Genomic DNA, 144,179 nt, shown 5'->3' with positions numbered 1-144,179 from the left:
AGGAGGACAGTTGCTGCCGAAGGAAGAAGGTGAGGTGAGGGGAATCAAAAAAATCCAAAACTTTAAGGCTTAAAAAAAAAAGAGGGACTCTGAGGTGGTGCCCAGAGAAAGGAAAACTCTCCGTTTGCTCTGGGCGACCAGAGAAAAGAAAATGCTTTGTTCACTCTAGACTGCCAAAGCCTCCTTAAGTGCCACCGAAAGGCTCCTCTGGCAGCCCAGAAAAGCCCAAAATGGCTGGGAATGCCAGGAAACTGGCCGGGCCTTCGTGCCGCTCTCAAATTTCCTGGGAAATCTTTCCAGGTTCTTAAGTAGAAAATGGTTCTTAAGAAGAGGCAAAAAAATCTTGAACACCCAGTTCTTATCTAGAAAATCGTGCAGAGTGCAGCTGCCAGAGCAATCATGGGCTTTCCCAAAAATGCCCATGTAACACCAACACTCCGCAGTCTGCATTGGTTGCCGATCAGTTTCCGGTCACAATTCAAAGTGTTGGTCATTACCTATAATGCCCTTCATGGCACCGGACCAGGGTATCTACAAGACCGCCTTCTGCCGCACTAATCCCAGCAACCGGTTAGGTCCCACAGAGTGGGCCTTCTCCGGGTCCTGTCAACAAAACAATGTCGTTTGGCAGGGCCCAGGGGAAGAGCCTTCTCTGTGGCGGCCCCGGCCCTCTGGAACCAACTCCCCCCGGAAATTAGAATTGCCCCCACCCTCCTCGCCTTTTGTAAGCTTCTTAAAACACACCTCTGCCGTCAGGCATGGGGGAACTGAGATATTCTTTCCCCCTAGGCCTTTACAATTTATGTATGGGATGTTTGTTTGTATGTATGTTTGGTTTAACAATAAGGGTTTTTTAGCTGTTTAATATTGGATTTACATGCTGTTTTTTTATTACTGTTGTTAGCCGCCCCGAGTCTACGGAGAGGGGCGGCATACAAATCCAATAAATAATAATAATAATAATAAAAGTTCTTAAGTAGAGGCGTTCTTAGGTAGAGGTACCATTGTATTTCTTCCAAAGATATGTCGTGAGTGGATTTCTTATTGGATACTCCCCTTAAGGCCCATTTCCACGATCCCCAGATATATCCTCCTCAAGATATATTATCCAGAATTGCTACCTTGCATCTCAGATGAAAAATGGAATATTATTTTTTCCCTATTCTTCCAATGCCCGTGTGGAAGGGAATTTGGCTTAATTCCTTGGCTAACTAGGTGGATTAAGGTGAAGGAATTTGTGGGCAGTGTGAGTGCAGATGATTTATGGCTGGAAATAAAAAGTGTGTGGAAATACATAGAGGTTGGGTTAGATCAGGCTGTATTAGGTGTTGATAGTTCACAAGTCAGCGTGCCAGCAGTCGGAAGCTGACTCTCTTGAAGCATTTACAGAATGCAGAGTAAAAGAGTTGGAACATCCACCTACTGGAAGAAAATAGGCAGATGTTTGCATTAAGATGTTGATTTATGGATTTTATATCTCACTCTTCTAACTTGTCTCCAAAAGTTTCAAATGCTCCAACATTGAAAGTTTTAAAGAAGAGATTGGATAACCATCTATCTGAAATGGTATAGGGCCCCGAAAAAGTGTGCATGCATGCTATGGTGCATATGCGAATGCCCACACCCATAATTCAATGCCTGGGGAGGGCGAAAACAGCTTGCCACGCATCCCGGATACCCTCTGGAGGCAGGAAAAAAACCTGTTTTCCAACTTCTGATGGGCCCAGTAGTCTTGTGTTTCGCCCTCCCCAGGCTCCAAAGGCTTCGCTGAAGCTGGGGGATGACAAAAATACCCTGCCCCTGCCTCCAGAGGATCTCTGGAAGCCAAAAATGCCCTCCCAGAGCCTCTCTGCGAGCTCAAAATCAGCTTGCCAGCACACACATGCACGTTGGAGCTGAGCTTTTTATAAAGGTGTTGTGGTTAGCTCTGGCCCAGCTCCTGCCCCAAGGACTGTGGATATGGGGGAGACATCCACATGCCGCAGGCCTGTTTTGCTCCCGCTGGAATCTGCTGATGAAGGCTCCTCTGACCAAGAAGACATGAGTGACAGGGATGAGGACAGTGTGGCAGACAGCTCAGAAGGAGATCACTTATCTAGTTCCTCCTTGGATTCAGAACAAGAGTTAATGATACAGCCACGCATGCGGAGAGCGATGCATAGGCAGCAACAACCGAGAGATTATTATCAAAGAAAATGAGGCCACCTGTGGTTGGGTGGGGCTGTGGTCATTAGTGAGGCTGCTATAAATAGCAGCCTGGGGGTTTGGCCATTGTGGGGGATTATGTTTCGCCCATGTTTCGCCATCACTCCGCAGTCTGCATTGGTTGCCGATCAATTTCCGGTCACAATTCAAAGTGTTGGTTATGACCTTTAAAGCCCTTCATGGCATTGGACCAGAATACCTCCGAGACCGCCTCCTGCCGCACGAATCCCAGCGACTGATTAGGTCCCACAGAGTTGGCCTTCTCCGGGTCCCGTCTACTAAACAATGTCGGTTGGCGGGCCCCAGGGGAAGAGCCTTCTCTGTGGCGGCCCCAACCCTCTGGAACCAACTCCCCCCGGAGATTAGAACTGCCCCTACTCTCCTTGCCTTTCGTAAGCTCCTTAAGACCCACCTGTGTCGTCAGGCATGGGGGAACTGAGACATCTGCCCCGGGCATATACAATTTATGAATGGTATGTATGTATGTATGTGTGTTTAGAAATGGGGTTTTTTAAAGGTTTTTAGTAGAAATTTAGATTTGTTGTAAATTGTCTTTTGCAGTTTGTTGTGAGCTGCCCTGAGTCTGCGGAGAGGGGCGGCATACAAATCTAAATAAACATAAACATAAACATAAACATCTGATCATTGTGTTTTGTGCCTGCTTTGCTGACTTCGACCTTTGTGTGCTGATTTCCCCCCGCTTTGAAACTAAACCAGGGCAAAGTGTTTTTCACTTTGTGGAAGAAGAAGGACTGTGAATTGCCTCACAGCTGCAAACTAAGTATCTCAGAACTGATAAGGGACTTGTACAAATTACCAGTTTGTTTGGAGACGAGTGCTCTTTGCTATACAAAAAGAGTGCTTCGTTTATTTGCATTTTCGGTATATAAAGAACATTGTTTTGAATTTTCAAACCTTTGTGTGTCTGAAATTTGTATCTGTGAATTTTCAGGAGGATTCTACCAGAGAGCTCGACAGAACAAATATATGCAGAGTAATGCAGGAGGACTAGATAAGATACCAGAACATAATGTGGCAATTAATGAACCAGATAAATGACAGACACGTTTGCAGAAAAACAATAGTTTTACTCTTCAGTGCAAAATATCTTCTGCTTCAGTCTTCTATATACAGGAATTTTACATTAGCTGTATTCCGCTTACTTACAAGTAAACCAATCCAGGTTTCTAGTAGATAAACTAATGCAGGTATCCAGTAGATACTAAACCAATCCAGGTTACTTCGTATCACTGCTACTACTCTATTCAATATTTAACTCAAACTCAAACTGCTCCAGCCAGCCAACTAACAACCACCACCAACAACAGCAAACAACAGCAGACAGAAAGAACTGGTGAAGTTGATTTACATCTTATAATGCTCTGGCCCAATCAGATTGCAGTTCACACCCTATGACTCAGCATTAACTTGCTTTCCATTCTACTTTTACCTTATATGGTAATACAATGAAATATCAGCCAGGATTGCTAATCCTGAGAGGAGCTGTCCTAATGTCTTTTTATCTTTTCTATCTCTACTTTATACTTGTATCATGTTAAACATACTACAATACAATACTATATTTGTATGACAAATAAATAAATAAATAAATAAAAATAGAGAAGAGATGGGTAGACTATGCCACAAAGAGCATAGAAACATAGAAGATTGACAGCAGAAAAAGATCTCATGGTCCATCTAATCTGCCCTTATACTATTTCCTGTATTTTATCTTAGGATGGATAGATGTTTATCCCAGGCATGTTTAAATTCAGTTACTGTGAATTTGCCAATCACGTCTGCTGGAAGTTTGTTCCAAGCATCTACTCTTTCAAATATTTTCTCACGTTGCTTCTGATCTTTCCCCCAACTAAGCTCAGATTGTGCCATTTTGAGAAATCACTACCCCTAAATTATCTTCCAAAGTTATTGCTAACACAGAATTGCCAATACAATATTCAGATTGAGGATTCCTTTTCCCTCAGTGCATTATTTTACATTTGGAAACATTAAACTGCAGTTTCCATTGCTTTGACCACTTATCTGGTAAAGCTAAATCATTTGCATATTACAGACGTCTCCAGGAATATCAACCCTATTGCACACTTTAGAGTCATTGGCAAATCCCTACCAAACCTTCCCCTTTGTCACTCACAAACATATTAAAAAGAATAGGACCCAGAACAGGCCCTTGTGGCACACCGCTTGTAACCTGTCTCTGCTCAGAATACTCGCCATTAACAATAACTCTCTGATGTCTACGCTTCAGACAGCTGCAAATCCACCGAACTATCCAGGGATTAAATGCAATCTTCACTAATTTATCTATTAGCTCTTTGTGTGGAACCGTAACAAAGGCTTTGCTAAAGTCCAGATAGGCAATATCTACAGCACAACCTTCATCCAACACCTTTGTGACATAGTCAAAGAAATCAATGAGTTTAGTCTGACATGATTTGCCCTCAGTAAAGCCATCCATGCAGTGAAAGGTCACACCTTGAGGAAGGTATCGATGGCGAGACCACACTTGGAGTACTGTGCACAGTTCTGGTCACCTCACCTCAAGAAGGATATAATGGAACTGGAAAAGGTGCAAAAAAGGGCAACAAGTATGATGAAGGAAATGGAGCACCTCCCTTATGAAACCAAGTTGCAACGCCTTGGTCTTGAAAGACGGCGTTTAAGGGGTGACTTGATCGAAGTGTATAAAATCATGCAAGGGATAGAAAAGGTGGATAGAGAAAAAATTCTTTTCTCTATCACACAATACTAGGACGAGGGGGCCCTCCCTAAAGCTCATAGGTAAGAAAGGGAGGACAAATCAAGGGAAATATTTCTTTACCCAGAGGGTCATTGGTTTATGGAATCCACTTCCAGAAGAGGTTGTGACAGCTGTCAGCCTTGGTAGCTTCAAGGCAGGATTAGACAGATTCATGGATGCCAAGTGTATCGGTGGTTATTGAAACGGATGTCCGTGTGCCGCCTCTATGTTGGTTGAGGCAGGCAGGATTCCCTTGAGTACCATTTGTTGGGGGTCAAGGGAAAGGGAGGGTCTTGCCTTCTCTTTCTGCTCAAGATCCCCATGGACAATTGGTGGGTCACTGTGTGACACAGAATACTGGACTCGGTGGGCTTTGGCCTGATTCAGCATGGCTCTTCTTGTGCTCTTACGTTCTTAACTTATCTTTTCTTTTATGTACACTGAGAGCATACGTACCAATGACAAGTTCCTTGTGTGTCCAATCATACTCGACCAATAAAGAATTATATTCTGTTTTCTATCTCCTTTCTACCTCTTATGCCAAAATACTTACAAAACTCTTTTAATATGAAAGAAGTGGAAAAAAGCACAGCTTGACACAAAACAAGAAAAGATTGATAAAGGATAACATTATTCATTCCTGATATCAAGATATGCTTAATGGTTTATCCTTTCACTGAGCCTATCAAGATACGGGAATATACCCTTGGAGTTACATAGATGCTTTAAAAAATCTACTTCTTTTCCCCATAATACAGTGATCCCCCGTTTATTGCGTCCCCAACCATTGCGAACAGGGTACTTCGCTATTTTTCAACCCGGAAGTCAAAAATACCATCTACGCATGCGTGCCGGGCACGCATGCGTAGATGGCAGCGGCTTCCCTGGGTCTTCCCCCTCTTGCTGGCGTCAGCGAGGAGTTTCCCCACCGCCCACGCAAACTCCTCGCTGCCGCCCGCCTTTCGCCCGCCCACGCCGTTCATTCTCGCCGCTTTTGAGCTGAGTCCGGGAGCGAATTCGCTTCCGGACTCAGCTCAAAACCGCCGATAGCAAGCGGCAAGGAACGGCTTGTCTCGGCGCTTTCGAGCTGTCAGCTCGAAAGCGCTGAGACAAGCCGTTCCTTGCCGCTTGCTAAAACCGGCGATACCAAGCGCCCCCCGGACCCCCAACCCGGGTTTGGGGGGCTGCTAGGAAGCCCTCCATGCCGGCGGCAAACAGCCGCCCCGCCCCCAATCTTCGGCTCCTCGCTAGCGCTGTGGGAGTAAAAACACCGTCTGCACATGCGCAGACGGTGTTTTTACTTCTGCATCGCTACTTCGCGAAAACCCGCTCGTTGCAGGGGCTCCTGGAACGGAACCCTCGCAACGAGCGGGGGATCACTGTATTCCATTTTTATTTTCTAATAAAGTAGCAGAATTTTAGTCGGGGGGGAGGGGGCAAATTCTTAATGGTGGGAGAATTGAATATGAAAATAATTATCTGAATTGAGGAATAGAAAAAAGCTGATGGTGACAAAGTAATATTATTATTATTATTATTATTATTATTATTATTATTATTATTATTATTATTATTATTATTTGGATTTGTATGCCGCCCCTCTCCGCAGACTCGGGGCGGCTAACAACAGTGGTAAAACAACATGAGCAATCCAATTAATAAAAGCAACTAAAAAATCCTTATTATAAAAAACCAAACATACACACAAACATACCATGCATAACTTGTAGTAGCCTAGGGGGAAAGGATAACTTAACCCCCCCATGCCTGGCGACAAAGGTGGGTCTTAAGTAATTTGCGAAAGACAAGGAGGGTGGGGGCCGTTCTAATCTCTGGGTTGCAGAGGGCCGGGGCCGCCACAGAGAAGGCTCTTCCCCTGGGGCCCGCCAAATGACATTGTTTAGTTGACGGGACCCGGAGAAGGCCAACTCTGTGGGACCTTATCGGCCGCTGGGATTCTTGCGGTAGAAAGCGGTTCCAGATATATTCTGGCCCAATGCCATGTAGGGCTTTAAAGGTCATTACCAACACTTTGAATTGTGACCGGAAACCGATCGACAGCCAGTGCAGGCTGCGGAGTGTTGCAGAAACGTGGGCGAATTAATTTTATTTATTTTGTTCCTGTTTTGATTTTCTTCACAGCTGGCCAAGAAATATGGAAATATATTCACGGTGTGGTTGGGGAGTCAACCTATAGTGGTGATGTTTGGATTCAAAACTGTAACAGAAAGTCTTGTTAAATATGGAGAAGAATTTGGCGGCCGGGCTATAAGTGCTTTCTTTTCATCTAGAGGAAAAGCAAGGGGTAAGTTGCAGAAAGTAAGGAATTTCAGCACTCTGTTTATGCCAGCACTACTAGAAAGGTTGCAGGAATATGGTATGTCTGGTAAAAAGAAGGTCTAGGGTTGATATAATAGCAGTGTTCAATATTTGAAGGGCTACCACAAAGACAACTTAGAACTATGCCACCTTCGGCTTGACCTAAGCGCAGTACACAAAATTATCTGCTTCAATGTCCTACCTGTCAATGACTACTTCAACTTCAACAGCAGCAACATACAAGCACACAATAGATACAAAGTTAAGGTAAACTGCTCCAAACTCAATTGGTCAATGGTGTCCTTCTTTACCAATGTTAAAATCTGGTCACTTTACCTATTTTACTAGATAAATGGTCAAAACAATGGAAACTGCAGTTTAATGTTTCCAAATGTAAAATAATGCACTTGGGGAAAAGGAATCCTCAGTCTGAGTATTGCATTGGCAGTTCTGTGTTAGCAAAAACTTCAGAAGAGAAGGATTTAGGGGTAGTGATTTCTGACAGTCTCAAAATGGGTGAGCAGTGTGGTCGGGCAGTAGGGAAAGCAAGTAAGATGCTTGGCTGCATAGCTAGAGGTATAACAAGCAGGAAGAGGGAGATTGTGATCCCCTTATATAGAGTGCTGGTGAGACCCCATTTGGAGTACAGTGATCCCCCGGTTATTGCGTCCCCGACCATTGCGAACGGGCTACATCGCGATTTTTCAACCCGGAAGTAAAAACACCATCTGCGCATGCGCCCTTTTTCCTATGGCCACGCGTAGATGGTGTTCCCCGCCAGGCAGATCAGCTGCTGGGCGGCTTCCCTGGGTCTTCCCCCTCTTGCTGGCGGGAGGGCGAGAAGCCCCCCCCAGCACCCGCTCGCCCGCCCTTCGCCCGCCCTTTGCCTGGCCACCCGCCATTTGCTCGCTGCTCGCCTGGCCACCCGGGTTCGTTTGGCTTCGGGACTCAGTTGGGAAGCGGCACGGGTGTTTTAAAAGGTCTCCGCCGGCATGGAGGGCTTCTTAGCACCCCCCCAAACCCGGTTTGGGGGTTCGGGGGGTGGTAGGAAGCCCCCCATGCCGGCGGAGACCTTTTAAAACACCCGTGCCGCTTCCCAGCTGAGTCCTCAAGCCAAGCGCAGAAGTTAGCCTTGAATCCCTTTGAATCCCGCCGCTTCTGCTGGATACGGGTGATGGGCGGGGCGAGCTGTCACAGCCCCTGGCTTCCGCGCCGCTCGTCCCACCCACCGCCCGTATCCAGCAGAAGCTGCTGGATTCAAAGTGCTGGGGTGGGGGGCTGTCGGGACACCCCTCACCCCAGCACTTTGAATCCCGCCGCTTCTGCTGGATACGGGCGATGGGGGGGGGGCGAGCTGCCACAGCCCCTGGCTTCCGCACCGCTGGTCCCACCCACCGCCCGTATCCAGCAGAAGCTGCTGGATTCAAAGTGCTGGGGTGGGGGGCTGTCGGGACAAGCCGCGCACAAAGGCCGTGGCGAGGCTGAGCAGGAGGAGAAGCCAACCAGCGAGGCGGTGGGCTGGGAGCTGCAGGCGAAAGGAGCTCGGGCATCGGAGCGCGGCGCCAGGCATTGTTCTCCGGACCCCGCCCGCTCAGCCCCGCGGCGGCCCTTTCCCTCTCCAGGCTGCGGGCGGGGTCCGGAGAACAATGCCCGAGCTCCTTTCGCCTGCGGCTCCCAGCCCACCGCCTGTCTCCTGCTGCCCGGTTTAGCCAGGACACGAGCGGCGAAATGACTTGGAGGAATGTGAAGCTGAAACCGGCCGGTTTCAGCTTCACATTCCTCCAAGTCATTTCGCCGCTAGTGTCCTGGCTAAACCGGGCAGCAGGAGACAGGCTTTGAGTTTTGGCTGCGGGGCGAGGGAGTTAGGAAAGTCCTACTTCTCCCCCCGCAGCCAAAACTTCCTGTACTGTACGTAGTCCGGAGCAGCATTCTCTGTGGCCCAAATCTCTCATTTATATTAACGGAAGACAGCATATCCTTTTGTAGTTTTGAATTTCTATCGTTTCCGCAGCTAGCAATGAACTAACCCAGCAGCCAGGAGTCCGTCCAGATTTAATACTTTAAGCAAAACACAGCTTTCTGGGAAGCAATCCTATCAGAAAGATTGCAATCTGCTTTTTGGGGGGAGGGGGAAAAATGTACCCTCTCCTGGAAGCCGCGCAACTTCCCCAACAAAGGAGAAACTTCTGCAAATTGAGTGCCGCCCGGTGAAGCAGGCTCGGAGCTTTAGCAGCTGGCTGGAGGCCACCCGAGCAGGCTCGCGGGTGCCCAATGGGAAAGTCATGGTTTCACCTCCGAAGCCTTCCTTGCCTTGCCGCTGCTGCACTTCCCCCCTCTCTTTTTACTTCTCGTCTCTCTGCCTCCGTCTGCAGCAGAGGCTACCTTCGCGTGGAAAGCCGGATCAGGAGCGGCGCCCCGCCAATCCCGGTGGAATCGGCCGCAACCTTAAACAAGCTGCCGCCCATCTGGTTTGCGCCCCATGACCCCTGTTGACTCACAGCCATAGTGTGGCTGCTGCGGGCAAGTGGGGGCCGGGGGATGCAAGCTGGGTGGGATTAGCAGCACGCGGGGCAGAGAGGCTTCAGCCGCTGCACAGAGTGGCTGCCAGGCAGAAGGGGCGAAGGAGCAGGGTGCTCCTCGGCAGCCCGCAGGGGCTGAAGCTGCAGTAGCGGCTATCTTGAGCACAGAGAGCGAATCAGCACAGAGAGGGAATCAGATAGGAAAGTCCTACTTCTCCCCCCGCAGCCAAAACTCAAAGCCTGTCTCCTGCTGCCCGGTTTAGCCAGGACACGAGCGGCGAAGTGACTTGGAGGAATGGGAAGTCCAAACCGGCCGGTTTCAGCTTCACATTCCTCCAAGTCATTTCGCCGCTCGTGTCCTGGCTAAACCGGGCAGCAGGAGACATGCGGTGGGCTGCGAGCCGCAGGAGAAAGGAGCTCGGGCATTGTTCTCCGGACCCCGCCCGCAGCCTGGAGAGGGAAAGGGCCGCCGCGGGGCTGAGCGGGCGGGGTCCGGAGAACAATGCCTGGCGCCGAGCTCCTTTCGCCTGCGGCTCCCAGCAGCATTTTGAATCCAGCAGCTTCTGATGGAAACGGGCGGTGGGTGGGACGAGCGGCGCGGAAGCCAGGGGCTGTGGCAGCTCGCCCCCCCATCGCCCGTATCCAGCAGAAGCGGCGGGATTCAAAGGGATTCAAGGCTAACTTCTGCGCTTGGCTTGAGGACTCAGCTCGGAAGCTGCACGGGTGTTTTAAAAGGTCTCCGCCGGCATGGGGGGCTTCCTACCACCCCCCAAACCCCCAACTCGGGTTTGGGGGGGTGCTAAGAAGCCCCCCATGCCGGCGGAGACCTTTTAAAACACCCGTGCAGCTTCCGAGCTGAGTCCTCAATCTTCGGCTCCTCGCTAGCGCTGCGGAAGTAAAAACACCATCTGCACATGCGCAGATGGTGTTTTTACTTCCGCAGCGCTACTTCGCGAAAACCCGCTCGTTGCGGGGGGTCCTGGAACGGAACCCTCGCAACGAGCGGGGGATCACTGTACTGTGTTCAGTTCTGGAGACCTCACCTACAAAAAGATATTGACAAAATTGAACGTGTCCAAAGACAGGCTACAAGAATGGTGGAAGGTCTTAAGCATAAACGTATCAGGAAAGACTTAATGAACTCAATCTGTATAGTCTGGAGGACAGAAGGAAAAGGGGGGACATGATCAAAACATTTAAATATGGCAGAATCCAGGCGCAGGCCCCTTGCCCTCAGCAAATGATAGGAACCTCTACAACATAGACCCAGAACTAGCAAAATTTCTTAACTGCCCCACGGTGGACCAGCCTGTAACAATCCTTCACTCGCTCATCAATCTGCCCGGGAACATCAGCGGCAACATCAGCATCCTTCTTTACTAGGGCCAATCTTATTTATTTATTTTATTTATTTATTAGATTTGTATGCCGCCCCTCTCCGTAGACTCGGGGAGGCTCACAACATAATAAAACAATTCATAACAAATCTAATAATTTACAATTTAAAATTTAAAGTAGCTAAGAAAACCCCATTTTTAAGCAGACATACCTACAAACATACCATACATAAATTATATAGGCCCGGGGGAGATATCTCAATTCCCCCATGCCTGACGACAAAGGTGGGTTTTGAGGAGTTTACGAAAGGCAAGGAGGATAGGGGCAGTTTTAATCTCTGGGGGGAGCTGGTTCCAGAGAGTCGGGGCTGCCACAGAGAAGGCTTTTCCCCTGGGGCCCGCCAACCGACATTGTTTAGTTGACGGGACCCGGAGAAGGCCAACTCTGTGGGAGCTAACCGGTCGCTGGGATTCGTGCAGCAGAAGGTGGTCTCCGACATATTCTGGTCCGATGCCATGAAGGGCTTTATAGGTCATAACCAACACTTTGAATTGTGACCGGAAATTGATCGGCAACCAATGCAGACTGCAGAGTGTTGGTGTAACATGGGCATTTTTGGGAAAGCCCATGGCTGCTCTCGGAGCTGCATTCTGCACGATCTGAAGTTTCCGAACACTCTTCAAAGGTAGCCCAATGTAGAGAGCGTTACAGTAGTCGAGCCTCGAGGTGATGAGGGCATGAGTGACTTTGAGCAATGAGTCCCGGTCCAAATAGGGCCGCAACTGGTGCACCAGGCGAACCTGGGCAAACGCCAATCTTGCTTGGCTCAAAGGATCCCGAATGCAATCAATAATTTCTCCTTGATTTATTATGTCTTCAGGTATTGTGTTTGCAGAGGGCCACATCTGGAAGAAGCAGCGACAGATTGGCAATGCTTCTTTGCGGCTGCTGGGAGAAGGGAAGAAAAGGATTGAGAATCACGTTAAAGAAGGAGCCCAGCAACTTGTAGAAATCTTCGCAAATTCAAAAGGTAGGTATCATGAGCAACGAGAATGCTCAGAGAGTAACTCAGGCTTATTGGGTTTCTGTCAAAGAAAGCAAGATTGACTCCATAAAGCAGAGACACACAGATGAAGAGCGGGCCCAGAGGGCAGTAATGACAGAAACAATTAAACCGAAGGATATATTTTGTTTTGTTTTGCATTTTTAAATGCAACCTGAGTCCAAGAGAATGAATACATTGTTGGGAGAGTTTTGCTCACAAGGAAGGTGTTCTGTCGGGCTCTCTGGTAGACTCCTCCCAAAAATTCACAGGTACAAATTTCAGACACACACACGTTTTAAAATTCAAAACAATGTTCTTTATAATGAAAAGTCACTTAAACTAAACCCTCTTTTGGTATAGCAAAGAGCACTCGTTTCCAACCAAACTGGTAATTTGTACAAGTCCCTTATCAGTTCTGAGATACTTAGCTTGCAGCTGTGAGGCAATTCACATTCCTTCTTCTTTCACAAAGTGACACACACTTTGTTCTGGTTTAGTTTCAAAGTGGGGGAAAATCAGCACACAAAAAGTCAAAGTCAGTAAAGCAGTCAGGAAACACAAGGATCAGATAATCCTCCACAATGGCCAAATCCACAGGCTGCTCTTTATAGCAGCCTCACTAATTACCACAGCCCCACCCAACCACAGGTGGCCTCATTTTCTTTGATAATAATCTCTCAGTTGTTGTTGCCTGTGCATCGCTCTCCGCATGCGTGGCTGTATCATTAATTCTTGTTCTGAATCCAAGGAGGAGCTAGATAATTGATCTCCTTCTGAGCTGTCTGCCACCCTCTCCTCCTCCCTGTCACTCATGTCTTCTTGGTCAGAGGAGCCTTCATCAGCAGATTCCACCAGAGGCAAAACAGGCCTGCAGCATGTGGATGTTTCCCCCACATCCATAGTCCTTGGGGCAGGAACTGGGCCAGAGCTAACCACAACAAGTATTAACAGAATTACTGAATTATTCCTATGTAATTATTGATATATATTTTCATCCTCAGGGCAACCATTTGATCCTTCATTGCCATTGATCAATACAGTCTCCAATGTGATATGTGCTTTTAGCTTTGGGCATCAGTTTGCACTTGAAGATAAAAGCTTCCAGAAGTTGGTTGAAGACTTAAAAACCACTATAAGAGGGACAGGTCGTGTTTCTCATCTGGTGAGTGATCTTTTATACTACAACAACCAGATCTCTAACTCGCCTAGAGTAACTTCTGGCAAGTTGGCAGCATGCAAATTTTAATAAACATAAATTGTTTCAACTCCTACCCTCAAAACGTCACTACAGAGCACTGAACACCAAGACAACTAGACATAAAAACAGTTTTTTCCCGAATGCCATCACTCTGCTAAACAAATAATTCCCTCAACACTGTCAGACTTTTTACTAAATCTGCACTTCTATTCTAGTAGTTTTTCTCATCATTCCTATCATCCTTTTCCTCCCACTTAGGACTGTATGACTGTAACTTGTTGCTTGTATCCTAAGATTTTTATTAATATTGATTGTTTCTTCATTCATTCATTCATTCATTCATTCATTCATTCATTCATTCATTCATTTATTTATTAGATTTGTATGCTGCCGCTCTCCGCAGACTCGGGGCGGCTCACAACAACAATAAAACAGTGTACAATGAACAAATCTAATATTTTAAAAATATCTAAAAACCCATTATTTTAAAAACATACAACACAAGCATACCCTACATAAAACTATATAAGCCTGGGGGAGATGTCTCAATTCCCCCATGCCTGATGGCAGAGGTGGGTTTTAAGAAGTTTGCAAGGAGGGTGGGGGCAATCCTAATCTCCAGGGGAAGCTTGTTCCAGAGGGTCGGGGCTGCCACAGAGAAGGCTCTTCCCCTGGGCCCTGCCAGACGACATTGTTTAGTCGACGGGACCTGGATAAGGTCAATTCTGTGGGACCTAATCGGTCGCTGGGATTCATGCGGCAGAAGGCGGTCTCGGAGATTGCTTATTTGACCCCTATGACAATCATTAAGTGTTGTACCACATGATTCTTGACAAATGTATCTTTTTCTTTCATATACGCTGAGAGCATATGCACCAAGACAAATTCCTTGTGTGTCCAATCACACTTGGACAATAAAATTATATTCAATTCAATTCAATTCAATTTATTATATTTGTATGCCGCCCCTCTCCGAAGACTCAGGGCAGCACACAACAATAATAAAAACAATATAACAGTAAACAAATCTAATGTTAAAAGAAAAGATATATAAAACCCCAACAATTAAAACCATACAGCACATACATACCAAACATAAAATATAAAGGCCTGGGGGAGGTGTCTCAGTTCCCCCATGCCTGGCGATATAGGTGGGTCTTGAGTAATTTGCGAAAGACAAGGAGGGTGGGGGCCGTTCTAATCTCTGGGGGGAGTTGATTCCAGAGGGCTGGGGCCACCACAGAGAAGGCTCTTCCCCTGGGGCCCGCCAAATGACATTGTTTAGTCGACGGGACCCGGAGAAGGCCAACTCTGTGGGACCTTATCAGTCGCTGGGATTCGTGCCGTAGCAGGCGGTTCCAGAGGTACTCTGGTCCATTGCCATGTAGGGCTTTAAAGGTCATTACCAATTGTGACCGGAAACTGATTGGCAGTCAGTACAGGCCACGGAGTGTTGTAGAAACATGGGCGAATCTAGGAAGCCCCACAATGGCTCTATATTTTATTCTATAAATAAATAGATTATAGCAGCAAAGTCCTGCCATCTTTGGCGCTAACAATGCGCCAAAGAGGGGCGGCATACAAACCTAATACCTCTAGTTAGGCAGCCAAGCATTCTACTTGCTTTCCCTACCGCCTGACCACAATTTACCTTTTTAGCTTTATGAGGCATTCCCGTCGTTGATGAAACGACTTCCAGGACCTCACCAGAAGTCTTTGGTGTCTGCCGAGCGTATCCTTTTATTTGGAAGGCAGGAAATAGAAAGGCACAAGCAATACCAATCTCTGTATGAGCCACAGGATTTCATTGACTACTATCTACTGCAAATGGAAAAGGTATTTTGCCTATTTACATAAACATTTATTTTTTGTTCATCCTATCGAGTCATGCCGCACATTTTTTATTAGAATCCATGACATGATGGGATATGTATGTATCATGCGATAGGATAGGTATGTACCATGTTTTCCCGAAAATAAGACAGCCTCTTATATTAATTTTTGCCTCCCAAAGGTGTGCTGCCTCTTATTTTCACGGGATGTCTTATTTTTTTCCAATGAATTGTATCTTGTATTTAATATGTTTGTGAGTGAAATAGGGGAAGGTTTGGTAGGGAAGGTTTGCCTATTTGACGATGACTCTAAAGTGTGCAATAGGGTTGATATTCCTGGAGGCGTCTGTAATATGGTAAATGATTTAGCTTTACTAGATAAATGGTCAAAGCAATGGAAACTGCACTTTAATGTTTCCAAATGTAAAACAATGCACTTGGGGAAAAGGAATCCTCAATCTGAGTATTGTATCGGCAGTTCTGTGTTAGCAATAACTTCAGAAGAAAAGGATTTAGGGGTAGTGATTTCTGACAGTCTCAAAATGGGTGAGCAGTGTGGTCGGGCAGTAGGAAAAGCAAGTAGGATGCTTGGCTGCAGAGCTAGAGTTATAACAAGCAGGAAGAGGGAGATTCTGATCCCGCTATATAGAGCGCTGGTGAGACCACATTTGGAATACTGTGTTCAGTTCTGGAGACCTCACCTACAAAAAGATATTGACAAAATTGAACGGGTCCAAAGACGGGCTATAAGAATGGTGGAAGGTCTTAAGCATAAAATGTATCAGGAAAGACTTAATGAACTCAATCTGTGTAGTCTGGAGGACAGAAGGAAAAGGGGGGACATGATTGAAACATTTAAATATGTTAAAGGGTTAAATAAGATTCAGGAGAGAAGTGTTTTTAATAGGAAAGTGAACACAAGAACAAGGGGACACAATCTGAAGTTAGTTGGGGGAAAGATCAAAAGCAACATGAGAAAATATTATTTTACTGAAAGAGTAGTAGATGCTTGGAACAAACTTCCAGCAGATGTGGTTGGTAAATCCACAGTAACTGAATTTAAATATGCCTGGGATAAACATATATCCATCCTAAGATAAAAATACAGGAAATAGTATAAGGGCAGACTAGATGGACCATGAGGTCTTTTTCTGCCGTCAGTCTTCTATGTTTCTATGTTTCTATCCTGCTGAAGCAAAAATCCATCCAAACACGCAGCCACATGTTGGATGCGTGTTGGATGTGTTTTAAATCTGATTGATGCAGCATTTTGGGATGCAATTTATGGACAGCAGTGTTATATATGTTCTGTTCGGGAATGCTGCGAAACGAAATGTCTCCTATGTCTTACTTTCAGGGGATGCCTCATATTAGGCAATTCTACAAAACCATTCCTGTGTCTTACTTTCGGGAGTTACTTATTTTTGGGGAAACAGGGTATGTGGCAGGATGATAAAGGGACTCCTGCTTGAGCAGTACCTACCTACCTACCTTCCTGTCTGTCTGTCTGTCTGTCTGTCTGTCTGTCTGTCTGTCTGTCTGTCTGTCTGTCTGTCTGTCTGTCTGTCTGTCTGTCTGTCTGTCTGTCTGTCTATCTATCTATCTATCTATCTATCTATCTATCTATCTATCTATCTATCTATCTTTCTTTCTTTCTTGTAGGTCATCTAGTCCTGACACTGTTTCAGGCAAATTGCAGTCCAATCTCCCTTTGAAAGTCTCAAGTATTGGATTGTTACATGCTGTTTTTTATTAGTGTTGTCCCCTTGTTCTTGTGTTCACTTTCCTATTAAAAACACTTCCCTCCTGAACCTTATTTAACCCTTTAACATATTTAAATGTTTCGATCATGTCCCCCCTTTTCCTTCTGTCCTCCAGACTATACAGATTGAGTTCATGAAGTCTTTCCTGATACGTTTTATACTTAAGACCTTCCACCATTCTTGTAGCCCGTCTTTGGACCCGTTCAATTTTGTCAATTTCTTTTTGTAGGTGAGGTCTCCAGAACTGAACACAGTATTCCAAATGGATAGATAGATAGATAGATAGACAGACAGGTAGACAGGTAGACAGGTAGATAGGTAGATAGGTAGGTAGGTAGGTAGGTAGGTAGGTATGTAGATAGATATATACTGCAGATAGGTAGGTAGGTAGGTAGGTAGGTAGGTAGATAGATAGATAGATAGATAGATAGATAGATGATATATTGATAGATGATAGATGATAGATGATAGATGGATGGATGGATGGATGGGGTAGGGTAGGGTTGGGTAGGATAGGATAGGATAAGATAGGATAGATGAGAGAGAGAGAGAGAGGAAGGGAGGGAGAGAGATATGAGTGGGTGGGTTGCCTGGATGGGTGGGTTATTTTTGGCTAACAACATTAAAGGAAGGAAGCCTAGAATTTATTGTAAGTTGAATTACTCATTTTAAACATAGAGCAAGGTTGACCCCACCTCTGTCTATAATGAAGAGAACCTGTCGGTCTGTCTGTTTGAATTGTTTATTGGTGGAACAGAAACAACCCATGAGAGCCTGATGTGGGCCCTGCTTCTCTTGGTAAACCATCCCGACATCCAAGGTGAGACAACTCTGGGCAGTGGGAACAATAATCAGAGTGGAAAATACACAGGAATTCCTTGACATCTCAATAACTACTGAGTGATGAACTTAATCTTCACAATAACATTCTATGGAAATTTAGAATCTATAATAAAAATCATTACCGTATTTTTCTGAGTATAAGACGCACCCCTTTCCTCTCTAAATTCAGATGCATCTTATATTCCGAATGTAGGTTTTTCAAAGCTTTTTCCCCCCAGCCCTAACCAGATGCTAATGATCTTCCCAGCTCTTAGCTTGCAGGTTCTTTCATTGTTACCCTTTGCAAAGAATGTTTTCCTAGCCCTAAGTCTTTGCAGAGTTTTTTTTAATTGTTCTAACTTGCTCCAAATGTTTCTTTCCAGCCCTAACCAGGTGCTAAAGCTGTTCCCAGTTCTTACCAGCTTGCAAGCTCTTTCATTGTTACTCTCTGCAAAGAATGTTTTCCAAGCCCTAAGTCTTTGCAGGTTTTTAAAATTGTTCTACTTGCTCTGAATGTTTATTTCCTGCCCCAACCAGGTGCTAATGATTTTCAAAGCTCTTACTGGCTTGCAAGCTCTTTCATTGTTACTCTCTCTGAACAAGGTTTTTTTAAAGCCCTAACCAGGGGATAAAATAATGTGCTGAAGCTGACCAGACTAAGGATGCTAGGAAAATAGCAAAAAGAATCTGTTTACCAGATATTTATCTATCTGGTAAGCAGATTCTTTTCCCTATTTTCCTCTCCAAAAACTAAGGTGCGTCTTACACTCCAGTGCTTCTTATACTCTGAAAAATATGGTAGTTTGCAAATAAAATGAAACCTGGTCATATAAATATGTAAAAAAAAATGTAAAAATATTGCTGTAGTAATTCTGCATAGGTCGTCCTCGACCACAACTAAGCCCAAGATTTATCATATTTTCAGATTATAAGACACACTGGTGTATAAGACGCACCAAGATTTCAAAGAGATAAATAAGGAAAAAAATGTTTTTGCCTTCCCCCAACCCCCAGAAACACTACGCAGGCTTCCCAAACCCCCTGCACACCCTGCTTTTTTGCAAAAATGGACCCACATTTCACCCTTTTTGTGAAAAATGAGGCACACAGAGGTTTTGGGAAGCCTGCAGATTGCTCCTGTGGGCTGGGAGAAGGCACAAACACCACTATTTTTGCAAAAATTGGGATGCAGGAGCAGGGCTTTGCAGGGCAAAAAGGTTGGCATTATTCGGTGTATAAGATGCACCAAATTTCCACCCTTTTTGTTTTGCGGGGGAGGAAGGTGCATTTTATACTCCAAAAAATATGGTATGTTGTTAAATGAGACATTTGTTATTTATTTATTTATATATTCATTCATTCATTCATTCATTCATTCAATTTTTATGCCGCCCTTCTCCTTAAACTCTGGGTGGCTTACAACATGTTAGCAATAGCACTTTTTTAACAGAGCCAGCATATTGCCCCCACAATCCGGGTCCTCATTTTACCCACCTCGGAAGGATGGAAGGCTAAGTCAACCTTGAGCCGATGATGAGATTTGAACCGCTGACCTACAGATCTACAGTCAGCTTTAGTGGCCTGCAGTACAGCACTCTACCTGCTGCGCCATCCCGGCTCATATTAAGGGAATATTGCCCCATTTTATGACATTTCTTGCCACAGTTGTTAAATGAATCACTGAAGTTGTTATGTTAGTAACTCAGTTGTTGAGTGAATCTGGCTTCCCCATTGGCTTTGTTTGTCAGAAGATTGCAAATAGTAATCACATAACCCTGGGCCACAGGAGCCATCGTAAATATAAATCAGTTGCCAAGCATTTGAATTATGATCTCATGACCATGGGGATGCTGCAGAGGTTGTAACTGTGAAAAATGGCCACACGTCACTTTATTCAGTGCTGTTGTAACTTTGAATGGTCACAAAGTGAACTGTTGCAAGCTAGGGACTACCTATATTAGTACGTCTACATAGTAATCTGGAATAATGAACAGGGAATTGACTAAATTTTCAATATACAGTGGTACCTCGTCTTACTAACTTAATTCGTTCCGTGACGAGGTTCGTAAGTATAAAAGTTCATAAGATGAAACAATGTTTCCCATAGGAATCAATGTAAAAGCGAATAATGCGTACAATCCCAAAACTCACCCCTTTTGCCTTGCGCCACTGGCAATCCCCGCCTCCGGACTTCCATTGCCAGCCGAAGCTCCCATTCTTGCACTGCTGGGATTATTATTATTATTATGTCAGTACAACACAGCCAACGAGATCACTATGCTGGATTTCGTATTTCATCACCAGTCGGGCGCTTCCCAAGCACCTAGGACTGCGTAATGTAGCGGCGAATTATGTTTGCCAATCCCAGTAAAGTGGCCTTTTGCAATTGACAGATGGAGATTTTGTCAATTCCGATGGTTTTCAAATGTCCGCTGAGATCCTTTGGTACTGCACCCAGCGTGCCAAGTACCACTGGGACACCATTATTATTATTATTATTATTATTATTATTATTATTATTATTAATTAGATTTGTATGCCGCCCCTCTCTGTAGACTTGGGGCGGCTTCAGGATTCCCCTGAAACTCCCCTCTCCGGGAAACCCCACCTCTGGACTTCTGTTGACAGCCGAAGCACCCGTTCTTGCGCTGCTGGGATTTCCCTGAGGTTCCCCTCGCAGTGCCGGCAAAAATGAAGGGAATCCCAGCAAGGAGAGCGTCAGGGAAATCCCAGCAGCGCAAGAACGGGCGCTTCAGCTGGCAACGGAAGTCCGGAGACGGGGATTCCCAGCGAAAGGAGGCTCAGGGGAATCCCAACGCTTCAGCTAGCAATGGAGGTCCAGAGGCGGGGCATCCCAGCGGTGGGGGCTTGGGTTTGTAAGGTGAAAATAGTTTGGAAGAAGAGGCAAAAAACTCCCTAAACACAGGTTCGCATCTCGAAAAGTTCGTTAGAAGAGGCGTTCGTAAGACGAGGTACCACTGTATTGAATAAGGGTGCCCCAGTGATGTAGTGGTTAGAGAGCAGTACTACAGGCTACTTCTGCAAATTGGGGACTACCTATATTAGTACAGTGGTACCTCGGTACTCGACCACAATTCATTCCAGAAGTGTGGTCAAGAACCGATTTGGTCGAGTACCGAATTTATTTATCCCATAGGAAATAATGGAAATGGATTTAATTGGTTCCCAGCCCCTGTTAACTCACTGGGAACCAATTAAATCTATTTTCTTTATTTCCAATGGGATAAATAAATTAGGTACTCCAAGCTGCAGGAAGGGTGGGGGCTGCTGCAATCCCGGCAGCTTCGGGGGGCTCCTTTCCTCAATGCTTCCTCTTATTACCTGTAAGCAGCTGCAAAAACTTTTTCCTTCCCGGCGGCTGCAACGGTGGCGGCTTCCCTTTGAGGAGCAACAGCGCCGGGAACGTCACGTAATGAAGGGAAGCTGCTGGAGCGGCGGCAACTGCTGAGATGGCTCCGGCGGCTTCCCTTCAGCACGTGATGTTCCCGGTGCTGTTGCACCTCGAAGGGAAGCTGCCGCCGTTGCTGCCGCCTGGAAGGAGAAAGTTTTTGCAGCTGCTTACAGGTAATAAGAGGAAGCAATGAGGAAAGGAGCCCCACGAAGCTACCAGGATTGCAGCCGCCCCCAACCTTCCTGCAGCTTGGAGCTCTTATAGAGCTCCTCAGCCCCCTGAAGCTGCTGGGATTGCAGCAGCCCCTGGCGGTAACATTTCGGATAATGAACAAAATTTTCTCTGGCTGTTCGGTATCCGAATTTTTGTTCAGATACCGAAGCAAATTTTTGCCGAAAATTTTGTTCGTTATCCGAAATGTACGAGAACCAAAGCATTTGAGTACCGAGGTACCACTGTAATTCTATGCAAAAACGCATCCAAACATGCAGCCGCATGTTGGATGCGGGTTGGATGTGTTTTAAATCTGATTGATGCAGCGTTTTGGGATGCAATTTATGGACAGCAGAGTTATATATGTTCTGTTTGGGAATGCTGCGAAACGAAACGTCTCCTACGTCTTGCTTTCAGGAGATGCCTTATATTAGGCAATTCTACCAAAGCTCTCCTATGTCTTACTTTCAGGGGTGACTTATTTTTGGGGATACAGGGTATTGGTTCATAAATAAACGCATTGGAAATAATTTAACAAAAACAGAAATCTGTAAGAGATTATTCAATCACAAATGGCATCATTCAAAATGGATTTGTCTTTTCTCTCCCCGCACCCCCCAGAAAAAGTCCGCAAGGAGATTGAAGATGTCTTTGGTGCCTCAGGATCCATTTCCTATGAGGATCGGCACAAGCTGCCCTACACCCAGGCTGTGATACATGAGACCCTTCGAGCAAAATTTGTTTTATTTACACCAGTACCTAGACAAAGCCTAAGAGATGTGACGATGCAGGGTTTCCACATTCCAAAGGTATTTTATTCATTCATTCATTCATTCTTTCGTTCGTTCGTTCGTTCATTCATTCATTCATTCATTCATTCTTTCATTCTTTCATTCTTTCATTCATTCATTTATTTAGTCCAATGCACAATAATACACCATGAAGGTCATAGAGGTTATACTCAAGTCAAATATATTAGAGAAAGAACAGAAGTGAAAATTTAGGAATAGAATATATCAATTAGAGAATAGAAGGATATTATGAGAGTAGTATAAGAATTTTATTTTTTATTTTTTATTTTATTCATTTATCCAATACACAAATACATAGGAAGAAAAATAGACATGTGGTAATATATATAAGGGTAAAAGTGAACTTAGAGGAGAGGATATATGAAAGGAAGAGAATATATATGATAGGTGAAAGAAAGGAAGGACAATTGGACAGGGGATGAAAGGCACACCAGTGCACTTATGTACGTCCCTTACTGGCCTCTTAGGAACCTGGAGAGGTCAATCGTGGAGAGTCTAAGGGAGAAATGTTGGGGGTTAGGGGTTGACACAATTGAGTCCGGTAATGAGTTCCACGCTTCGATAACTCGATTGTTGAAATCATATTTTTTACAGTCAAGTTTGGAGCGGTTCGTATTAAGTTTGAATCTGTTGCGTGCTCTTGTGTTGTTGCGGTTGAAGCTGAAGTAGTCATTGACTGGTAGGACAATGTAGAATAGAATAGAAGGTAGGTAGAATAGAATAGAATAGAAGAATAGTAGATACAATATATGAGATATAGGAGAGACAATAGGACAGGGGACTGGAGGCACGCTAGTGCACTTATGCACGCTCTTAACTGACCTCTAAGGAATCTGGAGAGGTCAACCGTGGACAGTCTAAGCGTAAAATGTTGGGGGTTAGGGGATGACACTACGGAGTCCGGTAATGAGTTCCACGCTTCGACAACTCGATGACTAAAGTCGTATTTTTTACAGTCCAATTTGGAGCGGTTAATATTAAGCTTGTATCTGTTGTGTGCTCTTGTGTTGTTGTGGTTGAAGCTGAAGTAGTCGTTGACAGGCAGGACGTTGCAGCATATGATCTTGTGGGCCATACTTAGATAAAGGAGAAGGCCAACATGGCAATTACACAGGGATGTCTACTCAGGAATTGCAATCCAATCTCTGCTTTTAAGTACAGTATACTGTCTAGATTTGCCACAGCTTTCCTCCCCAGGAGCAAGTTTCTTTTAATTTATTGGCTGCAGTCTCCATCTGCAGTGATCTTTGAGCTCAGGAAAATAAAATCTGTCCCTACCTCCATTTCTTCCCCAACTATTTCCCAGGAATTGAGATGGCCGGATCCCATGGTCTTAGTTTTCGTAATGTTGAGTTTCAAGTCAACTTTTGCACCTCCTTCTTCACCCACATCTGCAGATTAGTTCTTGCATGAAAGGGGAGTTTGGGAAAGCTGAGAGAGACAAAGATAGGGAGGGAGAGTGATGGTGGTCTATTGCCAACAAATGCTTCCTCTAAAAATATCTTCTACTTTTTGCATATTATGAAACAGCTATGGTTTTTCTATGGTTTTAACTATAATTAAATATTGGAATGTAGGAAATATAAGGAAATGGGCATTGAAGGGAAATATTTCTTCACCCAGAGGGTCATTGGTTTCTGGAATTCACTTCCAGAAGAGGTCATGACAGCTGTAAGCCTGGATAGCTTCAAGGCAGGATTAGACAGATTCATGGATGCCAAGTGTATCCACGGTGGTTATTGAAACGGATGTCCAAGTGCCGCCTATATGTTGGTTGAGGCAGGCAGGATTCTCTTGGGTACCATTTATTGGGGGTCAAGGGAAATGGAGGGTCTTGCCTTCTCCTTCTGCTCAAGATCCCCATGGACAATTGGTGGGCCACTGTGTGACACAGAATGCTGGACTCGATGGGCTTTGGCCCAATTCAGCATGACTCTTCTTATGATCTGTAAAAAGGTTATCGTGATGTTTTTTTTCTTTTTAATTTGCAAAATTAAAAAAATATAACATTTTAAAATAATAATAATAATAATAATAATAATAATAATAATAATAATAATAAAGAAACAGCTATAGTTTTTCCTTTCTGTTCCATTGTTATTGAAGGGGGCCATTATTTTGAATGATCTACGCTCTCTTCTTCTGGATCCTGAACAATGGGAGACACCTTTGGAATTCAACCCAAATCACTTTTTAGACGAAGATGGGAATTTTTGGACTCGAGAAGCATTTTTGCCATTTGGCGGAGGTAAATCCAACTATTCAAGGCAGTTTAGGATTAATAGGCAATTTGTAAAGTTTTGCAGGAAATTTAAAGCCATTCTTTTCCTTTTCATTGATTGCCAGAGCCTGAAACTATTGTCACTTCTTAATCTCTGTTTCTTATAGTTTGAAATGTGATTGAAGTTTCTCTTAGCTTTACATTGTGGACATATGAGTAACTTATTGCAAAGAATCACACTACCTGTACAATACATGTACCGGGTGAAATCATTGTGGCCAGAATCGAGAGCAAAGTTAACCTGTTCTAAATAAAATCCAAAAATTGTGATTGCCTGGTCTGAAAAATTTTTGGGTAAAACTTCCACCAGAAACATAGAAACATAGAAGATTGACGACAGAAAAAGACCTCATGGTCCATCTAGTCTGCCCTTATACTATTTCCTGTATTTTATCTTAGGATGGATCTATGTTTATCCCAGGCCTGTTTAAATTCAGTTCCTGTGGATTTACCAACCACGTCTGCTGGAAGTTTGTTCCAAGCATCTACTACTCTTTCAGTAAAATAATATTTTCTCATGTTGCTTTTGATCTTTCCGCCAACTAACCTCAGATTGTGCTACCTTGTTCTTGTGTTCACTTTCCTATTAAAAACACTTCCCTCCTGAAACTTATTTAACCCTTTAATATATTTAAATGTTTTGATCATGTCCCCCCTTTTCCTTCTGTCCTCCAGACTACACAGATTGAGTTCATTAAGTCTTTCCTGATAAGCTTTATGCTTAAGACCTTCCACCATTCTTGTGGCCCGTCTTTGGACCCATTCAATTTTGTCAATATCTTTTTGTAGGTGAGGTCTCCAGAACTGAACACAGTATTCCAAATGTGGTCTCACCAGCGCTCTATATAAGGGGATCACAATCTCCCTCTTCCTGCTTGTTATACCTCTAGCTATGCAGCCAAGCATTCTACTTGATTTTCCTACTGCCTGACTGCACTGTTCACCCATTTTGAGACTGTCAGAAATCACTACCCCTAAATCCTTCTCTTCTGAAGAGTTGGTTCTTGTCCAACCCTGAGGAATTCTGAATAATCCTCTCACATCCTGGACAGCCCTTCAAATATTAGATGATTGCTAATCAAATGATGGTCTCCCTCAACTTTTTCTTCTTCTGGCTAAATACATTCAATTCTTTTAAGGTTCTCCCCACCACTACCGCATGGTATTAACCTCCAAGTTCCTCATCATCTCTCTTTTTCCAGCCCTTCTTCCAGTTCCTCAGTATCTTATTTATTTATTTATTTATTTATTTATTTATTCATTCATTCATTCATTCATTCATTCATTCATTCAGTTAGTTAGTTAGTTAGTTAGTTAGTGAGTGGATTTGTATGCCGCCCCTTTCCGCAGACTCGGGGCGGCTAACAACAATAATAAAAGACAACATGTAACAATCCAATTTAATAAAACAACTAAAAACCCTTATTATAAAAACCAAACATACACACAAACATACCATACATAACTTGTAATGGCCTAGGGGAAGGAATATCCTAACTCCCCCATGCCTGGCGACAAAGGTGGGTCTTGAGTAATTTGCGAAAGACAAGGAGGGTGGGGGCCGTTCTAATCTCTGGGGGGAGTTGATTCCAGAGGGTCGGGGCCGCCACAGCGAAGGCTCTTCCCCTGGGGCCCGCCAAACAACATTGTTTGGTCGACAGGACCCGGAGAAGGCCAACTCTGTGGGACCTTATCGGCTGCTGGGATTCGTGCGGTAGACGGCGGTTCTGAATGTATTCTGGCCCAATGTCATGTAGGGCTTTAAAGGTCATTACCAACACTTTGAATTGTGACCGGAAACTGATCGGCAGCCAGTGCAGGCCGCGGACTGTTGCAGAACTTGTACTGTGGCAATCAAAACTGAAAATAATGGTCCAGATGTGATCTGACCAGTGTAGATTGGAAATAATACTTCCCATGATCTTGACCTCATATCTCTCATGATTCAGCCCAGATTTGCATTCGCTCCTTGGCAACTGCAGTACACAGATGGTATATAAATTTCGGGCCAGAATACTTAAAAGTATTGGTGCAAAGTTAGTTATTTTTCCAGTTCTTATTGGGAGGCAGTTGAAGACTTTAAGGGTTCTTGTTTGTAACCCAGGATAAGAGGTTCACTCCAGAAGTGAAATGCTCCCACTTTGATCGGAACAATTTAGAACTGAGCACACTCAAAACCGTAGAAATGTTGATGGACTTTAGGATAAACCCTCCCATCCTCCCACCTCCCACAATACTAGACAACACAGTATCAACAGTAGAGACCTTCAAATTTCTAGGTTCTATCATATCTCAGGACCTAAAATGGTCACCTAACCTCAATAATGTCATCAAAAAAGCACAACGAAGAATGTTCTTTCTGCGCCAACTCAAGAAGCTCAAACTGCCCAAGGAGCTGCTGATCCAGTTCTACAGAGGAATCATTGAGTCTGTCATCTGCACCTCTATAACTTTCTGGTTAGTTTTGGCAATACAACAAGACCGACACAGACTTTAGAGGAGAATCAGAACTGCAGAAAAAACAATGGCTGCCAACCTACCTTCTATTGAGGACCTGTATACTGCACGAGTCAAAAAGAGAGCTGTGAAAATAATTACTGACCCTCGCATCCTGGACATAAACTGTTTCAAGTCCTATCCTCAAAACGTTGCTACAGAGCACTGTACACCACGACAACTAGACACAAGAACATTTATTCCCCAAACGCCATCACTCTGCTAAACAAATAATTCCCTCAGCACTATCAAACTATTTAATAAGTCTGCACTACTATTTCTGCTAGTTTTTTCTCATCATTCCTATCCCCCATTTCCTGCCACTAATGACTATATAGTTGTAACTTGTTGCTTGTATCTTTAATTTTTTTTATTAATATTGATTGTTTCCTCATTGCTTATTTGACCCCTATGACAATTATTAAGTATTGTAACTCATGATTCTTGACAAATGTATATTTTCTTTCATGTACACCAAGAGCATATAGAAACATAGAAACATAGAAGACTGACGGCAGAAAAAGACCTCATGGTCCATCTAGTCTGCCCTTATACTATTTCCTGTGTTTTATCTTAGGATGGATCTATGTTTATCCCAGGCATGTTTAAATTCAGTTACTGTGGATTTACCAACCACGTCTGCTGGAAGTTTGTTCCAAGGATCTACTACTCTTTCAGTGAAATAATATTTTCTCACATTGCTTTTGATCTTTCCCCCAACTAACTTCAGATTGTGTCCCCTTGTTCTTGTGTTCACTTTCCTATTAAAAACACTTCCCTCCTGAACCTTATTTAACCCTTTAACATATTTAAATGTTTCGATCATGTCCCCCCTTTTCCTTCTGTCCTCCAGACTATACAGATTGAGTTCATTAAGTCTTTCCTGATACGTTTTATACTTAAGACCTTCCACCTTCCACCATATGCACCAAAGACAAATTCCTTGTGTGTCCAATCACACTTGGCCAATAAAGAATTCTGTTCTGTTCTGTTCTATTCTATTCTATTCTATTCTATTCTATTCTATTCTATTCTATTCTATTCTATTCTATTCTAATTCTATTCCATTCCATTTTCTGCATTTGCAAAGTTTTTGAACCAAAATTTGGGCATTTCCAGACAGCATCCCTTCTGTTTTCAGATTTATTATTATTATTATTATTATTATTATTATTATTATTATTATTATTATTATTATTTATTGGATTTGTATGCCGCCCCTCTCCGCAAGAGAAAAGGTGTGCTATGCTATTTGGACTATTTAAACATGCATTTTATTACTGAGTTACCAAAATGGAGGGGACATGCCCTGTTTAAAAATGCTTTCTCAAATTCCGCAAAACATTCAGGGGTATGTCAGAATATCCTTAATAAATGCTCATCATTTGTTTGCTACAGATTCCTCCTGGTGCCAAAGTGGTGTTTCAGTACAGATTATTTTTCCATTTCTCTGTCCTTCCCATGTCTCTTCCACAGGGCAACGGGTTTGTTTAGGAGAAAAGTTGACAAGAATTGAGCTCTTCATCATCCTAACCAGCCTGCTGAGGACCTTCCATTTCCAGTTGTCCGAAGGAGTGGAAAAGCTTGATGAGAGACCTATAGTATCTATGACACTAACTTCACGTCCTTATAAAATCTGTGCTGTTCCACATCATACATCATAAAATACATCAATTGAGCATTAGTATCTTTCCTTTGAACTTTTAACTTTAATTTGTTTTCCCTTAATATTTGTGCTTCCTTGAAACTCATTCATTTTGTTATATTTTAAAACTACTTCATCCAAATGGCTGGTTGTCAACTAAACTTCTTCTGGTTTGGCTTTGGTTATGCTTTCTGTACAAAATAAACATCTTGCTTTCAATGTATAGACCTTCAGTTGTGGGGTGAATCAATTTTCAGTTGAATGGAACAGTTTAAGACAAACTGAAACAGAAAAAGATCGATTTGCAATGTTTAGCTCACAGTGATCTGTAAGGTAAATTTCTCTCGGAACATTTCTGAGATCCCCTGATTCTCAAGATGTAAATGTTTCTTTTCTGCACTAAGACTTTTTTTTTTGAAAATAGAAAAGGGTAGGAAGTAATCAGAAATTTATCATGTTGTTATGAACGTGTATTATTTGTACATAAGTACTTGTACAAAATTTTCTCCATCTTTCTGAAATGAATAGAATAGAATATAAACATGAGCCAACAATGTGCAGCAGCACCTAAAAAAGCCAACACAATCCTAAGCTGCATCAACAGGGGAATACACTCCAAGACCAGGGAAGGAACCGCCTACTACCGCACGAATCCCAGCGGCCGATAAGGTCCCACAGAGTTGGCCTTCTCCGGGTCCCGTCGACTAAACAATGTCGTCTGGCGGGCCCCAGGGGAAGAGCCTTCTCTGTGGCGGCCCCGGCCCTCTGGAATCAACTCCCCCCGGAGATTAGAACTGCTCCCACCCTCCTTGTCTTCCGTAAACTACTTAAGACCCATCTATACCGCCAGGCATGGGGGATTTGAGACACCTTTCCCCCAGGCTTATTATAATTTATGTTTGGTATGTATGTGCTGTTTGGTTTTTTAAATTGATAGGGTTTTTAGTTTTTTCTTAATATTAGATTTGTGCCTGTACAATATTGTTTTATCGCTTGTTGTGAGCCGCCCCGAGTCTTCGGAGAGGGGCGGCATACAAATCTAATATATTATTATTATTATTATTATTATTATTATTATTATTATTATTATTATTATTATTAATACCACTCTACTATGCCCTGGTCCGATCACACCTGGAGTACTGTATTCAGTTCTGGTCACCACACTTCAAAAGAGACATTGAAACTCTGGAGAAGGTGCAAAAAAGAGCAACCAAGATGATTAAGGAATTGGAAAACAAAACTTACGAAGAGAGACTGAGGGAACTGGGCATGGATAGTCTAGAGAAAAGGAGGGCCAGAGCGGACATGATAGCTGTCTACAAGTATACGAGGGGATGTCACAGAGAGGAGGGGATCACTTTATTCTTCAGGGCACCAGAGGGCCGGATGAGGAACAATGGCTGGAAGCTGACCAAGGAGAGATTCAACATGGAGATAAGGAGGAACTTCCTGACGGTCAGAGCGATCAACCAATGGAACAACCTACCAGAGGACGTTGTGAACTCCAACACTCTGGACATTTTTAAGAGAAGATTGAACTGCCACTTGTCTGGTGTACTATAGGGTTCCTGCTTGGGCAGGGGTTTGAACTCGATGGCCGTCATGGTCTCTTTCAACTCTAACAATAAATAAATAAATAAATAAATAAATAAATAAATGAATGAATGAATGAATGAATGAATGAATGAATGAATGAATGAATGAATAAATAAATAAATATAGAACAGAATAAAATAGAATGGAAATAAAGTGCAGGAACTGATGGGACGATGGGACAGGGTTAGAGGTTATATGGTTAGTAGAATTCGAGACCAAGGTATGAAGAGTAAACTGGAATCACTCTATAATTTGTAAATATTGTAATGTTCTTGGTTTTAAAAATGTTATAAATAAGGTACACCCTCATTTTGGTGGAGGGGTCTGACTGATGTTGGGTGGTAGGAGCACATATCACTGTAAACTGTGTTTCATGTTGTATGTACCTGATATTCTTATAAAAATTAATAAAATGTACTCTCGCTATATATATAATAGAATGGGACAGAATGGAACAGAACAGAACAGAACAGAACAGAATGGAACAACAGAGAAGGCTCTTCCTCTAGGTCCTGCAAAATGACATTGTCTAGTTCCAAAGGGTCGGGGCCGCCACAGAGAAGGCTCTTCCCCTGGGACCCGCCAAACAACATTGTTTAGTTGACGGGACCCGGAGAAGGCCCACTCTGTGGGACTTAACCGGATGCTGGGATTTGTGCAGCAGAAGACGGTCCCTTAGGTAATCTGGTCCTATGCCATGTAGGGCTTTATAGGTCATAACCAACACTTTGAATTGGGTCCAGAAACCAATTGGCAGCCAGTGCAGTTCGTGGAGTGCTGGAGAAACATGGGCATACCTTGGCAGCTGCATTCTACACAATTTGTAATTTCCAAACACTTTTCAAAGGTAGCCCCATGTAGAGAGCATCGCAGTAGTTGAATCTCGAGGTGATGAGGGCATGAGTGACTGTGAGCAGAGACTTCCTGTCCAAATAGGGCCACAACTGGTGCACCAGGCGAACCTGGGCAAACAACCCCCTTGCCACAGCCGAGAGAGGATGATCTAAAGTCAGCTGTGGATCAAAGAGGACACCCAAGTTGCTGACCCTCTCGGAGGGGGTCAAAAACTCCCCTCCCCAGGGTGATGGGCGGACAGATGGAAGGGTCCTTTGGAGGCAAAACCCACAGCCACTCCGACTTGTCAGGGTTGAGCTTGAGCCTGTTGGCACCCATCCAGACCCTAACAGCCTCCAGACACTGGCACATAACTTCCACTGCTTCGTTGACTGGACATGGGGTGGAGATGTATAACTGAGTGTCATCAGCATACTGATGACAGCTCACCCCGTGCCCACGAATGATCTCGCCCAGCGGTTTCATGTAGATATTGAACAGCAGGGAGGAGAGGACTGACCCCTGAGGGACACCACAAGGGAGAGACGTAGGAGCCGACTTCTGACCCTGCTGGGTGGTGGTGGTGGTTCAATTATGTTGTGGTTCGCTCTGGCCCAGCTCCTGCCCCAAGGACTGTGGATGTGGGGGAGACATCCACATGCTGCAGGCCTGTTTTGCCCCCGGTGGAATCTGCTGATGAAGGCTCCTCTGACCAAGAAGACATGAGTGACAGGGAGGAAGAGAGTGTGGCAGACAGCTCCGAAGGAGATCAATTATCTCTCTCCTCCTTGGATTCAGAACAAGAGTTAATGATACAGCCACGCATGTGGAGAGCGATGCATAGGCAGCAACAACTGAGAGATTATTATCAAAGAAAATGAGGCCACCTGTGGTTGGGTGGGGCTGTGGTCATTAGTGAGGCTGCTATAAAGAGCAGCCTGTGGGTTTGGCCATGGTGGAGGATTATCTGATCGTTGTGTTTTGTGACTGCTTTGCTGACTTTGATCTTTTGTGTGCTGATTTTCCCCCGCTTTGAAACTAAACCAGAGCAAAGTGTGTGTCACTTTGTGAAAGAAGAAGGACTGTGAATTACCTCACAGCTGCAAGCTAAGTATCACAGAACTGATAAGTGATTTGTACAAATTACCAGTTTGTTTGGAGACGAGTGCTCTTTGCCATACCAAAAGAGGGCTTAGTTTAAGTGACTTTTCATTATAAAGAACATTGCTTTGAATTTTCAAATGTGTGTGTGTGTCTGAAATTTGTACCTGTGAATTTTCGGGAGGAGTCTGCCAGAGAGCCCGACAGAACAGATTAGATCAGTGTTTCCCAACCTTGGCAACTTGAAGATATTTGGACTTCAATTCCCAGAAGTCCCCAGCCAGCGAATGCTGGCTGGGGACTTCTGGGAGTTGAAGTCCAAATATCTTCAAGTTGCCAAGGTTGGGAAACACTGGACTAAATGACCTACAAGGTCCCTTCCAACTGTAGCAATCTGTGTATGCATGACCCTTAAACATCAAAGTTGCTGCTTTTTTTCAGTGAAGACCTAGCAAATCTTGTTTTGTTTTGTTTTTTGCAAATATGTAATCTTGGCTAGTCTTGACTTGCATGAGACTAGTTGCAGCTCCTTAGCATGGTATTGCAACCTCTGGCAATTTGGTTTAAAGTATGCTTATACATACAAATCCAATAAATAAATAAATGCTTATGCAGGTAGATTACACATGTGGAGAATGTGCTGAGGGAGCACACAGTCACATAATGTGCCTAATCAAGCTTATTGTATTGCTTAGTTTCTGAACCATGAGATAATGATTGTGCAGGTGTGTAAAGTCCAAACTCAGCTACAGATGCTCCGTGCGAAAATGTGGAACAGTCCCTCCTTTTGTACACCAGAGTCAAAGTGGGGTGATGGTGTGGGAGTGGGGAGCCCAGGGGATCTGGGGCATCACTTTCCAGGAAGACTTTCGACCACTGCTGCTCTCTCTGCCCAGACTACCTCGGAGAGTTGTTTATTTATTTATCAATTTGACTTCTATGCTGCCCTTCTCGAAACAACCCAGGCCAGCATACAACATAATGAAAAAATATGAAGAAATCTAATTATTCTTAAAAAGAATTATTTATAAAATCATAAAAAACCCCACCCATATGCAGTCATTCCCATTCATTCAATTTATTTTATTTATTTATTTATTTATTAGATTTGTATGCCGCCCCTCTCCGAAGACTCGGGGCGGCTAACGACAATAAAAAAGACAATGTAAACAAATCTAATATTAAAAATATTCTAAAAACCGCCAATTTAAAGAACCAATCATACATACAAACAAGCATACTATGTATAAATTCTATAAGACTAGGGGGGAAGGGAAAATTTCAATTCCCCCATGCCTGACGACAGAGGTGGGTTTTTAAGGAGCTTGTGAAAGGCAAGGAGGGTGGGGGCAACTCTGATATCTGGGGGGAGTTGGTTCCAGAGAGTCAGGGCCGCCACAGAGAAGGCTCTTCCCCTGGGTCCCGCCAGACGACATTGTTTAGTCGATGGGACCCGGAGAAGGCAACTCTGTGGGACCTAACTGGTCTCTGGGATTTGTGCGGCAGAAGGCGGTCCCGGAGATATTCTGGTCCGATGCCATGAAGGGTTTTATAGGTCATAACCAACACTTTGAATTGTGACTGGAAACCAATCGGCAACCAATGCAGACTGCAGAGTGTTGGAGTAACATGGGCATATTTAGGAAAGCCCATGATTGCTCTCGCAGCTGCATTCTGCACGATCTGAAGTTTCCGAACACTTTTCAGAGGTAGCCCCATGTAGAGAGCGTTACAGTAGTCGAGCCTCGAGGTGATGAGGGCATGAGTGACTGTGAGCAGTGACTCCCGGTCCAGGTAGGGTTGCAACTGGTGCACCAGGCGAACCTGGGCAAACGTCCCCCTCGCCACAGCTGAAAGATAGTTCTCTAATGTAAGCTGTAGATCGAGGAGGACACCCAAGTTACAGACCCTCTCTGAGGGGGTCAATAATTCCCCTCCCCGGGTTATGGACGGACAGATGGAATTGTCCTTGGGAGACAGAACCCACAGCTAATCCATCTTATCCGGGTTGAGTTTGAATCTGTTGACACCCTTCCAGACCCCAACAGCCTCCAGACATCGGCACATCACTTCCACTGCTTCACTGACTGGACAAAAGGCAAAAGGCGAGGAGGGTGGGGGCAGTGCAAATCTCTGGAGGGAGCTGATTCCAGAGGGCTGGGGCTGCCACAGAGAAGGCTCTTCCCCTAGGTCCCACCAGACGACATTGGACCTGGAGAAGGCCAACTCTGTGGGACCACTGGGATTTGTGCAGCAGAAGGTGGTCCCATAAGTAATCTGGTCCGATGCTATGTAGGGCTTTATAGGTCATCACCAACACTTTGCATTGTGTCCGGAAACCAATCGGTAGCCAATGCAGTCCACGGAGTGTTGTAGAATCATGGGTGTATCTGGGAAGATACCCCCATGGGGGAGTGGTCCCAGTCAGAGGATGAGGAAGATATTAGAGTGGAAAGTCAGTGGATAGACCCTCACTAAAGGAGATTATTGAGAAGGCGAGGGGAGTTACATAGTAAAACATATTAGCTTACAGCCTGAGCCTCTTCAGGGAGTGATGTCACTTCCAGGCAGTATAAAGGCAAAGGATTTTGGGGATTTAGGTGTGAAGTTTCAACGTTGTTCAATGGAAGAGATGGGAGGCTTGGGGGTTTGATTGAACAAGGCTTAAAAACCATGATTTCTGCCTCAACAAAAGCCACTCTGTGTTGGATGATTGTTGCTCAGGATTTCAGTGAGCAAATTCATATGCTTAAATAATGAATGGATTTGTTATCAAAGGAATGCTGATTAGGCTGAGTTTTGGCCGCGAAAGTCGAATTTCTGGGAAGTAGAGATGCGGAAGTAAATACACCATTTTTGGCTATGAACAGTATCACAAGCCTTCCCTTAACACTTTAAACCCCTAAATTACCATTTCCCATTCCCTTAACAACCATTTACTCACCATTATTACTGGTACTCACCATTGAATAAGACACTTAGTAATCCTGATATTTATAAACATAATTATTTATTAACAATAATAATTTTTTTTTTTTTGCAATAAAAATGCTGATTGGCTGAGATTTCGGCCAATCAGCAATGGCAGACGAAAGTTTGGCAATGACGTATGACATCATCGGGTGGGAAAAACCGTGGTATAGGGAAAAAAAAGCGAAGTATTTTTTAATTAATATTTTTTGAAAAAACGTGGTACAGGCTATTTGCGAAGTTCGAACCCGTGAAAATCGAGGGAACACTGTACCAACATGTCTTATTTAGAAACAAGATATCTTAAGGATTAACATCAGAAAGATGGGTTATGTAGATTTAGCATGCTAACATGCTGATGATGCAATATATACTTTCAACAGACCTAGTACTTCTTTTTTTTTAAGCTAATGGAGTAATATAAAAAGACTTCAGCATTCTAGCAAGTGATCACACCGAAAAGGCAATTGAGTAGCAGGAGAGAAAAGATTTCAACTTCTCTCAATATATTAGGAAAAAAAACCCCAAACGATACTAAGACAGAATAATGGACATAGGGGCATTTTTCCTTCTTTTTCTGCTTGCTCTGCTAATCCCCTTCTTCTTGAAACATCTTTGGATAAGAAGACACTTCCCTCCTGGACCACTGTCTCTTCCCCTCATTGGAAACACGTGGACTTTTGCAATTACACTACATAAAGACACTTCCTCAAAGGTATTTCTTAATATTGATTAAGAATATGGGTAACTGTATATTGTTTGCCTTGTACCGTGCTTATGGGGCAATAGGTTTTGCTGCTAAAATAACCTAGAATTGTATTAACATTGAAAGTAATTTAATAAATAGACAGTGATTGCTTAAGCAAATTAACCTGATAGATATGTAAGTGAAGATTGGACTTAATCCCTGGATAGTTCAATGGATTTGCACCTGGCTGAAGTGTAGATATAAGAGGGTTGTTAATGGTGAGTATTCTGAGTAGAGACTGGTTACAAGTGGTGTGTCACAAGGGTCTGAAGTTGGAAGTCCCACAGTGGTTGTGCTTGCTCATTTTCGACCACTTTTTCGGGCTTATGATCCCACCAGTTCTTTGCCACTGGTAAATGGTAGTTCCGGCACAAGTTCCAGTGGATCATCTGTGCCACAGCATCATGTCTATGCTTGTAGTCAGTCTGTGCAATCTTTTTGCAGCAGCTGAGTATGTGATCGATTGTTTCATCTGTTTCTTTACAGAGTCTGCACTTTGGATCGTCTGTTGATTTTTTAATTCTGGCTTTGATAGCATTTGTTCTAATGGCCTGTTCTTGTGCTGCCAATATTAGTCCTTCTGTCTCCTTTTTGACTGTTCCACTTGTAAGCCATGACCAGGTCTTTTCTTTATCCACTTTGCCTTCAATCTTCTCCAAGAACTGACCATGCAATGCTTTGTTACGCCAACTGTCCATACGACATTGAGTTACAGTTTTTCTGTACTGGTCCTTAGTTTGCTTCACCTTGAGAAGCTTCCTATTGTTGACCTCCATCAACACTGACTCTTTGCTCTCCTTCACATAGTCAGCTAATGCATACTTCTCTTCTTCCACTGTGTGCTTCACTTGCAAAAGTCCTCTGCCGCCTATTTTCCTTGGTAAATACAGCCTGTCAACATCAGTGTGTGGGGTGTAGTGCATGATGGATCGTCATTAATTTTCTGGTTGTCCTATCTAAGTTGTCCAGCTCTGCTTGAGTCCAGTTCACTATGCCAGCTGTGTATCTAATGACAGGTATGGCCCAAGTATTTATAGCCTTGATAGTGTTGCCACCATTCAGTTTGCTCTTCACATTTTTTCTGGTCCTCTGGATGTACTCTTTGCTGATCACAGTTTTCACATGGCCATGCTTGATATTATCCAGTTGCAAGATGCCCAAGTATCTGTAGGTTTCTGGCTGGTGGCACTTGATGGTTTGACCATTTGGCATTTCAATGCCTTCACTGTCAGTGATTTTCTCCTTTTTCAGTGCCACTGTGGCACATTTATCTAGGTCAAACTCCATGCTGATGTCATTGCTGAAGATTCGCACAGTGTTGGTTAGTGACTGTATCTCAGTTTCTGATTTTCCATACAACTTCAGGTCATCCATATACAGCAGGTGTGAAATTTTTGGTCAATTTCTAGCAGGTTGGTAGCCTAGGTTTGTTTTCTGTAGGATGAGTGACAGCGGGATTATAGCGATGATGAATAGCAATGGGGACAAAGAGTTCCCCTGGAAGATGCCCCTTCTGATGTTGATCAGTCCATAGCTTTCATTCCCAACAAAAAGCTCAGTCTTCCAATATTTCATCGCCTTTTCTATGAATTTCCTGATGTTTTCATTGACTCCAATGACTTCCAGGCATTTTATGATCCAGCTGTGTGGCAATGGGTCAAAGGCTTTCTGGTAGTCAATCCAGGTCATGTATAGGTTTGTTTTCCTGTTCTTACAGTTCTCCGAAATCATTTTATCAATTACGAGTTGGTCTTTCGTACCTCTGCTTTGTCTTTTATTGCCCTTTTGCTCCACTGGCATGATGTCATTTTCTTATTATTATTACATTATCATTATCATTATCATTATCATTATCATTATCATTATCAGGTATGACAAGCAGGAAGAGGGAGATTGTGATCCCCTTATATAGAGCGCTGGTGAGACCACATTTGGAATACTGTGTTCAGTTCTGGAGACCCCAACTACAAAAAGATATTGACAAAATTGAACGGGTCCAAAGACGGGCTACAAGAATGGTGGAAGGTCTTAAGCATAAAACGTATCAGGAAAGACTTAATGAACTCAATCTGTATAGTCTGGAGGACAGAAGGAAAAGGGGGGACATGATCGAAACATTTAAATAGGTTAAAGGGTTAAATAAGATCCAGGAGGGAAGTGTTTTTAATAGGAAAGTGAACACAAGAACAAGGGGACACAATCTGAAGTTAGTTGGAGGAAAGATCAAAAGCAACGTGAGAAAATATTATTTCACTGAAAGAGTAGTAGATCCTTGGAACAAACTTCCAGTAGACATAGTTGGTAAATCCACAGTAACTGAATTTAAACATGCCTGGGATAAACATACTGTATATCCATTGTAAGATAAAATACAGGAAATAGTATAAGGGCAGACTAGATGGACCATGAGGTCTTTTTCTGCCGTCAGTCTTCTATGTTTCTATGTTTCTATGTATCAATGGACTCAAAACAAGCAGGTCATTGAATTTTTATTTATTATTTGTTTGTTTGTTTGTTTGTTTATTTATTTATATTTATTTATTTATTTTGTCCAATACACAATACATAGAAGAGAATAGACATGAGGTAATATATATAAAGGAAAATATAAAATAGAGGAGAAGATATATGAAAGGAAGAAAATATATATGATATATGAGATAAAGGAAAGACAATTGGACAAGGGACGAAAGGCACACTGGTGCACTTATGTACGTCCACATCCTAGATGTGAGCAGCTATTGAACAGAAATAACAGAAACATCTCATTTAGAATTTTGAAAGTGCATTTTGGGCATTGTTATAAAGATGCCTTCATGATTAAAATGGCCACTCACAAAATAATCACTTACTCAAAGGCAACAATCTAAAGTGTTCCTTGCTAGTTTCAAAGCTTAAGTAAATATCCCAAAATGCTCCATTCCACACAACAGTCTTAACCCTCCTTCCTGCAGACTGCAAAAAAACTCAAGATTCCTGGCAAAACATTATTCATTTTCTTTTCTAAGACTTGTGAATTTCAACTCCCAGAATTCTCCAGCCACTTAGGAAGACCTCTGTTCAAGAGAATATTATAGCCATTCGGAAAGGAGGGGGAGGCAGAAACCCAGATCAAAGAGAATTAATTCCAGGTCATATCTCCTTATACTTTTCCTAGACACTTTTGTCTGTAGCAGAATCGCTGACTTTGGGGTTTTTAAATGATTTTGGGAAGAATACAGAAGCTGCTCAAGTAGCACGCCCTGCCTTTTCTTTCAACGTCATTCAGTGCAAATTGGGTGCTCTGGGGTGGAGTTCCATTTTTGCTACCCTATTGCATTCCCCCACCTGTCCGGGCAGTAGCTCATTCCTGTTTGTGGGGGTATGTTAAGGTATTGAGATTTAATAGCTGACTAGCTGTAAAACTGATGCAATGTAAGGCTGATGCAATAAAGTGGAATTAGCAATGGTACTGCCGGTTGTACCAGAATACCTATGGGACCGCCTTCTGCCGCACAAATCCCAGCGGCCGATAAGGTCCCACAGAGTTGGCCTTCTCCAGGTCCCGTCGAACTAACAATGTCGTCTGGCAGGGGGAAGGGGGAGGAGCCTTCTCTGTGGCGGCTCCGGCCCTCTGGAATCAGCTCCCTCCAGAGATTCATACTGCCCCCACTTAAGACCCATCTATGTCGCCAGGCATGGGGTAGCTAGATCATGTCCCCTTCTTCTCTGTCCGTTAAAAGATATATATGGATGTGACCAGCAAGCCACTCCTACCCAGTCACATGACCATCAAGCCACACCCACAAAATAAGCCATGCCCACAGTTTGGTAGTAAAAATTTTGGTAGCTCTTCACTGCCCAGTAGTGACGTAGTAACTTGAAACCATCTGTTTAGAAACATAGAAGTCTGACGGCAGAAAAGGACCTCATGGTCCATCTAGTCTGCCCTTATACTATTTTCTGTATTTTATCTTAGGATGGATATATGTTTATCCCAGGCATGTTTAAATTCAGTTACTGTGGATTTATCTACCAGGTCTGCTGGAAGTTTGTTCCAAGGATCTACTACTCTTTCAGTAAAATAATATTTTCTCATGTTGCTTTTGATCTTTCCCCCAACTAACTTCAGATTGTGTCCCCTTGTTCTTGTGTTCACTTTCCTATTAAAAACACTTCCCTCCTGGACCTTTTTTAACCCTTTAATATATTTAAATGTTTCGATCATGTCCCCCCTTTTCCTTCTGTCCTCCAGACTATACAGATTGAGTTCATGAAGTCTTTCCTGATACGTTTTATGCTTAAGACCTTCCACCATTCTTGTAGCCCGTCTTTGGACCCGTTCAATTTTGCCAATATCTTTTTGTAGGTGAGGTCTCCAGAACTGAACACAGTATTCCAAATGGGGTCTCACCAGCGCTCTATATAGCGGGATCACAATCTTCCTCTTCCTGCTTGTTATACCTCTAGCTATGCAGCCAAGCATCCTACTCGCTTTCCCTACCGCCTGACTGCACTGTTCACCCATTTTGAGACTGTCAGAAATCACTACCCCTAAATCCTTTTCTTCTGAAGTATTTGCTAACACAGAACTGTCAATATAATACTCAGATTTTATTTGGTTGTCATATTTTTCCTCCCAATTCTCTTTGCAGCTGGCAAAGCAGTATGGAAATATGTACACTTTGTGGTTAGGGAACCAACCCCTGGTGGTGCTCTTTGGATTCAAAACTGTGAAAGAATGCTTTGCTGAGCAGTCAAAATTATCTGACAGAAAATTAAGTGCTTTAAATACGGCTCTTGGAAAAGGAAGAGGTATGTTTATTTATTTATTTATTAGATTTGTATGCCGCCCCTCTCTGTAGACTCGGGGCAGCTCACAACAGCAATAGAACAATTCATAACAAATCTAATAATTTAAAAACATTTAAAAACTCCCATTATTAATCAGACATACATACAAACATACCATACATAAATTGTATAGCCCGGGGGAGATATCTCAATTCCCCCATGTCTGGCGGCAAAGGTGGGTTTTAAGGAGTTTACGGAAGGTCAAGAAGCACCAGGACAGAGGATAAACCCCTGTCCAGGGCCCACCAGAGATCATCCATCAGTGCAACCAAAGCAGTTTTCATGCTGTAGCCAAGCCTGAATCCTGACTGTTGGGGGCCTAGATAATCGGCTTCTTCCAAGGACCGTTGGAGTTGGAGCGCCACCACCTTCTCAACAACCTTCCCCATAAAGGGAAGGTTGGAGACTGGCCGATAGTTATTAAGAATGGCTGGGTCCAGGGAAGGCTTCTTGTGGAGGGGGCGCACAAGTGCCTCCTTGTAGGGATCCGGGAAGGACCCCCTCCCTGTATTGCAAAATATGATGAATTATACTGCTCTTTCCAGCAAAGGAATCATATTTAATGAGGTTTACTAGTATAGATTCTAGTGAAAAGAATGAACTATTTCTAAATTGAGATAGTATCCTTCACGAATCTCTAAAAAACAAAATTTCTATGACATCTCCCAGGCACTGCAATTACTATATCTAGGTCAGTGATAGCGAATCTTTTTTTTTTGGCTTGGGTGTTTAATAATAATAATAATAATAATAATAATAATAATAATAATAATAATAATAATAATAATTTGTTAGATTTGTATGCCACCCCTCTCCAGAGACTCGGAGTGGCTCACAACAGTGATAAACAATGTAACAAATCCAATACTTAAAAAAGACATCTAAAAACCCACATCATTAAAATAAACAAACAACTCAGTCTTACCATACATAAAACATATTAGCCAGGGGATACCTCAATTGCCCCATGCCTGGCGACATAGGTGGGTTTTCAGTAACTTACGAAAGGCAAGGAGGGTGGCGGCAGTTCTAATCTCCGGGGGGAGTTGATTCCAGAGGGCTGGGCCGCCACAGAGAAGGCTCTTCCCCTGGGACCCGGAGAAGACCAACTCTGTGGGACCTTATCGGCTGCTGGGATTCGTGCGGCAGAAGGCGGTCCCATAAGTAATCTAGTCCGATGCCATTATTATTATTATTATTATTATTATTATTATTATTATTATTATTATTATTTATTAGATTTGTATGCCGCCCCTCTCCGTAGACCTGGGCCATGTAGGATGTGCGTTAATAATAATAATAATAATAATAATAATAATAATAATAATAATAATAATAATAAACAATGTTTATTTATAATGCCCTTTTAACAAAGGGCATAACAGTATGTTAGCAATAGCACTTTTTAACAGAGCCACCATATTGCCCCCACAATCCGGGTCCTCAATTGACCCACCTCGGAAGGATGGAAGGCTGAGTCAAACTTGAGCCGGTGACGAGATTTGAACTGCTGACCTACAAATTTACAGTCAGCTTCAGTGGCCTTCAGTACCGCACTCTACCCACTGCGCCACCTTGGCTCACGTTGTGCCTGCCCACACCCATAATGCAATGCCCTCTCCCTGTACATGTGTATAATCCCCCCATGCTTCCCCCACACCTGTGTATAGGCCTCACTGAAGCCTCCGGACACCCGGTTGGCCCGTTGGGCTGTTTTCACCATCCCCAGAATTCAGGAAATCCTCTTGAAGTCTGCGGCGCCACGGGGCCAATCGGAAGTTTGTTTCCGATATCAAATGCCACACAATCTGGCCGATGAAATCTACTGCGGATGCCGCCAGCCAAGAATTCCGCCTGGCAAGGCTTAAAAGGGCCTTTTTCAACATGGCTGCCATCTTTTGGCTGTCAGAAATATTCATAACATCTGGCTGTGCCGGTTGGCACGAGGCGCCTCAGGCTAGAACTGGTTGGCATGGTTAGCAGAAGGCACCATTCCTACTCCACAAGAGCCCTGAGGCTGTTACTCTAAGACTGAAGTTTCCGTTGTAATAATCAGCACAAAATAATTAATTTGTTCCTTTGTCTCCCTTCCAAACCAGGAGCAAAATTGTAATAGTTCTCCAGATCAGATTAACTTAGAAACTCAGATCTTTATTACTCTGATTGTACTACATTGCAGAACAATTTGATGAACATCAGTAGAGCAATTGCTAAGTCAGTCAGATCTGGAGACAGAGGAACAAATTAATTGTTTTGCACAGATGACTAGAACGTAAACTTCAATCTTAGAGTAAAAGCCTCAGGGCTCATGCGAAGCAGGAATGGCGCCATCAAAAACATGTTAACCACACCAACCAATTCCAATCTGAGGCATCTCAATAGAGGCCAACTGGCAGAGGAAGATTTCCTGATATTTCTGGTGGCCAAAAGTTGGGAACCATGTTGAGAAACGCCTTGCCAGGTGGAATCTCTTGACTGGTGGGATCCGCCGTAGATTTTATCTGTCAGATTGTGTGGCATTTGAGATCATTTTTCTCTGAGAACATGAACTAATTAAACTCTTAATCCCCATCAAAACCATGAATGCAATGCCTTTTTCTGGGTCTCTGTATGGATATCCACCTAGGCATACAATGAGAGGCTATATCTCTCATTGTATACAGTTCTGGTCACCGCACCTCAAGAAGGATATAATGGAACTGGAGAAGGTGCAAAAAAGGGCAACAAGAATTATCAAAGAAATGGAGCCCCTCCCTTATGAAACCAGGTTGCAACGCCTTGGTCTCTTCAGCCTTGAAAGACGGCGTTTAAAGGGTGACGTGACCGAAGGGTATAAAATCATGCATGGGATAGAAATGGTGGATAGAGGAAAATTCTTTTCTCTATCACACAATACCAGGACAAGGGGGCCCTCCCTAAAGCTCATAGGTAAGAAAGCGAGGACAAATAAAGGGAAATATTTCTTCACCCAGAGGGTCGTTGGTTTATGGAATTCACTTCCAGAAGAGGTCATGACAGCTGTCGGCCTTGATAGCTTCAAGGCAGGATTAGACAGATTCATGGATGCCTAGTGTATCGGTGGTTATTGAAACGGATATCCATGTGCCACCTCTATGTTGGTTGAGGCAGGCAGGGTTCCCTTGAGTACCACTTGTTGGGGGTCAGGAGAAAGGGAGGGTCTTGCCTTCTCTTTCTGCTCAAGATCCCCATGGACAATTGGTGGGCCACTGTGGGACACAGAATGCTGGACTCGATGGGCTTTGGCCTGATTCAGCATGGCTCTTCTTATGTTCTTATGTTCTTATATCTGAAAGTAGATTCATTCCCTTTTCTTTCTTTTATGGAAGCATATATTTATATTTATATTTATATTTATATTTATATTTATATTTATATTTATATTTATATTTATATTTATATTTATATTTATATTTATATTTATATTTATATTTATATTTATATTTATATTTATATTTATATTTATATTTATATTTATATTTATATTTATATTTATATTTATATTTATATTTATATTTATATTTATATTTATATTTATATTTATATTTATATTTATATTTATATTTATATTTATATTTATATTTACATTTACATTTACATTTACATTTACATTTACATGTACATTTATATTATTTACATTTACATTTACATTTACATTTGCATTTACATTATTTACATTATTTACATTGACATTTACATTTATATTTTTTACATTGACATTGACATTTATATTATTTATATTAATATTTTTACTTTCTTTGTGCTCAGCCAATAACTCTATTGAGGAACTGTCAGTTAAAGTAGGCTTAATAACATTAAGAGAAATACGTTTTATCTGTAGGAAAACCGTGAGTTCTGTAAAAAAAGGTTAGCACACATGACCAGGAAATGTCTCAAGAGAAATTGTGCATATCTAGGTAAAGCTCTTGAGATGAGCAACAAAAAGGGAACAGGTGGAACTGCTAATTCTTTATGCCTGCTCCACTGTTTCTTCTGCTGAGTGGATTAAAAGATGCTAAAAGTGTGCATCCAGGTTCTTTTGCAACACACTGTCTTACTACTCTATTTATCATTACACAACTCCCTTCATGTCTTGAAGGCAGTATTGGGCTGCAGCTGCTAAAGTTAGGTGCGCAGTCCTGATGGGAAAAATGGAGCTGTGCACGTAGCTTCAGCTGACCGGCAGACAGGCACATGTGTCGGCATGAGATTTGCCTTCTGCACATGAGCAGAGGTGGCGCAGTGGGTAGAATGCAGTATTGCAGGCCACTGAAGCTGACTGCTAGATCTGTAGGTCAGCAGTTCAAATCTCATCACCAGCTCAAGGTTGACTCAGCCTTCCATCCTTCCGAGGTGGGTAAAAGGGTGTGCGTTAATAATAATAATAATAATAATAATAATAATAATAATAATAATAATAATAATTTAAAAAACCATTTATTTATAATGCCCTTTTAACAAAGGGCATAACAGTATGTTAGCAATAGCTCTTTTTAACAGAGCCAGCATATTATTATTATTATTATTATTATTATTATTATTATTATTATTATTATTATTTATTAGATTTGTATGCCGCCCCTCTCCGTAGACTCGGGGCGGCTCACAACACAATAGAAACAGTTCATGACAAATCTAATAATTTACAATTTAAAATATTTTTAAAAACCCCATTATTAAGCAGACATACATACATATTGCCCCCACAATCCGGGTCCTCATTTTACCTGTTAAAAAGTGCTATTGCTAACATGTTGTAAGCCGCCCTGAGACTAAGGAGAAGGGCAGCATTTTAAAAAAATCAAATGAATGAATGAATGAATGAATGAAGCAAACAATCAATCAATCAATCACATGTGCAGGAAGCTAAACCTCATGTGTGGATGTTCACGTGCGTGAGTTTTCACTGATTTTCGGCAAACAAATCACCAAAACCCAGCAAAATCTCATGTGTGCGAGCGTCCTCGGGTGAGATTCATCTTTTGTGCATGTGCAGAATGCCAAATCTTGTGTTGGTATGCGTGCATGCATGCGCCGAATGTGCACGCACTCGCGCCCGCCTCCGGGAGTGCACCAGTAGCCCCAGTGATGGGCGGTCCTTCGCTGCTTGAAGGGATCTTTGTCACTTGAATTCCTAACTTCCTTGTAGTCATAAAGTCATGCAATGAGAAGCAGTACTTCTGAAGTCACATACGGGGTGCGTTCCAAAAGTAATGCAATTTTTATTAAAAAGTAATTTATTGAAAAGATTTGCACAAGATTCTTCAAAGTACTGTCCTTGGGCCTCTACACATTTTTTCCAGTGACTCTGCCATGACCGGCACGTGCCCTGGAAGGTGTCTTTGGGGACCTCTCGTAAGGTCTTCGTCACAGCTGATTGGATGTATTCTATGCATGAAAAACGTGCCTTGCCACAACGTGTTACGAGTCCATGAGTTCCTGGCCAAACACCAGGTGCCAACACTGCCCCGCCCCCTCTATAATTCTGACGTCACCCCAGCAGACCTCTTTTGTTCCTTTGGATTAAGGCAGCCCTGAAAGGAACCCGTTTTTTGTCCATAGAAGAGATCCAATCAGCTGTGACGAAGACCTTGCGAGAGGTCCCCGAAGACGCCTTCCAGGCCGCGTACCGGTTATGGCAAAGTCACTGGAAAAAATGTGTAAAGGCCCAAGGACAGTACTTTGAAGAATTTTAAGTGTTTGTGCAAATCGGTTCAATAAATTACTTTAAAAAAAATAATTGCATTACTTTTGCAACGCACCCTGTATTATTTGAAAAGGTTGGATTAAGCAACTGTTTATCTTAAATTACCGAAAGAGAAGAAGGGCTATTTAGTGAGTTTCCTAAACATTTAATAATCAGTTTATAATCACAAGCACACAAGCAATGGAAACTGGAGTTTAATGTTTCCAAATGTAAAATAATGCACTTGGGGAAAAGGAATCCTCAATCTGAGTATTGTATTGGCAGTTCTGTGTTAGCAAAAACTTCAGAAGAAAAGGATTTAGGGGTAGTGATTTCCGACAGTCTCAAAATGGGTGAGCAGTGTGGTCAGGCAGTAGGAAAAGCAAGTAGGATGCTTGACTGCATAGCTAGAGGTATAACAAGCAGGAAGAGGGAGATTGTGATCCCCTTATATAGAGCGCTGGTGAGACCACATTTGGAGTACTGTCTTCAGTTCTGGAGACCTCACCTACAAAAAGATATTGACAAAATTGAACGGGTCCAAAGACGGGCTACAAGAATGGTGGAAGGTCTTAAGCATAAAACGTATCAGGAAAGACTTCATGAACTCCATCTGTAGAGTCTGGAGGACAGAAGGAAAAGGGGGGGGGGGACATGATGGAAACATTTAAATATGTTAAAGGGTTAAATAAGGTTCAGGAGGGAAGTGTTTTTAATAGGAAAGTGAACACAAGAACAAGGGGACACAATCTGAAGTTAGTTGGGGGAAAGATCAAAAGCAACATGAGAAAATATTATTTTACTGAAAGAGTAGTAGATGCTTGGAACAAACTTCCAGCAGACATGGTTGGTAAATCCACAGTAACTGAATTTAAACATGCCTGGGATAAACGTATATCGATTGTAAGATAAAATACAGGAAATAGTAGAAGGGCAGACTAGATGGACCATGAGGTCTTTTTCTGCTGTCAATCTTCTATGTTTCTATGTTTCTACATAACACAAAGGTGGGTACTTGTCAGTTTGGGCCGGTTCTATAGAACTGGTAGTAACTTGGCATTCTGGGTTACTAAAACTGGCAGTGACCCAGGCCTGCTAGGCTCCCAAACTGGCTTTCTCAGTGGCGCCATCTTGTGTTTTGCTTCTGCAAAAGCGGTGTTTTAAGCACTGCTTTAAGCTCGCCACTAAGCGAACCAGCAGTGAAGAAAAGTGGTAGCCACCCTTCACATAACAATGCTAGATTTCTTTCTTTTGTCAACAACAGTAGGGTTCATAAGAACTGAAAGAATAGGAATCTCTGAAGAAAAATTCAGGAAAATGTGGCTTTTCCAATGTAGTCAATCTAAACTTTTTTTAAACTTGATTTTTATTACTAATAGTTTCTCTTTGAATGTTGATGATCTCAGGTATTGTAACTTCAAATGGTCACACCTGGAAGCAGCAACGACGCGTTGCTAATGTTTGTTTGCGGTTGCTGGGAAAAGGGGAAAAAAGAATTGAACACCAAATTGAAGGTCTAGCTGGACAGCTCATAGAAATGTTTGCAAATACCAAAGGTAAGTAATATTTTGTAGTGAGCGGGCTCAGAGAGCAACTAAGGTATACAGTGGTACATCTACTTACAAACTTAATTCCGTGACCAGGTTCTTAAGTAGAAAAGTTTGTAAGGAGAAGCAATTTCCTCATAGAAATCAACGTAAAAGCAAATAATGCGTGTGATTGGGGAAACCACGGGGAGGGTGGAGGCCCTGTTTCCTCCCAAGAGATTCCTAGAGAGGCCACACACAGGCTTCTCCCTGGCTTTTCCAGCCGTTTCCTCCCAGGAGATTCCTAGAGAGGCCCCACAGAGGCTTCTCCCCATCTTTTCCGGCCCTGTTTCCTAACAGGAGATTCCTAGAGAGGCCCCACGGAAGCCTCTCCCTGGCTTTTCCAGCCCTGTTTCCTCCCAGGAGATTCCTAGAGAGGCCCCACAGAGGCTTCTCCCCGCCTTTTCCAGCCCTGTTTCTTCCCAAGAGATTCCTAGAGAGGCCACACACAGAATTCTCCCTGGCTTTTCCAGCCCTGTTTCCTCCCAGGAGATTCCTAGAGAGGCCCCACAGAGGCTTCTCCCCGCTTTTTCCGTCCCTGTTTCCTCCCAGGAGATTCCTAGAGAGGCCCCACAGAGGCTTCTCCCTACCTTTTCCGGTTACAGTTTCGGAGGCTCGGGTTTGTAAGTGGAAAATGGTTCTTGAGAAGAGGCAAAAAAAATCTTGAACACCCGGTTCTTATCTAGAAAAGTTCATTTGTAGGTAGAGGTACCACTGTATTGGGAAAGGAAGCAAAATTTAGCTCATGCATGCTGGGAGGGATAGAGTGAAATACAGTAGTACCTCTAGATATGAGCTGCTCCACATGCGAGTATTTCAAGTTACGAGCTGCGACGCGAGAAAAATTTCTGTTCGACACCCAAGCTCAAATTCATGATACGAGCTGAGCGTCCACTAGGTGGCACAAGAATTCTATTTTTTCCAGTTATCTCCACGTGAAAAGCCAAACCTAAATGCATTTGTTCGAGATACGAGATGATCGACATACGAGGTCAGCTCTGGCACGAATTAAACTTGTATGTCGAGGTACCACTGTACATTCAGTAGCCAACTATAAAAACAGAAATCTTTTTATTTTTATTTTTAAATGGAGCCTGAGGTCAAGAGAATGAACTGAGACCAATCATCAAGGGCACATCAGTTCAAAAAGATGAATTGTGAAAAAGAAAAAACAGCAGCATCAGTCGCTTCTTAAATTTCATGCAAATAGACAAGCCATACCATAAACTCAGTTGGTTCATCATTTTTCCCTGTTTTTTGCCTGGGCTTTGTAATCTGCAGACCAGACTGTTTAAGTTGTAAGAGCATTAGAACCAGTGTACCTTTTAAGATCCCAATGGGTAATTTTCCCCTTTTCTTTTAACCACGCCTGGTTCCTAGGTTCACTCACTGTTCTGAGCACAGCTATTGGATGCCACAAATCTTCCCAAAGGCTTAATTTTCAAAACAAATAAACTATTTTTTCTTCAACAGTTCAAAACACACACAGGATTTATCCTTGTAGCAGACAAGCTGGCAGCAGGACTGGAAATTCTTCTGGCGGCAGGGAATTGATGGATTTATGAGGCAATTAACATTCTATTCCAATTAGCTGGGAGGCAAAGGCTATAAATCTCTATTTAAGCAGAAATCTTACCAGATAACTAGATAACTATTCTCCACCATCCCCTTTTGCAGTGATGGGCTGCCAAAATTTTTATTGCCACACTGTGGCTGTGGCTTATTTTGTAGGTATGGCTTGATGGTCATTAGTGATGGGTGAACCCAACGGTGTTCAGGTTCGGCAAGTTCGGACGAACTTTACGCAAAATTCGGCCGAACTCGAACTGAACCCAAACCCGAATGGGGAATCCCACCAAGAGATTCTGGGGGCGGAGCTTTGACGTTACGTATACTGGTAGATTGCTAAGGATGCCAAGGTGATCACTTCCTGGATTCCATGAAACATGTTTATTTTTACATGAAAGGACCGCCCTTTGCTTGCAGCACCACTGCGGTGTCCTTTTTCGTAAAAATAACAATGTTTATTTTTATGTGAAGACCTCCCTTTGAAGGAGTTGGGGAATCCTTCCCACGAAGAGATTCCGGAGGTGGAGCCTTGACGTCACCGGCAGGTTGCTAAGGACACCAAAGTGATAACTTCCTGGATCACCTTGGCGTCCTTAGCAACCTGCCGGTGATGTCAAAGCTCCAAATGCCGAACGCAACCCCAAACTTTGCCCGAAGTTTCAAAAAATTTTGGGTTCGTGTTCAGCATACCGAACACCGCAAAATTCGGTACGGACCCAAATTGTGCGGGTTCAGTTCGCTCATTACTAATGGTCATGTGACCAGGTGGGAGTGGCTTGACAACCATGTGACTGGTGGCTTAAGGCAATGTAGTTCTAAGCTTTCTAAACCTAGGATTGTAAATTTAGTTGCATAGGGTATTCTGTTGCGAGTGGAGGAGTGGAGGGCTCTTCTAGTAAAGTATCTCTGGACATTTTCTAGAGGGTTTATGTCCATATCTAGTGAAGCATGTCAATCAAAGTCTAAGAACAGCAGAAAAACAATGCATGTCTTGTGAGGGTGGAAATTGGTGTATTTAGTTTGATTTTTTTATATTAAAAAAATAAATTGCCAAAAGATCCCAATGTTCCTGAAATCCCACTTAAAAGTTTTCAGTATTAACAGAAGAAATTTAATTATTCTTAATATTTTTACATCTTCAGGGCAGCCTTTTGATCCTTCATTGCCATTGATCAATTCAGTTTTTAACGTGGTGTGTAGTTTGAGCTTTGGGCACCAGTTTGAGCTTGGAGATAAAAACTTCCAGAAGTTAGTTGAAGCAACTAACATCATTGAAGAAAAGTCTGGAGGATTTTTTCATCTGGTGAGTTATCTTGTCTACTGAAATAACGAGATCAAACCATTCCCATTTTGAAAAACTTTTGACTGCACCACACAAATCTTAACCTGCTACTTTTTAAACCCATATTTTAGATTTTCAGCATATATATCTGTTGTGGTTAGCTCTGGCCCAGCTCCTGCCCCAAGGACTGTGGATGTGGGGGAGACATCCACATGCTGCAGGCCTGTTTTGCCCCCGGTGGAATCTAATGATGAAGGCTCCTCTGACCAAGAAGACGTGAGTGACAGGGAGGAGGAGAGTGTGGCAGACAGCTCAGAAGGAGATCAATTATCTAGCTCCTCCTTGGATTCGGAACAAGAGTTAATGATACAGCCACGCATGAGGAGAGCGATGCATAGGCAACAACAACTGAGAGATTATTATCAAAGAAAATTTGGCCACCTGTGGTTGGGTGGGGCTGTGGTGATTAGTGAGGCTGCTATAAATAGCAGCCTGTGGGTTTGGCCATTGTGGAGGATTATCTGATCGTTGTGTTTCGTGACTGCTTTGCTGACTTTGACCTTTTGTGTGCTGATTTTTCCCTGCTTTGAAACTAAACCAGAGCAAAGTGTGTTTCACTTTGTGAAAGAAGAAGGACTGTGAATTGCCTCACAACTGCAAGCTAAGTATCACAGAACTGATAAGGGACTTGTACAAATTACCAGGTTGTTTGGAGACCAGTGCTCTTTGCTATACCAAAAGAGGGCTTAGGTTAAGTGAATTTTCATTATAAAGAACATTGTTTTGAATTTTCAAACGTGTGTGTCTGAAATTTGTACCTGTGAATTTTCGGGAGGAGTCTACCAGAGAGCTCGACAGAACAATATCAGAGCTTGGAATTCACAAAACAAATTATGCCATTAAAAAATCTACCCAAACTTTCTATGTTCTATCAATATATAATTACCGTATTTCTATATGTCTAGCGACCCAGTTACTTTTCTGACCAGCTGCTCAGAGTAGAATTTGTCATGTATCATGGAGGCCAAGAGAGAAGAGCTTGGATGAGGAATTTGGAATTGTCAGCTGCTTAATATATTAAAACTTTGTAAGGTCTTTGTGCTGCTGAAGAGCAAAAGGCTAAAACGCAAATAGAAATAATATGCAACCTTTCCTCCTATGTTTTACTTTCTAGTCCCTGTTCTTTTAGATAGTGCTGAATCTTTCCTTCTTCTTTCTTTTAAAAGATGTTTGAGGCAGTCCCATGGTTGATGAAACGTCTTCCAGGGCCCTATCAGAAGATGTTGGATGCTGCACAGTTTATCCTTTCATTCGCAAGGCAGGAAGTAGAGAAGCACAAACAGCATTACTCCCAGCATGAACCAGAGGATTTCATAGATTACTACCTCCTTGAAATGGAAAAAGTATTTATTGCGGAGAGGGGCGGCATACAAATCCAATAAATAATAATAATAATAATAATAATAATAATAATAATAATAATAATAATAATAATATCTATCTATCTATCTATCTATCTATCTATATATATATATATATATATATATATATATATCTATTGTCGTTAGAGTTGGAAGGGACCTTGCGGGTCATCAAGTCCAACCCCCTGCCTAAGCAGGAACCCTATAGCATCCTAGCCAAATGGCAGTTCAATTTCCTCTTAAAAATGTCCATAGTATTGGAGTTCACAATGTCCGTTGGTAGGTTGTTCCACTGGTTGATCGTTCTGACTGTCAGGAAGTTCTTCCTTATTTCCAGGTTGAATTTCTCCTTGGTCAGCTTCCATATATTTCTTTTATATTCGCTTAATTAAAATACATGCCATAATGATGTAGACCAGTGATGGCGAACCTTTTTTTCCTCGAGTGCTGAAAGAGTGTGTGTGCGCGCACTATTGCGCATACGCCAGTGCCCACACCCATAATTCAATGCCCGGGGAGGATGAAAACAGCTTCCCACGCCCTCTGGAATCTGGAAACGGCATGTTTCCAACTTCTAGTGGACCCAGTAGGCTCATATTTTGCCCTCCCCAAGCTCCAAAGTTTTCCCTGGAGCCAGGGGAGGGTAAGACTCCCTCCCCTATCCCCTATCCCCCTCCACCTCCCCCGGAGGCTCTCTGGGAGCCAAAAACGCCGTCCCAGAGCCTCTGTTTGAGCCAAAAATCAGCTTGCCAGCACATGCATACATGTTGGAGCTGAGCTAAGGCAACAGCTCGTGTGCCAGCAGATACGGCTCCACCTGCTACCTGTGGCACCCGTGCCACAGGTTCGCCATCACTGATGTAGGTTGTTTTGGAACGAGTGCTCTTTGCAATACAAAAAGGGTGCTTTGTTTCTTTTGAATTTTGTGTTAAAGAACATTGTCTTGAATTTTCAAACGTGTGTGTGTCTGAAATTTGTACCCTTGAATTTTCGGGAGGCTCCTACCAGAGAGCCCGGCAGAACACCATCCTAAGATAAAATACAAGACATAGTATAAGGGCAGACTAGATGGACCGTGAGGTCTTTTTCTGCCGTCAATCTTCTATGTTTCTATCCGAGCAGTTCAAAAGCATGTAAAAATGCAAGTGGAACAATAGCGACTTCCTTTGGTGGGAAAATAATTTCATGTGACTTCCGCATTTAGTAATGCTGCCCACATAGATGTCTTAGGATAGAGTTGGCTCTTCGACTTAGGAACGGAGATGAGCACTGCCCTCTAGTGTCGGGAATGGCTATCACATATGTGCAAGGGGAACCTTTACCATTACCTTATGAAACTAACCAGAACCTTCAAGTCAGTAGATTATCTACACGCTAAAAACGAGTTAATGAAACATGAAAGGCATTATAAAAGCCTGGGACCAATTTTTCCATGCTAGAAAGAATAAGGACTGTGCAGGGAATATGCAATGGATGGGATTCTTTATTAGCCAAGTGTAATTAGGGAAGGAATTTGTCATTGGTGTATATGCTCTCATTGCACATAAAAGAAAAGATACATTTGTCAAGTATCATGAGGGAGAACACCGGGTCCCATCGACTAAGCAATGTCGTTTGGCGGGACTCAGGAGAAGAGCCTTCTCTGTGGCAGCCCCGACCCTCTGGAACCAGCTCCCCCCAGATATCAGAGTTGCCCCCACCCTCCTTGCCTTTTGCAAGTTCCTTAAAACCCACCTCTGTCGTCAGGCATGGGGGAATTGAAATTTCCCTTCCCCCTAGGCTTATAGAATTTATACATGGTATGCTTGTATGTATGAGTGGTTCTTTAAATTGGGTTTTTTTAGATTATTTTTAATATTAGATTTGTTTATATTGTCTTTTCATTGTTGTTAGCCACCCCGAGTCTTCGGAGAGGGGCGGCATACAAATCTAATAAATGAATGAATGAATGAATGAATGAATGAATGAATGAATGAATGAATAAATAAATAAATAAATAAATAAATAAACAAACTTAATGATTGTTACAGGGTACAAATAAGCAACCAGGAAACAATATTAATATCAATCGTAAGGATACAAGCAACAAGTTACAGTAATACAGTCATAAGTGGGAGGAAATGGATGACAGGAATGACGAGAAGGCTAATAGTAATAGTAATGGAGCCTTAGTGAATAGTTTGACAGTGATGAGGGAATTATTTGTTTATCAGAGTGATGGCATTCGGAAAAAAACCTGTTTTTGGGTCTAGTTGTTCTGGTGTGCAGTGCTCTACAGCATCATTTTGAGGGTAGGAGTTGAAACAATTTATGTCCAGGATGTGAGGGTAGTAAATATTTTCATGGCTCTCTTTTTTACTTATGCAGTACAGTGTTCGCTAAAAGTCTATACCACGGTTATTCAAAAATATTAATTTAAAAATACTTCATGGGTTTTTTCCCTATACCACGGTTTTTCCCACCCAATGACATCATATGTCATCACCAAACTTTCGTCTGCCTTTAATAAATATTTTTTTAATAAACTTTAATAAATAAACATGGTGAGTAATAATCTGAATGGTTGCTAAGGGAATGGTAAATTGCAATTTAGGGGTTTAAAGTGTTAAGGGAAGGCTTGGGATACTGTTCATAGCCAAAAATAGTGTATTTACTTCCGCATCTCTACTTTGCGGAAATCCGACATTCGCGGGCGGTCTTGGAACGCATCCCCTGCGAAAAGCGAGGGAACACTGTATACTGCTCAACATTGGAAGGCAGATTGGCAGTAATTGGTTTTTTCTAAGATCGTATAATATGATTTTGCTTGCTAATAACACTAGAAAACCTGAAAGATTGCTGAGTATTTAGCCTAAGTTAATTTTCTTTTTTCAAACACCAGAGCAAGAATGATTCCAACTCTACTTATAATGAAGAAAACCTGCTTTGTTGTCTTCTTGAACTTTTCATCGCTGGAACAAACACAACCATCTCGAGCCTAAATTGGGCAATAGTTACCTTGGCAAATCATCCAGAAATCCAAGGTGAGAAAAATGTTGGAAGTAGGAGCAAGGACTTTTCTCAGGCTCTAAAGCACACGTGGTTTCTTTGATACCTATTGGACGATAAACTGAAATTATTCTTCAATTTTCCTATGTTGATTCTGGAACGTGTAATAACAATCAATAGCTCAGTAGAATAAAAGAAACCAGAGACTGTAAATATACCATATTTTTCAGAGTATAAGATGCACCATTCCCCCCCACCCCCACCCAAAAAAGGAAATTTTGGGTGCGTCTTGAAATCAGTTCAATTCCAAAAATGTAATCAACTGGAAATGCAGATATCTCTATTTTACATTTATTTCCAGTTCAGCTGCACATTTCAGAACACTTTCTGATTTTTTCAGGCATTTATTTATATGATGACAGCAATGGCACATGAGCAAATGATGAAGACTAATGATGAAGGAATTAAAATAGAACACATCACTTTAAAATTATTAATAAGATTATATTAATTGTATATTATTTTAATAATAATAAATATTATTCAGTTTTCACTCATTCAGGTACAAGATTGCTTGTACCACAGTATTGTGAAAATAATGGGATTGAAAAGGCTAAACATGTTTATCCCAGGCTAAACGTGCCTGGGATAAACATATATCCATCCTAAGATGAAATACAGAAAATAGTATAAAGGCAGACTAGATGGACCATGAGGTCTTTTTCTGCCGTCAATCTTCTATGTTTCTATGTTTCTAAAAGAGGATCACTTGGGGAAAAGGAATCCTCAATCTGAGTATTGTATTGACAGTTCTGTGTTAGCAAATACTTCAGAAGAAAAGGATTTAGGGGTAGTGATTTCTGACAGTCTCAAAATGGGAGAGCAGTTTGGTTGGGCAGTAGGGAAAGCAAGTAGGATGCTTGGCTGCATAGTTAGAGGTATAACAAGCAGGAAGAGGGAGATTATGATCCTGCTATATAGAGCGCTGGTGAGACCACATTTGGAATACTGTGTTCAGTTCTGGAGACCTCACCTACAAAAAGATATTGACAAAATTGAACAAGTCCAAAGACGGGCTACAAGAATGGTGGAAGGTCTTAAGCATAAAACGTATCAGGAAAGACTTCATGAACTCAATCTGTATAGTCTGGAGGACCGAAGGAAAAGGGGGGACATGGTCGAAACATTTAAATATGTTAAAGGGTTAAATAAGGTCCAGGAGGGAAGTGTTTTTAATAGGAAAGTGAACACAAGAACAAGGGGACACAATCTGAAGTTAGTTGGGGGAAAGATCAAAAGCAACATGAGAAAATATTATTTTACTGAAAGAGTAGTAGATCCTTGGAACAAACTTCCAGGAGACGTGGTTGATAAATCCACAGTAACTGAATTTAAACATGCGTGGGATAAACATAGATCCATCCTAAGATAAAAACAGAAAATATTTAAACATGCCTGGGATAAACATAGATCCATCCTAAGATAAAATACAGAAAATAGTATAAGGGCAGACTAGATGGACCATGAGGTCATTTTCTGCCGTCAGTCTTCTATGTTTCTATGTTTCAGTTCTTCTAAGCTTACTCTGATTTCTAAAGTACTTATTCGTGAATTAATTCATGTGAAAGATTAGTTGATTGTTATTCACTCTGATGTATCATTCAAAACAGATTCCCCTTCTTTCCTTCTAGAAAAAGTCCACAAGGAGATTGAAGATGTCTTTGGTCCTTCTGCACCAATCTCCTATCGAGACCGAAAGGCGCTGCCTTATACCAATGCTGTCATTCATGAGATTCTGCGTGCAAAGTATAACATATTAATAGCACTTCCCAGACAAAGCACAGCAAATATGAAGATGGGGAACTTCCATATTCCAAAGGTAGAAAAAAAAGATGAACTGACTGTTGCGAGTGGTCCAGGTCTGGCTCAGCTGCCCAGGGATTTTGAGGAAGAATAATAATAATAATAATAATAATAATAATAATAATAATAATAATAATAATTAGACCTGGTCATTGCTTACAAGTGGAACACTCAAAAAGGAGACAGAAGGACTAATACTGGCGGCACAAGAACAGGCCATTAGAACAATGCTGTCAAAGCCAGAATTGAAAAACCAACAGATGATCCAAAGTGCAGACTCTGTAAAGAAACAGATGAAACAATCGATCACATACTCAGCTGCTGCAAAAAGATTGCACAGACTGACTACAAGCATAGACATGATGCTGTGGCACAGATGATCCACTGGAACTTGTGCCGGAACTACCATTTACCAATGATAAAGAACTGGTGGGATCATAAACCCAAAAAAGTGGTCGAAAATGAGCAAGCAAAACTACTGTGGGACTTCCGACTTCAGACTAACCGAATTCTGAAGCATAACACACCAGACATTGTGATCGTGGAGAAAAAGAAAGTATGGATCGTCGACATCGCAATCCCAGGGGACAGCAGAATTGAGGAGAAGCAGCTAGAGAAATTAGTGAAATATGAAGATCTAAGAATCAAGCTGCAACGACTCTGGCATAAGCCAGTGAAAGTGGTCCCAGTGGTACTTGGCACGCTGGTGGCAGTACCAAAGGATCTCAGTGGACATTTGAAAACCATCGGAATTGACAAAATCTCCATCTGTCAATTGCAAAAGGCCACTTTACTGGGATCGGCAAACGTAATTCGCCGCTACATCATGCAGTCCTAGGTGCTTGGGAAGCGCCCGACTGGTGATGAAATACGAAATCCAGCATAGTGATCTCGTTTGCTGTGTTGTATTGAAACAATAACAATAACAATAGCAATAGCAATAGCAATAGCAATAGCAATAACAATAACAATAACAATAACAATAATAAATAATAATAAATAATAATAAAGAATTGTGAATCTCCCTCTTTCTATGGGGGTTGGAGGGCAGGAGAAACCAAGCTTCAGATCAGTTACTTCCTTCCAAAGGAGCTTGGAGAAGGGGGAAGAATATAGTGGGTTAATAAAGATATGCTCCAATAAATGTTTTCCACAAATATATTCAACTACTCCTGCTATGAAACAACTATGTTTTAGCCTCTTTTTTAATCTTTCAGGGGACAATTATTATTCCAGATCTACGCTCTGTTCTTCTAGATCCTGAAGAATGGGAAACACCTGAAGAATTCAACCCAAATCATTTTTTAGACACAGATGGGAATTTTAGGTTTCGAGAAGCATTTCTTCCATTTGGAATAGGTAAATCCAATTATTCAAGTTTGTAGTTGAAAGGTTTCTTTTTTATTTGCGGGTTTTAAGTCTGTCTATCTGTTTTTCGGGAAATTTATAAGAGTTCTGCTTTTCATCGGATACCTGGACCTGAAACCATTATTTTAACTGAATCCTTATTCCTCAAAATTTGAACGTTGGATTCGTGTGAAGTTTCTTTGGGTTTTATGTCAGGAAGATGTGGATGACATCTTGAATGGAGTGACCTTGTTTGACAATACACACACTGTTGTGGTTCAGCCTGAGGCTGCTCAGGGACCGGCTGTGTCTCTGCTGGCTCCATGCCCGGAGGAGGATGACAGCGAAGAGGAGAGGGCTGAACAGTCGGACGGGGGAGAGGAAAGTCAGGAATGGGATGAAGGAGAACAGCGTGAGAGCCCCGGGGGGGGGGGGCTCTCCCCAGTCAGTAGCTTGGAGTCATTAGGTGATGACGCACAAGCCGTCATTGACATGTGACAGAGACGTTCAGATCAGAGAAAGGAGCAATTAAAGAAGTATTATCAGCACTGAATTAGGAACAGCTGGGCTTGGGTGTGGTCCTCCTTAGCAGGGTTTAAAAGGCAGGCAAGCCCTTGAAGCCATGTGGAGTGTTATCAGTTGGAGTTACGGTGTCCTGCTTTGTTATTTTATTTATTTATTTATTTTATTTATTCGATTTTTATGCCGCCCTTCTCCTTAGACTCAGGGCGGCTTACAACATGTTAGCAATAGCACTTTTTAACAGAGCCAGCCTATTGCCCCCACAATCCGGGTCCTCATTTTACCCACCTCGGAAGGATGGAAGGCTGAGTCAACCTTGAGCCGGTGATGAGATTTGAACTGCTGACCTTCAGATCTACAAGTCAGCTTCAGTGGTCTGCAGTACAGCACTCTACCTGCTGCGCCACTCCGGCTCATTTGCCGTCTCTGTTCCTGGCTTGTGGCCCATCAGTTTGGAAGACCTGTGGGAGGTGTAGGTCTGCTATCTACAGCCTCGTATTGGCAGCAAGAATCCTGTATTGCTGCATGGACTTTTGCCTTCGTGGATATATCTGAAGATACAGCATTTTCCTGTTTGTAAGGACATTTTCTGTTACCTCTGTTTTTTCTTGAATTTTATAAACTGCCTTTGCCTTTTATCGGTGTGTCTGGCTTCTCTTTTTGGGTTGGTCTTGGCTTCCGGAGTGACCCAGACAGAACATACACTGGGTGAAATTCACATGATGCAATTCAGAGGAAAGTTGGCTATTTCAGCTAGAATTATTAAAGGAGAATTACTTATAGTTCAGGATTCAAATGAGGAGTCCTTGCAGGAAATCCTACACTGCCCCAGCCAAATGACAGTCCAATCTCCTCTTGAACATGTCCAAAGTTGGGGAGTTCACAACCTCCGCAGGCAGGCCGTTCCACTGGTTGATCGCTCTGACCATCAGGAAATTCTTCCTTATTTCCAGGTTGAATCTCTCCTTGGTCAGCTTTCAACCGTTGTTCCTCGTCCGGCCCTCTGGTGCCCTGGAAAACAAAGCATTGCAGTAATCGAACCTCGAGGTGATGAGGGCGTGAGCGACTGTGAGCAATGACTCCCTGTCCAAATCCAATTACTTCCTTTGGATTCCATTGCAATTGCAGCAAAGTCCTGCATAAAAGCTTGGAAGGTTCTACATCTTTGTATCATTTTAGGCCCTCCAAAAGGATGTGTTAAAGTGCTCCTCCTAAAGCCCCCTACGTTCATTCACATTACTTCTGTAATTTTTGTCTTGCACTTCTAGGCCAAATTATTATTATCCTAAGAAGCAATTTGCACAGATTAATTTTTGATTCTAATATTATTTCTGAAAAATAATCCTACATGATTCTTGACAAATCTATATTTTCTTTTATGTATACTGAGAGCATCTGCACCAAAGGCAAATTCCTTGTGTGTCCAATCACGCTTGGCCAATGAAGAATTCTATTCTATTCTATTCTATTCTATTCTATATTTTTTCTGTTCTGTTCTATGCTACTCTATTTCAATCCCTATTCTATTCTATTCTATTCTATTCCACTCTATTCAATATTTTCTATTCTATTCTATCCCTATCTCTATCTCTGTCTCTGTCTCTGTCTCTCTGTCTCTGTCTCTATCTCTATCTATCATCTCTATCTCTGTTCCACTCTATTCAATATTTTCTATTCCATTCTATTCTATTCTATTCTGTTCTGTTCTGTTCCGTTCCGTTCCGTTCCGTTCATTCCATTCCATTCCATTCCATTCCTATTCCATTCCATTCTATATTTTCTATTCCATTCTGTTCTATTCTGTTCCATTCCATTTCATTTTATTCCATTCCTATTCCTATTCAGATAGGTTTTAAAAAAATCATCCTTAAGATCATTTACGCCCATCGCTTTACTTTCCCACACATCGTAAAAGGGAGAAAGTATCCTTAGCAATTAATTGGGAGCTGTATATGTCCTTCTGGAACAGATTACTGCCCATTTTCTTCTCTTCCCATGTCTTTTCTATAGGACGGCGAATCTGTTTGGCAGAAAATCTGGCAAGATTGGAGATCTTCACCTTCCTAATCAACCTACTGAGGACCTTCAGGTTACAGCTGCCCGAAGGAATCAAAGAGATTGATGAAACACCTATAGCAACTATGGTGCTCAATGTGCAACCTTATAAAATATGTGCTGTTCCCCACCACACACCATTATAAAATATATAATGTATTATAAAGTTTTCCTCCTTTTTAAATTTTTTTTTAGAAACATAGAAGACTGACGGCAGAAAAAGACCTCATGGTCCATCTAGTCTGCCCTTATACTATTTCCTGTATTTTATCTTAGGATGGATATATGTTTATCCCAGGCATGTTTCAATTCAGTTATTATTATTATTATTATTATTATTATTATCATTATCATTATCATTATCATTATCATTATCATTATCATTATCATTATCATTATCATTATCATTATCATTATCATTATCATTATCATTATCATTATCATTATCATTATTATTTATTAGATTTGTATGCCGCCCCTCTCTGTAGACTTGGGGCGGCTACTGAGTTACTGTGGATTTACCAACCACGTCTGCTGGAAGTTTGTTCCAAGGATCTACTACTCCTTCAGTAAAATAATATTTTCTCATGTTGCTTTTGATCTTTCCCCCAACTAACTTCAGATTGTGTCCCCTTGTTCTTGTGTTCACTTTCCTATTAAATACACTTCCCTCCTGAACCTTATTTAACCCTTTGACATATTTAAATGTTTTGATCATGTCCCCCCTTTTCCTTCTGTCCTCCAGACTATACAGATTGAGTTCATGAAGTCTTTCCTGATATGTTTTATGCTTAAGACCTTCCACCATTCTTGTAGCCCGTCTTTGGACCCATTCAATTTTATCCATATTTTTTTGTAGGTGAGGTCTCCAGAACTGAACACAGTATTCCAAATGGGGTCTCACCAGCGCTCCATGCAGCGGGATCACAATCTCCCTCTTCCTGTTTGTTATACCTCTAGCTATGCAGCCAAGCATCCTACTTGCTTTTCCTACCGCCCGACCACACTTCTCACCCATTTTGAGACTGTCAGAAATCACTACCCCTAAATCCTTCTGTTCTGATGTTTTTGCTAGCACAGAACTGCCAATACAATACTCAGATTGAGTTATTGCCGATCAGTTTCTGGTCACAATTCAAAGTATTGGTTATGACCTATAAAGCCCGACATGACATTGGACCAGAATATCTCCGAGACTGCCTCCTGCTGCACGAATCCCAGTGGCCGATTAGGTCCCACAGAGTGGGCCTTCTCCGTCGACCAATGTCAGCTGGCGGGACCCGGGGAAGAGCCTTTTCTGTGGCGGCCCCGGCCCTCTGGAATCAACTCCCTCCAGAGATTCAAATAGCCCCCACCCTCCTCGGCTTCTGTAAAATGCTGAAGACCCACTTTTGTTGCCAGGTGTGGAGATAATTACCATCTTTCCCCTTTTTATTATATTTTTGGCCTTACTGCATGATAGATTAGGTTGAATGTGTGTGACTGCATAGCTAGGGGTTTTATTATGTTATTAATGTCTTTTAAATGGATCTAATTTTTTATTGTTAGATTTGTAATGTATTGTACTATTGCTACACTCTGAGCCGCCCCGAGTCTTCGGAGAGGGGCGGCATACAAATCTAATAAACTATAACTATAACTACTATTTTCAAAGACAAATCAAGACATACATAAAAATACAAAACAAAAACACATAACAAAAAAAAGGAGCTTCAATCGCTCGGCTCAAATTAGCAGTCTCCGTAATGAGAAAAAACTTTTGTTAATTAGATCATTTCAAAGGAAAGAAAACACCTACTTCATATCTCTACTTATATACTTTTCAAGATAATAAATTTACATAATCTTGGATTCATTGAGAATTTCTTCTATTCAACCAAATATAGACCCTATCCCAGATTTTATAATATTTGGTCTCTTCTTGATTTTGCAACTGCGGTAAAAATTTTCCTTCTTAATTTGACACCTTGCTATGAATTACATTCAGCTTGCTCTGTTCCAAAGCTTCTTTATTCTAACGACTATAGGTGTACAACCAGTGAAGGGCTACCAAATTTTTTACTACCACACTGTGGGCGTGGCTTATGCAAGACGCCCTGCATTTCCTTTCAACATCTTTCACTGAAAATTGGGTGCTCTAGGGCAGGGGTGGGCAGCAGGCAGGATGAAGCTGTGTGCCCACCGCCAGCTGACCATCCCCCCTCCCATCCTCCTCCTCGGAAAGGGGCAGAGAGACCAGCATTGGCAGGAGTTGCAGGGGGCCCATTTCCTTCCCCCCTCTTTTCTCAACAACTGATTGACACCTGTTCGCCTAGATACCCAGCCTGAGGCAGGGGGCGACCCAGGAAGGAGAGCGCAGGAAACGCGAAGCAAATTGTCACCCCAGAGAACGACACTGTTGAGGTTGTAAGTCGAGGAAGTAACAGTTCACTTGCATGATGATGATCATTCAAGCCACTCCCACCTGGTCACATGGCCAGCAAGCCACTCCTATGATGGTCACATGACCATCAAGCCAGACCCACAAAATTGTCACGGTTTGTACGTGATTAATGTCCATTTGAACATTAACCCCCGCGGAGGCGATGGACAGAAGCCCAGTCATTTGTTTAGAACAAGATTTCTTTTATTATAAAAATAGAAAAATAAAACATGTCACGAGGGACCACAAACAAATATGTCTTCACATGATAGAGGTAAAAGAGGAATGGAATTTCAGCATGAAGAAGGAGGAAGTGATGTTAGTTTTGGCAGGATATTACATCATAATAGGAGGATCTTACAAAAACACACAAAGTTAACTCTTTAATTACTGAATGTCTCTGAGGGCTGGCAATATTTAGCGTGACAAACACACAGTGTGGCAGTAAAATTTTTGGCTGCCTGTTACTGCTCTGGGATGGAGCTCCATTTTTGCTACCCCACTGCATTCCCCCTCATCTGGGCAGCAGTACCCACCCCTGTGTGCAACCAATTAGGTTTTCTTTAAAAATAAAGTACTTTGCATCCAATTTACTTGCTTGCAGTTTTGTTTGCTTCCCCAGGGGGAAAAAAAGTCGGGTTTCATATTCAATGGCCAAAGGAAACAGCGAGATGTGAAGATATAGGCCAGGGATGGTAGCTGGAGCCCAATGATATTCAGGGCAGTTCTAAAGATTCTCTGTAAAGTTTTTTTATCCGCTATAGCAGTGTTTCCCAACCTTGGCAACTTGAAGATATTTGGACTTCAACTCCCAGAATTCCCCAGCCAGCGACTGGCTGGGGAATTCTGGGAGTTGAAGTCCAAATATCTTCAAGTTGCCAAGGTTGGGAAACATTGCGCTACAGAGACGCTCCCATATCATGTGAGAATGCCATATACAGTGGTACCTCGGTACTCGAATGCTTTGGTTCTCGTACATTTCGGATAATGAACAAAATTTCCGGCAAAAATTTGCTTCGGTATCTGAACAAAAATTCAGATACCGAACAGCCAGAGAAAATTTTGTTCATTATCCGAAATGTTACCTCCGGGGGCTGCTGCAATCCCGGCAGCTTCGGGGGGGCTGAGGAGCTCTCTAAGAGCTCCAAGCTGCAGGAAGGGTGGGGGCTGCTCCAATCCCAGCAGCTTCGGGGGGCTCCTTTCCTCACTGCTTCCTCTTATTACCTGTAAGCAGCTGCAAAAACGTTCTCCTTCCCGCCACCGGCTTCCCTTCGAGTAGCAACAGCGCCGGGAACGTCACGTGATGAAGGGAAACCGCCGGAGCCATCTCAGCAGTTGCCGCCATTCCAGCAGCTTCCCTTCCTTACGTGACGTTCCCGGTGCTGTTGCTCCTCGAAGAGAAGCCGTTGCAGCCTCTGGGAGGGAGAAAGTTTTTGCAGCTGCTTACAGGTAATAACAGGAAGCATTGAGGAAAGGAGCCTCCCGAAGCTGCCGGGATTGCAACAGCCCCCACCCTTCCTGCAGCTTGCAGTACCGAATTTATTTATCCCATTGGAAATAAAGAAAATAGATTTAATTGGTTCCCAGTGAGTTAACAGGGGCTGGGAACTAATTAAATCCATTTCCATTATTTCCTATGGGATAAATAAATTCGGTACTCGACCAAATCGGTTCTCAACCACACTTCTGGAACGAATTGTGGTTGAGTACCGAGGTACCACTGTATTAGGATGCTCTCCATGGTGCTGCGATAGTAGGACAACAATAGATGCTGGGATAGATTGGCCTTTGGTGTCATACAAATTTCATTTATTTATTATTAGAGTTCAAAGGGACCTTGCAGGTCATCAAGTCCAACCCCCTGCCTGGGCAGGAAATCCTACAGCACCCCAGCCAAATGACAATCCAATCTCCTCTTGAAACAATGCGTTTGGCGGGCCCCAGGGGAAGAGCCTTCTCTGTGGCAGCCCCGGCCCTCTGGAATCAACTCCCCCCGGAGATTAGAACTGCCCCCACACTCCTTGTCTTTTGTAAATTACTCAAGACCCATCTATACCACCAGGCATGGGGGAGTTGAGACACCTTTCCCCCAGGCTTTTTTTTATATTTATGTTCGGGTATGTATATTTTGTTTGCTTTTTAAAATATGATAGGTTTTTACGTGCTTTTTAATATTAGATTTGTTTTCACCGGAATATTGTTTTTATTATTGTTGTGAGCCGCCCCGAGTCTTCAGAGAGGGGCGGCATACAAATCTAATAAATTGAATGGAATTGAAAGTGTCCAGAGTTGGAGCATTCACAACCTTCCACTGGTTGATCGCTCTGACTGTCAGGAAGTTCTTCCCTATTTCCAGGTTGAATCTCCCCTTGGTCAGCTTCCAACCATTGTTCCTCGTCTGGCCCACTGGTGCCCTGGAGAATAGTGTGGCCCTCTCCTCTCTGTGGCAACCCCTCAAGTACCTGTGCACTGTTATCATGTCCTCCCTGGACCTTCTTTTCTCAAAGCTATCCATACCCAGTTCGAGCAATCTCTCTTCATAAGTCTTGGTTTCTAGTCCCCTAATCATTTTGGATGCTCTTTTCCGCACCTTCTCCAGAGTTTCAATGTCTCTTTTGAAGTGTGGTGACCAGAACTGAATGCAGTTTTAAATTGTTTTTAATCATTGGATTTGTACTGTTTCGTTGTTGTGAGCTGCTCCGAGTCTTCAGAGAGGGGCGGCATACAAATCTAATAATAATAATAATAATAATAATAATAATAATAATAATAATAATAATAATAATAATAATAATAAAGACTGCTTTACTGGGATCGGCAAACATAATTCGCCACTACATCACGCAGTCCTAGGTGCTTGGGAAACACCCGACTGGTGATGAAATACAAAATCCAGCATTGTGATCTGGTTTGCTGTTTTATATTGACATAACAACAACAACAACAACAACAAAAACAACAACAATAATAATAATGTAAAGAACTGGTGGGATCATAAGCCCGAATAAGTGGTCAAAAATGAGCAAGCAAAACTACTGTGGGACTTCCGACTTCAGACTGACCGAATTCTGAAGCATAACACACCAGACATCCTGATTGTGGAGAAAAAGAAAGTATGGATCATCGACATCGCAATCCCAGGAGACAGCAGAATTGAGGAGAAGCAGCTAGAGAAATTAGTGAAATACAAAGATCTAAAAATTGAGCCGCAACGACTCTGGCATAAGCCTGTGAAAGTGGTCCCAGTGGTCCTTGGCATGCTGGGCGCAGTGCCAAAGGATCTCAGCAGACATTTTAAAACCATCGGAATTGACAAAATCTCCACCTGTCAATTGCAAAAGGCCGCTTTACTGGGATCGGCAAACATAATTTGCCACTACATCACGCAGTCCTAGGTGCTTGGGAAGCGCCCGACTGGTGATGAAATACCAAATCCAGCATAGTGATCTCGTTTGCTGTGTTGTACTGAAATAATAATAATAATAATAATAATAATAATAATAATAATAATAATAATAATAATAATTAAGGAGGAGGAGAAAGGAGGAAAGGAGGTGCTGAAAGAACGATGGAGCGACCTGTTGCCTGTGGAGGATAATTGCAAGCGGGGTATATTTGGGATAACAACTCCCCCCCCATCACCCCCCCTTCCTGCATGGCGCCAGCGGGTGAGAGCGGCTGGTGCCGGGGAGGGTTGGGTGGGATGGGAGGACTGCATGGACGGTTTCCTGAAAAATCACGAAAGAGAAATGAGAAAGATAGAACTGGTTGCTTGGGAATTGGGACATTGCTAATATGAACTTGCAAATGACTATCATTGTCTGTCCCCCCCCCCCCCTCCTGACTTCCATGCACTTTATTGAAGATCCACGCCCCCTAGTGGACCGGCTGGGGAAAAAAAGCAGCTTTTTAAGACCTTTTTAAAGTCCTTTTAAGATCTAAGACTTATTGAAGCCATACAAAGACACTTCACCTGGACCGACTGATCAACCGATGATTAACTAATAACTAGTATTAAGATCTGATTTTTACTATTTTTACCATTTTTATCATTTTATACTACTAATTATTAATTCTGTGAATTTTTTATTCTATTTATATGTATCTATATTGTGCCACTTTTTATTAGCATTTTTACCTATTACTAATTTAATCCTTTTTTAATATTGGGAGGGTTCGCTAATTAATGGATGATTGGAATAGAGTTAATCTTGTGCATGGAATGAATGAGTGGTATGAGTGTGATGGTCGGGGTGGGTGGGAGTACGGTATGGATGGGATGATTGTGAGTAGTGAATGATAGGTTTGGCCCACCTGACGCTCGGGAGACAGGAGAGGAAGAGGCACCGATCTCTGGGGTGGCAGAGGGCCAGAATATCCCTGTGTTGCTGGGGAGAGGCAGATATGGTGGGGGCCACAGAGTTAGCCGTTCCAGGGGAACGAGAGACCGTTGCTTAATAACGGTCCCTTGTTCCGGCTCTGTGAGCCCAATCTTGGGTACTGGTGATGAGTGTAACTCTGGCCCTGGGCTCAGGTTGCTGCTGCTCAATGCCAGGTCGGTGGTAAATAAAGCTCTCCTCATCCGGGATCTGATCCTGGATGAGGAGGCCGACCTGGCTTGTATTACTGAAACCTGGCTGGGCCCGGAGGGAGGTGTCCCTCTCTCTGAAATCTGCCCAGCCGGGTTTCAGATATGGCATCAACCTCGACCCCAGGGAAGGGGGGGAGGAGTGGCTATTATAGCCAGGGAGAGCCTTTGCATGCGTAGACTCATTGCTCCGGAAATTGCAGGTTGCAAGTCTCTCTTGCTGAAGTTGGACTTAGGGGTTCAGGTGGGCTTATTTCTCACGTACCTGCCTCCCAGCTGCGTGTCAAAAGCCCTGCCTGTTCTACTCGAGGAGGTAGCCGGGTTGGCGGTGGAGTTCCCCGGACTCATTGTCCTGGGGGACTTCAACCTGCTGTCACTCGGCGAAACCTCTGGGCTGGCACAGGAGTTCATGGCCACCATGACAGCCATGGACCTGACTCAAGTAGTACAGGGTCCGACTCACGAGGGAGGGCACGCACCTGACATGGTATTCCTTTCCGAGCAATTGAGCAATGGTCCGAGACTAAGGGGCTTAGAAGTGTTGCCTTTGTCATGGTCAGACCATTTTCTGCTACGGCTTGACTTCCTGGCTCCAATCCTTCCCCGCAGGGAGGCGGAACCAATGAAGATGTTCCGCCCCAGATGCCTGATGGACCCTGAGGGCTTTCAGACGGCGCTTGGGGTTATTCCAGAGACACTCGTCCACAGTTCGGCGGAGTCCCTTGCTGAGGCCTGGAACAGGGCTGCGGCAGGGGCTCTTGACCGGATTGCGCCTTCGCGACCTCTCCGCGGCGCTAGACCCCGTAGAGCCCCATGGTTCAACGAGGAGCTCCGGGAGTTGAAACGCCAAAAGAGATGTCTAGAGAAGCGATGGAGGAAGAGTAGGTCCGAATCTGATCGAACACTTGTAAGAGCTTTTATTAAGACTTACAAAGTGGCGCTCAAGGCGGCAAGATGCACGTACCATGCCGCCTTGATTGCATCAGCGGAATCCCGCCCGGCTGCTCTGTTTAGGGTGACCCGCTCCCTTCTTAATCAGGGGGGAGTTGGGGAGCCCTTGCAGAGTAGTGCCGAGGAGTTTAACACGTTTTTCGCTGATAAAGTCGCTCAGATCCGGGCCGACCTCGACTCCAATTGTAAAACAGAGTCGACTGACAACGAGTCAGTCGAGGTGACTGGGGCACGTACTTGTCCACCTGTCTGGGAAGAGTTTGATCTGGTGACACCTGATGAAGTGGACAAGGCCATCGGAGCTGTGAGTTCTGCCACCTGTTTACTGGATCCGTGTCCCTCCTGGTTGGTCTCGGCCAGCAGGGAGGTGACACGGAGCTGGGCCCAGGAGATTACCAACGCTTCCTTGGGGAGGGGAGTCTTTCCAACACTCTATAAAGAAGCGCTCGTGCGCCCCCTCCTCAAGAAGCCCTCCCTGGACCCAGCCGTACTTAATAACTATCGTCCAGTCTCCAACCTTCCCTTTATGGGGAAGGTTGTCGAGAAGGTGGTGGCACTCCAGCTCCAGCGGTCCTTGGAAGAAGCCGATTATGTAGGTCCCCGACAGTCAGGTTTCAGGCCCAGTTACAGCACGGAAACCGCTTTGGTCGCGTTGATGGATGACCTCTGGCGGGCCCGGGACAGGTGTTTATCCTCTGTCCTGGTGCTCCTCGATCTCTCAGCGGCTTTCGATACCATCGACCATGGTATCCTTCTGCACCGGTTGGAGGGGTTGGGAGTGGGAGGCACTGTCCTCCAGTGGTTCTCCTCCTACCTCTCTGACCGATCGCAGTCGGTGTTAGTGGGGGGTCAGAGGTCGGCTCCGAGGTCTCTCCCTTGTGGGGTGCCTCAGGGGTCGGTCCTCTCCCCCTTGCTATTTAACATCTACATGAAACCGCTGGGTGAGATCATCCAAGGACATGGGGTGAGGTATCATCAATATGCCGATGATACCCAGCTTTACATCTCCACCCCATGCCCAGTCAACGAAGCGGTGGAAGTGATGTGCCGGTGCCTGGAGGCTGTTGGGGCCTGGATGGGTGTCAACAAACTCAAACTCAACCCGGATAAGACGGAGTGGCTGTGGGTTCTGCCTCCCAAGGACAATCCCATCTGTCTGTCCATCACCCTGGGGGGGGAATTATTGACCCCCTCAGAGAGGGTCCGCAACTTGGGCGTCCTCCTCGACCCACAGCTTACATTAGAAAACCATCTCTCAGCTGTGGCGAGGGGGGCGTTTGCCCAGGTTCGCCTGGTGCACCAGTTGCGGCCCTATCTGGACCGGGACTCATTGCTCACAGTCACTCATGCCCTCATCACCTCGAGGTTCGACTACTGTAGTGCTCTCTACATGGGGCTACCTTTGAAAAGTGTTCGGAAACTTCAGATCGGGCAGAATGCAGCTGCGAGAGCAGTCATGCGCTTACCTAGGTATGCCCATGTCTCACCATCACTCCGCAGTCTGCATTGGCTGCCAATCAATTTCCGGTCACAATTCAAAGTGTTGGTTATGACCTTTAAAGCCCTTCATGGCATCGGACCAGAATATCTCCGAGACCGCCTTCTGCCGCACGAATCCCAGCGACCGATTAGGTCCCACAGAGTGGGCCTTCTCCGGGTCCCGTCAACTAAACAATGCCGGTTGGCGGGTCCCAGGGGAAGAGCCTTCTCTGTGGCGGCACCGGCTCTCTGGAACCAACTCCCCCCGGAGATTAGAACTGCCCCTACTCTTCCTGCCTTCCGAAAACTCCTTAAGACCCACCTTTGCCGTCAGGCATGGGGAAACTAAACATCTCCCCTGGGCACGTTAATTTATACATGGTATGCTTGTGAGTGTGTTTGCTATTACATGGGGTTTTTCTTAAATCATTAAATATTTTAATTAATTGCATTGTTGTGACTGTTTTACTTGTTGTGAGCCGCCCCGAGTCTTCGGAGAGGGGCGGCATACAAGTCCAACTAATAAATAAATAAATAAATAAATAATAATAATAAATAAATAAATAAATAAATAATAATAATAATTTATTAGATTTGTATGCCGCCTCTCTCCGAGGACTCATTCACTCGAACGCTAGTGATGTGGCCATGTCAGTGGTGCTGTTGCAGGAGAATGAGGAAGCCCAATTCCTTCCATGTGCATGACCGCCTTCCGCCGCACGAATCCCAGCAACCGATTAGGTCCTACAGAGTCTGCCTTCTCCGGGTCCCGTCGACAAAACAATGTCATTTGGCGGGACCCAGGGGAAAAGCTGCCTGTAACTATTTCATCATCCGATCCTGCTTCACTCCCAGAATCTTCCCTTCCAGAATCTTCCCTTCCAGAATCTTCCCTTCCAGAATCTTCTCTTGACACAGAAGCTTCCCTGTCTGAAGCGGTTGGCAGTAAAACCGGTCTCTGATAACGTGAGGATTCTCCAAAACCAACCCCCACAGTCCTTGGAGCAGGAGCTGGCCCAGAGCCAACCACAACACATTACACAATATATTTCTGGTTACTCCCTACCTTTTTTTTATTTTCCAAAAAAGAGAGAAAAAGTCTTAGTGAGGAAAAGAAACATTTACATCTTGAGATTCAGGGAATCTCAGAAATATTCTGAGAGAAATTTACATTAGAGGTAAACTTTGCAAAGCTGATTCTTTCTGTTTCAGTTTGTCTTAAACTGTTCCATTCAGTACATAAGTGCACCGGTGTGCCTTTCGTCCCCTGTCCAATTATCTTTCCTTTCTTTCACCTATCTTATATATTCTCTTCCTTTCATATATCCTCTCCTCTAAGTTCACTTTTACCCTTATATATATTACCACATGTCTATTTTCTTCCTATGTACTTGTGTATTGGACAAATGAATAAAATAAAATAAATAAAACTGAAAATTGATTTAGCCCACAACTGAAAGTCTGTATATTGAAAACAAGATATTTATTTGTTACAGAAAGCATAACCAAAAGAGAAGAGGTTTAGTTGACTGTATACAAGCAGCCATTTGGATAAAGTAGTTTTAGAATATAACAAAATGAATGAGTTTCAAGACAGGGCACAAATATTAAAGGGCAAAAAAATTAAGGTTAGAAGGAAAGATACCAATACTCCATGTATTTTATGATGTATGATGTGGAACAGCACAGATTTTATAAGGATGTGGAGTTAGTCCCATAGATATTATAGGTCTCTCATCAAGCTTTTCCACTCCTTCGGGCAACTGGAAATGGAAGGTCCTCAGCAGGCTGGTTAGGATGGTGAAGAGCTCAATTCTTGTCAACTTTTCTCCTAAACAGACCCGTTGCCCTGTGGAAGAGACATGGGAAGGACAGAGAAATGGAAATATAATCTGTACTGAAACACCACTTTGGCACCAGGACGAATCTGTCGCATGATGAGCATAGTGACGAGCATTTCTGAAGGATATTCTGATATACCCCTGATGTTTCACTGGATTTGAGAAAGCATTTTTAAACAGTCCCATCTGAGACATGCTCATGGTATCGGCATGTTAGTAGTGGAGAGGCTGCAGAATGTGGCCGCGCGAGCTATCATGGGCCTCCCTAGGTCCCCCCATGTTTCAACAACACTCCGCGGCTTGTACTGGCTGCCGATCAGTTTCCGATCACAATTCAAAGTGTTGGTAATGACCTATAAAGCCCTACATGGCATCGGACCAGAATACCTACAGGATCGAATCCCAGCGTCCGGTGAGGTCCCACAGAGTTGGCCTTCTCCGGGTCCTGTCAACTAAATAATGCCATCTGGCGGGACCCAGGGGAAGAGCCTTCTCTGTGGCAGCCCCAGCCCTCTGGAATCAACTCCCCCCGGAGATTCGAATTGCCCCCACCCTCCCTGTCTTCCGCAAGATGTTAAAGACCCACTTATGTCACCAGGCATGGGGGACTGATTCCCCCCCCCCATTTGCTGATTATAGCACTTGAAAATGGTATGATTGTGTAGTACTGATTGTTTTTTAATATTAAGGGATTTTAACTTCAGCTTCACTCTGGATAGTTCAATGGATTTGCAGCTGGCTGAAGCGTAGACATCAGAGAGTTATTGTTAATGGTGAGTATTCTGAGCAGAGTCAGGTTACAAGCGGTGTGCCACAAGGGTCTGTTCTGGGTCCTATTCTTTTTAATATGTTTGTGAGTGACATAGGGGAAGGTTTGGTAGGGAAGGTTTGCCTATTTGCCGATGACTCCAAAGTGTGCAATAGGGTTGATATTCCTGGAGGCGTCTGTAATATGGTAAATGATTTAGCTTTACTAGATAAATGGTCAAAGCAATGGAAACTGCAGTTTAATGTTTCCAAATGTAAAATAATGCACTTGGGGAAAAGGAATCCTCAATCTGAGTATTGTATTGGCAGTTCTGTGTTAGAAAATACTTCAAAAGAAAAGGATTTAGGGGTAGTGATTTCTGACAGTCTCAAAATGGGTGAACAGTGCAGTCAGGCGGTAGGGAAAGCAAGTAGGATGCTTGGCTGCATAGCTAGAGGTATAACAAGCAGGAAGAGGGAGATTATGATCCCGCTATATAGAATGCTGGTGAGACCACATTTGGAATACTGTGTCCAGTTCTGGAGACCTTACCTACAAAAAGATATTGACAAAATTGAACGGGTCCAAAGACGGGCTACAAGAATGGTGGAAGGTCTTAAGCATAAAACGTATCAGGAAAGACTTAATGAACTCAATCTGTACAGTCTGGAGGACAAAAGGAAAAGGGGGGACATGATCGAAACATTTAAATATATTAAAGGGTTAAATAAGGTCCAGGAGGGAAGTGTTTTTAATAGGAAAGTGAACACAAGAACAAGGGGACACAATCTGAAGTTAGTTGGGGGAAAGATCAAAAGCAACATGAGAAAATATTATTTTACTGAAAGAGTAGTAGATCCTTGGAACAAACTTCCTTGGAACAAACTTCCACAGTAACTGAATTTAAACATGCCTGGGATAAACATATATCCATCCTAAGATAAAATACAGAAAACAGTATAAGGGCAGACTAGATGGACCATGAGGTCTTTTTCTGCCGTCAGACTTCTATGTTTCTATGTTTATTGTATTTTATTATTGCTGTGAGCCGCCCTGAATCCTTGGAGAGGGGTGGCATACAAATCTATTAAATTATTATTATTTATTATTATTATTGTTGTTGTTGTGGTGGTGGTTATTGTTAACATAGGGCAATGCAGAGCATGGCCTCAGATATGGTTTTTTTGTGGCATGCGTGCCATAATAGGGTCACCAACATTGAATTGGAGCAAATACAGTGGACTAACACACCCCAGAAGTTTATTTTTTCAGACTAGGCAATTATGATTTTTGGATTCCATTTGGAACAGGTTAACGTTGCTCTTGATTCTGGCCACAATGATTTCACCCAGTACATGTATTGTACAGATAATGTGATTCTCTGCAATAAGGAACTCATACGTAAAGCTAATAGGAACTTCAATCACATCTCAAACTACAAGAAACAGAGATTAAGATGAGACAAGAGTTTCAGGTTCTGACAGTCAGTGAAAAGGAAAAGAATGAACCAGAACTATACCTACTCAGAATTATTAGACCAAAAACATCTAAGGAAGATCGATATTTAATAATACATATAATTACAGCTGCCAGGAGTGCTTATGCGCAGAGCTGGAAATTAAACAATGTCCCATCAACACTAAACTTAATAAATAAAATTTACAAAATTGCAGAGATGAGCAAGTTGACATTGGAAATAAAAGAAAGAGACAATATTGAATTTTACCAAATCTTGAGCAGGTGGTGCGATTGGATTAATTAAAAAATATATTTAAAAGGTTAAATATCTATAATACAGTCAAATCTCTCCCAATTTGAAAGTATACAAGGGAAATAAATGTAAGCAATCTTGTTATTCCTTTCGTTTAGATATACAAAATAAAATTGTTGTCTAGCCATTAACTTTGGACAATTTATGATTTAGGTAACATGATTGAAATTAATAAAGATTAAGATTTAGGCAACAAGATATAATATAGCAATGTAAAACTAGTAGATTGATAAAATAAAAACAGGTTGGTTGGCAAATATGTAAATTGTTGAGTGCTTAAGACTTGATATATAACCATAATTAAAAATGATGATATCTATATGTTTCTATAAGTTGTGTTTTGTTTTTGTCTTTGTTTGTTTTAAGGTACTTGTGCATTTTATTTCCATGTAAATAATTAATAAAGATTATTTTAAAAAAGAAAAGGAAAGGAATGGTTTTAAATTTCCCGAAAAACATTACAAATTGCCTATTAATCATAAACTGCCTTGAATAGTTGGATTTACCTCCGCCAAAGGGCAAAAATGCTTCTCGCGCCCGAAAATTCCCGTCTTTGTCTAAAAAGTGATTTGGGTTGAATTCCTCAGGTGTCTCCCATTGTTCAGGATCCAGAAGAACAGAGCGTAGATCATTCACAATAATGCTGCCCTTCAATAACAACAGAACAGAAAGGAAAAATTACAGCTGTTTCATAATATGCAAAAAGTGGAAGCAAGTAGGATGCTTGGCTGCATAGCTAGAGGTATAACAAGCAGGAAGAGGGAGATTATGATCCCGCTATATAGAGCGCTGGTGAGACCACATTTAGAATACTGTGTTCAGTTCTGGAGACCTCAGCTACAAAAAGATATTGACGAAATTGAAGGGGTCCAAAGACGGGCTACAAGAATGGTGGAAGGTCTTAAGTATAAAACGTATCAGGAAAGACTTCATGAACTCAATCTGTATAGTCTGGAGGACAGAAGGGAAAGGGGGGACATGATCGAAATATTTAAATATGTTAAAGGGTTAAATAAGGTCCAGGAGGGAAGTGTTTTTAATAGGAAAGTGAACACAAGAACAAGGGGACACAATCTGAAGTTAGTTGGGGGAAAGATTAAAAGCAACATGAGAAAATATTATTTTACTGAAAGAGTAGTAGATCCTTGGAACAAACTTCCAGCAGACGTGGTAGATAAATCCACAGTAACTGAATTTAAACATGCCTGGGATAAACATATATCCATCCTAAGATGAAATACAGAAAATAGTATAAGGGCAGACTAGATGGACCATGAGGTCCTTTTCTGCCGTCAGACTTCTATGTTTCTATGTTTCTAACTTGTAGGGGAAGCATTAGTTGGCAATAGATCACCATCACTCTCCCTCCCTCTCTTTCTCTCTCTCAGCTTTTCCAAATTCTCTTTTCGTGCAACCACTAATCTGCAGATGTGGGTGAAGAAGGAGAGTGCAAAAGTTGGCTTGAAACTGAATATTAGGAAACCTAAGACCATGGCATGCGGCCCTCTCAATTCCTGGCAAATAGATAGGGAAGAAATGGAGGTAGCGATAGATTTTATTTTCCTGGGCACCAAGATCACTGCAGTTGGAGAATGCAGCCAAGAAATTAAAGGACGCTTGCCCCTGGGGAGGAAAGCTGTGGCAAATCTAGACAATTTATTTGTTTGTTTGTTTGTTTGTTTGTTTGTTTGTTTGTTTGTTTGTTTGTTCGTTCGTTCGTTCGTTCATTCATTCATTCATTCATTCATTCATTCATTCATTCATTTATTTATTTATTAGATTTGTATGCAGCCCCTCTCCATAGACTCCGGGTGGCTCACAACACAATAAAACAGTTCCTGACAAATTTAATAATTTACAATTTAAAATATTTAAAAAATCCCATTATTAAGCAGACATACCTACAAACATACCATACATAAATTGTATAGGCCCGGGGGAGATATTTCAATTCCCCCATGCCTGACGACAAACGTGGATTTTGAGGAGTTTGGGGGGAGCTGGTTCCAGAGAGTCGGGGCCACCACAGAGAAGGCTCTTCCCCTGGGGCCCGCCAACCGACATTGTTTAGTTGACGGGACCCGGAGAAGGCCGACTCTGTGGGACCTAATTGGTTGCTGGGATTCGTGCAGCAGAAGGCGGTCTCAGAGATATTCTGGTCCAATGCCATGAAGGGATTTAAAAGCAGAGACAGGCCAACAAAAGTGTGTATAATCAAGGCTATGGGCTTCCCAATTGCAATATATGGCTGTGATAGTTGGACCATAAGAAAGTCTGAGCACCAAAGAATTGGAGCCTTTGAATTATGTTGCTGGAGAATAGAGGGCTCCTATCGGCATATCTAATTATTATTATTTTATTATTATTATTATTTATTAGATTTGTATGCCGCCCCTCTCCGTAGACTCGGGGCGGCTCACAACAGCAATAAAACAATTCATGACAAATCTAATAATTTAAAAACATTTTTAAAAAACCAGTTATTAAGCAGACATACACACAGACATACCATACATAAATTGTATAGGCCCAGGGGAGATATCTCAATTCCCCCATGCCTGGCGGCAAAGGTGGGTTTTAAGGAGTTTACGAAAGGCAAAGAGGGTGGGGGCAGGTCTAATCTCCGGGGGGAGCTGGTTCAAGAGAGTCGGGGCTGCCACAGAGAAGGCTCTTCCCCTGGGTCCCGCCAGATGACATTGTTTAGTTGATGGGACCCGGAGAAGACCGACTCTGTGGGACCTAACCGGTCGCTGGGATTAGTACGGCAGAAGGCGGACCCGGATGTATTCTGGTCCGATGCCATGAAGGGCTTTATAAATGCATGGCAATAGTCAGGAAAGCCAAGAGAGATTTTGCTACCTTTGGAATGTGGAAACCCTGCATCGTCACATCTCTTAGGCTTTGTCTAGGCACGGGTATAAATAAAACATATTTTGCTCTTTGAGTCTCATGTATCACAGCATTGGTGTAGGGCAGCTTGTGCCGATCCTCATAGGAGATGGATCCGGAGGCACCAAAGACATCTTCAATCTCCTTGCGGACTTTTTCTGCAGGGGGGGGGGAGTGGGGGAATAAAAAAGACAAATCCATTTTGAATGATGCCATTTAGGATTGAATAATCTCTTACAGATGTATCTGTTTTTCTGAAATAATTTCCTATGAGTTTAGTTATGAACCAATAGTTCAGAAGGCTCAGAAAAATTATTATAGTAATGTTCCCACCATTGTTTTCAGAATTAAGGGCAGATTTGAATCTATAAAAGCAGAATGCAGGAAAAGTTAAACTTAGGGATAGCAACAGCACTTCGGTTTAATTATATGCTACTTTCACAGTGTTTTATAACCCTCTCTAAGCATGTTACAGAGTCGGCATATTGCCCCCAACAATTTGGGTCCTCATTTTACCCATCTCAGAAGGATGGAAGCCTGAGTCAATCTTGAGCCTGGTGATATTTGATCTGCCAAATTGCAGGCAGCCTGCAGTATTGCTCTCTAACCACTACATCACTGTGGCGCACTTTTTCCATATACAGTAGTACCTCTAGATACGAGCTGCTCCACATGCGAGTATTTCAAGGTACAAGCCACGAGGGGAGAGAAATTTCTGTTCCAGTCCCGAGCTCAAATTCGGGATACGAGCCGAGCGTCCACTAGGTGGTGCAAGAATCCTTGCTTTTGGTTATCTCGGAGGGGAAAAACAAAGTCTAAAGTTATTTGTTCCACCAGATACGAGTTGCTCGACATACAAGCTCCCTTCTGGAACGAATTATGCTCGTATCTAGGGGTACTACTGTATTGAAAATTTAGTCAATACCCTATTCATTATTCCAGATTACTACAAAGACTTACTAATATAGGTAGTCCCCAACTTTCAACAGTTCATTTTGTGACCATTCAAAGTTACAACAGTACTGAATAAAGTGACTTGTGGCCGTTTTTCACAATTACAACCTATGCAGCATCCCAATGGTCATGTGATCATAATTCAGATGCTTGGCAACTGGTTTATATTTACGATGGTTGATGTGTCTCAGTGTTATGCGATCACTATTTGCACTACAGTGGTACTTCTACCTAAGAACACCTCTACTTACAAACTTTTCGGGTGTTCAAGATTTTTTTGCCTCTTCTCAAGAACCATTTTCCACTTACAAACCAGAGCCTCCAAAACTGTAACTGGAAAAGGGAAGGAGAAGGCTCCGTGGGGCCTCTCTAGGAATCTCCTGGGAGGAAACAGGGCTGGAAAAGGCGGGGAGAAGCCTTCGTGGGGCCTCTCTAGGAATCTCCTGGGAGGAAACAGGGCCTCCACCCTCCCTGTGATTTCCCCAATCGCACGCCTTAAGAATCCCTTGGGAGGAAACAGGGCTGGAAAAGGCAGGGAGAAACCTCTGTGGGGCCTCTCTAGGAATCTCCTGGGAGGAAACAGGGCTGGAAAAGGGAGGGAGAAGGCTCCTTGGGGCCTCTCTAGGAATCTCCTGGGAGGAAACAGGGCCGGAAAGGGTGGGGAGAAGCCTCTGTGGGGCCTCTCTAGGAATCTCCTGGGAGGAAACAGGGCTGGAAAAGGTGGGGAGAAGCCTCCGTGGGGCCTCTCTAGGAATCTCCTGGGAGGAAACAGGGCCTCCACCCTCCCTGTTGTTTCCCCAATCACACGCCTTATTTGCCTTTACATTGATTCCTATGGGGAAAATTGCTTCTTCTTACAAACTTTTCTACTTAAGAACTTGGTCGCAGAATAAATTAAGTTTGTAAGTAGAGGTACCACTGTATTTGCAATCTTCTGACAAGCAATGTCAACGGGGAAGCCAGATTGACTTAACAACTTCAGTGATTCATTTAACAACTGTGACAAGAAATATCATAAAATGGGTCAATATTCACAACATACCGTATTTTTCAGAGTATAAGCTGTACCTCCCCCCCCCAAAAAAACAAAAGAGGGTGGAAATTTGGTGTGCTTTATACACCGAACACAACCATTTTGGGCCCCCCACGCCCTGCTCCTGAACCCCATTTTTGCAATATATGAGCCCATTTTCTTTTGCAAAAAATAGGGTGCAGAGAGAATTTGGGTGGTTTGTAGAGCGCTCCTAGAGGTTGGGCAAAGACAAAAACATCCCAGTTTTTGCAAAGAAATGGGTGAAAACGGGCCATTTTTTGGAAAAATTGGGGTGTTTTTTCCTTCCCCCAGATCTTATGAGCATTCTGCAGGCTTCTCAAAACCTCTGTGTGCCCTGTTTTTTTGCAAAGAACGGTCAATTTTTGCAAAGAACAAGGTGGGGGTTGGGGAAGGCAATCACTTTTTTTCTTTATTTAGCTCTTTTAAATCTTGATGCGTCTTATACACTGGTGTGCCTAATAGTCCGAAAAATACAGTATAGGACTACCTATACAGAATTACTACAGGGATGTTGTAAAATATTTTTACATTTAAATAAAATATTTATACGATCGGGTTTCTTTTAATTTGTGAACTTTATTATAGGCTCCGAATTTCCATAGAATGTTATTGTAAAGATTTGGTTCATCATTCAGTAGTTATTGAGATGCCAAAGATTTCCTGTGTATTTTCCACTCTGGCTATTGTTCCCACTGCCCAGAGTTGTCTCACCTTGGATGTCGGGATGATTTACCAAGAGAAGCAGGGCCCACATCAGGCTATCATGGGTTGTTTCTGTTCCAGCAATAAACAATTCAAGCAGACAACAAGCCAAGTTCTCTTCACTATAGACAGAGTTGGTGTCATTCTTGCTCTATTTTTAAAATGAGTAATTCAACTTACAATAAATTCTAGGTTTCCTTCAATATGTTTAATGTTATTAGAAAAAATAACATCCATACATACATACATACACATCTCATATCTCATATCTCATATCTCATATCTCATATCTCATATCTCATATCTCATATCTCATATCTATCTATCTATCTATCTATCTATCTATCTATCTATCTATCTATCATCTATCTATCTATCTATCTATCTATCATCTATCTATCATCTATCTATCATCTATCTATCTATCTATCTATCATCTATCTATCACTCTATCTATCTATCATCTATCTATCTATCTATCATCTATCTATCTATCTATCTATCTATCTATCATCTATCTATCTATCTATCTATCTATCATCTATCTATCTATCTATCAATCTATCTATCTATCATCTATCATCTATCATCTATCATCTATCATCTATCATCTATCATCTATCTATCTATCATCTATCATCTATCATCTATCATCTATCATCTATCATCTATCTATCTATCTATCTATCTATCCATCCATCCATCCATCCATCCATCCATCATCTATCTATCTATCTATCTATCTATCCATCCATCCATCCATCCATCCATCATCTATCTATCTATCTATCTATCTATCTATCTATCTATCCATCCATCCATCCATCCATCCATCCATCATCTATCTATCTATCTATCTATCTATCTATCTATCTATCTATCTATCTATCTATCTATCTACCTATCTATCAATCTATCAATCTATCTATCTATCTATCTATCTATCTATCTATCATCTATCATCTATCATCTATCATCTATCATCTATCATCTATCATCTATCATCTATCATCTATCATCTATCATCTATCATCTATCATCTATCTATCTATCTATCTATTAAATCTTGTATAAATTTTAAAGTTTTCTGATTATTTATGATTTGTTCTATCTTGTTGTGAGCCGGCCCGAGTCTTCGGAGAGGGGCGGCATACAAATCTAAATAATAAATAAATAAATAAATAAATAAATAAATAAATAAATAAATAAATAAATAAATAAATAAATAAAATCTATCTATCTATCTATCTATCTATCTATCTATCTATCTATCTATCTATCTATCTACTACCTACCTACCTATCATCTATCTATCTATCTATCTATCTATCCATCCATCCATCCATCCATCCATCATCTATCTATCTATCTATCTATCTATCATCTATCTATCTATCTATCTATCTATCTATCTATCATCTATCTATCTATCTATCTATCTATCTATCTATCATTCATCTATCTATCTATCTATCTATCTATCTATCTATCTATCTATCTATCTATCTATCTATCTATCTATCTATCTATCTATCATCTCTCTGTGTGTGTGTGTGTGTTGTGAGCGCTCCTTGTCCATCTCTGGTAATGTCAGATTCTGAGGAGGATGATCCAGGCCCTTCTGGATACCCTGGGCAAGTGAAGGAGAGTGAGGGAGAAAGTGACCTGAGTGAACCTGAGCAACCACCAGAGGGGGCTGATATATCAATGGGGGAGTGGTCCCAGTCAGAGAATGAGGAAGACATTAGAGTGGATAATCCGTTACTAGATGCCAGATATAGGAGATTCCTGAGAAGGCAAGAGAACTTGCATAGTAAAAAGTATTCGCTTACAAATTCCAGCCCAATCTCCCTTTGAAAATCTCAAGTGTTGGACCTCTCACAACCTCTGCAGGTAAGCTGTTCTATTGGTTGATCGCTCTCACCGTCAGAAAGTTCCTCCTTATTTCCAGGCTGAATCTCTCTTTGGTCAGCTTTGTTCCTTGTTTGGCCTTCTGGTGCCTTGGAAAATAGCCTGACCCCCTTACTCCTCTCTGTGGCAGCCCCACAAGTACTGGAAGACTGCTGTCATGTCTCCTCTGGTCCTTCTCTTTGCTACACTAACCATGGCCAGTTCCTATAACTGCTCTTCATATGTTATAGTTTACAATCTCCTTATCATCCTGGTACATACATACATACATAATAATAATAATATTATTAATAATAATAATAATAATTATTATTATTATTATTAATTGGATTTGTATGCCGCCCCTCTCCGCAGACTCGGGGCGGCTAACAACAATGATAAAAAACAACATGTAACAATCCAATTTAATAAAACAACTAAAAACCCTTATTATAAAAACCAAACATACACACAAACATACCATACATAACTTGTAATGGCCTAGGGGAAGGAATATCCTAACTCCCCCATGCCTGGCGACAAAGGTGGGTCTTGAGTAATTTGTGAAAGACAAGGAGGGTGGGGGCAGTTCTAATCTCTGGGGGGAGTTGATTCCAGAGGGTCAGGGACGCCACAGAGAAGGCTCTTCCCTTGGGGCCCGCCAAACAACATTGTTGGGTTGACGGGACCCGGAGAAGGCCAACTCTGTGGGACCTTATCGGCCGCTGGGATTCATGCGGTAGAAGGCGGTTTCGGATGTATTCTGTCCCAATGTCATGTAGGGCTTTAAAGGTCATGACCAACACTTTGAATTGTGACCGGAAACCGATCAGCAGCCAGTGCAGGCCACGGAGTGTTGCAGAAACGTGGGCGAATCTAGGAAGCCCCACGATGGCTCTCGCGGCCGCATTCTGCACGATCTGAAGTTTCCGAACACTTTTCAAGGGTAGCCCCATGTAGAGAGCGTTGCAGTAATCGAACCTCGAGGTGATGAGGGCATGAGCGACTGTGAGCAGTGACTCCCTGTCCAAATAGAGCCGCAACTGGTGCACCATATGATATCCCATCATATGATACATACATATCGCATGATGTCATGGATTCTAATGAAAAATGGGTGTCATAACTCAATACAATGAACAAAAAAAATAAATGCATATGTAAATAGGCAAAATACCTTTTCCATTTGCAGTAGATAGAAGTCAATGAAATCCTGTGGCTCATATAGAGATTGGCATTGCTTGTGCCTTTCTATTTCCTGCCTTCCAAATAAAAGGATATGCTCAGCAGACTCCAGAGCCTTCTGGTGAGGTCCTGGAAGATGTTTCATCAACGATGGGAATGCCTCATAAAGCTAAAAAGATAAATTTAAAAAATCCATCACTTCATACAGTGTTCAGTTCCGGAAACCTCACCTACAAAAAGATATTGGCAAAATTTAACGGGTCCTAAGACGGGCTACAAGAATGGTGGAAGGTCTTAAGCATAAAACGTATCAGGAAAGACTTCATGAACTCAATCTGTATAGTCTGGAGGACAGGAGGGAAAGGGGGGACATGATCGAAACATTTAAATATGCCATGAAGGGCTTTATAGGTGATGACCAACACTTTGAATTGTGACCGGAAACTGATCGGCAACCAATGCAGTCTGCGGAGTGTTGGTGTAACATGGGCATATTTAGGAAAGGCCATGATTGCTCTCGCAATCTCTCCGAACACTCTTCAAAGGTAGCCCCATGCAGAAAGCGTTACAGTAGAGTAGTCGAACCTCAAGTCCAGTGCCTTGGACTCTAATTTACTTTCAGATGCTAGATGGAACCCTGGCATTACTATCTATAATCTATTTATTTATTACTGTAAACTTGCATGCTGCCATTTTGCCATAAGTTACTCTAGGCCAGGGGTAGGCGAAGTTGGCTCTTCTATGACATGTGGATTTCAACTCCCAGAATTCCTGAGCTAGCATGATTGGCTCAGGAATTCTGGGAGTTGAAGTCCACAAGTCATAGAAGAGCCAACTTCGCCTACCCCTGCCCCAGGTGAGTTAGAGATCTGGTTGTTCTAATATAAAAGATTGCTCACCAGATGAAAAACACGACCTGCCCTTCTTACAATAGTCGTTAAGTCTTCAACCAACTTCTGGAAGCTTTTATCTTCAAGTGCAAACTGATGCCCAAAGCTAAAAGCACATATAACATTGGAGACTGTATTGATCAATGGCAATGAAGGATCAAATGGTTGCCCTGAGGATGAAAATATATATTATTATTATTTATTTTATTTATTTATTTATTTGTCCAATACACAAATACATAGGAAGAAAAATAGACATGTAGTAATATATATAAGGGTAAAGTGAACTTAGAGGAGAGGATATATGAAAGAAAGAAAATATATATGATAAGTGAGAGAAAGGAATGACAATTGGACAGGGGACGAAAGGCACACTGGTGCATTTATGTACACCCCTTACTGGCCTCTTAGGAACCTAGAGAGGTCAATCGTGGAGAGTCTAAGGGAGAAATGTTGGGGGTTAGGGGTTGACACAATTGAGTCCGGTAATGAGTTCCACGCTTCGATAACTCGATTGTTGAAATTATATTTTTTACAGTCAAGTTTGGAGCGGTTCGTATTAAGTTTGAATCTGTTGCGTGCTCTTGTGTTGTTGCGGTTGAAGCTGAAGTAGTCATTGACCAGTAGGATGTTGCAGCATATGATCTTGTGGGCAATATTCAAATCGTGTTTTAGGCGCCGTAGTTCTAGGCTTTCTAGGCCCAGGATTGTTAGTCTATTTTCGTAGGATATTCTGTTTCGAGTGGAGGAGTGAAGGGCTCTTCTGGGGAAATATCTTTGGACATTTTCAAGGGTGTTGATGTCTGAGATGTGGTATGGGTTCCAGACAGAGGAACTGTATTCAAGGATGGGTCTGGCAAAAGTTTTGTAGGCTCTTGTGAGTAGTGTGAGATTGCCTGAGCAGAAGCTGCGTAGGATCAGGTTAACAACTCTAGAAGCTTTTTTGGCGATATTGTTGCAGTGGGCTTTAGCACTTAGGTCATTCGATATTAGTATTCCAAGGTCTTTTACTGAGTGTGGGTTGGCAGTGAGAGATATCAATAATTACATAGGAATAATTCAGCATTCCTGTAATACTGAGCACTTGTAATGAGAACTCAGGGACCACTGGAGTCTCTAGGCAATTTCTTTGTTTTTATAGAAAGTCACATAAAATACATCAATTTTCAGAGAGAGACTATGAATGGCAGCTTGCAAAGCAGCTTATCATACAAGCGCCTACGTCACTAAGAGCATATCCACCTAGGTGTTTGCTATACACCCTTCCCATTATGAAGCTGGCAGGAAATTGTGCCATTTAAATAATGTACCCACACTTCAATACCCAAGAAGATACTGGAAAAGATAATAACAAACCAGATCTGCCAACACCTAGAAACAAGTAAAGCAATAACTAGCAGCCAGCACAGGTTGATTAAAAAATTGGTGTATATGGAGCAAAAAAAAAGGTTCAGAGTTTTGCTCAGATTAAAGAAATTGGAGTTGGAGAAGGGTTGATTAAGCTTGGAGTATTGTTTTGTTTGCTCTTTTTTAAACTTTAATTATTTTTTTCTATTTAGATATATGAATTTAGGAATTGCTGATCTGTTTTAATAAAGTTAGAAGTATTGATTATAAGATACCTGTATGTAGTAGGTGATACTGATTTGAATTAATGCATAAACGGAATTGAATTTAGAATTGTTGGGGAGATTAATGATGTTGATAGATGATTTTTTCATTGATTGAAAATAGAAAATATTTAGAATTCCTCCCCCCTTTTTTTCTTTTCTCAAATTGACTGAAATTTAAGATTAATAATTAAGTAAGAAATGTAGATAAGTATTAATTGGCTAAATGTTAGATGGGCTGAAATAATTTTTAAATTTTGGATTAGGTAAATGTACTATTTAGAGGGGGGAAGAAGTCTGAAATTTATATATGTTTATGTTTTGTTTTTAATTTTCTTTTGTTAACATTTGACTGGCTGTACAAGGTTTTCTTGGTTTATAGAAAAATGTATAAAGAAAGAAGGAAGCACTTTGGCATAATGGTTAATAAGTTAGAAATATATTTGGTGGTGTACTTTTTGAAGGAATATTAAGAAGGGAATTTAATTTAATTAAAAGAAAAGTATGTAACTGGATGACAAAATTAGAAAACAAACTTTTGCAACTTTTTTGATGATTGATATTAGTTACTAACAAAATACCGCATTTTATTCATGGAAAATTAGATGGTACACTGTATTGTTTGAATGTATGTTGAGAGAAAAATATTACACTCCCCCCCAAAAAAGCCCTTCCTCCGTCCGTCCCTCCATTCATCTCATTCATCTCATCCTTCCTTCCTTCCTTCCTTCCTTCCTTCCTTCCTTCCTTCCTTTCTTGTTCCCTTCTTCCTTCCTTCCTTCCTTCCTTCCTTCCTTCCTTCCTTGTTCCCTTCATTTTTCCTTCCTTCCTCTCCACTTCTCTCTTTCCTCTCCCTCATTTTTTCCTTCTCTCCCCTTCTCTCTCATTTGTTTCGTTTTCCTCTCCCTCATTCTTTCCCTCCACCATTTTCTCATTTCTCTCTCTCTTTTTCTCTATCTCACATTCCCTCTTCCCCTCTGTCTCTCTGCCTCCATCTCTGTCTGAGCCAATAAGGAGGGAAGGGGGGGGTGGTATTGCTCCCAAATTGCTGGCTTACCAAAAAAACGGTGCGCTTCCCCCTCTTTAAGAGAGCCTTTGGGGCTTACTGAGCGCCCTTCTCCCCATCGGAACCCTTTGGCAACCACCACCCGCTTCTCTTCTCCCTCCGCCCCGGTGAGATAGCTGCTCCCACTCTGGCGCATTCTGCCAGCAATAAAGATCAACACCCTTTGCAAAAGGCAACTGCTTTAACCCTTCCTGCCCCAGTACCCAGTTCGAGACAATGCAGCCTTGCTCGCCCTGCAGAGCGCTCGGGTGCAAATCCGAGACGCCCGGTGCCCTCTTGGACCCATTCCAGCATGTGCTTTTCTAACCCCCCCCCTTGGGCATGTACCCCCAAGGTGGTGATCTGAAGGGGTGGCTGCAGGGCATGTGAAGTGGAAGTCCGCCCGATGAAACAAAAGTCGCTCCAGCTGTAATGTCCGCTTCGCCTCTCTTGCTCCTTGACTCCAGTCGGTCAGTCAGCCCACCTGGCCGCTGTTTGCAAAGGTGTCCCCAACTCTGGATGCATCAATTCCGGCTGGCCACTCCCTGTTGTGGTTAGCTCTGGCCCAGCTCCTGCCCCAAGGACTGTGGATGTGGGGGAGACATCCACATGCTGCAGGCCTGTTTTGCCCCCGGTGGAATCTGCTGATGAAGGCTCCTCTGACCAAGAAGACATGAGTGACAGGGAGGAGGAGAGTGTGGCAGACAGCTCAGAAGGAGATCAATTATCTAGCTCCTCCTTGGATTCAGAACAAGAGTTAATGATACAGCCACACACGTGGAGAGCGATGCATGGGCAGCAACAACTGAGAGATTATTATCAAAGAAAATGAGGCCCCCTGTGGTTGGGTGGGGCTGTGGGAATTAGTGAGGCTGCTATAAAGAGCAGCCTGTGGGTTTGGCCATTGTGGAGGATTATCTGATCGTTCTGTTTCGTGACTGCTTTACTGACTGTGACCTTTTGTGTGGTGATTTCCCCCCGCTTTGAAACTAAACCAGGGCAAAGTGTGTTTCACTTTGTGAAAGAAGAAGGACTGTGAATTGCCTCACAGCTGCAAGCTAAGTATCTCACGACTGATAAGGGACTTGTACAAATTACCAGTTTGTTGGAGACATGACTGCTCTTTGCTATACCAAAAGAGGGCTTGGTTTAAGTGAATTTTCATTATAAAGAACATTGTTTTTAATTTTCAAATGTGTGTGTGTGTCTGAAATTTGTACCTGTGAATTTTTGGGAGGAGTCTACCAGAGAGCCCAACAGAACACTCCCCCCCTTTTTTAACCCCTGCCTTCCAGGCATGGTCAACTCCTCGGTGTGGGCCGTTAGTCTCTGAGAGACAGCAGCCTTCAGGCAGGAAGAAGTGGTGCCCAGCTCCTGCGCAGCATTCAAAAACTCTGCATGGCAGGTCCCTAGTGAGTGCGCCAGTGTGCACCTGCACACCTTAGGGGGAACAGTGCCTCTGTGCCTGCTCTTCGTCTGGATGTCTCTGGTTTATGGAGCCAATCTTGCTCTATTTGATAGAAACCCAATAAGTCTGAGTTACCCGCTGAGCATTCTCGTTGCTAATGGTACCTACCTTTTGAACTTGCGAAGATTTCTATCAGATGAGCAGCTCCTTCTTTAATCTGATGCTCAATCATTTTATTCCCTAATCCCAGCAGCCGCAAAGAAGCATTGCCAATCTGCCGCTGCTTCTTCCAGTTGTGACCATTTGCAAATATAATACCTGAAGACATAATAAATCAAGGAGAAATTATTGATTGCATTCGGTTTTGTTGATTTTTTTTAAAAAAGGACAAATTAGCGTAGAAGAAACCATCCTTAGGGCAGATCACACATAGGTCTTAGACTAAGATGACCATATTTTCACAGGACACCATTGCCGGGGGTGGTGTTCTTGATTAAAAATTTGGTCTACATGGAGCACAAAAATCCCTCTCTCTAACTTCCTCCCTCCCTTCCCCTCTATTTCTCTCTTTCTTTCTTTCTCTCTCTCTCTCCCCCTCCTTTCTTTCTTTCTCTTCCTTCCTCTCTCTTTCTTTCTCTCTCCCTGCCTCCCTCTTTCTTTCTCTCTCTCTCTTCCTTCCTCTCTTTTTTCTCTCTCTCTTTCTCCTTTCCTCCCTCCCAATTCTTTAATATGTTCTTTAAGTCCTCAAAACAATAAACAACCAACCAAAATACTTGCTGTTGGTACTCATCCTGTTGCCTACTGGGAACAGATTTAAGTGATATAAAATTAGGTTAAACAATAATCCATGCAAAGTAATTTACCTGCCACTATGCCGTAGAGTTGGCTTGCCTGTCTCTTTTCTTTTAACAAACCTTGCAAACTCTTATTAAGCTTTGGGTTTTTTTTTCCAGATCCACCTACTATTTCCCCTCTAGTCTAGTCTACTAGACTAGACATACCATATTCCTGCAATCTTTCTAGTAGAGCTGGCATAAACAGAAGGCTGAAATTCCTTACTTTCAGCAACTTACCCCTTCCTTTTTCTGAGGATGAAAAGAAAGCACTTACAGTCCGACCACCAAATTCTTCCCCATATTTAATCAAACCTTCTGTTACAGCCTTGAATCCAGACAGCACCACTATAGGTTGATTCCCCAACCACAACATGTATATATTTCCATATTTCTTGGCCAGCTGTGAAGTAAATCAGAAACAGGAAGAAAATAAATAAAATAAACAGATATTACTTTGTCATCAGCAAAGACGGGCTACAAGAATGGTGGAAGGTCTTAAGCATAAAACGTATCAGGAAAGACTTAATGAACTCCATCTGTATAGTCTGGAGGACAGAAGGAAAAGGGGGGACATGATCGAAACATTTAAATATGTTAAAGGGTTAAATAAGGTCCAGGAGGGAAGTGTTTTTTATAGGAAAGTGAACACAAGAAGAAGGGGACACAATCTGAAGTTATCTACCATGTCTGCTGGAAGTTTGTTCCAAATGTAAAATAATGCACTTGGGGAAAAGGAATCCTCAATCTGAGTATTGTATTGGCAGCTCTGTGCTAGCAAAAACTTCAGAAGAAAAGGATTTAGGGGTAGTGATTTCAGACAGTCTCAAAATGGGTGAACAGTGCAGTCAGGCGGTAGGGAAAGCAAGTAGGATGCTTGGCTGCATAGCTAGAGGTATAACAAGCAGGAAGAGGGAGATTATGATCCCGCTATATAGAGTGCTGGTGAGACCACATTTGGAATACTGTGTTCAGTTCTGGAGACCTCACCTACAAAAAGATATTGACAAAATTTAACGGGTCCTAAGACGGGCTACAAGAATGGTGGAAGGTCTTAAGCATAAAACGTATCAGGAAAGACTTCATGAACTCAATCTGTATAGTCTGGAGGACAGAAGGGAAAGGAGGGACATGATTGAAACATTTAAATATGTTAAAGCGTTAAATAAGGTCCAGGAGGGAAGTGTTTTTAATAGGAAAGTGAACACAAGAACAAGGGGACACAATCTGAAGTTAGTTGGGGGAAAGATCTAAAGCAACATGAGAAAATATTATTTTGCTGAAAGCGTAGTAGATCCTTGGAACAAACTTCCAGCAGACGTGGTAGATAAATCCACAGTAACTGAATTTAAACATGCCTGGGATAAACACATATCCATCCTAAGATAAAATACAGGAAATAGTATAAGGGCAGACTAGATGGACCATGAGGTCTTTTTCTGCTGTCAGACTTCTATGTTTCTATGTTTCTATGTTTATGTCCCTTCCAACTCTTTTATTCTGTAAGTACTTCAAGAGAGTCAACTTCTGACTGGTGGCACACTGACTTGTGAACTATCAACACCTAGTACAGCCTGATCTAACCCAACCTCTCTGCATTTCCACACACTTTTTGTTTTCACCCATAAAATAATAATAATAATAATAATAATAATAATAATAATAATAATAATAATAATAATAATAATAAAATAATAATAATAATAATAATAATAATAATAATAATTTATTGGATTTGTATGCCGCCCCTCTCCGTAGACTCGGGGCAGCTAACAACAATGATAAAAACAGCATGTGACAATTCAATAATAAAACAACTAAAAACCCTTATTATAAAACCAAACATACACACAGACATACCATGCATAACTTGTAATGGCCTAGGGAGAAGGAATATCTCAACTCCCCCATGCCTGGCAGTATAAATGAGTCTTGAGTAGTTTGTGAAAGACAGGGAGGGTGGGGGCAGTTCTAATCTCCAGGGGAAGTTGGTTCCAGAGGGCCGGGGCCGCCACAGAGAAGGCTCTTCCCCTGGGGCCCGCCAAACAACATTGTTTAGTCAACAGGACCCGAAGAAGGCCAACTCTGTGGGACCTTATTGGTTGCTGGGATTCGTGCGGTAACAGGCAGTTCCGGAGGTAGTCTGGTCCAATGCCATGTAGGGCTTTAAAGATCATGACCAACACTTTGAATTGTGACTGGAAACTGATCAGCAGCCAATGCAAGCCGTCCATTTTTCATCTGAGATGCAAGGTAGCAATTCTGGATAATAGATCTTGAGTAGGCAGGAGTAAAGTCCGAGGATCATGGAAATGGGACTTAATGGGAGTTCCCAATAAGAAGTCCACTCACTAAGAGATCTTTGGAAGAAATATTACACAATTCTGCTTATAACTCTAAGATGAAAACATTCATCATCTTAATTATCTTTGTTTACACCGCCACTCACAAAATCCACTTCATTGCTAAGGCAGAAAGTCGTGATGTCCAGTGGTATAACCATATAGGTTTATACCAGCCTTAGTTGAATGTATGAAACAAGCTGACCATCTCCTTAATGGAATTATAGTTCTACCAGCATTTTTTAATTTGTTGAAGATTTGCTGTTTTTCTGGAAGTAAACGTCTTGAATTCAATGAGTAGACAGTAAGTAAATCTATGGCTGGCTTATCTGCTAAATTAAAATAATGACTTTCTTGACTATAAGGAGGAATAATAGAAAGAGAAAACCTCTGATGTTTTGAGTATTTATTGTTAGTATTTTTCTGAAACTCTTAAATATCATTTGAGGAAAATTGTCAGTGAATGTATAAACACCACACAAAGAAAGTACTGTACATTGGTCTTTTTCTACAAAGTCATCAAAGTTTCAAAAAAATTAGAAAAGGCATGACAATGCAATAATTTTGACATGATAATCCAATAATGCATTCCTGGATCTCAACCCAACTCTAAAAACCTGAGGAGCAGGTCTTAACTTTGAACGGCATCGTTCTCATTCATCAAGTTATCACAATATATTAGTATAGTATCAGAATCTTTTACTAGCAAACCAATTTGGGAGATAATTTCAGAGAATTTAGAAAAGGCATGATAATGCAATGATTAGAAAAACATCTTGATTGTCTTTTGGAAACATTTGAAGAAAGAGAAGCAGGAAGAGTTGATTTGTGACTTCTGCAAGATTGTGTCTATATATCTCAGCACTGATAAATTCATTTTTAAAAAAAATATATCTTTATTAATTATTTATATTAAAAAAAACCAGAGACACACACAGAAAAAAGAAAAAAGAAATACAAACAAAGAACATAACGTAATAAAGCATACTGCTTTATACTATAAATTACATTGGTATCCCTGGGTTGTATTTTACTGTGAATTAATGGTTCAGTAGAGATCAATGATTACGTTTAACAACAGTTTATCTATTTATTTAAACCATGATTAAAAGGATTTATAGGATTACTTTTTTTCCATTTTCTTTTGAATGTGTATGCAATATTAATGTTTCAAATATTTTTGGGGGTTTAAATGCAATTTTATGGGATACCCATTACAAACAGAAATCAGAGCTCCGGTCTAAGTGATACTGGTTAAGAGAGCCAAATTCACAATGAATATATAGCAGGCTTTAAGCACAAGCAAGTCTTGAACAATATCAAGAACAAGTCCCAGACCATCTGAGCTTTGCTTGCCACAAGTTAGAAGAGTCCTCCATTATTTTAATTACCTTATAGTTTCAATCATGTTAAAAAATCATGATAAAAAGACATTTAAATCATGATAAAAAGACGTTTTCATTCAATTTAATTTCCTTAGCACACATTTGTTTATCTGTGAGTTACTGTTATCCTATTTTACATGAGATACTAAATAAAGTTTGTAATTTGCTTTGCTACATATTTAATAACAACAACAATAACAACAATGACAACAACAACAACAACAAAGTTGGAAGGGACCTTGGAGGTCTTCCAGTCCCACCCCTGCTTGGGCAGGAGACTCTACACTACTTCAGACAAATGGTTATCCAACATCTTCTTTAAAACTTTTACATTTACATTTACAACTTCTGGAGCCAAGCTGTTCCAATGATTAATTGTTCTAACTGCCAGGAAATGTCTCCTTTGTTCTAAGTTGCTTCTCTCCTTGATTAGTTTCCACCCATTGCTTCTCGTTCCACCTACCCTCAGATGCTTTGGAGAATAGCCTGATTCCCTCTTCTTTGTGGCAACCCCTGAGATATTGGGACACTGCTATCATGTCTCCCCTAATCCTTCTTTTCTTTAAACTAGACATATCCAGTTCCTGCAACTGTTTTTCATATGTTGTAGCTTCCAGTCCCCTAATCATCTTTATTGCTCTTCTTTATTTAGCCTTATTTCTATTGTAACAAACTTTTTTTTTAACCTGGGGAATATTTAATTCAATAGAAATGGGATCATGTTTATAGATCTCTCAGATAGATGTGTAGAACTGGAAGGAGCCACTGAATATGACGCTAAGTTCAGAAATCCAATTTAAGGGAATTCCGCCAAAGATGATTGTCCAACTTCTGCTTAACCACATCTTGAAATCAATTCTCAAAGTTAGGAACTGTTTTCTAGAATTCAAGTGGATTCTGCATCCGCTCCGAGTCTTCGGAGAGGGGTGGAATACAAATATAATAAATTATTATTATTATTATTATTATTATTATTATTATTATTATTATTATTATTATTCCTGGATCTCAACCCAACTCTAAAAAGCTGAAGAGCCGGTCTCAATTTTGAACGGCATTGTTCTCGTTCATCAAGGTATTACAGTACAGTAGTACCCCTAGATAAGAGTATAATTTGTTCCAGAAGGGAGCTTGTATGTCGAGCAACTCGTATCTGGAACAAATGGCTTTAGACTTTGTTTTTCCCCTCCGAGATAACCAGAAGCAAGGATTCTTGTGCCACCTAGTGGACGCTTGGCTCGTATCCCGAATTTGAGCTTGGGTCTGGAACAGAAATTTCTCTCCCCTCGTGGCTCGTATCTTGGAATCCTCGCATGTGGAGCAGCTCATATCTAGAGGTACTACTGTATTAATATAGTGGCAAAACCTTTTACTAGCAAACCAACTTGGGAGATGATCACAGGAGAAAGAAAACAAAGTAGAATTGCCTCCGTTAATGATTTTCTTAATTAACCATTGGATCTATCCTGAGAAATAAATACCTTTTTCAAAATGTCTTCATTACTTCTTATCTTCAAAGCCCATGCATTTCCAAGGATTGGAAGAGAAGGAGGACCCGGTGGGAATTGCCTCCTGGACCACCACTCTTTCAAGGAGAATAGAATCAGTAGGGAAAGCAGCGAAAAAAGTAAAAATATTGACATTTCTATCATGCTGTCTTCCCTAATTCTTTCTAATATACCGATAGGAACTGGGTTCCCTCTTATTACTCGATTGCCTTATAGTTGTTGTCACTTCTCTTACTCTGTATGTCAACCTGTATCAGTAGCTCAGGGTTGAGCTATGGAGCTACTGGTCTTCTCTGAGTTTAGCTATTTGCTTGCAGATATTTCATTAACCAGTTCGACAACAACATGAGTATAGTGTTTGCTCTCTTTTTATACATAATGGCTTGCCCTTCCAGTTACGATAGAGGTTGGGTTTACTCTGTGGCAGTAACTTAATTACGCATTGTTATCTGTTCATTTGTCATGTGTTAGCCGCTGCTTATTTGGATGTTGGATGCTGGAAAGGATATACTCTGACTTTTTTTTATTTCCATCTTATATTTTTTAATCTCTATGTGTCTATCGGTGGTTGATTTGTCTGAGCATGAAGCTTCTACAAATTGCATAGCCTTTAGTGATTTGGCATGGTCTAAGATGTTAATAGTTGTTTTTGATGTTGAAACTATGGTTTAGCCTGCTCATATGTTGTGACTGGCAGGAGTTTTATTCATTCTTGTGACTGCTAGCTAGTGTTCATGGTTATGCAGAAGACTAAAATCTGGATTGGACTTCTCTGTACTGCTCTTCGGGGAACATAGGCACCTGTCATTCAAAAATGGTTGCATAACTGCTGCAGTTATACATTTGTGAATGTTCTTTCAGGCTAGGGGGCACTCAAACTGCAAAGCATGGAACAGGAAGTTATATCAACCAATCAGCACGCAGGATGCACACATTTGTATAACACGCAGTTGAGATTTGGGAAGTGTGTGCATCAGACTGTCTGTATTCATCTGCAACCTACATTTTACACAACAATCCCTTTGCTGCCTAGATCTGCAGCAGGGGTGGGTTCTAACTTTCTTCACTGCCAATTTGATTCCTTCCATGCCACAAGAGTGCACCATTCTTCTAAGAATTGAATTCCCCCAACATGTTGGACCACGAACTAACCAACTACACTGTTTAAGTTGTGTGTTGTGTAACTCTAGTATATGTGCCCTGTTTCCCCGAAAATGAGACGTACCCTGAAAGTAAGGCATGTCAGAGGTTTTGCAGAATTTGCTAATATAAGGCACCCCCGAAAATAAGGCGTAGTCAAGTTTACATACGGTACGGTGGAAAAACATACCGTACCATTCAAAGCTGTTCAAAGCGGTACCGTAATAATGTGGCATCCCCTGCTGGCCCCTTCCATCGCTTTGTACCGTCCAGTACAGCAGACACAGTCTGCTGCTGTCTCACCGCCATTACAGTCTCCACTACAGTGCGTAGACTGTAGTTCCTCTGGTGGCCGGAAGCTGCAATAGCGGGAGTATACTGTTGTACCATATAAGTGCCATTGTTTGTGTGTGTGGGTGCCATACTGACAGGTACCGTAATCAGTGTACCGTACGGTACACTTTCTTTGGGGGTGTCAGCTTTTCTGCCTGTGAATTTGTCTTACTTGAGAAATATAAGGCACCCCCCGAAAATAAGACGTAGCACAACTTTTGGAGCAAAAATTAATATAAGACAGTGTCTTATTTTTGGGGAAAACATGGTAATTTATGGTTTAGTGTAGGGTGGACTTTACTGGAGTAATTTACTAATGAAGAATAGAGCATTGGCTTAGCTATTCCTTTATATAAAACACCATCCTAGGGCTGTGATGGGGAATCTATGGCCTGCGTGCCAGGGGTGGCATGCGGAGCCATATCAGAGGACACATGAGATGTTGCCCCTTATTTTTCAACCTTGGGAAAGGCTGTTTCGCCCTCCAGATGCTTTAGGGAGTTTTCCCTGAAGCCCTGGAGTGTAAAAAACCACCCAACGGACAAAGCACAAGTTCGGAAAATGTATGTCCAGTGCCAAGGTTCCAGATAATATCTGAGCCAAAACAGATTTTGAGTCAAAGTGTTGGTAATGACCTATAAAGCCCTACATGGCATTGGACCAGAGTACCTCCGGGACCGCCTTCTGCCGCATGAATCCCAGTGGCCAATCAGGTCCCACAGAGTTGGCCTTCTCCGGGTCCCGTCAACTAAACAATGCTGTTTGGCCGGACCCAGGGGAAGAGCCTTCTCTGTGGCGGCTCCGACCCTCTGGAATTAACTCCCCCCAGAGATTCAAATTGCCCCTACCCTTCCTGCCTTCCGCAAGATGTTGAAGACCTATCTATATTGCCAGGCATGGGGGGAATAACTATCTCTTCCCCACCACCACCTTTTTTTTCCTGACTGTAATATAGTATATGAGAATGGTGTGATTGTGCAGTAATGATTGCTTTTAATATCTATGGGTTTTAAATCTCGTTTTTTTAACTCTAATTTAATTTGGAAAGCCAAAATACCCAGGTAATTATTAAATGGACTGAAAAAAATGCAAAGAAAGGTATTATTTATTTATTTGTTTGTTTGTTTTTTTGTTTGTTAGTTTGTTAGTTTGTTAGTTTGTTAGTTTGTTAGTTTGTTAGTTTGTTAGTTTGTTAGTTTGTTAGTTAGTTAGTTTGTTTGTTTATTTAGTTAGTTAGTTACTTAGTTACTTAGTTAGTTAGTTAGTCCAATACATAATACACATTGAAGAGAAAGATATGTAATAATATAAGTAAAGAAAAGAATAGAAGAAAAGATATAAAAGTATAGGTCAACATATTTGAAAGGAAGAAAAGATATATGAGATAAGGAGAGACAATTGGACAAGGGACAGAAGCCCCTTACTGACCTCTAAGGAACCTGGAGAGGTCAATCGTGGATAGTCTAAGGGAAAAATGTTGGGGGTTAGGGGTTGACACTACTGAGTCGGGTAATGAGTTCCACGCTTCGACAACTCGTTTGCTGAAGTCATATTTTTTACAGTCAAGTTTGGAGCAGTTAATATTAAGTTTGAATCTGTTGCGTGCTCCTGTGTTGTTGCGGTTGAAGCTGAAGTCGTCATTGAAAGGTAGAACCTTACAGCATATTATCTTGTGGGCAATACTTAGATTGTGTTTTAGGCGACGTAGTTCTAAGCTTTCTAGACCTAGGATTGATAGTCTGCTTTAGTAGGATATTCTGTTTCGAGTGGAGGAGTGAAGGGCTCTTCTGGTGAAATATCTTTGGACATTTTCAAGGGTGTCAATGTCCGAGAGGTGGTATAGGTTCCAGACAGATGAACTGTATTCAAGGATGGGTCTGGCAAAAGTTTGGATGTTAGTTCCAGAAATCATAGAACTATATACATCTCTACTAAGAAATAAGGTTTGAAGGATCATACTTAGAGAGATTTGAAACTTTCCAATTTGGATAGGCAGATTGAGACAGCTCTTAGAAATTTCTGGTGTAATGTAAGAGTAAGGATTACTGAATTGTGATCTTTTTCCAGTCACGCAATCCTAAATTGCATTAATAGAGGGATACAATCTAGATCAAGGGAGGTACTAATACCACTCTGCAAAGCCTTGGCTAGATCACACCTGGAGTATAGCAGGGGGTTGGGCTAGATGACCTACAAGGCCCCTCCCAACTCTGTTAATCTCTTAATCCATTTTCTGTGAGAACTTCAGGAAGTCATATGATATTTATTTATTTATTTATTTATTTATTTATTTATTTATTTATTTATTTATTTATTTATTTATTTATTTGATTTGTATGCCACCGCTCTCCGTAGGCGGCGGCGGCTAACAACAATGATAAAAACAGCATGTAACAATCCAATTAATAAAACAACTAAAAACCCTTATTATAAAGCATCGGACCAGAATATCTCCGGGACTGCCTTCTGCTGCACGAATCCCAGCGACTGGTTAGGTCCCACAGAGTTGGCCTTCTCCGGGTCCCGTCGACTAAGCAATGACCCAGGAGAAGAGCCTTCTCTGTGGCGGCCCCGACCCTCTGGAACAAGCTCCCCCAGATATCAGAGTTGCCCCCACCCTCCTTGCCTTTCGCAAGCTCCTTAAAACCCACCTCTGTTGTCAGGCATGGGGGAATTGAAATTTCTCTTCCCCCTAGGCTTATAGAATTTGTACATGGTATGCTTGTATGTATGAGTGGTTTTTTATTAGATTTGTTTACATTGTCTTTTCATTGTTGTTAGCCACCCTGAGTCTTCGGAGAGGGGTGGCATACAAATCTAATTAATAATGAAATAATAATAATAATAATAATAATAATAATAATAATAATAATAATAATACCAAACATACACACAAACATGCCATGCATAACTTGTAATGGCCTAGGGGGAAGGAATATCTTAACTCCCCCATGCCTGGCGGCATAAGTGAGTCTTGAGTAGTTTGCGAAAGACAGGGGGGGTGGGGGCAGTTCTAATCTCTGGGGGGAGTTGGTTCCAGAGGGCCGGGGCCGCCACAGAGAAGGATCTTCCCCTGGGGTCCACCAAATGACATTGTTTAGTCGACGGGACCCGGAGAAGGCCAACTCTGTGGGACCTTATCGGTCGCTGGGATTCGTGCGGTAGCAGGCGGTTCCGGAGGTAATCTGGTCCAATGCCATGTAGGGCTTTAAAGGTCATGACCAACACTTTGAATTGTGACCAGAAACTGATCGGCAGCCAATGCAGACCACGGAGTATTGAAGAAACATGGGCGAATCTTGGAAGCCCCACGACGGCTCTCACGGCTGCGTTCTGCACGATCTGAAGTTTCCGAACACTTTATTATCCAGTAATCAAGTGTGGATTTTCTTACTGCTCCCCAATAAATATATTCTGCTGTGTAGCCGCCCCATGTGGAACCATTAAGGATACAAAGAACCAAATGTGCAGTCTTCTGTTTCAACACACAGAAGTCAGACCAATTTGCTTTAATGTCTTTAAATTGTCTGGAATGCAGAGGTTGTCATGGTACATTCTCATCATAATGGATCTTAAAGTGATGAAATAATGTTTGATCTTTTGGACCCATCCTAGCATTTAGGTTTCCCCTCCCTATAATTATTGCTGCTGTAGGGTATTTGTCTAAACACCCAAGGATAACATTTATTTGTTTGTTTTTATTTATTTATTTATTTATTTAGTCAAACAATTATAGGGTGGTAATTTGTACAAAGAAAACATTAGATAAGTAATGATAAAAAGTAACAAAAAAAGACAATAGGACAGGGACGGTAGGCAGAGTGGTGCGCTTATGCACACCCCTTACAGACCTCTTAGAAAGGGGGAGAGGTCAATTGTAGATAGTCTAAGGTTAAAGGTTTTGGGGTGAGGAGTAGAAACCACAGAATCAGGTAGTGCCTTCCAGGCGTTGATTACTCTGTTGCTGAAGTCGTATTTTTTTTGCAGTCAAGTTTGGAGTAGTTGACATTTAGTTTAAATCAATTTCGTGCTCGTGTGTTGTTGCGGTTGAAGGTGAAGTAGTCGTTAACAGGTAGGACATTTTGGTATATGATTTTATGAACTATAATTAAGTCGGAACGGAGACGACGGAGTTGTAAGTTGTCTAAACCAAGAATTTCAAGTCTGGCAGAGTAAGGTATTTTGTTGTGAGAAGAGGAGTGAAGGACTCTTCTTGTGAAATATTTCTGGACTCTCTCAATTGTGTTGATGTCAGATATGCAATGTGGGTTCCATACAGGTGAGCTGTATTCTAGGATTGGTCTGACAAATGTTTTGTAAGCTTTTGTTGGCAGTTCAAAATTACCAGAGAAGAAGCTTCGAAGGATTAGGTTAACAACTCTTAAAGCCTCTTTGGCAATGTTGTTGCAGTGGGTTCTAGGACTTAGGTCATTGGATATGAGTACTCCAAGTTTGTTTGTTTGTTTGTTTGTTTGTTCGATTGATTGATTTATATGCCGCCCTATTCCTTAGACTCAGGGTGGCTTACAACAAAAGTGAATACATAACATATAGAAATCTAAAATTAAAACATATCAAAAACTCCAATCACTTACATTCAGTCAATCAAACCTATACATTCATTCACCGGCAGGAGCAAGATGATAGATTTAATGGCCCAAAGGCTGCCAGCAGAGATAGGTCTTTAAACTCTTGTGGAAGTTTGAGAGTAGTGATGGGGTCCTATCGCAGTAAACACATCACATATACTCTCCAAAAAGACCTGGACTTTGTCTCAGATTGGTCTAACAACTGGCAACTTCAAATATCAACCAACCAATGCTCTACGCTCCACATCGGCAAAAAGAATCCTAACCTCATATATAAACTGAATAAACAAAATCTCACAGCCAACCCCCACTCAGTAAAAGACCTTGGAATACTAATATCCAATGATCTAAGTGCTAAAGCCCACTGCAACAATATCGCCAAAAAGGCTTCTAGAGTTGTTAACCTGATCCTACGCAGCTTCTGCTCCGGCAATCTCACACTACTCACCAGAGCCTACAAAACTTTTGCCAGACCCATCCTTGAATACAGTTCATCTGTCTGGAACCCATACCACATCTTGGACATCAACACCCTAGAAAATGTCCAAAGATACTTCACCAGAAGAGCCCTTCACTTCTCCACTCGAAACAGAATGCCCTACGAAAGCAGACTATCAATCCTAGTTCTAGAAAGCTTAGAACTACGACGCCTAAAACACGATCTAAGTATTGCCCACAAAATCATATGCAGCAATGTCCTGCCTGTCAATGACTACTTCAGCTTCAACCACAACAACACAAGAGCACGCAACAAATTCAAACTTAATATTAATCGCTCCAAGCTTGACTGTAAAAAATATGACTTTAGCAATCGAGTTGTCGAAGCGTGGAACTCATTACCGGACTCAGTAGTGTCAACCCCTAACCCCCAACATTTCTCCCTTAGGTTATCCACGATTGACCTCTCCAGGTTCCTAAGAGGTCAGTAAGAGGCGTGCATAAGTGCACCAGTGTGCCTTTTGTCCCCTGTCCAATTGTCTCTCCTTATCTCATATCTCATATATCTTTTCTTCCTTTCATATATCTTCTCCTCTATTTTTATATCTTTTCTTTATATGTTATACTTCATGTCTATTCTCTTCAATATGTATTGTGTATTGGACAAAAATAAATAAATAAATAAAATAAATAAATAAATGAGGTTGAATGTGTATAATTTTAGAAGAGCTGTGAAAGCATGTGTGTGCATACACTTTATATAGTCGATCAGTGATTTTCAACCTTTTTTGAGCCGCGGCACATTTTTTACATTTACAAAATCCTGGGGCACACCACCAACCAAAATGACACAAAATGACACTCTAACACAGTACATATTATACATATAGTTCATACTATAGTTTCTAAATGTATTTATACTCATTGTTTCGATGAACACAAAAGAAAAAGGTCAAATATCTATATACATCATCAGGATGGACATAACCAGCTGAGGCTGAGGCTTCATCTAGTGGTGGCAACATTTACCTCCAGTCCTGACCAGGATTAGAAATTGGGACCATGGGGAGGAGTAGCAGCTTCAACTACTCGCCGCGGCCACACAATGACAAGTGCGCGGGAGCTCGAGCGGGGACCTTCCTGGGTGTGGATGAGAGACGACCTGCTATTGGTTCATCACTAATGGTCGGAATGAATCCGAGAAGGTGATTGGTCAGTGAGCATTCCCTGGGCCTCCACTCTTCCTGTTGCTGATAACTGAAGATGGAGCTCGACCCGAGAGCACCCAATCTGCACTGAAAGATGTTGAAACAAAGTACATAAGCCATGCCCACAGTGTGGTAGTAAAACTTTTAGCAGCCCATCTCTGTTTGAAAGGGTGGGGTCAGTATGAATCTCTGGAGGGAGTTGATTCCAGAGGGCTGGGGCCGCAATAGACAACATTGTCTAGCTGATGGGATATATAGTAGTCCACGAGTCCACAGAGAGGGGTGGCATATGAGTCCAATTAATAAATAATAAAATAAATAAATAAATATATGAGCCAGAAGACAGTCCTGTAAGTAATTTGGTCCGATGCCATGCAGGGCTATTTCTATGCCATCACAAATCTTGTACAAACAAGTTGGGTTTGCAATATATAAACAAGCTAACAACGAATGTGTGTATGTATTGAAATACCATAGTTTTAAGGGGTAGTGTTGCAAATTGCCACAAGAGGGAGCCAGAAGCATGATTCTCTCTCTGCTTTTTCTGCTGATTCACTGTGACTGATGTAGTAAGATCTGTGTGTTTTATGATAGTTTTGATGCATTTGTAAGCTGTAATGTACAGTATATCTGATATGTAAGACAAAGACAGGCTTGTAATATTATTATTGTAATGAGCGATATTGACTGATTTGAATGTGTAAGACCGGACTGTTTAAATTGACTGTGCTATTTCTAAAGTAAACACTAATTGAACTTTGATGTATCTATTTTGTATGACTGAATAATTACTCATATCTCATGTATATCTGCTGGAATCCCACATTTCCTGTGTGCATGTTCTTGATAACCCAAGGGTTCTGCACAGTCCTTAACATGGAACAGGTGTCAAACAAAGAGTAGAAGGAAATTGTTATGGCTACCTCTCTACTTTCCTCATAGAAACATAGAAGATTGACAGCAGAAAAAGACCTCACGGTCCATCTAGTCTGCCCTTATACTATTTCTTGTATTTTATCTTAGGATGGATCTATGTTTATCCCAGGCATGTTTAAATTCAGTTAGTGTGGATTTAACGACCACGTCTGCTGGAAGTTTGTTCCAAGCATCTACTACTCTTTCAGTAAAATAATATTTTCTCACATTACTTCTAATCTTTCCCCCAACTAACCTCAGATTGTGCCCCCTTGTTATGAGTTCACTTTCCTATTGAAAACACTTCCCTCCTGAACCTTATTTAACCCTTTAACATATTTAAATGTTTTGATCATGTCCCCCCTTTCCCTTCTGTCCTTCAGACTATACAGATTGAATTCATTAAGTCTTTCCTGATACGTTTTATGCTTAAGACCTTCCACCATTTTTGTAGCCCGTCTTTGGACCTGTTCAATTTTATCAATATCTCTTTGTAGATGAGGTCTCCAGAACTGAACACATTATTCCAAATGTGGTCTCACCAGCACTCTATACAGTGGGATCACTGTCTTCCTCTTCCTGCTTGTTATACCTCTAGCTATGCAGCCAAGCATTCTACTTGCTTTCCCTACTGCCTGACTGCACTGTTCACCCATTTTGTTCACCCATTTTGAGACTGAAGTTTTTGCTAGCACAGGACTGCCAATACAATACTCAGATTGAGGATTCCTTTTGCCTAAGTGCATTATTTTACATTTGGAAACATTAAACTGCAGTTTCCATTGCTTTGACCACTTACCTAGTAAAGCTAAATCATTTGTCATATTACAGACGCCTCCAGGAATATCAACCTCATTGCACACTTTAGAGTCATCGGCAAATAGGCAAATCTTCCCTACCAAACCTTCCCCTATGCAGCAGCCCCTCCCAAATCCCCACAGCTTTAATACATTCTACATTGTAATATGTGGCAGGTCAAAGTCTCCAAATCAAACGATGGCTTTGGCCTGACACAAAGATTGGTGAGACCACTTTCTTCTAGCACTGATCATGTTACCTAGCTGGGTAATGGAATGACTACAAGAAAATAACCAAGCTCAAAGAGTACCAAGACCCCCCCCCAGTGATATTAACTCCCTCCCTCTCTGAATTCTACAAGCCTCTTAAAACATGGCCCTGTTATCAGACCTGGAAAGCTTGGGGACAGGGGAGATTTTGCAATGGCTTCCTTACTGTGGTTAATATAATTCCCTCTTGCTTTATGTAACTTTTCTTTTGTTTCTTAATTGCAAGTGTTTTCTTTTTTAAAAAAAAAAAATTTTTTTTTTTTTTACAAATGTGACATACAAGACAAAGGGAAAAAAACATACATAAGAACATATATATACAACATTTGGGAAATGAAAGTTTCCCCACTTTTATTTTTGATATTTGATCAGAGAATTACACTTCTTTTAAATAATATTAATTTTTGAATTCTTTTATTTGACGTCTTGCTTTGCATAAATTTTTATTTATTTATTTCTTTTAGCCAATCATAAAATTTTGCCCATGTTTTATAGTAATCTGATTCTTCTTTTCCCTCTAATCGTTTGGATAGCCTGTCCATCTCCGCACAGTCTAACATAATATTATTAGGTTTTCTTCCGGTATTTTATCTGTTTTCCACTGTTGGGCATATACTATTCTGGCAGCTGTTAGTATATTGCCAACCCAACAGTTATGGACAGAGTATCTTAGGTATCTTACTTCTTTTTCTATTTTTTTGTTAAAAATACCCAATAAATATAATTCTGTTTTTTTCTGATTTCTTAATTTGCTATTTCTTTTAACCAATTTGTTATTTTATTCCAAAACTTTTTTGCCTGTGTGCATGTCCACCATTGGTGGTAGAACGTGCCTCTTTCTTTTTTACACTTTCAACATATTGGAGAGGTTTTTGGGAACATTTTTGCAAGTCTTTCTGGCGATAGGTGCCACCTGTAGAACATTTTTAACTGGTTTTCCTTGAATGCGGTCGATCTTGTCATCTGCCAATTGTTAATCCATAATTTTTCCCATTCTTAATTGCAAGTGTTTTCATGTATTTGTTTTTTTATAATTGTGTTGTGTTTGGCCTCAGTGTAATTTTTAATGTGAGATGGGTGGTTATATAAGTATGATAAATAGATATTTATGATATTATAACTGCTATATGTAATGCTATATCTTAATTACATTTATTTCCTTTCCAAGTAAAACTAGTCCACACCTGGCTTTACTTCTTACAGCACCTGGACACAGCCTATATAATACTGATGAAATGTTCTGGTGTCCCATTTATAACCCTGTTTCCCTATAGAAAGCAGCTTTCGTGATGAAATTTCATAATCTTATAATGAACAAGCCACAACTAGTTACTGTCCTGTGATTGACATGCATATCATGAACATCTGAGCTAGTGTCCTGTGATTGACGTGCGTTTTTAATTAGCACCTGAAATCTTAGACAAGGTACCTTTTGCTACCGTAACTACCGTCCAGTCTCCAACCTTCCCTTTATGGGGAAGGTTGTTGAGAAGGTGGTGGTGCTCCAACTCCAACGGTACTTGGAAGAAGCCGATTATCTAGGTCCTCAACAGTCTGGATTCAGGCCCGGCTACAACACGGAAACTGCTTTGGTTGCGTTGATGGATGATCTCTGGCAGGCCCAGGACAGGGGCTTGTCCTCTGTCCTGGTGCTTCTTGACCTCTCAGCAGCTTTCGATATCATTGACCATGTATCCTTCTGCACCAGCTGGAGGGGCTGGGAGTGGGAGGTACTGTTCTCCAGTGGTTCTCCTCCTACCTCTCCGGTTGGTCACAGTCAGTGTTGGTGGGGGGTCAGAGGTCGACCTCTAGGTCTCTCCCTTGTGGGGTACCTCAGGGGTCGGTCCTCTCCCCCCTACTATTTAATATCTACATGAAACCGCTGGGTGAGATCATCCAAGGGCATGGGGTGAGGTATCATCAATATGCTGATGATACCCAGTTATACATCTCCACCCCATGTCCAGTCAACGAAGCAGTGGAAGTGATGTGCCGGTGCCTGGAGGCTGTTGGGGCCTGGATGGGTGTCAACAAACTCAAACTCAACCCAGACAAGACGGAGTAGGTCTTGCCTCCCAAAGACAATTCCATCTGTCCATCCATCACCCTGGGGGGGGGAATTACTGACCCCCTCAGAGAGGGTACACAACCTGGGCGTCCTCCTTGATCCACAGCTGACATTGGAACATCATCTTTCGGCTGTGGCGAGGGGGGCGTTTGCCCAGGTTCGCCTGGTGCATCAGTTGTGGCCCTATTTGGACAGGGAGTCATTGCTCACAGTCACTCATGCCCTCATCACCTTGAGGTTCGATTACTGCAATGCTCTCTACATGGGGCAACCTTTGAAAAGTGTTCAGAAACTTCAGATCGTGCAGAATGCGGCTTCCTAGATTTGCCCACGTTTCTACAACACTCCGTGGCCTGCATTGGCTGCCAATCAGTTTCCGGTCACAATTCAAAGTGTTGGTCATGACCTTTAAAGCCCTACATGGCATTGGACCAGAGTTTGTCAGAAGGTTAGAAAAGGGGTTCATATCACCCCTGGACACTGCAACTGTCATAAATATGAGTTAATTGCTAAGCATCTGAATTTGGGCCATGTGGGGATGCTGCAACAGACTTAAATGTGAAAAACAGTCAAATCACTTTTTTTCAGTGCTGTTGTAACTTTAAACGGTCACTAAATGAATTATTAGAAGTTATAATGTAAAGGAGGGGCTGGTTTAAATAGAATGTGCTAGAAGAGGAATGAGGGAGAAAGAGATACGGAGGGGGAAAGAGAGAGAGAGAGATACAAAAAGGAGGAGAGAGGGAGAGAGCGCTAGAGATATAGAGAGCGAAGGAGAGAGGGGGAGAGAGAGGGAGAAGGGGGGAGAGAGACATGGAGACACAGAGATATAAAGTGGAGGAGAGAGATACAGAGACAGAAGGAGAGAGAGAGAGAGAGAAGGGTTTTGTGGTTCCCAGTACTCTGTCTTAATGACCTTTGTAGGTGTGACTGGGTGGGAGTGTGAGGTGTCAAGTTGGCCATGTCTGCCCAGGTTTTGTGGTTCCCAGTGTTTTTTTTCCCCTATGGGAAATGGGTCAAAATGGCTCTTTGAGTGTTTAGATTTGCTGACCTTGCAGTAGACCATTTCAAAGGCTACACTATATACCTGCCATGCCCCATCATAGAGCTTTTTATACTGTTGTTGCCCTCTGGCCCCATCTAGTGGCTGGAGAGACAAATATGCCCCAAGTATGTTGTTTGAAGCTGATCCTACCTATTTAGCCATCAGCCCCCACTTTCGAACAAGAACACCCTGGGAAGCCAGACTCCACTTCCTTTTGCATTTGGAGAAGGGAGAAGCACATGGTCATCCAAGGACAAACCCACCCAGAGCATCACTGGTGAGAATATTACCATTCTGAATTTGGTCTTCTATAAAGCAGAAACATAGAAGATTGATGGCAGAAAAAGAACTCATGGTCCATCTAGTCTGCCCTTATACTATTTCCTGTATTTTATCTTAGGATGGATATATGTTTATCCCATGCATGTTTAAATTCAGTGACTGTGGATTTACCAACCACGACTGCTGGAAGTTTGTTCCAAGGATCTACTACTCTTTCAGTAAAATAATATTTTCTCACATTACTTCTAATCTTTCCCCCACCTAACCTCAGATTGTGCCCCCTTGTTCTTGTGTTCACTTTCCTATTAAAAACACTTCCCTCCTGAACCTTATTTAACCCTTTAACATATTTAAATGTTTTGATCATGTCCCCCCTTTTCCTTCTGTCCTCCGGACTATACAGATTGAGTTTGTTTGTTTGTTTGTTTGTTTGTTTGTTTGTTTTCATTGTTTGTTTATTTATTTATTTATTTATTTATTCGTTCATTCATTCATTCATTCATTTATTCATTTATTCATTTATTCATTTATTCATTCATTTATTCATTTATTTATTCATTTATTTATTGTTAGAGTTGAAAGGGACCATGAAGGCCATCGAGTTCAACCCCCTGCCCAAGCAGGAACCCTATAGTACACCAGTCAAGTGGCAGTTTAATCTTCTCTTCTCTTCCTGATTCGGAAAGACTTTCCTGAAGTCTTTCCAATTTAGGCCAGAAACATGTAACAAATCTGAAAACCTTGGTAGATTTCTGCATTAAAAGTGGGTGAAATATTTTGGATCCGTACTGATTTTCAGCTTTTAGTTCATCACTCAATGTTTTATTGTGGATTCAAAGAAAAAACTATACATATATATATGTATCATTGGCTTTTTTAAAAAAAGCCTGCGAGTTCATACCCCTACTTATCAGGTCAAGAATCTACATAGGAAAGTTATTATGAAGAACATTTTCAAATAATTGCTCTGCATTCTAAAACCTGAGACTGCCCTTTATTCCCACAACTTTGCTGTGTGGATTTTGCTCATCTTGGAGGTTGGGATGATTTGTCAAGATAAGTAGTGCCCACATCACAGTAGAAAAAGTTGTCTCTGTTGCAGCAGGGGGGGGGGGGTGGTAATCAAAAATACACTGAGCCAGGTTCTCTTGATTGTAGGTTTATTTTATTTTATTTTATTTATTTATTTTGTCCAATACACAATAATACACAATGAAGGTAACAGAGGAAATAGAATTAGAGAAATAATAGAAGAGGGAATATAGGATAAAATAAATCAATGAGAGAATAGAAGAAAGATATAGGGATACAAGAGAAGATACATGGGATATGGGATATAAGAGAGACAATAGGACAGGGGTCGGAAGGCACTCTAGTGCACTTATACATGCCCCTTACTGACCTCTTAGGAAGAGGTCAACCGTAGACAGTCTAGGGGTAAAATGTTGAAGGTTAGGGGATGATACTACAGAGTCCGGTAATGAGTTCCACGCTTCAACAACTCTATTACTAAAGTCGTATTTTTTACAGCCAAGTTTGGAGTGGTTAATACTGAGCTTGAATCTGTTATGTGCTCTTGTGTTGTTGTGGTTGAAGCTGAAGTAGTCATTGACAGGCAGGACATTGCAGCATATAATCTTGTGGGCAATACTTAGATCATATTTAAGGTGTAGTTTTAAGCTTTCTAGGCCCGGGATTGTAAGCAAAGTTCCCTCTAACGCACGCAGTGCGCAGGGGCATGGGGAAAAACCAAGCTCAACCCAGAGTTTTCCATGCCAGCACGGTGGAGCCGGTGCCCCGTGGGCCCTAAGCCCTGCCCGGCTTCTCCGGCTCTGTCGCTGCCTGCGCTTCCCCGGGCGGCCTTGATGTCAGCGGGCCCCTGTGCCGTGGGGTGTGTGTGTGTGTGCAAGCCCCTTGCCTCCACTGCCTCCTCTTCCACCGCCCTGCTGCCTGAGCCCGTTTACAAGGGGCTGGTGGAAGATCCGATGTCGCTTTTACTCTTTCTTCCCCCTACCTTTAGCAAAAGCGACATTGGGTCTTCCACCAGCCCCTTGTAAACGGGCTCAGGCAGCAGGGCGGTGGAAGAGGAGGCGGTGGAGGCAAGGGGCTTCCACGTGCACCCCCCCATGGCACAAGGCGAGCATGGCGGTCAGGGCAGCAGGGCCCCGCTGACGTCAAGACCTGCAATGGCCATCAAAGCTGCTGACAGCAACCACCCGATTGCTGTGAAGGAGTCTCAAAAGCCCCCCCACTCGGAGAGAGGGGTGGGGGTTGGAGAGGGAGGATGAAGCTTCGGAGAGGGAGGATGAAAAGACGGGAGGGGCTGGAGCCGAGTGCCTCTTCCCCACCCCGTTGAGTAGAATATTGAGTAGAATACTCAAATAGAATAGTCATGTAGAAGCAAAATACGATGTTAAGGGATTATCGGTGGTAAGTTGGGTAGTTGAAGAGGTAGAACTCAGAGTTCTATAACAACAGCTCTTTATATAGTAGGCTAGTACAACAGCTTGTCCTTTTAAAGGGAGCTGTTGGACATCTCAACCAATAAGATTCAACCTATCTTCCCACTGGAGAGACGGGCCAATGAATTTAAATGATTGTTTCCCGCCTGAAATGTGGACCAGAGTGAAGCCTACGTTCACTCCTCATTAGCATACTTAACAACCGGTATACAGTGTTCACTCACTTTTCGCGGGGGATGTGTTCCGAGACCGTCCGCGAAAGTCGAATTTCCGCAAAGTAGAGATGCGGAAGTAAATACACTATTTTTGGCTATGAACAGTATCACAAGCCTTCCCTTAACACTTTAAACCCCTAAACTGCAATTTCTCATTCCCTTAGCAACCATTTAGATTATTACTCACCATGTTTATTTATTAAAGTTTATTTTAAAAAATATTTATTAAAGGTGGACGAATGTTTGGCAATGACATATGACATCATCGGGCAGGAAAAACCGTGGTATAGGGGGGAAAAACGCGAAGTATTTTTTAATTAATATTTTTGAAAAACCGTGGTATAGACTTTTCGCGAAGTTCGAACCCGCGAAAATCGAAGGGACACTGTATTAGAAACATTTCTCATACTGAATGGTTAATCTGTAACTAATTGTATGGCTTTTTAAAAAATGATGTTTAATTCTACAACTGTAAGGGAATAGCACACAGTTTGTAAGGGGGTGGATGCATTATCACTTTTTCGACAGGTTCTTCGTTGAGTTGTTTCACTCCTTCGGGCAACCGGAAGCTGAAGTTCCTCAACAGGCTGGTCAGAAAGGCGAAGATCTCAACTCTTGCCAGCTGCTCTCCCACACAGGAACGTTGACCTGTAGGCGAGTCAAAGCATGGATGAAGCAGAAAATAATCTGTTTTCCAGAGTGTACCCCATAAGCAAGGAAATCTGAAAAGATTCATACAGATGAAATAGATTTCCATGATAACCCTGGTGTCTTCTAGCAGACTCAATTCCTAGAGCTTTTTTCTCCCTTTACTTTATTTATTTATTTTATTTATTTATTACTTAGATTTGTATGCCGCCCCTCTCCGAAGACTCGGGGCAGCTCACAACACGTGGAACAAATCATAAATAATCTGACAAATTTAAAATATTTAAAGATTTAAAAAAGACCCCATATACTAACAGACATACACACAAGCATACCATATATAAATTAAACATGCCCAGGGGGAGATGTTTCAGTTCCCCCATGCCTGACGGCAAAGGTGGGTTTTAAGGAGTTTACGGAAGGCAGGAAGAGTAGGGGCAGTTCTAATCTCCGGGGGGAGTTGGTTCCAGAGGGCCGGTGCCGCCACAGAGAAGGCTCTTCCCCTGGGGCCCGCCAACCGACATTGTTTAGTTGACGGGACCCGGAGAAGGCCGACTCTGTGGGACCTAATCGGTCGCTGGGATTGGTGCGGCAGGAGGCGGTCTCGGAGATATTCTGGTCCAATGCCATGAAGGGCTTTAAAGGTCATAACCAACACTTTGAATTGTGACCGGAAACTGATCGGCAGCCAATGCAGACTGCGGAGTGATGGTGAAACATGGGCTTTGTCTGAGAGATGCCTTAATTCAGTTTGTATCAGATGACTGATATCTGAACAGAGGTTATGATAGAAATGTGAGGTTTTCTCTCTCTCTTTGGTTCAAACATGTAGAGTTGTAAGATCATTGTAAGTTACAAATGTAACTTACACACATACAGTACGTTGGCATTTCTTTTCTGTTAGTTTGGAAAATATTCCTGGAGGGGTCTGTAATATGGTAAGTGATTTAGCTTTACTAGATAAATGGTCAAAGCAATGGAAACTGCAGTTTAATGTTTCCAAATGTAAAATAATGCACTTGGGGAAAAGGAATCCTAAATCTGAGTATTGCATTGGCCGTTCTGTGTTAGCAAAAACTTCAGAAGGATTACGGGGTCGTGATTTCTGACAGTCTCTAAATAGGTGAGCAGTGTAGTTGGGCAATAGGAAAAGCAAGTAGGATGCTTGGCTGCATAGCTAGAGGTATAACAAGCAGGAAGAAGGAGATTGTGATCCCGCTGTATAGAGCGCTGGTGAGACCACATTTGGAATACTGTGTTCAGTTCTGGAGACCTCACTTACAAAAAGATATTGACAAAATTGAACGGGTCCAAAGACGGGCTACAAGAATGGTGGAAGGTCTTAAGCATAAAACGTATCAGGAAAGACTTAGTGAACTCAATCTGTATAGTCTGGAGGACAGAAGGGAAAGGGGGGACATGATCAAAACATTTAAATATGTTAAAGGGTTAAATAAAGTTCAAGAGGGAAGTGTTTTTAATAGGAAAGTGAACACAAGAACAAGGGGGCACAATCTGAGGTTAGATTTAGATTTAGATTTAGATTTATTGGATTTATATGCCGCCCCTCTCCGCAAACTCGGGGCGGCTCACAACAACAATAAAACAGTACATAATAAGGTTAGGTGGGGGAAAGATTAGAAGTAATGTGAGAAAATATTATTTTACTGAAAGAGTAGTAGATCCTTGGAACAAACTTCCAGCAGACGCGGTTGGTAAATCCACAGTCACTGAATTTAAATATGCCTGGGATAAAAATGTATCCATCCTAAGATAAAATACAGGAAATAGTATAAGGGCAGACTAGATGGACCATGAGGTCTTTTTCTGCCGTCAATCTTCTATGTTTCTATGTTATGATAGAAATGTGATGGAAGCTGACCAAGGAGAGATTCAACCTAGAAATAAGGAAGAACTTTCTGATGGTCCAAGCGATCAACCAGTGGCACGGCCTGCTGGCGGAAGTTGTGAACGCCCCAAATCTGGACATTGGACTGTCATTTGGCTGGGGAAGTGTAGGATTTCTTGCTTGGGCAGGGGGTTGGACTTGATGACCTGCAAGGTCCCTTTCAAGTATAAATGAATGAATGGATGGATGAAGGAAGGAAGAAAGAAAGAAAGAAAGAAAGAAAGAAGGAAGAAAGAAAGAAAGAAAGAAAGAAAGAAAGAAAGAAAGAAAGAAAGAAAGAGTCCATGATGTTCTGATGTTCCTTTTATAGTGTGAAAATCAGCTCAACGGAGAAGGGCTGCATATAAATCCAATCAATCAATCAATCAATCAATCAATCAATCAATCAAGCAAGCAAGCAAGCAAGCAAGCAAGCAAGCAAGCAAGCAAGCAAGCAAGCAAGCAAGCAAGCAAGCAAGCAAGCAAGCAAGCAAGCAAGCAAGCAAGCAAGCAAGCAAGCAAGCAAGCAAGCAAGCAAGCAAGCATGAATTCACCTATTTTTGGCATTTTTTTTGCAGAGCTGCACGCAATTAGTTAGTTAGCAGCAGTCCACCTCTGCCTAAACACCAGAGATAGTTGTGCAATCTTGTACACATCTTACAAAGTACCACTAGGTAAGACTGAAGTCTAACTATTGCTTTGCACACCGAAGTGTATAGCCTAGGGGGAAAATTCAGACTCTCTTAGTTTTGAAACCAGAAGGAATAAGGATTCCTCGGTTTCCTGAACAAACCATGATGATCTCAGCAGAGCTCAAGAGTGGTTTTGGGAATCTACACGTTATAACCTGCTTTGCAGTCATGGATATACCTGTTCCAAATGACAGAAACTCTTCCCGTTCAACGAACTTCCCATCCTTGTCTAAAAAGTGATTTGGGTTGAATTCTTTAGGTGTCTCCCATTGTTCAGGGTCAAGGAGAACGGAGCGCAGGTCGGCGATGACAATGGTGTTCTGTAAACAAAGAGGACAGTTTCATAATTCAAAAAGTACAAACAATATTGATGAACAATTTGGTTTTAGTCCTTTGTGGACTCACACTTGTTCATTTGAGCCTTGGTGGCGCAGTGGTTAGAGTGCAGTACTGCAAGCTGCTTCTGCTAGCTGTAGTTCAGCAGTTCAAATCTCACCAGGCTCAAGGTTGACTCAGCCTTCCATCCTTCTGAGGTTGGTAAAATAAGGACCCAGATTGTTGGGTCGAGGGGGGCGTTTGCCCAGGTTCGCCTGGTACACCAGTTGCGGCCCTATTTGGACCGGGAGTCACTGCTCACAGTCACTCATGCCCTCATCACCTTGAGGCTCGACTACTGTAACGCTCTCTACATGGGGCTACCTTTGAAAAGTGTTCGGAAACTTCAGATCGTGCAGAATGCAGCTGCGAGAGCTATCATGGGCTTTCCTAGATATGCCCATGTAACACCAACACTCCACAGTCTGCATTGGTTGCTGATCAGTTTCCGGTCACAATTCAAAGTGTTGGTCATGACCTATAAAGCCCTTCATGGCACCGGACCAGGGTATCTACGAGACCGCCTTCTGCCGCACGAACCCCAGCGACTGGTTAGGTCCCACAGAGTGGGCCTTCTCCGGGTCCTGTCAACAAAACAATGTTGCTTGGCAGGGCCCAGGGGAAAAGCCTTCTCTGTGGCGGCCCCGACCCTCTGGAATCAACTCCCCCCAGAGATTAGAATTGCCCCCACCCTCCTTGCCTTTCGTAAGCTCCTTAAGACCCACCTCTGTCGTCAGGCAATCTGTATAGTCTGGAGGACAGAAGGAAAAGGGGAGACATGATCGAAACATTTAAATATATTAAAGGGTTAAATAAGGTCCAGGAGGGAAGTGTTTTTAATAGGAAAGTGAACACAAGAACAAGGGGACACAATCTGAAGTTAGTTGGGGGAAAGATCAAAAGCAACATGAGAAAATATTATTTTACTGAAAGAGTAGTAGATCCTTGGAACAAACTTCCAGCAGATGTGGTAGATAAATCCACAGTAACTGAATTTAAACATGCCTGGGATAAACATATATCCATCCTAAGATAAAATACAGAAAATAGTATAAGGGCAGACTAGATGGACCATGAGGTCTTTTTCTGCCGTCAGACTTCTATGTTTCTATGGGGGAATTGAGACATTCTTCCCCCCTAAGCCTTTATAATTTATGCATGGTATGTTTGTTGCATGGATGTTTAGTTTTATAGTAAGGGTATCTTAGTTGTTTTTAGTATGATGTTTTTTATTACTGTTGTTAGCCGCCCAGAGTCTACGGAGAGGGGCGGCTTACAAATAAAAAATAATAATAAAATAAATAATAATAATAATGTGCTGACTCTGTAAGCCGCTTAGAGAGGGTTGTAAAACACTGTGTAGCGATATATAAGCCTACGTACTATTGCTATTGTTATTTCCAGAGCAGTTTCAGAGAGTAATAGTTGCTCAACTGTTTAGTTTCTTTTCTTCCATCCCTTCCATTAAAACAGAGAACTGGGTGCATATTTATCACATCAAAACTGGACAAAGAAACATGTCCAGATATGACTACAATTCTGAACTTTATTTCAGCCCTTAATCTATTACCGGTATCATCTTCCTAGAATAAATAGAAAAGGCTTATGGAATCTGAAAGGCATTTGGATTTTGTTGTAGTTAGCTCTGGCCCAGCTTCTGCCCCAAGGAATGTGCAGGTGGATGTTGGGGAAACATCCACATGCTGCAGGCCTGTTTTGCTCCCGATGGAATCTGACGACAAAGCCTCCTCTGACCAAGGAAGCATGAGTGACAGGGAAGAGGGGAGTTTGGCAGACAGCCCAGGAGGAGATCAATCATCTGTATCATCCCAGGATTCTGAACAAGAATTAATGACACATCCACGCATGCGTAGAGTGATGCATAGGAGACAACAACTGAAGGATTATTACAAGAGAAAATGAGGCCACCTATGGTTGGATAGGGCTGCTGTAATTAGTGCTACAGATAAAAATGCAGCTTGGTGTTTTAGCCTCATGGCAGTTTATCTGATTCATTGTTTCGTCAACATCGTGGTTTTTGTGCTGTTCAAGATTGTGTGTGGACTCTCTGGACTTTAGAATTGGACTTTCCCAGTTATTGGGTGAGCAATTGGACTGCATTTAACCTGTGCCTTGTGTGTACCAGAAAATCCCTTTGACATTTAAAAAGCGAGCTGTTTCTGTTTTTCTGTTGATAAAGACTTTTGGGTTTTCCTTTTATCGTGTGGTGCGTGTCTTCCTGGACTAATTACCCTGTAATTACGGGCGGTTGAAACACACCAGCAGAACAGATTTAAACCCATAATCCACATTAGTTTGCTATTCTTGCTGATTCAATTTTGCATGACAACATTGGCAGTTCCTAAGAACATAACATAACAAGAGCCATGATTAATCAGGCCAAAGCCCATCGAGTCCAGCATTCTGTGTCACACAGTGGCCCACCAATTGTCCATGGGGATCTTGAGCAGAAAGAGAAGGCAAGACCCTCCCTTTCCCTTGACCCCCAGCAAATGGGACCCAAGGGAATCTTTCCTGCCTCAACCAACATAGAGGCGGCACTTGGACATCCCTTTCAATAACCACCTATGATACACTTGGCATCCATGAATCTGTCTAATCCTGCCTTGAAGCTATCCAGGCTGACAGCTGTCACGACCTCTTCTGAAAGGGAATTCCATAAACCAATGACCCTCTGGGTGAAGAAATAATTTCCCTTTATTTGTCCTCCTGCTTCTATCCAAGTGCCATATTCTGCTTTTCCTTCCATGTTGGGCTACTAGAATGCAGCCCAAACACATCTCTCACCTTAGGGATGAGATAGCCCCTCATCTTCACATCCTTTGTAGTTTGTCTGGGAAGCCCAACTAGCAAGACACTTTTTAAACGCTGCATTTCATGAATCACAGCATTGGTGTAGGGCAGCTTCTTCCGATCCTGATATGAAATTGACCCCGAGAAGCCAAACATATCTTCAATTTCCTTCTGGATTTTCTCTAGAAAAGAAACAACAGAAATAGAAGCTTCATTTTATTCATTCGTGTTCTTCAAAGGTTCTGGCCCTCTCTTTCAAGTTAGTATCTACTTCTGGGGTCCATTATAGAAACATAGAAGTCTGACGGCAGAAAAAGACCTCATGGTCCATCTAGTCTGCCCTTATACTATTTTCTGTATTCTATCTTAGGATGGATCTATGTTTATCCCAGGCAGGTTTAAATTCAGTTCCTGTGGATTTATCCACCACGTCTGCTGGAAGTTTGTTCCAAGGATCTACTACTCTTTCAGTGAAATAATATTTTCTCACGTTGCTTTTGATCTTTCCCCCAACTAACTTCAGATTGTGTCCCCTTGTTCTTGTGTTCACTTTCCTATTAAAAACACTTCCCTCCTGAACCTTATTTAACCCTTTAACATATTTAAATGTTTCGATCATGTCCCCCTTTTCCTTCTGTCCTCCAGACTCTACAGATTGAGTTCATTAAGTCTTTCCTGATACGTTTTATGCTTAAGACCTTACACCATTCTTGTAGCCCGTCTTTGGACCCGTTCAATTTTGTCAATATCTTTTTGTAGGTGAGGTCTCCAGAACTGAACACAGTATTCCAAATGTGGTCTCACCAGCGCTCTATATAGCGGGATCATAATCTCCCTCTTCCTGCTTGTTATACCTCTACCTATGCAGCCAAGCATCCTACTTGCTTTCCCTACCGCCTGACTGCACTGTTCACCCATTTTGAGACTGTCAGATTATCTTTTAGGATCCTCATGTTCACAGCCCCGGCCTTCAACTCCAGTCACCAGTTCATTGATCATTATTTATTTATTAGATTTTTTAAAAAAGCAATACAAACACATACAAAACATTAATAAATAATAAAGTTTTTGATTTCTTTTAATCCCGCTAAGTTCATACATCTACTTATAGAATCAAGAATCTACATAGGAAAATTATAATGGAGAACAGATTTCAAATAATTTCTGTGCATTTGAAAACAAGTGACTCTTGTTCCATTAGCCATGTCGGTCTTACCTTGGACGTTGGGATGATTGGTCAAGAGAAGCAACGCCCACATCATAGTACCGAAGGTTGTGTCTATTCCAGCACCAAAAAAATCAAAAATACACTGAACTAGGTTCTTTTCACTGTAGGTAGAGTTGGGGTCTTTCCTGCTCTGATGTTTAAAATGGAAAATGAAAATTACAATGAATCCGATGCAGCTTTTTTATAATTATTTCTGTTTCTGTGTCACAAGTCAATGCAGGAAAGCAATATTTAAAGTGGTAGTTTCACATTAAGACCTGAATACTCACGAGCCAGAAAGAGGGCTGTGAAGGTTGTGAAAATATCTACAGACCTCTCACATCCTGGACGTAAACTGTTTCATCTTCTTTTCTCAGGATGATGCTGTAAGGCAGTGGAACCCCCAACACTTTACCCTTAGATTATCTACGGTTGACCTATCCAGATTCCTAAGAGGTCAGTAAGGGGCGAGTACAAGTGCACTAGAGTACCTTCCGTCCCCTGTCCTATTGCTCTCCTATATCTCCTATACCTTTCTTCTATTCCTATATCTCTTCTTCTATTCTTTCATTGATATGTTCTATTACTATACCTTCTTTTCTATTATTTCTTAGATATATTTTACTATGAGTATCTCCTCTATAACCTTCATCATGTATTTTACTATGTGTATATAGATATATACCCACTAAAACCCTCATTGTGTATTGGACAAAATAAATAAATAAATAAATAAATAAATACATACTCCATTTCATTGAGGGCCTCATCAGGGTTGTGCTTGACCTTTGGGGGGGGGCAGGGGGGGCATGTCTAGCTTGTGGTGGCCCGAGTGCTCTGACAGACAAAATGGGCTCTCAAACTCCATTTTTGACTGCGATGGCCTCCTGCAGCCCTCTCCCAGTGAAAATGGAGCTCGAGAGGGTTGTGTGTCACCTTGTGGGCTCTGTTTTTGGCTGTTGATGGCCTCCTTTAGCAATCTGCTAGTTAAATAGAGCTCAGGAGGGCTGTGTGTGGCCTTGTGGGCTCCATTTGCAGCTGCAACAGTCTCCTGCAACCCTCTGCCAGCAAAAATGGAGCTCCGAGGGCCACATGCAGCCTTCCTGGTCTCCATTTTCGCTGGCAGAAACATTCTGGGCTGATCCTGCACTATTTCCAGGGTAGTCTTGTGGGCCAGATCTAAGCACCCCACAGACCAGATCTAACCTACGGGCCCTGCACTTGAAACCCCTGCTGTAAGGCTTTGCACACCAAAACAACTAGACACAAAGCCATTTTTTCTCCCATGCCATCACTCGGCTAAACAATTAATTCCCACAAGACTGTCTTATGCCCTGCGATGTCAAACTGTCTACAGGGCTGTACAGTGATACCTTGTCTTACAAACTTAATTGGTTCTGGGACGAGGTTCTTAAGGTGAAAAGTTTGTAAGACGAAACAATGTTTCCCATAGGAATCCATGGAAAAGTGATTAATGCATGCAAGCCCAAAATTCACCCCTTTTGCCAGCCGAAGGCCCGCTTTTGCGCTGCTGGGATTCTCCTGAAGCTCCCCTCCATGGGAAACCCCACCTCCGGACTTCGGTGTTTTTGCAATGCTGCATGGGAATCCCAGCATCACAAAAACGAGCGCTTCGCTGGCAACGGAAGTCCGGAGGTGGAGTTTCCCAGCAAAGGGAGCATCAGTGAAATCGCAGCATCGCAAAAACACCGAAGTCCTAGAAACCCCACCTCCGGACCTCTGTGTTTTTGCAATGTTGCAATTTCACCGAGGCTCCCCTCACTGGGTGGAGCTCCAAATTTTGCTTCTGGAACTGCATTCCTGACCATTCCTGTAGGAGCCCATCACTGGGTCTAGTTCAACCCCCTGCTTAGGCAGGAAACCCTACACCAGACAAATGGTTATCCAACATCTTCGTATAAACTTCCAGTATTGGAGCATTCACAACTTCTGGAGCCAAATTGTTCCATTGATTAATTATTCCAACTACAGTGGTACCTCTTCTTACGAATGCCTCTACTGACGAACTTTTTGAGATACGAACCTGGTGTTTAAGATTTTTTTGCCTCTTCTTCTGAACTATTTTCACCTTATGAACCCAAGCCACCACTGCTGGGATGCCCTGTCTCCGGACTTCCATTGCCAACCAAAGCACTGGGATTCCCCCGAGACTCCCCTCGCTGGGAAACCCCACCTCCAGACTTCCATTGCCAGCTGAAGCACCCGTTTTTGCATTGCTGGGATTCCCCTGAGGCTCCCCTCGCTGGGATTCCCTTCATTTTTGCCAGCTCTGCTTTGAATCCCAGCGAGGTAAGGCTCAGGGAAATCCCAGCAATGCAAGAATGGGCGCTTCGGCTGGCAACGGAAGTCCAGAAGTGGGGTTTCCCAGCGAGGGGAGTCTCAGGGAAATCCCACCAAGAACGGGCACTTCGGCTGGCAATGGGAGTCCGGAGGCGGGGATTCCCCATGGCACAAGGCAAAAGGGGTGACTTTTGGGATGGGGTTGCATGCATTATTTGTTTTTACACTGATTCCTAAGGGGGAAATTGCTTCTTCTTATGAACTTTTCTACTTACGAAGCTAGTCATGGAACAAATTAAGTTCATAAGAAGAGGTACCACTGTATCAGGAAATTTCTTCTTAGTTCTAAGTTGTTTCTCTCCTTAATTAGAATAGAATAGAATGGAATGGAATGGAATGGGATAGAAGAGAATTCTCTGATAATTCTTTTCCTTCACAATGGAATTTCTTCAGAAAGCATGGGGAAGAGATGAAGGGAAAATGTGAGAGGGTGACAAATGAAAATAATTCTAACTTACCCCACAAAGAATTTCCCTTGTCTAAGGAGAGTTCAAGATTGCAAAGGTACAACAATATAACTCTTATTTAGAAGCAATCTGAATTAACATGGGCTAAAGTCACAATAGAAAATCCAATAAAGACAATTTCAGTAGCTCCCCCTGTTCCCTTATAGCGAGGAAAGTAATAATCCCTTGCCCATGTATGGAACCACCGTAAAACCATACCTTCTCCATCTGTAGAAGATAGTAATCAATGAAATCTTGTGGCTCATGGAGAGATTTGGATTCCTTGTGTTTCTCTATTTCCTGCTTTGCAAAAGAAGTGATCATCCCTATAGCAGCCGAAGCCTCCTTGTGAGGGCCTGGGAGGTAGCTCATCAATCGTGGGAGCACAAAAAGCATCTAGTACAAATGGAAATTGGAAAAATTATTTATTTCCCATCGCAATTAGAAAAGACTCTCAGCAGTTCACAGTAACAGAGAGCACTTAATAATCAAAGAAAAACATTGCAAGCACATTAAAACATGGCAAACAATACATAGTGTCAGGCTTCAAAAACTCTCCAGAAAAGCTGTTTCCAAATTATTATTTTTTTATTTCTTTTTTTATTTCTTTTTTTTATTTTATTTTTATTTTATTTTTATTTTGATTTTGATTTTTATTTTTATTTTTATTTTTATTTTTATTTTTATTTTTATTTTTATTTTTATTTTTATTTTTATTTTTATTTTTATTTTTATTTTTATTTTTATTTTTATTTTTATTTTTATTTTTATTTTTATTTTTATTTTTATTTTTATTTTTATTTTTATTTTTATTTTTATTTTTATTTTTATTTTTATTTTTATTTTTATTTTTATTTTTATTTTTATTTTATTTTTATTTTTATTTTATTTTTATTTTATTTTTATTTTTATTTTTATTTTTATTTTTATTTTATTTTATTTTTATTTTTATTTTTATTTATTTTTATTTTTATTTTTATTTTTATTTTTATTTTTATTTTTATTTTTATTTTTATTTATTTATTTATTTATTTATTTTTTATTTATTTATTTTATTTTTATTTTTATTTTTATTTTTATTTTTATTTATTTTTATTTTTATTTTTATTTTTATTTTTATTTTTATTTTTATTTTTATTTTTATTTTTATTTTTATTTTTATTTTTATTTTTATTTTTATTTTTATTTTTATTTTTATTTTTATTTTTATTTTTATTTTTATTTTTATTTTTATTTTTATTTTTATTTTTATTTTTATTTTTTATTTTTATTTTTTTAATTGTTTTTATTTATTTTTATTTTTAGAGTTGTATGCCACCCCTCCCTGAAGACTTGGGGAGGGGATTGGATCAGGATTTCAGAATGGCTTAGGTGGGGCATGGCCCAAAAAATGTTGGGAACCCCTGATCTAGAGCTATTAAAACAAGGAATCGTGGTTGACCATCTGCTGATCATACTGAAATGAGGGATTCATTCATGGGCAGAACCACTTTGGTGTGGTTGGTAAGGCACCAGCCTAGAAACTAGATACAGTGATACCTCTACCTAAGAACACCTCCACTTACTAATTTTTCTAGATAAGAACCAGGTATACAAGATTTTTTCGCCTCTTCTCAAGAACCATTTTCTACTTACAAACCCGAGCCTCCGAAACTGTAACTGGAAAAGGCGGGGAATAGCCTCCGTGGGGCCTCTCTAGGAATCTCCTGGGAGGAAACTGGTGCGGAAAAGGTGGGGAGAAGCCTCCGTGGGGCCTCTCTAGGAATCTCCTGGGGTCTCCACCCTCCCTGTGGTTTCCCCAATCACACACATTATTAGCTTTTACAATGACTCCTTTGGGGAAAATTGCTTTTTCTTACAAACCTTTCTACTTTCTACTTAAGAACCTGGTCACGGAACGAATTAAGTTCATAAGTAGAGGTACCACTGTACTCTTGCGTTCTAGTTGTAACTAAAGCACTAACTCAACCAGTGTTCCCTCTAATATTTTTTTTTGGGGGGGGCGGAAAAGTATAGTGTCTGAGCGGCAGTCCCTTCGGGACTGGGCGGCACAGAAATAATAAACAAACAAACAAACAAACAAACAAACAAACAAACAAACAAATAAAAAACCCACCCTGTTTTGCCTCAGAGAATTTCAAAATAAAATACTGTACTGTGTGTCTATAACAGTGAGCTCATAATAGGGCAACTCTATCAATATCAAGATGCCACTTAAAGAGTTGAGCTAGTTTCAAACTAGATTTTGATTTTCTTTCTCTCTTCCTTACTCCCATTCTTTTTCTTTCTCTTTTCCTTCCTCTCTTTTTTCTATCTGTTTCTCTCTCTTCCTCTCTTCCTCTCTCTCTCCTTCCCTCTCACTCTTTCCCTCTCGGCTTCTGGGCAGGTTTGGAAAACTCTGAGTTGATGATGATTTTTAAGTGAGCGATTGCTCACTGCTCAGCTTAGAGGAAACTATGAACTCAACTGTATGACACTGGAGGAGTTCTTGGCTCTCAGACCTTGGAGGAGAATGGCAAACCACTTCCAAAATCTTGACAAGGAAACTACAAAGACCTGTCAAGGCTTTTCACCTTGAGTCAAGACTGATTCACAGACAGACACAATTACTGGGGTGTAATGGTACAATCGAAGATTTCCAAGGCTTCCTCACTGGATTACATTCGTGATTCCATGAAATTACTGATGGAACCATAGGTTTTTGGGGAGCTTTAATATAAAACATGACTCACCACATGAAAAAAGCAACCAGAGAATTTCACAATAGTTTCAAGAGCTTTAATTAATTTTCGGAAGTTCTCATCTTCAGGAGCAAACTGGTGTCCAAAACTCAAAGCACATATGACATTAGAAACTGCATTTGCTACTGGACATGAAGGGTCAAAAGGCTGTCCTGAAAACAAAGATATTTAGAGAAAGATATTTCATAATGAATTATTAAAGAACGGGAGAAGGGAGGAAGGGTGGGAGAAAGGAAAGGAAGGAAGGAAGGAAGGAAGGAAGGAAGAAAGAAAGAAAGAAAGAAAGAAAGAAAGAAAGAAAGAAAGAAAGAAAGAAAGTGTTGTGGTTAGCTCTGGCCCAGCTCCTGCCCCAAGGACTGTGGATGTGGGGGAGACATCCACATGCCGCAGGCCTGTTTTGCCCCTGGTGGAATCTGATGATGAAGGCTCCTCTGACCAAGAAGACATGAGTGACAGGGAGGAAGAGAGTGTGGCAGACAGCTCAGAAGGAGATCAATTATCTAGCTCCTCCTTGGATTCGGAACAAGAGTTAATGATACAGCCACGCATGCGGAGAGCGATGCATAGGCAACAACAACTGAGAGATTATTATCAAAGAAAATGAGGCCACCTGTGGTTGGGTGGGGCTGGGGTAATTAATGAGGCTGCTATAAATAGCAGCCTGTGGGTTTGGCCATTGTGGAGGATTATCTGATCTTTGTGTTTTGTGACTGCTTTACTGACTTTGACCTTTTGTGTGCTGATTTTCCCCCGCTTTGAAACTAAACCAGAGCAAAGTGTGTTTCACTTTGTGAAAGAAGAAGGACTGTGAATTGCCTCATAGCTGCAAGCTAAGTAGCACAGAACTGATAAGGGACTTGTATAAATTACCAGTTTGTTTGGAGACGAGTGCTCTTTGCTATACCGAAAGAGGGCTTAGGTTAAATGAATTTTCATTATAAAGAACATTGTTTTGAATTTTCAAACGTGTGTGTGTCTGAAATTTGTACCTGTGAATTTTTGGGAGGATTCTACCAGAGAGCCCGACAGAACAGAACAGAAAGAAAGAAAGAAAGAAAGAAAGAAAGAAAGAAAGAAAGAAAGAAAGAAAGAAAGAAAGAAAGAAAGAAAAATTGGGAACTCCGTCAATTGTTTCAAAATTAAAAAAGAAATAAAATTCCATTTCTATTCTTTAAAATACTCAGAATAGGAAAGATTTGGGCAGATGCAGACTTTTTTGACATACCTTTTGTTTCTCTAAAGATCTCCACCAACGTCTGAGCTACGTCTTCTATCTGATGCTCAATGCTTTTCTTCCCCAGGCCCAGCTTCCGCAGAGAAGTGATGCCAATGTGTCGCTGCTGTTTCCAGGTGTGGCCATTGGAGAAAATAATTCCTGAGGGCATCAGCAGACAATGTTAAGTGATTCTTTATAACATTCATGTTAAAAAAACCCTAGTTAGGTCCAGTTCATGCTAAATATCTCTGGATTTCAGATGGGAACACCAAACTTTTATCACATGTTGCCATTTTGTAAGATTCTGGCTCTGTTATTATTATTATTATTATTATTATTTTTACAAAAATAGTTATTCCTTTTGGGAGTCACATAGACATCAGGAAGTGCATGTAGTTGGGCATCATTGTGCCAAGCCGATGACACATTGACAGCTACCCTGAAACTGATAAATGTATATACATTTCGTAAGCTCCTTAAAACCCACCTCTGTCGTCAGGCATGGGGGAATTGAGATACTCCTTTCCCCCTAGGCCTGTACAATTTATGCATGGTATGTCTGTGTGTATGTTTGGTTTTTTAATAAGGATTTTTAGCTATTTTAAATATTAGATTTGTTATATGCTGTTTTGTTATTGTTGTTAGCCGCCCCGAGTCTATGGAGAGGGGCGGCATACAAATCTAATAAATAAATCCATATCCATATCCATATCCATATACATTACATATCCATATACATATGCATATGCATATGCATATGCATATACATATACATATACATATACATATACATAGATACAAATCTAATGATAAAAATGGAAAAACTAATTTAAAAATACATTATAAAAGCTTATCTACTACACAGTTATAAACACTCAGTCCAACTAAATAAAAAACATAATAAACATAATAATGTCATCAAAAAAGGAGGGGGGAGATTAATCCCCCCACGCCTGGCGGCAAAGATGAGTCTTCAACATTTTACAGAAGGTGAGGAGGGTAGAGGCAGTTCAAATTTCCAGGGGGAGTTGATTCCAGATGGCCAGGGCCACCACAGAGAAGGCTCTTCCCATGGGTCCCGTCAGAGGGCATTGTTTTGTCGACGGGACCCGGAGAAGGCCAACTCTGTGGGACCTAATTGGCCACTGGGATTCGTGCGGCAGAAGGCGGTCCCAGAGGTATTCTGGTCTGATGCCATGTAGGGCTTTATATGTCATTACCAACACTTTGAATTGTGACAGGAAACTGATCGGCAACCAGTGCAGGCTGTGGAGTGTTGATGCATTCCTATTACTATTTAGTCTTCTCATCGTTCCTATCACCCATTTCCTCCCACTTATGACTGAATTATAATCTGTTGCTTGTAGCCTTATGATTTATATTAATATTGTTTCCTGATTGCTTATTTGTACCCGATGACAATCATTAAGTGTCATGATTCTTGACAAATCTATATTTTCTTTTATGTGCACTGAGAGCATATGCACCCAAGACAAATTCCTTGTGTGTCCAATTACACTTGGCCAATAAAGAATTCTATTCTTTAAAAAATATATATATAAGTGCATTTTCATTGATATAAGTAAGTTATATTATTTATCAAGCACTCTAATTTTTAAGGAAGCAGTTATGTAAGTGTAGAATTCACTAAAAGAATGGTTTCTTCATAATCATATATCAGCCAGAAAAGGAGGAAGAAATTTCAATGCATCAACAAATGCGAATTTTCTCCCCGAACTTAAAAAGACATGAATCTTCATAGAAGATGGCAAGAGGAACAAACCAGGCAACCAGTCTAGAGAAGCGATGGAGGAAGAGTAAGTCCGATCCAATCGAACACTTGTAAGAGCTCATATTAAGACTTCTGCTGCACGAATCCCAGCGACCAGTTAGGTCCCACAGAGTGGGTCTTCTCCGGGTCCCGTCAACTAAACAATGCCGCTTGGCGGGACCCAGGGGAAGAGCCTTCTCTGTGGCGGCCCCGGCCCTCTGGAACCAACTCCCCCCAGAGATTAGAATTGCCCCCACCCTCCTTGCCTTTCGTAAGCTACTTAAAACCCACCTCTGCCACCAGGCATGGGGAAATTGAGATACTCTTTCCCTCTAGGCCTTTAAAATTTTATGCATGGTATGTCTGTATATATGTTTGGTTTTTTTATTAATGGGTTTTTAATCATTTTTAGTATTGGATTATTATTGTACGCTGTCTTATTATTGCTGTTAGCCGCCCCGAGTCTCCGGAGAGGAGCGTCATACAAATCCAATAAATAAAATAAATAAATAAAATAAATAAACCATGAATAGGAATAAAAATAGTGTGAATTTGCATAAAAATAGAAGATTGATGGGGGGGGGAAAGACCTCATGGTCCATCTAGTCTGCCCTTATACTATGGAATGCTATGGAGATCCGCAATAATGTGGTGTGAAATGGATTATAGCAATATTTCTTTCATTATTTCTTTTATTTATTATTTCGATTTCTAGGCTGCCCTTCTCCTGAGACTCAGGGCTTAGTGATTTCTGACAGTCTCAAAATGGGTGAACAGTGCAGTCAGGCGGTAGGGAAAGCAAGTAGGATGCTTGGCTGCACAGCTAGAGGTATAACAAGCAGGAAGAGGGAGATTATGATCCTGCTATATAGAGCGCTGGTGAGACCCCATTTGGAATACTGTGTTCAGTTCTGGAGATCTCACGTACAAAAAGATATTGACAAAATTGAATGGGTCCAAAGACGGGCTACAAGAATGGTGGAAGGTCTTAAGCATAAAACGTATCAGGAAAGACTTCATGAACTCCATCTGTATAGTCTGGAGGACAGAAGGAAAAGGGGGGACATGATCGAAACATTTAAATATGTTAAAGGGTTGAGGGAAGTGTTTTTAATAGGAAAGTGAACCCAAGAACAAGGGGACAAAATCTGAAGTTTATTGGGGGAAAGATCAAAAGCAACATGAGAAAATATTATTTTACTGAAAGAGTAGTAGATCCTTGGAACAAACTTCCAGCAGACGTGGTTGATAAAGCCACAGAATTTAAACATGCCTGGGATAAACATATATCCATCCTAAGATAAAATACAGAAAATAGTATAAGGGCAGACTAGATGGACCGTGAGGTCTTTTTCTGCCGTCAGTCTTTTACGTTTCTATGTTTCTATCTCATAACTGTAAATCATTTTGTTTATTATCCCTTACTTCCCCACCTCCCATGCTATACATATTATCCCCTTAAATTGTAATAGTGTGAAAGTTATTTAGTTGTAATTCCTTATTATTTCTACTTACCCCTTCTTTGCCCTACAGCTGTCAAGAAAGCATCCTCTGGTCTATCAGAAAATCCATCTGAGAAGCCGACCAGTCCTTCTTTCACAGTTTTGAATCCAGATAGCACTACTAGAAGGTAATGTCCAACCCACATGGAATATATATTTCCATACCTTTTTACGTGCTGCAATAGTAAAACAAAGTTATGAAATGTTACGATCATATAAAATAGATTGTTTAAAGCTAAACTGCCAGCTATTGTCTTCCCTAAACCCTAAATTCTAAGACCTTTCACCAAATGTGTGCTAAGATTCATGCCAAAAACTTCAGTTTGCATTTTCTTTATTTTCCAGGGAGATATTTCTTTCTCTTTGTTTCTTCCTGAAACCCACTATCTCCTATCTGTTCGCTCCATTCATTTAATCCTTTAACATATTTAAATGTTTCCATAATGTCCCCCCTTTTCCTTCTGTCCTCCAGACTATACAGATGGAGTTCACTAAGTCTTTCCTGATACGTTTTATGCTTAAGACCTTCCACCATTCTTGTAGCCCGTCTTTGGACCCGTTCAATTTTGTCAATATCTTTTTGTAGATGAGGTCTCCAGAACTGAACACAGTATTCCAAATGTGGTCTCACCAGTGCTCTATATAAGGGGATCACAATCTCCCTCTTCCTGCTTGTTATGCCTCTAGCTATGCAGCCAAGCATCCTACTTGCTTTTCCTACCGCCCGACCTCACTGCTCACCCATTTTGAGACTGTCAGAAATCACTACCCCTAAATCCTTCTCTTCTGAAGTTTTTGCTAACACAAAACTGCTGATACAATACTCAGATTGAGGATTCCTTTTCCCCAAGTGCATTATTTTACATCCTTTACAGCACTCATCAGAGCATTCCCCATGGTCCAAGACTGGCACATGTTCCTCCTGTCTAAGTCTGCCACCCCTTGTGTTGGCCAATGGCAGGACACAACAATCTGCTCCTGAAGTTTTTGGCTTTGTAACCTACATCTTGAATTGGGTTATTCTTTTCCTTCTGACTTTTTGATGAAATAGTGGAACCTAAGAGAAAAATGTAGCTTTCAGTATCTAGACAAGGGTTATTTCGACTGGACTTAGCACACAATGAGTAATTTTACTGGTGACTATTGGAGGAATATTATTAGAGTATGGTAATTCCACCAATAGTATGTATGTATGTATGTACATATGTATGTATGTATTTATTTGTTTGTTTGTTTGTTTGTTTGTTTGTTTATTTATTTATTTATTTATTTATTTATTTATTTATTTATTTATTTATTTATTTATTTTGTCCAATACAAATTGAAAGTTAAAGAGAATAAAAACGTGTAGTAGTAAATATCAGGGAAGGGATAGAAGAAGAGATATGAGAATAGAATACGTCAATGAAGAGTAGAGGAAAGGATATATGAATGAGAGAAAAGATATATAAAATATAGGAGAGAGAATTGGACAGGGGACGGAAGGCACACTAGTGCACTTATACTCGCCCCTTACTGACCTCTAAGGAATCTGGAGAAGTCAATCATGGAAAGTCTAAGGGAAAAATTTTGGGGGTTGGGGGTTGACACCACGGTGTCCGGTAATGAGTTCCACGCTTCAACAACTCGGTTGCTAAAGTCATATTTTTTACAGTCAAGTTTGGAGCGGTTGATATTAAGTTTGAACCTGTTGCGTGCTCTTGTGTTATTGCGGTTGAAACTGAAGTAGTTGTTGACAGGCAGGATGTTGCAGAATATTGCCCAACTAAATCAGTGGTTCTCAACCTTTCGAATGCCACAACCTTTTAATACAGCTGCTCATGTTGTGATGACCCCCAAACATAAATCTAATGGTAGTTCTCCCAACAGAGCTTTACCCTGATTGGCAGGAAGGTCAGAGGGACACCCACTCTGTAAATGCCTGATTGGTTGGATTGTAAAAAATAGGTTCCAAAGTACCAGAATAGAAGCTTTTGTTCCTAACACCATGGGAAATTTGTCTGTTCCCATGGTCTTAGGTGTGAAATGATTGCTTGACCCCCGCAAAGGGGTCCCGACCCCCGAGAACCACTGAACTAAATGATTCCCCCCATTACACAAAGTTTCCTGAATGCTACTTCTGAATATTAAAAAGTTAGGTGTCTTACACTGCTAAGAGAATTGAAGTAGGAAAACATGCCAGAAGTAGAGAGGTGGTTTAATTAGATTGTGTTACTACCAATATCTAGGTCAGTGTTTCCCAACCTTGGCCACTTGAAGATATTTGGACTTCAACTCCCAGAATTCCCCAGCCAGCGAATGCTGGCTGGGGAATTCTGGGAGTTGAAGTCCAGATATCTTCAAGTGGCCAAGGTTGGGAAACACTGATCTAGGTTATACTATACCAGATACCAAGCACACATACCAAGACAAACCTGTTCTATTGCTTCCTCTTCCAACCAACTGCATGTGAATCATTATCTAAGGTAGCTGTTAACTCTTCAGAAGGAATTTTTGAAACCATTATAGAACTACAGAATTAGAAGGGGTCATTTAAGCTCATTGCCACCCATTATCCATTGCAGGAAGACAAAACAAAGCATCTTCAACAAAGGAATCTCTTGTCTTATATGAGCAGAACGAGGAGGAAAAATTACCTCTCTCAGGTGAATTTTATTATTTTTTATTTTGTTTTAAATTTATGTATTTTGTCCAATACGCAATACACATTGAAGAGAATAGACATGTAGTAATATATATAAAGAAAAGGATAGAAGAAAAGATATAAAAATAGAGGAGAAGATATATGAAAGGAAGAAAAGATAAATGAGATAAGGAGAGACAATTGGACAGGGGACGGAAGGCACACTAGTGCACTTATTATTATTATTATTATTATTATTATTATTATTATTATTATTATTTATTGGATTTGTATGCCGCCCCTCTCCGCAGACTCGGGGCGGCTAACTTATGTACCGCCCCTTACTGACCTCTTAGGAACCTGCAATCGTGGAGAGTCTAAGGGAAAAATGTTGGGGGTTAGGGGTTGACACTACTGAGTCAGGTAATGAATTCCACGCTGCAACAACTCGATTGCTGAAGTCATATTTTTTACAATCAAGTTTGGAGTGGTTAATATTAAGTTTGAATCTGTTGTGTGCTCTTGTGTTGTTGCGATTGAAGCTGAAGTAGTCATTGCCAGGTAGAACATTGCAGCATATGATCTTGTGGGCAATACTTAGATCGTGTCTTAGGCGTCATAGTTCTAAGCTTTCTAGACCCAGGATTGTTAGTCTACTTTCGTAGGGTATTCTGTTTCGAATGGAGGAGTGAAGGGCTCTTCTGGTGAACTATCTTTGGACATTTTCAAGAGTGTTTATGTCCGAGATGTGGTATAGATTCCAGACAGATGAACTGTATTCAAGGATGGGTCTGGCAAAAGTTTTGTAGGCTCTTGTGAGTAGTGTGAGATTGCCGGAGCAGAAGCTGCGTAGGATCAGATTAACAACTCTAGAAGCCTTTTTGGCGATATTGTTGTTGTGGGCTTTGGCACTTAGATCCACGAAGCAGTGGAAGTGATGTGCCGGTGCCTGGAGGCTGTTAGGGTCTGGATGAGTGTCAACAGACTCAAACTCAACCCTGATAAGATGGAGTGGCTGTGGGTTTTGCCTCACAGGGACAATTCCATCTGTCCATCCATCACCCTGGGGGGGGGGGAATCATTGACACCCTCAGAGAGGGTCTGCAACTTGGGCGTCCTCCTTGATCCACAGCTCACACTAGAGAAACATCTTTCAGCTGTGGCTAGGGGGGCGTTTGCCCAGGTTCGCCTGGTGCACCAGTTGTGGCCCTATCTGGACCGGGAGTCACTACTCACAGTCACTCATGCCCTCATCACCTCAAGGCTCAACTACTGTAACACTCTCTACATGGGGCTACCTTTGAAAAGTGTTCAGAAACTTCAGATCGTGCAGAAGGCAGTTGCGAGAGCAATCATGGGCTTTCCTAAATATGCCCATGTTACACCAACACTCTGCAGTCTACATTGGTTGCCGATCGGTTTCCGGTCACAATTCAAAGTGTTGGTTATGACCTATAAAGCCCTTTATGGCATTGTATCGGAATATCTCCGGGACTGCCTTCTGCCGCACGAATCCCAGCGACCAGTTAGGTCCCACAGAGTTGGCCTTCTCCGGGTCCCGTCGACTAAACAATGTCGATTGGCGGGATCTAGGGGAAAAGCCTTCTCTGTGGCGGCCCCGGCCCTCTGGAACCAGCTCCCCCCAGAGATCAGAATTGCCCCCACCCTCCTTGCCTTTCGTAAGCTCCTTAAAACCCACCTCTGTTGTCAGGCATGGGGGAACTGAGATATCCTTTCCCCCTAGGCCTATACAATTTATACATAGTATGTCTGTGTGTGTGCTTGTTTGGTTTTTAATAAGGGTTTTTAGTCATTTTAAATATTAGATTTGTTATATGCTGTTTTTATTATTGTTGTTAGCTGCCCCGAATCTACGGAGAGGGGTGGCATACAAACAAACAAACAAACAAATAAACAAACAAATAAATAAACAAACAAACAATAAATAATAAATAATAAACAAACAAACAAACACATGTTCCATTATCAAACATTTCTTAGTAAGATTGAAGTAGAATCAGAGCTGGGTTCCTTCCAGTTCGGACCAGTTCATCCAAACCAGTAGTAAATCGCTGGTTCACGGAGCTGGTTCAGTCGGTCCGTGGATGCTGCCATGTTTTTGAGAATTTATTTTCTGATTTTTTTTTTCTTCTGCACATGTATAGAAGCCATGTTTCCGGCATTACACATGTGTGGCCATCTTGTTTTCGGCTTTTTGTGAGGGGATTTTTGGCACTGCACACAAAACAAATGTGCTCCCATGAGGAGTGGCTACATTGCGCATGAGGAAGTGAACCAGCGTTGAGGTTAGAAACCCCCCCCCCCCCGACTAGAGTTTTCTTTCTAAATTATTCAATCCTGCTCTGTGAATTTTCTTTCTGGTTTGTGAAACGTTGGTGAGCAGGTCTGAGCTTGAATATTCTGGCTCGATGAGGTAATCAAGCATGATCATTAGCATTTGATTAATTAAATTCCTCATCGTTTTACTAGGTTAATAGCTTTGTTTATAGATTTTTTATTTTTTTCTCAACGATTTCCATAGAATATCTCCGGGACCGCCTTCTGCCGCACAAATCCCAGCAACCGGTTAGGTCCCACAGAGTTGGCCTTCTCCGGGTCCCGTCGACGAAACAATGTCATTTGGCGGGACCCAGGAGAAGAGCCTTCTCTGTGGCGGCCCCGACCCTCTGGAACCAGCTCCCCCCAGATATCAGAGTTGCCCCCACCCTCCTTGCCATTCGCAAGCTCCTTAAAACTCACCTCTGTCGTCAGGCATGGGGGAATTGAAATTTCACTTCCCCCTAGGCTTATAGAATTTATACATGGTATGCTTGTTTGTATGATTGGTCTCTTAAATTGGGGTTTTTTAGATTATTTTTTAATATATTAGATTTGTTACATTGTCTTTTTTATTGTTGTTAGCCACCCCGAGTCTTCGGAGAGGGGCGGCATACAAATCTAATAAATAAAATAAATAAATAAAATAAATATGTATATATATGTAACATATTTTTGCAAAGGAAGGGTGCTAACTTGACAACAATCACATAATACACTCAACAAAAAAATCACTCACATTGTGTTTGTGTGTGTGTGTGTGACAGAGAGAGAGAGAGAGATGTTTTTGCTGAATTTGAAAATTAAGGGAGACTAGAATAGATCTATTTCGGCCTTGTGCTGACCTCATCAGCTAGCCATACCCTCACTGGTATTTGAACTTGCAGCCTTTGCCTTCCAAGGCAGAGAATTAACCTCTAAGCTACAGGATCTCATCCTTTCAGCTTAAAATATATCAGTAACAAACATAGCTGTTCATTTTTATCCAGTTATAATTCGGTATCCTGTTTTGCACCTATTTTTTTATCAGTCTGTTTTCTTCATTTCTCTACACTCCCCCCCATCTCCAACTCCTTCTTCGTCCTTCTCTACCCATATCTACTTCCCTCCACTCCTTCTCTTCTCCCTTCCCTTTCTACCTCCTCTTTCTTCCTCCTAATCTTTTCCTGAGTGATTCTAATCCTAATCCATTTTCTATTTAACAGACCGATAACATATTCCCATACATCTTTAAATTACAGGCGTCTAAAAATCATAATTTTTATATAATTTCTATACATGTATCTCCTTATCCTAGGTATATACTGTTAGTCTAATGCTGCCTCCTTAAAATCTAATTTTTTTCACCTACATCTACTACCATTTATTTTCATTTTTTAAATCTTCTATTCATTCTAATTTATTTTCTCTATACAGTAATCCCTCGTTTTTCACAGGAGATGTGTTCCATGACCACCCGTGAAAAACGAATTTCCGTGAAGTTGAGGAAAGATATTTTTTATGTATTTAACGAGTATTTGGACTTTTAAAACCCACCCTTTGCATTAAACAGTCATTCTAGAATGGAAGACTAGAATAGAATTTTATTGGCCAAGTGTGATTGGACACACAAGGAATTTGTCTTGGTGCAGATGCTCTCAGCATACATAAAAGAAAAAGTTACATTTGTCAAAAATCATGTGGCACAACACTTAACAATTGTCACAGGGGTCAAATAAGCGATAAAGAAACAATCAATATTAATAAAAATCTTAGGATACAAGCAACAAGTTACAGTCATACAGTCCTAAGTGGGAGGAAAAGGATGATAGGAATGATGAGAAAAACTAGTAGAAATAGAAGTGCAGATTAAATAAAAAGTCTGACAGTGTTGATAATGTTCTATATAATATATATAATATTCTAAAATTCTATAATGTTTCTCAGCTGGAATTACATGTGATATCCTACTAGCTTCTTTAATAGAGTACAGTAGTACTGTAAAATAATTTTATGAATTTTTAATGGATTTAAAATTTTCAATGGATTTAATGGATTTAAGTCCCCTTTGAAAACATGCGAAGTAGCGAATCCGCAAAAGATGAACCGCGAAGTAGCGAGGGATTACTGTATATTAATTTATACTCATTTTCTATCCAGTCCTAAAATTTCACCTATACATTAAAAAATTCTGTATCTTCCTTATCTTTACATTTGTTTATATTTATGATACAAAGAAAACAATTGAGTATTATTTTTATATGTGACTTGCTGATTATTTAGAATGAAATACCTTACGGAAATAATCTTCACGAAGCCAAAACCCATACATCCACAAGGTCCCTATCAGAGGTAGAGCCAAAGGACCAGGAGGCAAATGTCTTCGGGACCAGAGTTGTTGAATGAAGAGGAGGATCAGCAGAGCCAGCAGCAAAAGACACAGAAATATCCCCATCCCCATCATCGTCCTTCTGATTCTTTATTTCACACCAGGTTAGAGAATTGCAACCTGTCATTTAACATTCCGTCTAATGAGCATTTTGTGAACAAGATGTTATGAGATAAAATCCAGGTAGCATAGTGGTTAAAGGATGAAATTATGGGCAGAGAGCTATAGGTGTTTTGAAATACCTGTATAAAAATGACATCACCATACAAGCTGTCTTTGGAAAGGGGCGGCATACAAATCTAATAAATAATAATAATAATAATAATAATAATAATAATAATAATAATAATAATAATAATTATTATTATTATTATTAAATGAACAGGTATACATATAAAACATTTATCATATTGAATCAGTACGGTAGTGGCCAAAATTGTGGAAATCTTTTGGGAACAGAATAGTACAGTATTTTTGAGGTTTGATAGCTAATAGTACCATAAAATTATATATCCCCTGTCCAGGTAACATGGGTTTTAGCCCAGTTTAATCTTTTCAACCTTTGGCTTTTTTAATGGAATTCTAGATTTTTAGGCCAAATTCCTGCAGTCTGCATCGAACAGTTTTTGCACTCAATTTCACATTGCATTAGACCATTTTATCTTGTATAGACGCAGATGATTTTCACTAAATGAAAGAACACAAAAAGCCCCAACCAACTTGATAACAATCACATAAGACACTGACAAATCTCCTCAGCTTCAATACCCAAGTCAATATGTGACAATACGTGACAATATGTGGTTATGACCTATAAAGCCCCATCGGACCAGAATATCTCCGGGACTGCCTTCTGCCGCACGAATCCCAGCGACTGGTTAGGTCCCACAAAGTTGGCCTTCTCCGGGTCCCGTCAACAAAACAATATTGTCTGGCGGGACCCAGGGGAAGGGCCTTCTCTGTGGCAGCCCCGACCCTCTGGAATCAACTTCCCCTGGAGATTAAGATTGCCCCCACCCTCCTTCTTTCGTAAACTTCTCAAAACCCACCTCTGTCGTCAGGCATGGGGAAATTGATTCCCCTGGGCCATTTCCGCTTTACGTATGGTCTGTATGAGAAGTATGATTGTTTTTATATTAAGTGTTTTAAATTGTTTTAAGTATTGGATTTGTACTGTTTCTTGTTGTGAGCTGCTCCGAATCCTCGGAGAGGGGCAGCATACAAATCTATTATTATTATTATTATTATTATTATTATTATTATTATTATTATTATTATTTATTTATTTATTGGATTTGTATGCCGCCCCTCTCCGTAGACTCGGGGCGGCTAACAACAGTAGTACAAAACAGCATGTAAATCCAATACTGAAACAGTTAAAAAAACCCTTATTTGTAAAACCATACATACAAACAAACAAACATACCATGCATAAATTGTAAAGGCCTAGGGGGAAAGAATATCTCAGTTCCCCCATGCCTGATGGCAGAGGTGGGTTTTAAGGAGCTTACGAAAGGCAAGGAGGGTGGGGGCAATTCTAATCTCCGGGGGGAGTTGGTTCCAGAGGGCCAGGACCGTCACAGAGAAGGCTCTTCCCCTGGGGCCCACCAAATGACATTGTTTAGTTGATGGGACCCGGAGAAGGCCCACTTAAATCTAATTATTATTATTATTATTATTATTATTATTATTATTATTATTATTAACAGCAACTGAATCCTACTGTGATCTGATTGGCTCATTGCCAAGACAAGATGATACCTGATTGACTGTCTAAACCAGTGTTTCCCAACCTTGGCAACTTGAATATATTTGGACTTCAACTTCCAGAAATCCCCAGCCAGGGAATGCTGGCTGGGGAATTCTGGGAGTTGAAGTCCAGATATCTTCAAGTTGCCAAGGTTGGGAAACACTGGTCTAAACACTCATGTCCACTGGCTACAATCAGATGAAGGAAAGCTACCTGATATCCAGCTAAACAAGTTGTGCTTTCTTTTTCTGGTTCTTCGACTATAACTTTTCATAGAATACAGATAACTCAACAAACTTTGTTGCACTATATTCCTTTAAATTATCTTTCCATTGCTATATAATTTTATGGCATGACATTTTAAAAAATGGTGTTATTAGCCATCAAAAATACACTTTCCCCAAAAAGGTTTTCACAACTTTGACCACTGGTATTTTGTATTTAGTTGTATGCTTTTCTGGTTATTTAAATTTAAGCCTGTGTGGGAATAGCACGCAGTTTATAAGGGTGTGGATGCATCGGCATTTTTACAACCGGAACATCATTGAATTCTTTCACTCCTTCAGGTATCTGGTCTCCCACACATGTACACTGACCTGTAGATAAGACAAAGCATGCACAAAGGAAATAATAATCGATTCTTCAGAGTACAGGCAATAACATCGCCAAAAAGGCTTCAAGAGTTGTTACCCTAATCCTGCGTAGCTTCTCCTCCTGTAATCTCACACTACTAGAAGGATTTAGGGGTAGTGATTTCTGACAGTCTCAAAATGGGTGAGCAGTGTGGTCGGGCGGTAGGAAAAGCAAGTAGGATGCTTGGCTGCATAGCTAGAGGTATAACAAGCAGGAAGAGGGAGATTGTGATCCCCTTATATAGAGCGCTGGTGAGACCACATTTGGAATACTGTGTTCAGTTCTGGAGACCTCACCTACAAAAAGATATTGACAAAATTGAACGGGTCCAAAGACGGGCTACAAGAATGGTGGAAGGTCTTAAGCATAAAACGTATCAGGAAAGACTTAATGAACTCAATCTGTAGAGTCTGGGGAAAGAAGGAAAAGGGGGAACATGATCGAAACATTTAAATATGTTAAAGGGTTAAATAAGGTTCAGGAGGGAAGTGTTTTTAATAGGAAAGTGAACACAAGAACAAGGGGGCACAATCTGAAGTTAGTTGGGGGAAAGATCAAAAGCAACATGAGAAAATATTGTTTTACTGAAAGAGTAGTAGATCCTTGGAACAAACTTCCAGCAGACGTGGTAGATAAATCCACAGTAACTGAATTTAAACATGCCTGGGATAAACATATATCCATCCTAAGATAAAATAGTATAAGGGCAGACTAGTTGGACCATGAGGTCTTTTTCTGCCGTCAGACTTCTATGTTTCTATGTTTCTATGATTAAAAAGGAAAAGTTATTTATTTTCCGACACAATTAGAGAAAATTGGAATTTCAAATTTGCAATCCCAGTCCAGTTGGAGATCCAACTGGATTTACAATGCCAATTGCCTTATGCTGTTACTTGCACCAGACCACCTGATAGGGGACACAATCTGAAGTTAGTTGGGGGTAAGATCAAAAGACTTCTATGTTTCTATGTTTCTATGATTAAAAAGGAAAAGTTATTTATTTTCCGACACAATTAGAGAAAATTGGAATTTCAAATTTGCAATCCCAGTCCAGTTGGAGATCCAACTGGATTTACAATGCCAATTGCCTTATGCTGTTACTTGCACCAGACCACCTGATAGGGGACACAATCTGAAGTTAGTTGGGGGTAAGATCAAAAGCAACATGAGAAAATATTATTTTACTGAAAGAGTAGTGGATCCTTGGAACAAACTTCCAGCAGACATGGTAGATAAATCCACAGTAACTGAATTTAAACATGCCTGGGATAAACATATATCCATCCTAAGATAAAATACAGAAAATAGTATAAGGGCAGACTAGATGGACCATGAGGTCTTTTTCTGCCGTCAGACTTCTATGTTTCTATGTTTCTAGATTTCCATGTTGAATCTTGGTAACCTTTAGATTCAGTTTCTAGAGTTTTTCTCTCTCTTTTACTTCCATTCATGTTCTTCAGGTGGGACACCTTTATACCTGGCCACAGAACAGTAACTGCTAATGGGGCATTGGACTACCTTTCATACCTTTTCTTCGGGGATTTCAATATTCTTGGGATAAACATATATCCATTGTAAGATAAAATACAGGAAATAGTATAAGGGCAGACTAGATGGACCATGGGGTCTTTTTCTGCCGTCAGTCTTCTATGTTTCTATGTTTCTAACCAGTGCATATAAAACTTTCACCAGACCAATCCTTGAATACAGCTCATTTGTCTGGAACCCACACCGCATTTCATATATAAACACTTTAGAAAACGTCCAGAGATACTTTACCAGAAAAGCCCTCCACTCGATTTCAATATTCATGCTCAGATTGTCAGTTCAAGAATGGCTCGCGATGCTGGCTTTGTTTTGCAACTGCCATGGATCTGTTCCCACTACTATTGGGCTTTGATGTTTTGTTTCTCTCTGAAGATTAACCAGCTTTGCATAACTCTTATTGCTATGGATAGATGTGGAAATCTGTAATAACAGGAGATGACTTTCTTCAGACCATGTTTGTTTTGACTTTGTAAAACTTTTATTACAGTCAAAGACCATCAATATAATAAAAACAGAACATCCAAGAACCGTTTGAGATTAGATTAGATTAGATTTATTGGATTTATATGCCGCCCCTCTCCGTAGATTCGGGGCGGCTCACAACAATGGTAAACAATACATAGTAACAAATCTAATATTTAGCAATCTCAATTACAGTTATAAGTTAAAAAATCCAAAAGAAACCCCAATATATAAAAAACAAGCACACAGTCGAATCATACACAGAGACTACATGGGCAAGGGGGAGATGTTTCAATTCCCCCATGCCTGACGGCAAAGGTGGGTTTTAAGGAGTTTCCGAAAGGCAGGGAGGGTGGGAGCAATCCTAATCTCAGGGGGGGGGGAGATGGTTCCAGAGGGTCAGAGCCACCACAGAGAAGGCTCTTCCTCTGGGTCCCGCCAGACGACATTGTTTAGTCGACGGGACCCGGAGAAGGCCCACTCTGGGACCTAACCGGTTGCTGGGATTCGTGCGGCAGAAGGCGGTCCCGGAGATATTCTGGTCTGATGCCATGTAGGGCTTTATAGGTCATAACCAACACTTTGAATTGTGACCGGAAACTGATCGGCAACCAGTGCAGACTGCGGAGTATTGGAGTAACATGGGCATACTTAGAGAAGCCCATGATTGCTCTCGCAGCTGCATTCTGCACTATCTGAAGTTTCCGAACACATGGAATGGAATGGAATGGAATGGAATAGAATAGAATAGAATTTTTATTGGCCAAGTATGATTGGACACTCAAGCAATTTGCCTTAGTGCATATGCTCTCTGTGTACATAAAGGAAAAGATAAGTTCACCAAAAATGATAAGGTACAACACTTAATGATAGTCCGGGTATTAATAAGCAATCCAATCATACTAGGAACCAGTCAATATAAATTGTAAGGATACAAGCAACAAAGTTACAGTCACAAGTGGGAGGAGATGGGTGATAGGAATGATGAGAAGATTAATAGTAGTGCAGGCTTAATGAATAGTTTGACAGTGTTGAGGGAATTATTTGTTTAGCAGAGTGATGGCATTCGGAAAAAAACTGCTAAGCATGAGACAAAATCTCAAAAGATTCAGTCAAAGAAACACCAAAGAAAGCCCCAAACCAGTTCTAAATCCATACCCAGATCAAGTCACAAGAACAGGAGGTAAGAAACTGGACACATTGTTCCAGCAACACCTATTACTTTGGGCACAATTAAAATAGGCAAGGCCAATACAGTCTCTAAAAATGGGTGAGATTGCATCATAGTGAATAACCAGGCCAACCAGCATTCTACCTGTCTCCATGCATATCCTTGGATCCAGAGAAGGTGTGGATTCCACTTCCTTATCCTCACTTGACTGTAGTCAGATGCTTGTTCTTCCTGCCTGGATCATCCAGGCTTATCTGTCACAGCTGTGTCCCCCTGGGCTCTATCTTGGCCTGCCACCCATCCAATAGTCCTGGCTGTGGCTGCCCCATTAACCCTCTGCTCCCTGATCCATCTCTCTCTGTTGCCTCCATGCTGTCTTTTATTATTATTATTATTATTATTATTACATCAGAGGATAATCAGAACTGCAGAAAAAACAATTGCTGCCAACCTGCCTTCCATTGAGGACGTGTATACTGCACGAGTCAAAAAGAGGGCGGGGAAAATATTTACTGACCCCTCACATCCTGGACACAAATTGTTTCAACTGCTACCCTCAAAACGTCGCTACAGAGCACTGCACACCAAGACAACTAGACACAAGAACAGTTTTTTTCCGAACGCCATCACTCTACTAAACAAATAATTCCCTCAACACTGTCAGACTTTCTACTAAATCTGCACTTCTATTCTACTAGTTTTTCTCATCATTCCTATCACCCATTTCCTCCCATGTTGACTGTATGACTGTAACTTGTTGCTTATATCCTAAGATTTTTATTAATATTGCTTCTTCATTGCTTATTTGACCCCTATGACAATCATTAAGTGTCGTACCACATGATTCTTGACAAATGTATATTTTATTTTATGTACGCTGAGAGCATATGCACCAAGACAAATTCCTTGTGTGTCCAATCACACTTGGCCAATAAAAAATATATTCTATTCTATTATTATTATTATTATTATTATTATTATTATTATTATTATTATTTATTAGATTTGTATGCTGCCCCTCTCCGAAGACTCAGGGCGGCTCACAACAGTAATAGGAACAATATAACAGTGAAACAAATCTAATATTAAAATAAAACATATCTAAACCCCCAACAATTTAAAACCATACAACACATACATACCAAACGTAAGATATAAAAGCCTGGGGGAGGATGTCTCAGTTCCCCCATGCCTGGCGATAAAGGTGGGTCTTGAGTAATTTGCAAAAGACAAGGAGGATGGGGGCCGTTCTAATCTCTGGGAGGAGTTGATTCCAGATGGCTGGGGCCGCCACAGAGAAGGCTCTTCCCCTGGGGCCCGCCAAACGACATTGTTAGTCGACGGGACCCGGAGAAGGCCAACTCTGTGGGACCTTATCGGCCGCTGGGATTCGTATTCTGGCCCAATGCCATGTAGGGCTTTAAAGGTCATGACAAACACTTTGAATTGTGACCGGAAACCGATCGGCAGCCAGTGCAGGCCACGGAGTGTTGCAGAAACATGGGCGAATCTAGGGAGCCCCACGATGGCTCTCGCGGCCACATTCTGCATGATCTGAAGTTTCCGAACACTTTTCAAGGGTAGCCCCATGTAGAAGCGTTGCAGTAATCGAACCTCGAGGTGATGAGGGCATGAGTGACCGTGAGCAATGACTCCCTGAATTCTTTCCCTGAAATGTCTAGACCCAGCTCATCTGTTATGGTTGGCTCGCAGCCGGGCACTCTGGCAACGAACAAAAAGACCTTGACGCTGTTTCTGAGTGGTCTAACACATGGCAACTCCAAATCTCAACTAGCAAATGCTCTGTCCTACACATTGGGAAGAAGAATCTGAACTCCAAATACAAACAGAATAATCAAATTATCACAGATAATCCCCACTCGGTTAAAGACCTTGGTATACTAATAACAAAAGATTTAAGTGCCAAAGCCCACTGCAACAACATAGCCAAGAAGGCTTCAAGAGTTGTAAACCTAATCCTACGTAGCTTCTGCTCTGGCAATCTCACACTGCTTACCAGAGCTTACAAAACTTTTGCCAGACTCGAATACAGCTCATCTGTTTGGAACCCATATCGCATCTCAGACATTAATACCCTTGAAAATGTCCAAAGATACTTCACCAGAAGAGCCCTTCACTCCTCCACTCGAAATAGAATACCCTACGAGACTAGACTTTCAATCCTGGGCCTAGAAAGTTTAGAACTAAGACGCCTTAAACAAGATCTAAGTATTGCCCACAAGATCATATGCTGCAACATCCTGCTTGTCGGCGACTACTTCAGTTTCAAACACCACAACACAAGAGCACACAACAGATTTAAACTTAATATTAACCGCTCCAAACTTGACTGTAAAAAATATGACTTCAGTAACCGAGTTGTCAAAGCGTGGAATTCATTACCGGACTCCATAGTGTCATCCCCAAACCCCCAACACTTTACCCTTAGATTATCCATGGTTGACCTCTCCAGATTCCTAAGAGGTCAGTAAGGGGCGAGTACAAGAGCACTAGAGTGCCTTCCGTCCCCTGTCCTATTGCTCTCCTATATCTCCTATACTTTTCTTCTACTCCTATATCTCTTGTTCTATTCTTTCATTGATATGTTCTATTACTATACCTTCTTTTCTATTATTTCTTAGATATATTTTACTTTGAGTATCTCCTCTATAACCTTCATCATGTATTTTACTATGTGTATATAGATATATACCCACTAAAACCCTCATTGTGTATTGGACTAAATAAATAAATAAAAATAAATAAAATACTTTGTTTCCAGAATACAAGGAAAACAAAGGGACTACCATTAGGGTAATATGTTTTATCACCACCCAAAAGGAACAAAGATAAAACATGATCATTTTCTTCTTCTTTTTCCACACGTATCCTTTTAGTCTTTGTTGACCTTGTTAGGTATGTTGTATGAACCCAGCAATAGGTTGAAGAAGTTTCAGTATTGAGTAAATAGAAGCAAAACACAATATTATATTTTAACTATTTATTTATTTATTGGATTTGAATGCCGCACCTCTCCGAGGACTCAGGGCGGCTCACAACGTATCAAAGAAAACATTACAATACATCTAGAGCCAATTTAATATAATTTAAAAAGCTAAAAGTTCTAATATTATTTTAAAAATGAATTGATGAATATAGGTGTTGTGGTTGGCTCTGGGCCAGCTCCTGCCCCAAGGACTGTGGGGGTGGGGGGGTGAATCCTCCCAGTGTCAGAGGCCTGTTTTACTGCCGGCTGCTTCGGACAGTGAAGCATCATCGGAAGCAG

General features: G+C 41.7%; 3 protein-coding genes across 3 annotated transcripts; 2 read left to right on the top strand and 1 right to left on the bottom strand.

Moving 5' to 3' along the window:
* Positions 1 to 12,012: 12,012 nt before the first annotated feature.
* LOC139168256 (cytochrome P450 2J5-like) lies at positions 12,013 to 28,680 on the top strand. The gene is made up of 7 exons (XM_070753783.1): positions 12,013 to 12,172; positions 13,189 to 13,349; positions 15,045 to 15,221; positions 17,659 to 17,800; positions 22,049 to 22,236; positions 24,346 to 24,487; positions 28,493 to 28,680. The coding sequence occupies exons 1-7, from the start codon at positions 12,013 to 12,015 to the stop codon at positions 28,678 to 28,680; spliced, it is 1,158 nt and encodes a 385-aa protein (XP_070609884.1).
* Positions 28,681 to 47,846: 19,166 nt separating this feature from the next.
* On the top strand, positions 47,847 to 61,229 carry LOC139168243 (cytochrome P450 2J5-like). Its single transcript, XM_070753762.1, has 7 exons — positions 47,847 to 48,006; positions 50,748 to 50,908; positions 52,114 to 52,290; positions 55,190 to 55,331; positions 56,988 to 57,175; positions 58,377 to 58,518; positions 61,039 to 61,229. The coding sequence occupies exons 1-7, from the start codon at positions 47,847 to 47,849 to the stop codon at positions 61,227 to 61,229; spliced, it is 1,161 nt and encodes a 386-aa protein (XP_070609863.1).
* A 10,955-nt stretch (positions 61,230 to 72,184) lies between these two features.
* Positions 72,185 to 135,404, bottom strand: LOC139168625 (cytochrome P450 2J5-like). Its single transcript, XM_070754248.1, has 12 exons — positions 135,234 to 135,404; positions 120,991 to 121,167; positions 117,974 to 118,115; positions 116,752 to 116,939; positions 89,584 to 89,746; positions 88,679 to 88,828; positions 84,457 to 84,617; positions 83,550 to 83,726; positions 80,492 to 80,633; positions 77,743 to 77,930; positions 75,390 to 75,531; positions 72,185 to 72,372 (listed from the first exon to the last, which is right to left on the bottom strand). The coding sequence occupies exons 1-12, from the start codon at positions 135,402 to 135,404 to the stop codon at positions 72,185 to 72,187; spliced, it is 1,989 nt and encodes a 662-aa protein (XP_070610349.1).
* Positions 135,405 to 144,179: the final 8,775 nt, after the last annotated feature.

The sequence above is a fragment of the Erythrolamprus reginae genome, chromosome 5, assembly GCF_031021105.1.
Source record: "Erythrolamprus reginae isolate rEryReg1 chromosome 5, rEryReg1.hap1, whole genome shotgun sequence".
NCBI classification, from domain to species: Eukaryota; Metazoa; Chordata; class Lepidosauria; order Squamata; family Dipsadidae; genus Erythrolamprus; species Erythrolamprus reginae.
The sequence above is the reverse complement of the archived record's forward strand: the minus strand, read 5'-3'. Positions and strand labels throughout refer to the sequence as shown.

Bases quoted from the DNA above. Each gene is read 5' to 3' on its own strand.
- LOC139168625 (XM_070754248.1), bottom strand. From the start codon at position 135,404: ATGATGGGGATGGGGATATTTCTGTGTCTTTTGCTGCTGGCTCTGCTG. The intron at 89,747-116,751 runs GTGAGAGATGTG...TTTACTTCACAG, and splicing joins GGGGCTATCTCATCCCTAAG to CTGGCCAAGAAATATGGAAA. The intron at 83,727-84,456 runs GTGAGCAATCTT...TTATCTTTTTAG, and splicing joins CAGGTCGTGTTTTTCATCTG to CTTTATGAGGCATTCCCATC.
- LOC139168256 (XM_070753783.1), top strand. From the start codon at position 12,013: ATGTCTTCAGGTATTGTGTTTGCAGAGGGCCACATCTGGAAGAAGCAG. The intron at 13,350-15,044 runs GTGAGTGATCTT...TTACCTTTTTAG, and splicing joins CAGGTCGTGTTTCTCATCTG to CTTTATGAGGCATTCCCGTC. The intron at 22,237-24,345 runs GTATTTTATTCA...TTGTTATTGAAG, and splicing joins AGGGTTTCCACATTCCAAAG to GGGGCCATTATTTTGAATGA.
- LOC139168243 (XM_070753762.1), top strand. From the start codon at position 47,847: ATGATCTCAGGTATTGTAACTTCAAATGGTCACACCTGGAAGCAGCAA. The intron at 52,291-55,189 runs GTATTTATTGCG...TTCAAACACCAG, and splicing joins ACCTCCTTGAAATGGAAAAA to AGCAAGAATGATTCCAACTC. The intron at 55,332-56,987 runs GTGAGAAAAATG...CTTTCCTTCTAG, and splicing joins AAATCATCCAGAAATCCAAG to AAAAAGTCCACAAGGAGATT.